This window comes from Lissotriton helveticus, chromosome 8, assembly GCF_964261635.1.
Source record: "Lissotriton helveticus chromosome 8, aLisHel1.1, whole genome shotgun sequence".
Classification (NCBI taxonomy): Eukaryota; Metazoa; Chordata; class Amphibia; order Caudata; family Salamandridae; genus Lissotriton; species Lissotriton helveticus.
In genome coordinates, this window is record NC_136069.1 from 444588752 (window position 1) to 444732930 (window position 144179).

Sequence of the window (144179 nt, forward strand, 5' to 3'; positions counted from 1 at the left end):
GTACATTTCCTTTGCCCTTATCATGATTCTAACTTAACTTCAAACATTTTAATACATTTTTCACTTCTTTTGTGATCATACTGCTTTACATCAACGTATTTTTTAAAGAAAATGTCATCAAACCAGCATGATGCTGCGACTCTCCAGTAGTAGTAGTCGCCATATTTGACCATTAAACGATTTCTGATACTGCTACAACTTGTCCTTCTGTAAACAAAAAGTAAACATCCACATGGGTAAAAACGTTTTATCTTAAAAACTATTACTTTGGGTTCAGAACTAGCAACTACATTTATTGACAGTTCCAAATTAAAGGTGAACAAACAGCTCCTCCTCAATATCCAGTCCTAGCAGTACCTTACAATCAAATTCTAGAATGTAACATGACTCTAGTCTTCTCAGCTATTTCACTCTGTCCCCCGCGCTTGCTTTCTTTGGCGCAAAATCTATTACACTATATTGTAGTACGTTGTGGTCCCCTCCATGTGTTTTATGAAAGTGTTGTGCCACTGGATAAGTGCTTTCATTGTTTTTATTGCTCTAAGGTGCTGCAGAATACGCTTATGTGCTGGTAAAATGCTACCTCCCATATACCATTTGGGGCAGGGACACAATAGGGCATATACTGCATACTCCACTTTGCAAGCCAGATTTTTCTTTTTTCTTATGATTTTTCAGAAGGGACTCTTTAACTCTACCAGGTTCTTACCATTCTCGCATGCTTTGAACTTGGCACATTTCTTAAAACCCGGTTTGGGTTTGAGCCAGGTATGTACAGTTGAGGATACCTCACTTTTCACTAGTATGGACTATAAATTACCTTTGTACATCTGGCCTCAGATCATTACATTGGCTTTGTACATTTTAAAAAAAGGTTATAGCATTTGCAAACCCTCTGATTTACCCAAAAGCTTAAACCATTAGAATATGAGGCCCGTTCCCGATCACCGAGGATGAGGGAACGTCCGCATGGGCTGCGGCGTTCCCTCCTGTGCTATTAGGATGTGACCGTCACCCTGGCGGTCACATCCTCTATTTTTAACATTGCGGCGGGTGCAGCTGCAAGCTGCACCCGCAGCAATGTTAAAAATGCACGCATTGCATTTGTATGTAGAAAGTGGCAGGCACCGCGTGGTGCCTGCCGCTTTCTGCATACAAATGCAGGGGGGTACCATAGGTACCCCCCATGTGCACCCCGCACCCCCCCTTCATCTAGGGGGCCCGCAACGGGCCCCTGCAGTGAAGCTCTGTATGCTTTTCAACGGCGGTAAACCCGCCGCGGAAAAGCATATCTTGGCAGCAATCCTAATATGGCGGACGGTGTCTGAGAGACACCGCCACCATATTAGAGCTTTTCCGCCGCAGTTGTAAGCCAACCGCGGCGGAAAAGCGGCGGATGGAAACCAGGACCCACCAGCCATCCTAATGTGGCGGTGGGTCTTTGGTGGGGCCACTGCGGTTTTTCCGCATCCTCCGGGCCGGCGGTGGCTTCCGTCGGCCCGGAGGATGCGGAAATTCCGCAATCATAATAGGCCCCTTTGTGTAGTGCTACAGAGAGAGCCCACAGAATGCTTACCATGACATATTGTGTCCTATCATAGGGCACTGGGCACTGTGTGTTTTCCATGGAGTAATGAATGCTTCCACTTCATGATATGATGTATTCATTACCCCACTGAATGCTTTTCTGGGGTATTTTGAGCTTGCTTTGGAGAGAAGTGTGCTTTCACTGTGCAACTGATGCCGTGGGTGGGTATTGAGAGCTTCCCAGAGGGGTCTATGTTTTACTAAAGGGCTTCTGGATTATCTCTTCCTGGTGCTGTACATTTCATACAAGGTTCACCGTTTATGATTCTACTGATTTACAATGGATTGGTGTGTTTTTACTGAGCGGGTGCAGGTGGTTTATACAGATGTTGCGCACCCCTCATATAGTGTTTGTCTGGATTACTGCAAGTCATACTCTCTCACCCTTTCACAGCTTGGAGATTGGCCCCAGATCACAGGGAAAAAAGGGAGGAAAAAGAGATCAATTATCATAAGCGGAAGATGTAGAGGAAAAGCGAGATAACATAAAAGGTAGAGGGCAAGGGGAGAGGTGAATAGTAACTGAGAGAAGAAGATGGTTGTGAGTCAGCCCAAAGCATACAGAGGGAAAGGTATCTATAAGAGAAGGGAACAAAGATTTCAGTGAGTACTGGAGAAGAGTGGGATTGAACAAGGGCAGCAAGCAAAGTAAGAAGTGAAGGGGTGACCAAGACCAGTGCAGATGTAAGAGGCAGGTTGAGAGGCATACCAGGCTAAGGGCCCAATAGTAATTTTGGATGGTATTCCATAAGTCATGGTGTCGGGAGACATTACCTCCACCATCCTGATGGTCTACATTCTGTCAAATTTACAGATGACCTCCAATTCAGCAGTCATCCCTGTACTTAGAAGGACTTCAAGAATGAATGCCATAGGTTTTGATGTCCATTCACCAAACTTTTAACAATTGTTTGTTGAAAAACAAAAAACAATGACCCTTACACATTTGGTGGTTTCTCTCAGGGTGTGGGGATAATTACTGTGTTCTTTGACCTGCACCACCAGGTTTTTCCTAGCAATGATGGAAAATAAAACTGGACATTAAACCGTCCATCCCAAGTAAGTCAAGCAGTGTAATGCTCTTGCTCTGACAGTCCATAGTCAGTTTGGCCTTAGGAGAAAGGCAACTTACGTTTTGATGACAGAAACTATCCAGCTCTCCTGGCTCTAAATGACACAGGTGTAATGAGCGTTTGGCAGACGGGTATTATTACATGTTTTTGGCAGAGTACTTGTTTGCCAAACTGTAAATCAGGCCCTAAATTTGGATAATGGACTTTACTGGGACGTTTTTCACCTGGGTGTTGCCACACATTGGCAGAATTAATCAGTCCCAGAATACAGCTCTAAAGAGGAATATAAATCAGCACACTTGAAAGACCATTTAGACATTTGAGTCAGTGTTAAAGCAGGTGTAATTTGGTTATATGCCATTTTGTGCACTAAATCTCTAAGGAGTCCAATGGAAATTGCAATCCTTCTGTGTTAACCAAGGTACATTTTAGCAGGTTTCCACTTGTGGTTACTGTCCAGTCTAGTTAGCACACACTTAAGCATGTAAATTGGGTACAACTGCAGTTTTTGGTATGATTCACAATTTTTTTCATACCTAGGTATAAATAGGATACTAAACATAAATAAAAGCAAAGATGTTCTATTTACAAAGCCATGCAATCTACCATTTTTAGGTCTGGGGGAAGCAAAGACCTTTTGCGTTGGAAATGGCCCTTTCTGCAGGGTCATCTCTAAACTTCTTTTCCTTCCTCCTTGCCTTTTTGCCGAGTTTATTTTTGTTGGCTTTAGGGCTCTGTGCACTTTGCCACTGGTAAACAGTGCTGAAGTGCTTGTGCTTTCTCCTTAAAACAGGGTAGAATTGACCTATACCCAACTGGCACATTTCATTTACTTATAAGTCCCTAGTACAGTGCACAACATGGGCCCTGTAAATTAAATGCTACTAGTGGGCCTGCAGCACTGATTGTGCTACCCATTTAAGTAGCCCTTCAAACATGCCTGAGGCCTGCCAATGCAGAGCCTGTGTGGGAAGTTTAAACTTCCATTTCGGCCTAGCAAAATAAAATTGTTGCCAGGCCCAAATCTTCCCTTTTTAGGTTCGCCTGCACAGCGCTTGCACTGTGCTTGTGAAATCTCTTGTATTTAATATATCTTAAAATGGGACTCTTATCCGTTCAAATTGCTGAAAGCTGTGTTCATTCGCTTTTGTGTGGAATCTTTTTGTTGGTAACTTTCCCTGGCTGCACGCATTAATGATACTTCTGCTAAAGCTGGTCACACTGTTCACTGTCAAGATCAGATCTCTTCCCATGGAAAAGGCAACCAACTTCTAACAGTATGCTGGAATGCTTGCTTATTATTATTTAGCTGTGGCTTTAGCCTTAGAACGTTTGTGGCATTTCCTATTCATGCCTCAGTACCTTCTCGGCACTTTGTATGCATAAATGGATTAATTTTTTCAACTTAATACATTTGGTCATTATGATCAAAGTCTAAATGTTGTAATAAACATTGCATGTTAAAAATAAAGTTAATATACAAGAGTTATGCCATATTTCATTACTAAAAAGGGGATGTACGACATTACAACGCGTTCTATTACAACGCGTGCTTTCACAGCGCGTCCCTTACAACGCAAGTCGTTACCACGACTTGCGTTGGGGGCGCGGATTGATAATAGTATAATTTACTATTCTAACACCAGTCCCCATGGACACTAGGGAAGGTGTTGGAATAGTAGATATACTATTCTTAATCCTCTAGCGCCCTCCAGTGCAAGTCGTGGTTACGACTTGCGTTGTAACGGACGCGTTGTGAAAGCATTGCAGAGTAAAATCCGCGTTGTAAAGGATGTTCCCCCTAAAAAGGCAGCCATAAGTGCAGTTACCTTGCAAACAACAGGGTCATGATTTGAATGGTGCAGCAAGTGCAGTAGCACCGGGCCACACAGTTGTTAGAACTCTTCTAAACACATAACATTGACTTTTGCCATCTTGAAAATGCCCTGGCACATGGTATTTTGTGCCTGGTTGCAGTAGAGAAATCAGATACTTCTGAAAAAATGGGTAGGTTTGCCCCTGGGAACTTTAATCCCATTTGTTAGTGAGTAAGCAGGAGTCACCCCCACCCTCTAGCCGGTGCCAGGCATACATGTAGCACCCAAAGGAGCCTCCACAGACCACTTTCTGGACTTGAGGAAGAACAGAAGAGGACTGGACCCGCTGTCCTTGACCTGCTCCCTCTTGGGCTCAGGACAAGGAAGTGAACTCCAAGAGTGAAAAGGCTGACCTCATATTCAAGCTACAGGGACACAACAAGCTAGAAGAGGCCTTTTCTGCATCTGCCCAGATGACCTGTTCCAGCTGGACCTGCTCTGGACCCTACTGTTGGCCTTTGCCAGAGTTAGGAGTGTTGTTCCTGAGGTCCTGGCACCCTTGACTGTGCAGGACTTAGCCCACTGCCCCTGTAACCTTAAACGTTTTTCAACTTGAAGACCTCAGGAAGACAGAGACCAACCAGCCAACCCAATCTGACCTAGTTACCTTGCTGCTGGGCTGAAGATTGAGGTTTCTCCTGCTTGGAGCTTCACTGTAGCTGCAAATGCAGTGAGACATCACACAGAAGGTATCTGGCCGTGTGAAGCCCTCTTCAGCCCTATCCTGCTCAAGGATTCCAATCTCTGACTACGGCTCTTATTACAACATTCCAATGGACCACCGGCTCCGTGGTGGCGGTCTGCGGACAACCAGATCAGTCCAATGGATCGCCGAACCTGTGGTGGTTGTCTGAAAACCGCCAGACTGGCTGTCCAATGCTGCATTAGGACTGTGGCTGATGAATCATCACAGGACCACTGCTGCTGCCAGGGAATTACTATCCCTGGTGGTGGCACAGTGGTCTGAGGCCCCTAATGTGATGGTGCAACTGCTGTGGCACTGGCAAGCATATTAGGACCACCACAACTGTGACCACCATGAAAAGTGTTACAAAAGGGGATGATGGACAGAGCGTTTGAGCAAATCAAACACACACCCCTAGTCAACTGATCTGGGTTTAATCCATCACCATTCTTTAGCTCACTCTGCCACCCCAGTTCAGACATGGCCATATGCAAATCAGTCTGACCCTGTGCCTCATGGGAACAGTCTAGCCCGAACTGCCAAGCCATGTCTTCCCTGGACCGGAAACAAGCATCCTGGGACCGGTTTCGGATTCATAATCCTCATCAGCCAGGCTATCTTGAATCCAGTGGCAAAGTGAGCAAGGGACTCACGTCTGAGCATACCCTGCCAACTTAGGGCGAACAAAGCGATACAAAAGGGGATGATGAATCGGTCCTGGGAAGCTTGTATCCGGTCCATGGAAGGCATGGCTTGGCAGTTCGGGCTGGACTGTTCCCATGAGGCACAGGGTCAGACTGATTTGCATATGGCCATGTCTGCACTGGGGTGACAGAGTGGGCTAAAGAACGGTGATGGATTAAACCCAGATCTTTTGACTGGGTGTGAGTGTTTGATTGGTTCAGATGCTCCGTCCATCACCACCCCCTTTTGTACACCATGAAAAGTGTGGTGGTGAGGAAACAAATGGGGCCCTGTTGTCTCTGCACTATGGGGTGCATCAGGGGGGACCATGTCATGCCCCCGGTGTGCATGCATCCCCAGTTTCTGCAGGGCATGAACTTGACAGTCCATGCCCTGCAGAAGCTGCCTTCGATGGTCCCATTTCTTTGCCCTTTTCAAAGGCACTGCAGTGGGACCACCAAAGAACCACCAGCCAGAGTAAAAATAAGTTGTACTCTGACGGGCAGTCTTTAATGGCTTCCGCAGTCAACGGGTTGGCAGTGTAACCCCAAAGTCATAATTAGGCCCTAATTGTGAATATACAAATTTGTACTGGCCATGGGTCTAAAAGTAACTTGCTCGTGAGAGCAGTAGCGGCTACTACCAGATAGGGGTGGTGGGTGGGGAGGGGAACAGGTTGTTAGTTTAAAAAAAACTCTTACCTTTGAATGGCCAGCCGCCACATCTCCTGCGTTCTCTTCCTTCTTCCTTTCTCCAGTCCGGCTGGCAGCAGGAAGCACCCGGCACACAGGCTCCCCTGAGCCAATCACAGCGTTGTGATTTGTCTGAGCACCGTGGTTCAGTTTTCAGATGGGAACAGGGAGCCTGTGCATGTTCCTCACCAGGCTGTGTAATGCAGCCTGGTGGGGAACATGCAAAGTGTGCATGAACTGGGCCGGCCAAAGAGTTCATGCGCACTTTGGGAGTAAAAACCACTCTTCTCCTGCTCTGGCCAGCCCTGCCCCACACTGCACACAGGCCACTGACTCTATGCAATAGGAAAAATTAATTGATAATAACAATACATTTTTTGTCATTTTATTTTTCCTTTTTGCGCAGTGGGGCAATCCTCCTCCACCTTAGCGGCCTGAGCCACCACTGCATGAGAGACCTTCCCTGGGTGCGAAATTTGAATTTGTCTTGGTCTGAGCTTTACCACCAAAAAGCAACACCTTCACCGGGACTGCTTCCAATGGCTATTTGACCTCGTGAAAACCCTCTTCTGCCACAGCCTTCTGCCTGGTCTCACTGATTTTGGACTTCCATTTTTTAGAGAGGCCCAAGAGTGAAAGCGGAAAGTGGAACGGCACTTATTTTTCCTCTTTGAACCTTTCTTTTCCAAGATCAAGAAAGTGAAAGACAAAGTAGTAGTAAGAAATAGGAAGGGAACAACGGAAAATCCATCAAAACACAGATATAAGTAACCTACAAGAGTGACATAAAGGGGCGTGGTGTCTGGTAGCTGATTAAAGAGGGAAGAGGCGGATTCCAGACTATTCAAGCTTGGTATTCAGTGGGCTGACATGTAATTGCGCCGACCGCACGCACTCATTCTTTTACAAATTAATCACTGAGATCGGTGTATCATTTCCCCCTCTCTCACTTTCCTAACTAGTGCCCAACAAATGCAAGCCTTCACGTAGTGCTGGGAGCTCCAGCCTCTTGGTTCTCTCGCAGAGATTGCAGCTAGTCAAGGGCATATGTGTATAGAGAGCATGCAGCAGTCATTGAGGTGCCAGTACCTTTGTAGTGCTGCTGATGAGCTGATGAACGGAGTCAGGATGCTGTGATGAAGCTGGGTGGAAGGAGGAAAGAGAAGCAGAAATTATGATGCCCTGCTTATGCTCTCAAACACTCTAATTGGGAGATGTGGAGACAGTTGTCACAAAAAAAGGGCAGGGCCTCACAGTGTCACTTCCTCTAGTTGCCTGTTTCCTTTCTCTCTTGTCCATCTTTCTCCCCTCCAGTGCCCAGTTCAGTTTCTTTCTTTTTTTGCGGATCTGTTGCCTCTTATTGACAGTCTCAGATCAAACATTTGAACAGACTCAATAACTTACATTTTCAATGTTATCATGAGGTGCTTGTATTATTTAGAATGCAATGTCTCATCAAGTGTAAATTGGCTCATTATCAACTGCTATGGATTCTGTAAAGATCTATAAAGTATATTTAATATGCTTGGGTGAACTATCCATTAGTCTCTTTGATTAAAAGGAAATGGAGCATCACACAAAGTTACAGTTTTAATTGCTTCGAAATAAATTATGTGAAGTTTATTTATTCTCCTATAGAGACCATTTCCATTTGAGGGGTGGATAATGCCCTCTTAGCTCCTGATGCTTCAAACACCTTGGATGTGCACATCATCTGGCCACACCCTACTCACATAATATATAAATGACATGCAATGCATTGATATATGATATGCAATGAATATGAATATGTAAAAGAAACACTACATGCAGCCCAACTTTGGCATTACTTGTTGAAGGGATACCCTCCTGCACAAAAACAAGAGATGTTTTGCATGTTTAATAGTACCAATAGATGTGTATTGGGTTGTAATGTTTTGTATTGCATCTGTTTGTGATAATAGAGAGGCATGGGAAGCTGGGGGGGAAGTTCTTCTTGCAGGAACATCTGGTTGAGCAGAGCAAAATTAGGTCAGGCTTGCGAGTTGGTATTGAAGACATACAGCATTATCAGTAGCCCCAGTGCACCGAGAGTGATGCATGTAGCTACAGTATTGCTGTCTAAATGCTGAGTTTGGCACAGGGCTACTCTATGGATGTTCTGTTTTTTTAGGTGGGGGGGGGGCAGATGTACAGCCCTACAATGCTCCGCTATGTCATCACACAATGCCGACCCTGCATAATGGTGCTGTTCTTTGTATAGTTTGAAACTGATAGCATGATGATACTCATTTCTGGTATAATCCAGACCCAGCATTAAGTAATTATTTTCCGCATAATGTGAGCATTCATTATATAATGGTCTCTTTGCTATTTGCTTCAAATTTCAAATACATTTTATTATGATTTATATATAAATTCGAAACCCTTATAGAGACAAATTCCATTTGAGGGATGGATAAGCCCATCTTACTCCTGATGCTGTAAAATATACTTTGTGTGTGCATCATCTGACCGCAGCCTACTCACATAATATATGGGAGAGGTGTGGCGCCGCGGCCAGGGCGACTGACTCCGGAATCTAGGGATCACGGTTTGATCCCTGGCACCGGCGGCAGATTAGCCCAGCACCATGTGACTCTGGGCAATAGCTTGCTTCATCTTCACAACGGCGCCTAGAGACCCTTACGGGTGATTGTGCGCTTTACAAATGTGGATTATTATAGTATATGCATGACATGCCATGAAAATGCAAATGAAGCACTGAGTAAGACCAACTTTAGCAGTGTTTGTTTGTATGTCTAGTCATACCAATGGATGGGTGCTGCGTTGTAATGTATTGTACAGTGTTGCATTCTTTGTAATGATAGAGGAGAATGGGAAGCCGAGGGTGGCACAGTAATCAGTCTTCCTTATGGGGGCGTCTGTTTTGACAGAGCAACCTCAGGCCAAGCCTGCAGGTTTGGGATGGATGACATACACCCCTGTCAGGAGCCCCAGTGCCTCTACAATGATACATGTACTTATAATGCTGTTGTCTGAATGATGGATTAGGGGCAGAGTTACTCTATTGATGTTCGTGTTTTGAAGTGGTGGTGCATATGTTTAGCCCTACAATGCTCCGCTATTTCATCGCATAAGGCTGGATCTTGCATAAGGGTGCTGTTCTACCATAGAGTTTATACCAAAACATGTTGATACTCATGTTTGGTATAATGCAGTCCCTGGCAGTCGATAGTAATTAAATTAAGAAATTAAAAAGAACCAACATAAGAGAGTCCGTACCAGGGCCGGACTGAGAGCCAAAACCGGCCCTGGCAAAGTGCTCGGCCGGCCCCCTGGGGGTGCGACCAAGCTCTTTGCCGGGGCCGGTTTTCAGCCGATTTTGTTACAGGGCCGATTTTGCAGCTATGCAAAATCGGCCCTGTAACAAAAACGGCCCCTAGGGCCCAAAACCGGCCCCCACCCTTGCGGCGCACCGGGGGATTGCCCGGTGCCCGCAACGGCCAGTCCGGGCCTGGTCCGTACATACAAATTTAAAGGAAGAATCGCCAGGGGACTGCGTCCCTTATAAAAATAAGTAGGTAAAGGGCTAATACCGCTGCAAAATAATAAGAGTGACAAGTGGTAGTGTGTATCCCATGTATATGAGGGTGAGCCTGTCATTTCTTCTCCTATAGGTAATAAGGTCTGACTCAAAAGAAAAGAAAGGGCGGACCCCATGAGAAAGAATACTCAAATCAAGGTAAAGGCATTAGATAGGGTCAAAACTAGATGTTAGATGCTAACTGGATAATGCCATAGAATAATGAAGGTATTTTTCTGCGTTGTAGGAGGAATGTACTATAACCAAGGACTTAACAAGTGATACTAGAGAAACCCTGAAAATACGATCAATGGTGATGTAATCAGGTAAATGACATGAGTGTTTAATAAACCCCTTAAAAACGCACAGATAGCTCACACTTGGTACTATATGACATAGGAATTACAAAACCATTGTAATACAGGACAATAAGGAGAAGGGGTAAGGGAGAATAAATAGACTTATCCCCAGATAGTAACAATGTGTGTCTCACCAAGAGGATGCTGGTACAAATAACCTGCTATACCGATACATCAGATTTGGGTGACAGCTTGGTTATATATATAGAAGGCAACAGTGATAGAAGCAATGTTAAACAAGCGGTATGCAGAAATTGATAACAGGATATTTATTAGAGGTACAATGTTATAAAGCATTCTAAATTCAGTATCTCAAAATAAGTTGTGGTGAAAGGACCAGTATGTCATTGTATAGCATTTGGTAGAAGTACGTAGTGAGATGTAGTCTCCTGTAATAGAAAAATGCATTTATATGAATAGTGACAGTGTATAAGATGTCCACATAGAATTAAGATGATACCTATGTAAGATATTTACGAAAATATGTTTATCTGCAGGAAAATTCTTGCCAGTGGCAACCAACCAGTGCCCAGAAGCAGGAGAGACTGATTATTTAGTCTTGATAAAGATGGCAGAGTTTCAATAAAAGCCATCGAAACGCGTCGACGCTACTACTGCACAATCAAGAAACCAAATCTACCCTGTAGACAAGATATAAAGCGGGTCCAGGTTTAGATTTTGTGAATATTAGGTTTTCAGATGTGCAAAATTTAAAGACCAATAAGGAGTGTCTCTGTTTGTCTCTCCCCTATGTGATTTCTTTTTACAGCCAACTAATGTTGATGAAAATCAATTGTTAGTCAATGTGTTTTTAATCATTATGTGTATAAAAATGATGTTAATGAAATTGTAATGTGTTTTTATGCAACAGCGCAATGTGTTGTTTTTAAGAAGTGCAATATATAGAAAAATTCCTTTTTCTTTTTTACTAAAAAAATAAACATTAAACTATACTATTATTGTGTGGGTGTATCATAGTGTGCAGGACCTATTGTTTGTGTTCAGGTGACCTAGACAATTATAAAGTTTGTGTAACTTCAGTTGTAAGCCAAGGGCAAAAAAACCCTTTTTCTACTGTTCAAAGTACCCTATTCCCCTGGTGTGCTAAGGGGTCTTATCAAAAAAAGGGGTGGGGAAGGGTCTTGGGGGCAATATTTAGAGACCTATAGTACTCCAAACCCCTAAATACGAACTTAACTAACTAAAGGGAGTAAGATGGTCTACTGTGATATAACAGAAGAACCACCGGTGTGGGAGCAAATGCAGTTCACCAATATTGCATCACCTGTCCAATCCCGGGCCTGAGTATAGTTTTCATCAGCCCACCCATTTGGCGGAACATCGTCATCTGGAAAACCGAGAGAGAGGGGGATCACCTCTAGCCGAGGAAGTACCAAGGCTGATGTTCAAGGTGGTAGGCCTCCACCGCTCAAAAAAATCCCAGCCACTTAGATTGTACAGGGTATGTTAGGACTGATGAAGTGCAGTGCAAGTGATGATAGTGTGTGAGATAAAAATGACTAGAAAGGCAAAAAATATGTTTATTTGGGATTGCCCTAATGTCATGTGATAAAAACCGCCTGATAGTCGTGGAAATATTAATAACTATCTATTGGCTAAATGTGGGGTCAACATGTTTCGGCCGTCTTGCTTGTTAGCTCGGTCTTCTTCAGGACCTTCTAAAGTGAACTATGCTACTGCAAAAAACATAAATAAACAGTGTAATTGTACTTGGTTTAAGAAGAAGATTTCAGAATAAGGTAAGTCAGTGGTCTAATACCACCCTACCCGGCTTGTATCCCATGTATCTGTATTTACTTCTTCATCCTTAAAGAAAGAAAATATATTTATCAAAAATTGTGCAATTGAATTTAAATTAGTGATCAAAGAATAGTGAACAGAAATTGCTCCACACACGGGAGTTTTGGACATGTTGCTTGATCACGCAAGTCTTGTTATTAACTATTTGTTTCAGACACATTGGTTCAGTTTACATAATTAGAAAAAAATGTTTTGACAGTTTGGAGAGTACTCACCCAGCATTCTATGGGAGTAGGCCTCACCTCACCCGGCAATCGCTCGGTGGTTGAGGCCCCGCTCTTGTGGTGAGAAGACAACAACAGGGAAAAAAAGGGTAATCACATTATCCAACTTATATACCCCTAGTGTGCTCACGCTAAAACCTCTATCTCAAGACCACACACCATATCGCTCAAGAACAACAGCAAAAGCAGACTGGCAGCAACTGGTAAAGTTAATTTGGATAATGCTTTAATAGGAGTATTTATGATTGCGCCTCCTAAATGATAAAGGCGCAGTTTCAAAAACAGTTGTTGGAGTTTTTTTCTTTTTTACATTTTTACATAAATGACTAAGGTGAAAGGTTTTGCTGGACCGTGATATGATCTTTTAAATAATCACGATTAAAAAACAAAGTATTGCACTACCTTCACCCTATTTATAATACTTGAGATGATGTTCAGTAATTTACATGATATATTGTTCTCTCTAAAGTGGACATTCTGGATCTCACATGGATCCTGAAGACCACATGGGCAGAATCCAGTTTGACAGAGTTCAATTCAGTGTTGAGGGAAACCACACACAACCATACGCTAAATCCCAAATAGCAGAGCATCAGGCAAGACTGACCTCTCCGTCGGTACCTCGTCGTGATCTACGGGCAAAAGGGGAGGTACCGAAGGAGGTGGGGAGTCCCTTCTTATATTGTTCCTAATTGGCTTAATTGTATTCTATTTGCAAATTAATGTGACCGAAGCCCGCGTTTTGATGTTGCCATAGGGACGCCGTGTAATGTGCATTCCTATTGGTTCTGGGACTCGGACGTGCGCTCTCCCGCAATTGGTGCGCTTGAGTTCTACTCTGCGCATGCGTATGTATTAACTGCTGCTTAGATTGAATCAGCGTTTGAAGAGCAAGCGTGTGCACTGAGACACTGCTCTAACACGCGCGCATGCTCAAAACAAAGCCGCATGCGAGTGTGTCTATTTAGCGAGATGTAATGGCAGCGCCAGCACAAGTCGCTCCGTATAAATGCAGGATATCGGAAATTGTGTAAGTTTAAAGAGAACCAATTCCAACGAGATTACAAATCTATTTCATTGACAGTGGTGTAATCCCTATGCACACTATTTGGGGTAGTTTAGGTGTTTAGCTAGACTTAAGGTTGAAATCCTAAATCGAACTAGACTTAGTAGAAATAGTGCTAATGATATAGGTGACAGGTCTAGAAGGTTGTGTCTGAGTAACCTTTTAGCATTATATCAAAGTCCTACAGATGTTAGGGCAGATGTACACTGTGTGATTGTTATATCCGGATTGTTATTGGGCACTCTTACGTAGTGCTGCAGTAGAGGAGCACAGCTGTGAATTATTGATTACCAAGATGCAGACATGTATTGGTAATAGCAGTATCATTATGGCAAAACAACCATTCATGAAAATGGCGTGGAGAGGACACGAAAGGAGAAGGTGACCTAAGTGGGCACAGTGAGAAATACATTGAAATTGTGTCAGGATAGAATTTAATTCAGAATTTAAAGATGCTGCCACAAATGTTGCATTTCTAGAAAATGAGTCCAGGTCATATCTGGACCCTCGGAATGGAGTCATTCAAACCCTCTGTGTCAGTTTGTAATTTGAAAATCCATTTTTGCTCTCTGACAAACAAAAATCTTGAAATGTCTGTCACATGTTGGGGGATCATGGGATGTTCTAATATTACCCATCTCATGTCGTCTGCTTGATGTTTGGCGCTCAGAAAGTGATTGGTTAAACATGTGGATTGTTTGTTGCATCGTATTGTACTTTTATGCTCACTGATACGTAGCTTAATTTTGCGAGTGGTGTGGCCTACGTATCTTAGTGAGCATGGACATGTGATCAAGTAGATCACACGATCCGTGTTGCAGTTGGTGTGATTCCGAAGAATCCAAGGGCGGTCAGTGCCAATGTCATACTGCTATTACCAATACATGTCTGCATCTTGGTAATCAATAATTCACAGCTGTGCTCCTCTACTGCAGCACTACGTAAGAGTGCCCAATAACAATCCGGATATAACAATCACACAGTGTACATCTGCCCTAACATCTGTAGGACTTTGATATAGTGCTAAAAGGTTACTCAGACACAACCTTCTAGACCTGTCACCTATATCATTAGCACTATTTCTACTAAGTCTAGTTCGATTTAGGATTTCAACCTTAAGTCTAGCTAAACACCTAAACTACCCCAAATAGTGTGCATAGGGATTACACCACTGTCAATGAAATAGATTTGTAATCTCGTCGGAATTTGTTCTCTTTAAACTTACACAATTTCCGATATACTGCATTTATACGGAGCGACTTGTGCTGGCGCTGCCATTACATCTCACTAAATAGACACACTCGCATGCGGCTTTGTTTTGAGCATACGCGCGTGTTAGAGCAGTGTCTCAGTGCACACGCTTGCTCTTCAAACGCTGATTCAATCTAAGCAGCAGTTAATACATACGCATGCGCAGAGTAGAACTCAAGCGCACCAATTGCGGGAGAGCGCACGTCCGAGTCCCGGAACCAATAGGAATGCACATTACACGCCGTCCCTATGGCAACATCAAAACGCGGGCTTCGGTCGCATTAATTTGCAAATAGAATACAATTAAGCCAATTAGGAACAATATAAGAAGGGACTCCCACCTCCTTCGGTACCTCCATTTCGCTCGTAGATCACGACGAGGTACCGACGGAGAGGTGAGTCTTGCCTGATGCTCTGCTATTTGGGATTTAGCGTATGGTTGTGTGTGGTTTCCCTCAACCCTGAATTGAACTCTGTCAAACTGGATTCTGCCCATGTGGTCTTCAGGATCCATGTGAGATCCAGAATGTCCTCTTTAGAGAGAACAATATATCATGTAAATTACTGAACATCATCTCAAGTATTATAAATAGGGTGAAGGTAGTGCAATACTTTGTTTTTTAATCGTGATTATTTAAAAGATCATATCACGGTCCAGCAAAACCTTTCACCTTAGTCATTTATGTAAAAATGTAAAAAAGAAAAAAACTCCAACAACTGTTTTTGAAACTGCGCCTTTATCATTTAGGAGGCGCAATCATAAATACTCCTATTAAAGCATTATCCAAATTAACTTTACCAGTTGCTGCCAGTCTGCTTCTGCTGTTGCTCTTGAGCGATATGGTGTGTGGTCTTGAGATAGAGGTTTTAGCGTGAGCACACTAGGGGTATATAAGTTGGATAATGTGATTACCCTTTTTTCCCCTGTTGTCTTCTCACCACAAGAGCGGGGCCCCAACCACCGAGCGATTGCCAGATGAGGTGAGGCCTACCCCCACAGAATGCTGGGTGAGTACTCTCCAAACTGTCAAAACAATTTTTTTAATTATGTAAACTAAACCAATGTGTCTGAGACAAATAGTTAATAACAACGCTTGCGTGATCAAGCAACATGTCCAAAACTCCCGTGTGTGGAGCAATTTCTGTTCACTATTCTTTGATCACTAATATAAATTCAATCTCACAATTTTTGATAAATATATATTCTTTCTTTAAGGATGAAGAAGTAAATACAGATACATGGGATACAAGCCGGGTAGGGTGGTATTAGACCACTGACTTACCTTATTCTGAAATCTTCTTCTTAAACCAAGTAAAATTACACTGTTTATTTATGTTTTTTGCAGTAGCATAGTTCACTTTAGAAGGTCCTGAAGAAGGCCGAGCTAACAAGCAAGACAGCCAAAACATGTTGACCCCACTTTTAGCCAATAGATAGTTATTAATATTTCCACGACTATCAGGCGGTTTTTATCACATGGCATTAGGGCAATCCCAAATAAACATATTTTTTGCCTTTCTAGTCATTTTTATCTCACACACTATCATCACTTGCACTGCACTTCATCAGTCCTAACATACCCTGTACAAACTAAGTGGCTGAGAATTTTTCGAGCGGTGGAGGTCTACCACCTTGAACATCAGCCTTGGTACTTCCTCGGCTAGAGGTGACCCCCCTCTCTCTCGGTTTTCCAGATGACGATGTTCAGCTAAATGGGTGGGCTGATGGAAACTATACTCAGGCCCGGGATTGGACAGGTGATGCAATATTGGTGAACTGCATTTGCTCCCACACCGGTGGTTCTTCTGTTATATCACACTAGACCATCTTACTCCCTTTAGTTAGTTAAGTGCTAAGGGGTCTCTCTCAAAGTCTAAAACAGTCGATAGTAATGTCTTCTTTATTTGTGATTATTCTTATATTATTCACAACATCGATTATATGTTTGTGCCGAGCAAACTATAGCTCAATGCTGGCATCTGTAACAGGGGTACTTCTTCACATCGTGTATACATCCCTGGGACCCTCTTTTAACACAACAGTGGGTCTTACATAAGGGTAGCAACTCTTTTTTTTGTGTTTAAAAAAAATGTTTATTGATTTTTTTTACAAAAGTGTATGTACAATAACAACAACAGTTGTCACGAACAACACTGTATTGTCCAACATTAGTACTTCTTTATCTTCCCATCAGGAGAATGTAGGTACCACTTCCCACCCATTCCCAACCACCATCCACTCCTCATTGGGACTATGTATAGGCAAAGCCAGGCATTCCCCACATGCCTCTCTATACACCCCAGTAGGCCCTCTATGCATTCCATATTTTTCCCATTTCTTGGGGCAACCGCTCCCCTCATAGGCTACTTTCTCCGCCATCATGCACCAGTCCATGTCCTATTCCCATTCAGTGATGTTCAGCAGCACTCTACCCCCATCCCATGGCCTAGCAAAGTTCAGCTTTACTACTGCCAGACCCAGTGACAGCCACAGATTCAAGTATCTGGGCGCTTTTTCTTCCCCATATATGTTAAGCCCAAACCACTTGGAAGTCCATTTTATTGGCAGTCCTGTCACTTGCTCCAGGCCTTCCTCCAGTGCCTTCCTACAGTGCTGTCTCTTTAGGCCTTCCTATAGGATATAAAAGAAGGAGTCTTCTTCTTGCTCGCAGTCCCTTTCATTCATTCGTGAAGTGCTTTTTCTCATTTTAAATAGGAGTGATCTGGAATAGTATGACTTATATAGGACACAGGATTGCTTCATTTGAAATCCCGTTTTGGAACGGAGAACAGCCATTACAACGTGGGGATTACCCTGCACTACCATTACAACGTGGGGATTACAACGAAAGTCGTTACAACGACTTTCGCTGGAGGGCGCTGTTGGATAGGGAATAGTTTAATTTTCTATCCAACATCTTCCCTACTGTCAACGTGGGCTGGAGTTGGAATAGAAAATTAAACAATTCCACTATCCAGTACCCTCCAGCGAAAGTCGCTGTAATGACTTTCGTTGTAATCCCCGCGTTGTAATGGCATGCGGGGTAAATGCAAGCGTTGTAATGACATACAACCTTTTGGGAACTCTTAGCATACTTATGGTGGCGCTGCCATCATGGCAGTAATTTTGACATATTGACATATTGTGCCCATCATTTTGCATGTAATTCATTCATGCAAGCAAAGCTACAGATGGCAATTTGAAACTATATTTTATGTGTTGAGGAACAGAGGCTCCTCCAACCCTACTCTGTTCATGGAAAACTGCACCGGAAGGCTATGCTAGCCTGTCTTGTGAATGTCCTTGCTCAGTAACTTACCCGTCAATATGTCCATTGCATTAAACTCATTCATGTACCCATCTTTCCTTGCAATTGCTATTTTTAGCATAGCAGTGCTTTCAGTAATCCAATATTTATTTTACTAACATTTCTGAGGTACTTATCACGACCAGAGTCTGAATTGGTTTTTGGAGTGGTAAGGTCAGTAAAGTAAAGAAAAAGTTATACCTGTTAGGTGAATGTGCTAGCTTTAATGACTTGCCAGTATGTTACCCATTAATTGTTAGGTTTAATTTTAAATTTTAGGAGTAATTATATAGCACCGACTTAGCCACATGACCAGAAGAGCACTTTACAAGTTACTTGAAATGCAATGAATGGCTGGGAACAGAGTTTCAGTAGTGGTAATAACAATAACAGTGAGGGTGTTAGGGTTACCCATAACTCCTGAAGAGATTACCAGTGACTGAGATTAATTCAAACATTCCTTCCATCGCTTTGCCTTTTTGTTGAGGGTTATCTGTACCTCCATGTAACCATTCACTCATCCACACTTCATTCCAAGTATTGAATTATTCTCACATCCTCCCATGCAACAATCCACACAGCCCCTTCTGCAAACTCACCAACCAATGCAAGTGCTCTTCCACTTATAATTCAGTCCTATTGGTTTTGTCAATGCTTATATCATAAGTTATGTCAACAGAGCAAACAAAACTTTCTAAAATGCAACATCCTACTGACCCACCGCAGCTCCCAATAAATTCAGGAATATTGTCCACAAGGGTCAATTCTTAATATTTCCTTGAATTCCTGGTGGCGATTTGTAATTGATTAATGATTCCCACTCTTTTGTGTGTAATTTAGTCCACATGGAGCACGTGGAACAACCCCTAAATAATACATATGGTGATGCACATGTTAACATCAAAATCATCATTTAAAGGGAACCGTCTGTTTAAGAAACACGTTTTTCCTGAGCTTTGTTAAGAGTGCAGTGTTCTTTGAGATTGGATCTGATATTGAAAAGAATCTCTGTCTGATTGAGAATGTCTCACACATTGTAAGATCGTTATGATTACCATTGCACGCTTAATTGAAATAAAGGGCAATGGCATACATGGAAATATCATTTCTTATAATAGTGAAATGCTCCTGGAGACTTCAGGTTTTTTTGCAACATTTCTTTGATTAAAATCGTACAACACAGAGCTTTACTATGCACTGGATACAGAATACTTGAAACATCCCCTTTCCCCCACATGATCCGCAATGAAAGTCAACGAAGGTACAACGCATCTATTACACCACCCACCTGGCTTACCTTAGTCCAATTAAAGACACATCTCTTATTCAGTCCATCTCCCTTGTGCACGTTGCCTACAGGGGAACTGTAAAAAACACCTGAACCCTCCCTGTCCGATTATCCCCAGATTCCCCCAGAGCTAAATTCCCGCCAGCTTTTCCACCCTCTCATTTCAAATTAGTCATTGCGTAGCCAACATGCCCTATCAGTTGAGGCTAACCCTCACCAGGATCCTTTAAATTAAAAAAAGTGAGTAGATAGATAGGATATACCATTCAAGGTTTTTCTTCAGATAAGATGGAGCTTTTCAGTATAGGGTCTTATAGGCTAGGCAAAGTGCTTTGAAGTTGATATGATGACTAACTGGGAGGCAATGAAGTTGCCTAATGGCTGATTTAGCCGATAAGTATTTTGGGATCTTAAGTAAGAACCATGCAGCAGCATTCTGAAGGGTTTATAATTTCTTTAGTGAACTCTTTGGCAGATCTACTTACAGACCTTTGCAATAGTTCAGTCTTGTTAGCACTAAAGAAATGACTAAATTTTTCAAGAGATCCGCTAATAGAAATTGATCAAATTTGTATTATATTGGGTACCCTCTCTTAGCCTGAGCAGATTCAGTAACACTCTATCCCCCATTACCAGAGGGTGGGCATCAAGGTAGCTTGTTAACCGCTGAAGGCCCAAGCCATCAGGGCCCTGGTTTTCACAGCCACGATATCTTGGATCTCACAGGGACAGGAGGGGCTCAAAAACCTTGTTGTAGGCATCAATTTGGTCGTTCATTAGATAGATCATTAGTTCACAGTCTCCTATTTTCACCATTTCTGTTAGCCACTCTGAGCTAGTCAGCACTGTCGGTTTCTTCCAAGGGTGAAGAATAAAAAGCTCGGCTATCGCCAGGGGGTAGATTCCCAGCGCCTCTTGTGTTTACTGGGAAGAGCATTCCCTGTGATATCATAAAGCAAAGCTATGCTAGCAGACCGAATGATCTGGACATCTCCTGGCTCTCCCAGAATGTCCCACAGCTGGGTCTAGTAACCCAACACATTACAGCAACCCCATAGGATGTACACCGAATCAAAGTTGCTCATCCCACATCTACAGCATGCCGAATGGCGCAACAGACCAGCAGTGCAACTTGACCGGTGACTGATACCGTTTGTAGAGGAGTTTGAAATACACAAGTTTCAACCTCGCCTCTAGCAGGAAAGTGTCATGCATTTCCAGAACGCAGATCAGGCTTTCACGGTATTCGTGCGACACGCCACCTTCTGCCAAAGGAGTCTGATGGAAGCCAGTGTAAGCTATGAGAAGGTATTGGCGACCAGTACATTGTAAAATCCTGATATCACCTTCCCCCTAGCAGCATGGTCCAATTACGTGCAGATTGGCGAGACCGGGAAAAGCAATGGTCCTCTTCCCAACTTCTCACTAATGCAATGGAGCTACCGAAGATATTTCCATTGTTGGGATTGCACCAGATCATATTCATTAACCCAAATCAGTAAAGGATTTAAGGGCATCCTCAGAATCATTGGATCTATCACCCATATACTCTGTCTTGCCCATTCCAGCTAATCAACTCAAAGTCCCCCTTTCTGCAATCCCACATTATTCCAGAGGGGCGCCGAGAGCTGGAGCTAGGGGTCTAGCTTCAATAATGTATGAGTCTGCTTCCATATGTGAGGCATGGTAAATACAACCAGGGTACTGATCGTCTGATGGTCATGCTTCGCACCTTAGAGCTGGAGACTTTCCTTCATTTTGCTGACAGTGCTTGCCACCCATAATGTAGGGTGGTTGCACATAATAGATAAACTACCCGTTCTAAATTCTGGTTCATGAAAAATTTGATTTATCTTGTAAGAGTCCGAGTTGCCTTGTTCAAACCTTGGGTACATCCATTGCAGTTAGGGCAACTGTAAAACTTCTTTGACATTTCTGGAGTCTTGTTCGTTTTTACATTACAGTAGTTCCAAATATCAAAGAAATTATATGATTTCATCAACGCAATTTGTGTCTAAGTGTTGATATTGTCTATTCAAATTCCTATCCAAAGTTCACAACTTTTAATTGTGTCCTATAATACATCTCATGGTACTTGCCTACCAAAAGGTAGTGATCAACCATGAGGTGTCAGGAGCTCGAATTTTGAACTTTATACTATCTATCTATCTATCTATCTATCTATCTATCTATCTATCTATCTATCTATCTATCTATCTATCTATCTATCTATCTATCTATCTATCTATCTATCTATCTATCTATCTATCTATCTATCTATCTATCTATCTATTTATCTATCTATCTATCTATCTATCTATCTATCTATCTATCTATCCATCCATCCATCGATCCATCCATCCATCCATCCATCCATCCATCCATCCATCCATCCATCCATCCATCCATCCATCTATCTATCTATCTATAGATCTATCTATTTACTCTTTTTTTTCATTTAAAGGATCCTGGTGAGGGTTAGCCTCAAATGATAGGGCATGTTGGCTATGCAATGACTAATTTTAAATGTGATTTTAGCCTATGTTCAAATTTAATGTGATGGTTTTAGATTAGCAGAGAGAGAGAGAGAGAGAGGAAGATTGTGCCAAATGTATTGGTGAGGAAAGAAAAAGCTTGGCCACCCGAGCATTCTATAAGGATGCCAGGAATATGGCCAGGTGTCCTGTGCCCAGAGCAAAGAAAGTCTAAATCAGCAGCCAGATCATGAAGATCATAATAAGGGCATGGCAGAACTGTGCCATATTCTGAAAGAAATGGTGCAGCTCTGCTCTTTCCATGCACTGGTGCACTATCAGCTGTCAAGCACCAATGCAGACAACTTTGCTCCATAGTGTAAGAGGGTCTGCGTTATAGTCAATATAGTTTTTGTGCAAAAAGTTGTATCTTCCTGCACAAAAAAAGTCTTTTGAGACAATTTCTTTTTTTGTACCTTTGCTGCAGAATGCAGTAGTACACATGAAAGAGGAAATAACAAGGATAAATGAAGATTTCCTCCTGTTAAGCGACCCTCAGATAGGAGCACCATTACGGCGAAAATCCATGTCTTCTTCTGCTTTTAAATAAAGGTTTGCATCAATGGGTGGATGCACAGGAATGCCCATGCACCTCCCATGGAATGCCTACCAGATGCAAAGTAATGCAAGGCAGCTCAGTGTGCTGGGTTGCGTTATGTTTTCTTACAAAAGCTACATAAATCAGCTTAGCAAATAGCAAAAAGGTTTTTGCATTAGGCTTGCGCCAAAAAAATGACGCAACCCGATGCAAAACCTTTGGAAATCTGGGCCGCGGTGTCAATGGTCAATGCATATAACTCGGAATTTCTCCGAGTACATGTATAACATTTGAATAAAACAAGTAGAAAACAGAGAGAGACATCGTAAGCTTATTGTTTCCTACCTGGGCTGTCTGCGTTCCATGCATAGGAGAAAGTCTGAATTATTTGTATGAAATGTTCACACCTCAAGCCCTAAAAACAGGCCATATCGGCTCTGCTTTGAGGCAGCGCAGCTCATCATGAAACAGGCCCATTGCTGACCTGTGAAAGAAACATGGCCATTGGTGGAAGCTGTGGACAATGCTCTCTGACCCTGTGCCTCTGTTCCAAGGATGCTGCCTCTCCCTTCGAACTCAAGAGTAAATATCTGCTGCAGCCCTGGATGACTGATGCCCTCCCTTCCATTTCTCGCAGTAAACAAGGTAATTATCGTTTCCTGCAGCACGGCGGCTAATTAATCTGTTTGTTGGTTCTGAATTCCTCGAACAGACAGCTTTTGTCAATCATTCAATTACGGCCTGGAAAAACCTAATGAGCAATTAATATAAAGAATTACGCATTTGCTTAATTTGATGATTTTTAAATTTTTTGTAGGATTAACATTTACAGGGTCCCATTAATCAACATTTAGGGCTTCTTGATAAGATCAACCTTCAATTTCCTCTTGACAGTCAGGAGCAGAACATCTGATGCTATTAGTACATGCCTCATTGCCATTACATGACATGATTTTTGCATTTAAATGGTAGGGCCGCTGGCCGCAGGAGAATTCTACTCATTCCGCTCCACAAAAATGTCAATCTTATTATTTTACTTACAATCATCATAGACATATGATCTGATTATCACACTTGGCAGCACGAATCACCACTCCAGGATAGGTTGGAGGCTTGCGTTTGAACGATTTTGTCAGTCGTGTTTATGACAAAGACAGGTGGTGAAACCCAGACTGACGCTTTATTTACTGTTACCATGGTGACATCAGCGACCGCACAAAAAGAATGGATTTCAGGAAAACTTGTCAAAGAAAGAAATCATCTATTCTGCCAATGAGACTCTTATCCAACTCAACTCAGCTGCTGGCCTATCACTGCACTGCACACCAGGTAGGGAAAGAAGGCTCTATTTTGTGTAGCAAAACACACAAGATGATGGACGGAATGTTGCACAAAGGCAAAACATTCACCCCCAGTCACAGATCTGGGTTTAATCCATCGTTATTTTGCTCACCAAGCCACCTCAGTTCAGACATGGCCATATGCAAATCAGTCTTGACCGTGTGCCTCATGGGAACAGTCCAGCCCGAACTGCCAAGCCAGGCACAGGGTCAGACTGATTTGCATATGGCCATGTCTGAACTGGGGTGGCAGAGTGGGCTAAAGAACGGTGATGGATTAAACCCAGATCTGTTGACTGGGTGTGAGTGTTTGATTGGTTCAGATGCTCCGTCCATCACCACCCCCTTTTGTACCGCTTTGTGTGCCATAAGTTGGCAGGGTATGCTCAGACGTGAGTCCCTTGCTCACTTTGCCACTGGATTCAAGCAAGCCTGTCTGAAGACGGCTGAAATGCCAGAAACCGGTAGTAGGAAGCTTGTTTCCGGTCCAGGGAAGGCATGGCTTGGCAGTTCGGGCTGGACTGTTCCCATGGGGCACAGGGTCAGACTGATTTGCATATGGCCATGTCTGAACTGGGGTGGCAGAGTGGGCTAAAGAACGTGATGGATTAAACCCTGATCAGTGGCGTAACGAAAATTGAGGGGGCCCCCCTGCCAGGTACGTGGAGGGGGCCCCCTCCGGATTCTATTAGGAGTTCTCGGGCCGAAGTGCAGTGGTGAGGGGGCCTCCTTGAGCTTGAGGGCCCCCCCCGCACTGCGGGGGATGCGTGGGCCTGTGTTACGCCCCTGACCCTGATCTGTTGACTGGGTGTGAGTGTTTGATTGGTTCAGATGCTCCGTCCATCACCACCCCCTTTTGTACCGCTCTATTTTGAGTAGATCAGACAAATGGAAACTGTGGTTGATTTATCCCTGGCTTGTCTCCCAATTTTTTTTCCTACATTTGAGGACTATTTTGATAGAAAATTCTGCTAAACTTGCTAATTGCAGGGGAGTTCCAATACTCACTTAAATCAAGAATTCCACAGGCAACTACTGGAGCCAATTACTTATAATTAAGAGATTTAATATCCTATAATACACACCTTTACAGGTATGCATCCATGGTGGGCTTAAAATGGCACTCTTTTTTCTTAATTCGACAATGGACTATTGGCATCTATTTTTACTACTTTAAATTTTTTTAAAAGGGTGCATTACAAAGCAAAGAATGGTGGCAGTATTTGCATTCAAGATTTGAACTCTTTTTAGATTCTGTTGCAGATGAAACTGGGCACCTCTCAAGACCCGTTGCCCCGGGTTCATTAAAAAGGTTGAATTGGTTGGAGTGCAATTTTAGGGTAATACTTGCCCCCTTTTGCATCATTATTACCACGATTGTGGTGTAATCCTTCACTTCCCTTCAGTGTTCTTTAGACTTTTATGGGAACATATTACCACATCGCCTTTTATGCTTTACTCTGTCACTTATTCATTCTTGATGACCATATTGGCTCATTTAATGGGTGTTTTCGACTTAAATACATACAAACATGTCGATCCTATGCTAGACCAATGTCTGATAAACTTGAAATTAGTATGAAGAAATGAAGGGGTTTATAACCAACGGAAAACTATTTTACAACTGACCTGTGCCAAAGAACATTAACCCTGTCCTGTTTTCTGCAAATTAGGTAGACAATTAGGCCCATATTTATCAATATTTCACACAACCCAACAAGCTACTTTGTTGTGCTTCTTGAAAGGGACAGGGCAAGAATGCACTGTTTTTGACATTATACAGCGCAATCCTGCTTTATTCCTGCTCTGGTGCACAATCTGCTACTTAGCATCAACACAGATACCCTTGCATCATGGTGCAAGAGTTCCTGCATTGTATGCAGGATTATTTTTGTGCAGGATGGTACACATTGCTACACAAAAACAATGATCAGAGGCATAATCCTCGTTATACGTGTGCTGCACAATGTAAATAAAGATATTTCTCCTTGTTGCACCTCTAGTGGAGATGCGTACAATTCTGATGCATTTCCAGGTCTATCAGTGTTGGTAAATCTGGGATTGTGCCTGAATACATGGGTGGACGTGTGGGAACACCCATGCTCCACCAATCGCACATCTCCCTGCCGCAGAGTCAAGCAAGCCATTGATTTGCACTGCCTTGTGTTACTCTACATTTATCATGCCACTCTCGGCCATTCAAGGTGGCTTTGTGTCGCTTGGTAAATCATATTTAGATTTTGTGTTGCTCTTGCGTCCCCTTGGATGGTGCAAGGCTGAAGCACAGCCTTCATAAATATGGGCCTAATTGTATGTATTCATTGTGTAATCACAAAATGAGATGCTCTACTAACTTGTGTTCCCATGGCATTTGCCAAAAATGGAGCTCCCCTCACTTGGACTGTCCTCAATTTACATACTTATAATAGGTTTACCTAGGAAAGAAAAGAGTTTCAATGAGTGAAATAGGTGATAGAAATTAATGTAGGCCTGGGTGTAATTAGCAGATTTTCTGTAAAGGAACTATGCAATACAAAAAATAAGTGAAATTACACAAAATGCTGATTTGGTATTTTGTGCTATATTTTAGTGTGAAGTTCTTCCTGGCACTCATTTTTGGATGTGATATTCTAAAAAGAAGTTGGTCCCCAGCTTCCAGCGCCATGCTTGGTGTTGGTTGGCGCACCTGGTGTTTTCTGATTGCCACCGGAGCTGGATTAATAGACCTCATCATACTATAGCCAGTGCTTTGTCGCAGTCCAAGTTTAAGCCCAAGTCCAGGCCAAAGTTAAAGTCACAGGGTCCATTATTCAGTCCATCATACAGCCGCTTGTAGCATTGGTATGCTCATCATGGGAAAACCACAGGATATCCTTGACAATAATATTATAATACCATAGGCTCACACTGTGCCACTCTCCAGTCATATTCACACAGAGCAGGTCAGAAGGACCACCTCAAAACTTTCCTGTAGTCACCATATCACGTTTTGAGATAAAGCAATTTACGAGGTGAGAGACAGGGGTACGATCCCCCTTTAGCCAATCCAACAAATAGGACAGCGGAGTAAAACTCCTAGAGAATCCATCCTGGGGAGCTACTATAACAAGGTGACTGCGACTATTTTTTTTAAAACCAACTAGTACAAAATAACAATTCCATAGATGAGATCTGGTAAAGTACGAGGCAAGGCACAAGCCTCCACCAAAAGGAAGCGGGAAAGAGAGGCCCCACCAGGAGACCCAGCTGCAAAAAGGAGACCACAAAATAAAGCAAGCGGGGCAAATATCAGTCACCCCTATGCCCTGAGGAATAGCAGTGCCATATATGACTCGGAGCCAGAGTTAGAGGCCAACCCCACGGTGTGAGCCGGTCCCACCTGTTTTGGCAGCTTGAGGACATGCCAGCCTACAGAAAAAGATAAAAATAAAAAATATAAAAATTAGTGGATCAGCTTAAAATATCAAATATAACAGATAATTTCCAGCTAATAGGTAAACATGATAGTACTCCACAACCAAGTATGAATGACAATTTCCTCTTTTAATGTTGTCTCGGGTCGAGTCACAGGACTGAGGCTATTTTTAATTTCTCCCAGGATACCTTGCATGAGTGCCGGAAGTTGAGCTAGTTTATCTACCACCTCCTTGCAAGAACAAATTTTAAAATCATGATGGTGGTTTGATTTGGCCCATGTAACAAATGCATTTAGTTTTTCATGTTTCTCATCAATTCCCGAGACAAAGATTGCCACCTGGATGTCCATTTTGTTAGAATGGTGAGTTAGGACCAGTACTGTTGCTTGCATTGAGTTTAGCATGGCAGACCACTAATTGGTGAGGGGTTGTCACCAATAAAAATAAAAAAGAAAACAGGCAAACTCTTCTGACAATCACGTCAAAACCCAGGAGATACAGAAATATTACAACAATCCCGCAACGCCAGACGGTGCCTAACAAAAAGAGATTTGGGTGTATAAACAAGCTAAACAAGAAACATTATGGACCCAGCTGCTACACGCCTAAAAAATAAATGACTCGAAAAGATTCTTGTGGATAATCAATAGCAGTGAGAAATGACCTGCAGCGGCAAACAATGCTAACATCAGTGAGATGGAATGGGTTCAATACCTGAAGTCACATTTTAAGGGAGGTTTGATGGTTACTACTTGCCCTCACTGTTCCAATAAAGACAATGTGGCACCACGGATAATTACATCGGCAAGTACGGAAAGCCATCAATAAAAGTCAGGCAGACTGTGACCCTGGCTCTAATGGGCTTCCCCAGGCATTGTTTAAGCACTTTACATCACAGTGGGCAAGCTTTCTGGCATCAATTTTTAATCACATTCTGGAAAATGACGTTATCCCGGATAGCTGGAGGGGCTCAATACTAAACCACATTTTAAAAAAGGGTTTGGCATGTTCACCTAGCAACTACCACCTGATTGCGCTGATGGATGTTGAGCTTAAATACTTTTCCACGTTATTATTACAAGATTTGGAATCTTGGTTGCATGAAAATGGAAGACTCCCCTTAAATCAAACTGGCTTCTTAAGGGGTCAAGGCACTTCAACCAATCTCATGACCCTGAGCCTAATTACAAATAGAGCAAGGTCAACAGGAATCATCTCTCTATATATGCTTTGTTGGCTTCAAGGCAACCTTTGATTGTGTGCCACGGAACCAGCTATGTGCCAAACTCCAGCGATGGGGCATCTCACCCAATATCCTGCAATGAGCAATTAGGCTGTTATATTTGGATACATTGGTCAAGATAAAAATTGGAGATGCCATGCACGTATCAAAGAAAGTGCAAATAGAAACTGGTGTAAAACAGGTCTGAGTGCTAGCCCCCTTCTTTTTAATTTGTATTTGGCAGATCTCCCAACAGAGGTAGATGGGCAGATAGCTCACAGACTGAGCATTGGAGGACATCAAATGTCACACATTCTATATGCTGATAATATACTGCTGTTTAGTAACACTTAAATAGGCCTTCAAAGGCTGCTTAAAATAAGTATGGGCGTAAAATCCGTTCAGTTCGCGGAATTAGCGCATTTTTGGCAAATTCGCGTTCCGCGAACCACGCAAATTTGACCAAAAATCCGCAGTTTGCAAGCTGGTGGATTTTTTTGCTTGGTCGCGCTTGAAAAATACAATATCGCACGCGCTGCGTTGACTTACCGTGATTCTGAGTTCGCCGAGTTGTTTTTCTCCTGGTTTGCGTGTGCTGCGCCATTTTGGATCTTGCTGCGTGCTCGCGCAAGAGTTTTTCGACCGCGAGTACGTCATCGTGGCTTCCCATCTTGCACAGGGAGAGTTTGACAACGAGAGTACATCATAAGGGCCCGCGATCACGCATCGCGGGAGTAAACAATTGCGAACACGTAGATGCGGTGCGCAGCTGACTTCCGGCGGGAGATTTGAACAGCTCGCTTCCCCGAACTTGCACAAATTGCAATTCTGCACAAGAAATCCACCGCAGGCAGCATAAACCTTCTGAAAATGATGATTTTGATCAGAATAACTCCTCAGATTGACATTTGGCTTTTTTTGTGCAAGGAGTCCATCTTGGGAGAGGGGAGGGGGGTTGGAGGAAGGAAGTGCCCCAGAGTCTCCAACTTCCTGTTCCTGTCCAGCAGGCTCCTCCCAGTGCTTTGTCCATGTCCTGGTCACTTTTCATTTGGATCTGGAGCTGGAAGGATTACTTTTGTGGCTGCTGCTGGATATTTGTATTTGAGGACTTTTTGAACTTTGGAGTTTGGATCACTTTTGGATTTGAGATTTTACAAGTAAGTTGGTATTGTTTGTTTGGGGCATTGCAGTTGCTGCAACACCAATTTTAAAACTTTTTCACAACTTTAAAAAATATATATTGTGGGTAGCCACAGTATCCAGTAGGCCCAGGGTTAGTCATGGGTGCATGATACAACTGTTTCTGTGAGTTTGGTTGAACTTAAATCTCATTTATGTCATGGAATTTGAGCTCACTGTTATATGTTGATTTTTTTTTTATTTTGGGGTGCCTGTAAAGCCACACTAGTCAGTAGGCCCAGGGGTACTGAGTGGTGCATGGACCAAGTCTTTCTGTGGGGTGTCTTGAATTAAACATCATTGAGGGCATGGATGGTATTGGACTATGGTGAGTTTTGTGTGTTTTTTGACTTTTTGGGGTGTTGTTGGGGCCTGACCATGTGGGTGGGGGTCATTTTGAGGCCTGGTACAGGCAGGGCCTGGCCATGTGGTGGGGGTCAAGGCTCAAGGGGCCATTTTGAAGCCAGGCAGTGTGCTCAGGCCTGCACCCGGTTTGCCTTGCTTTCATCCATTATGCCCAGGGGTACTCAGTGGTGCATGGACCAAGTCTTTCTGTTGTGTCTCTTGAATTTAAACATCATTGAGGGCATGGATGGTATTGGAGTGGGGTGATTTATGTGTGTTTTCTGACTTTTTTGGGTGTTGTTAGGGCCTGGCCATGTGGGTGGGGTCCATTCTTAAGCCTGGTACAGGCAGGGCCTGGCCATGTGGTGGGGGTCAAGGCTTAAGGGGCCATTTTGAAGCCAGGCTGTGTGCTCAGGCCTGCACCCAGTTTGCCTTGCTTTCATCCATTATGCCCAGGGGTACTCAGTGGTGCATGGGCCAAGTCTTTCTGTGGGGTGTCTTGAATTTAAACATCATTGAGAGCATGGATGGCATTGGATTGGGGTGATTTTTGTGTTTTTCTTTTAACTTTTTGGGGTGTTGTTGGGGCCTGGCCATGTGGGTGGGGGCCATTGTGAGGCCATGTACAAGCAGGGCCTGACCATGTGGTGTGGGTCAAGGCTCAAGGGGCCATTTTGAAGCCAGGCAGTGTGCTCAGGGCTGCACCCAGTTTGCCTTGCTTTCATCCATTATGCCCAGGGGTACTCAGTGGTGCATGGACCAAGTCTTTCTGTGGGGTGTCTCTTCTATTAATGTAAACATCCATTTTTGATTAAAATTGCTATTTTTATTTTGGGTCTTTCCGTTTTTGGGTGTGTTATAAAAATAAATGCCTAGTTGCAAATATTTATTGAAGCACGACATATGCAACATTTATTTAACTGATGTTCCTCTGGCTTTCTTTGCTTTTAGGTGCACAAGAGAACCACACATCAGTCAACGTTCATCATCAGTGCCAGGAAGAGGTCCTGCTGCGGTGTGTGCAGCACAACGTCACGTGACATCACATGTGGCCACAGACAACTCTGCAACTCGTGCAACTGCGGCCTGCTGTTCTGACATCTGAAGATGGGCCCAAAAAAAGGTGGCCGTAGCTCCTCCACCAAGAAAGTTGCCAGTGCCACTGCCAGTAAGAAGGAGCAGAAGAAGCAAGTGGCGCCATTTACCAAGGAGACTGGTGTGCCTACAGACACTTTTTTTGGGAAGAAAAAAAACTACGCCTGCAGCAGCGGGGTCCGCCGGGGACCAAACTGGGAGCAGCACCTCCGTTTCATTGGGCTCAGTGCCACCACGCCAAGTTAGGTCCAAGGCCATGAGTGCTGCAGAGGCAGCCACTTTAATTGTTCATTCACCATCGACCAGTGATGTTGGCTCATCGCAAGAAAGTAACATCCGATGAACGCCGGGTGTAACTGATCTGACGAGTGTTCAAAAACCACAGCCGCAAAGACAACCACAGGTGCAACTAGTACAAGCGCAAGTATATGCGCAAGGAGAGGCGCAAGAAGAGGCGCAAGTAGAGGCGCACGGAGAGGCGCAAGGAGAGGCGCAAGGAGAGGCGCAAGGAGAGGCACAAGGAGAGGCGCAAGGAGAGGCGCAAGGAGAGGCGTTTGGAGAGGCGCATCGAGAGGCGTAACTAGAGGCGCATGGAGCGGCACAACTGCGCCCACAATGCTTGTTCCTCCAGAAGTAGGGGCACATCAGGAAATCGAGATTGAAGCGGAGGTATCATCCGAGGAAGCCACTCCTCCTGATGATGATCCATTGTCTTCCAGATCCCCAGCAAGAAAAAGGTCAAGGAGGGCTACTGCAAGTTCTTCTTCAAGCCCCCCTCCTTCTGATGATCTTGATGTTGATTGGAACCCACCAATGCAGTCTGAGAGTGAGGCACGCCATGAGCCGACAAAGGTAGCTAAGCCTAAAAGGAAGGTTCCCGCAAGGCTTCCACTTATGAGTGATCAGGACGACGAACAAGAAGTGGTGTATTCTGCTGCTGATGAACTGTCTGACGACGACCCAGTCATCACAGTCGTCACTCAAGGCCCAGTGGGCATGCAGCAGACAGACATTTTTACCCTATCCCGAATTGCTGCTGAGCATGATGTGGGTGGCGTGGCACTCATACCACCACCAATGCAGGTAACTACTACACCAACACGACCTACAGCTTCCATATTTTCTCGTCGGAAGGGCCGGCAGGGACCTCCATCCAGCTCGACCTCCATTACCTCAAGTAGTGGTGCTGTCAGTGCACAGCAGAGTCAAATTCAGCCACGCCCATCCTCCACTTCATCTGGCATTGAAAGTAGCACCTCCACCACCAGCAGACATCTCCAGTCCCCACTTTGGGACTTTTTTAGTGTTAGCAAAGAGGTGGAAAACATGGTCGTTTGTTTGATTTGTAAAACTGTAGTTAGTCGGGGTCGGGGTAAGCTTGGTACCAACTATGGTACCGGAGGCCAGAGAGGTCATCTCCAAAAACACCACACTATCATTTGGGAGGCGCACATGAGAAAGATCCGGGAATCCACAAGTACAACAAATCCAAATGTATCCATTCATATTGCATCTGACGATGATGAGGGGCTGATCATGCAGGGGGAAGTGAAGAAGCTACAGACATTTTTTCTGGTACACCCAGTACCCCTGGCAGCAGCACTGCAGTGGTAGCGCCCACACCCTCTACCCCAGCAACATGTATGAGGTACACTAAGAGTCTGGGAGAGACACCAATGCGAAAAAGTACATCAATGAGCCTAACTGGGTTGAGGAAGTCTGGATCATCATCATCACATATGAAAACGGTCCAGACCACCATTAAAAGCATGTTTTGGTCGGAGGCACCATTTGAACGCAACCACCCAACAGCACGTCTGCTGGCTAAAATGCTAGCGCTGGACCTTCTCTCTTTTTCTTTCGTGGAAGGGGTGGGTTTTCTAGAATTTGTGGCAACAGTCTGCCCTAAATGGAAGGTTCCTAGCCAGTCCTATTTTGCCAGAGTTGCGGTTCCAGCACTACATGAAGATGTGCTGGAAGTGATTGGGTCAGCTTTGCAGAAGAGTGCTGTTCACACCATCCACCTGACAACAGACATGTGGACCAGTTGCCAAGCCGTGGATTACATGTGCATCACTGCACACTGGGTCTCTTTTGCAGGGGTTAGAGAAAAGATGTCTACAGGTGTTGACCATGCCACAATTTTTCAAGCGAGTCGGAAACATGCAACAGTAGCCATGTTTGCCATGGAGAAATCTCATACTGCATTAAACATTTTGGATGAGTTTAAGAGTAAGGTCTCTAAATGGCTGGTGCCAAGAAGTCGCATGATTGGTTATGTTTCCACAGATAATGGCAGTAATATAGTTAAGGGCATGCATGATGGTGGCTACTTCAGAGTGCCGTGTTTGGTGCACTGCATTAACATTGTTGTTCAAGATTTCTTGAAAAGAGAAAACACAGTCAGCAAGTAAATGACCACCTGCCGAAGAATCTGCACACATTTCAGCCATTCTTTTAAGGCCTGGAAGCAGATGAGGATCATTCAACGTAGCCGTGGAGTGCCAGTCAAAGGACTCGTCCAGGAGGTGGCAACACGTTGGAACTCAACCTTCTACATGCTTGAACGTCTGAGCAGTACAAGGTAATCAATGAGTTTGTCAATAGCATTAACATATGGTCTGCTCCTATGAAAGACATGAGGCTAGAGCCGGAGGAATGGGACCTAGTTAAAAGCCTGACAGACATGTTTCGTCCTTTTGAGGTCTTCACCCGTGAAGTCAGCAGGGAGGACTGTAGTTTGGGAAAAGCTATCCGATTGTTGTTCATGCTAGAGCAACAACTGAAGGCGGTGTCTTCAACGTTCCGAGCTGATGTTCACAAACAAGATGCATATCGGTTGGCGGAGAGCTTATTAAGCCGCCTACTAGTCAATGAAAGGCTTAAAAAATATATTCAGAACAACATTACATTTGTGCCACTATTCTGGATCCACAGTACAAAAAGGCACTGACCAGCAAAGTATTCATTCCTTTTGATGAATCAGATGTTTCAAAGTACAAACATTGGCTAGCTGTGTCAGCCACTCGGTTCGAAAAAGAAATTGACGGAAACACCACAAGTACTACTGAAGCAGCAGGCCATCCGGCGTCAAGGTCCACTTCTGTGGCCGAAGGCAGTCACTTTCCCTCACAGCCGTTACCGACAGCAGCAACAGCATCCTCATCATCATCACCTGCACCAGGCCCAGCCATAATATTGTCGGAAGCAGATTGGATAACTCGGCAAGGGTTTGCTCGCTCCAGTGTTGATGCGAAGGAAACACATGGTACGTAAAGTGGAGCACCACCCTGGGAGGCCCTTGAGTGGATGGTGCAGGCCTATCTGGATGACCCAACAGAGATCTACATTGATCGTGACCCATTGGTGTATTGGTATGGGAAAAGGCCACACTGGCCACTGCTCAGCAGGCTGGCTATAAATTATTTGTCTTGCCCACTCGCAAGCGTGTCTTCGGAACGTGTTTTCAGTGCTGCTGGTGCCATTGTCACTTCAAAAAGGTCCTGCCTCTCGCCCAAAAATGTGGAGAGGTTAACATTGATCAAGATGAATCAGCACTTCATACCACCAGATTACAAAATACGTGAATCCATGCAGGAAGAAGAGGACACCGACTTAGGTGACGGAAGCTCTTCTCTGTTAGCTGACCTACTCCATGGTCAATTCACAGAGTTTGAGGGCGTGCTCTACTTCCCTGACAACGAGTCTTGAAAAACGTACTTTTTGTTTTCTTCCATCCTTTTTTACTTTTATTTCTGTGTGTCTTTCTTTGATTTGCAACTTTTATAACAACAAAACTTTAATCACAACAAATCCATCACCAGCACTGTCTTCGTCTTATTTTCCATATTGATTTGAAGGTGCCGCTGTCTACATTCCTGAAGTTCACAACTCAGTCATGCTCCTCTATCCTCCTCCTCCAGACTCCCCCTATCCATTTCCCTCAAGGCAGATGGCTGGATTTCGCTGAATCTAGAAACTGACGCTTCAGTCCGTACACAAGTCCCCTCAAAAGAAGTGGGACTGGAATGACTCACTATGCTGACTGCACCTTCTGAAATTGACATGAGAGACTGCCCTGACGCCCTTCACTTAAGAATAGGATGATGACAAGTGGAACAGGTAATGAATGATGAGATGGCAAGCAGTGGTGGACAACACTGGCTGTCTGGCTCTGATGAAAGCAATTGTTGTTTGTTTGTTGTGCATGAAGTGAATCCTATCTATGTGTTCTGGTATTATTATTTAATCTTTTACACACTAAATGTAACTCAAGTGTACTCTGTTACCTTGTTTAATGCAAATTGTACTTCTACTGCAGGGGCCAGCCACTACGTTGCATTTTCAATATGGAAAATGTCCTTGGACTCAGTGTGTAGACAACATTGAGTTTGCCAATAACATACTATGATGATGATGAGTCTTGATGATTAAAGTTACATATTATCTTTGTTCTTTACACAGTCACTCACTGGGATGGATGGATCATCATCATTGTCGGTTTACGGAAGAAATATGTCAGTTTCGTGAGTGGCAAACAACAGGTAAACAAGTCAACAACAACCACAGTAGACCTACATGTCTGTCTAGTCGTGGTATGGGAGTGGTCGAGCCAGTGTAGTGTATGCCAGAGACCAGACAGCAGTTCATGTAAAATTGTGGCTATGTGGCTTGCTGCATAAAATTAGATATGCTTTGTCTGTCTGTGTCAAAGAGGTATGCTACATCATCAGGGTGGTTCACTCAGTGGGGCCTGCCTTGGCTGTCTGCATGGCCCTGGTCTGCTGTGTGCAATTACTATCCTTGAAAAGGAGACTTAGAGTATGCACTTTAGAAATGATGCCTGTATGTAATACTGTCGCCTCTGAAATTGTTCTTTTTGCACTACACACCGTACCTTATGTTTTTTCTCAGTGCTGTTTTAATATCCCTTCCTGTTTTTCCATCAACAATTGCAGGCCGGCTTTTATCTTGTGCCATGGGAACAACATCAATCCGCAATTCCGCATCCGCCAGGGAGGCAGTGGACAGTGTGTCTGGTCACCAAGATTGATCGACGGAGCGTCAGATGGAATGGAGGAGTACTGCGAATAAGAGGAATGGCTGGATGCATGCAACTTCCCAAATTGAACAGGACAACAACAACATACAGTTACAGTATCCTTTCCTCTACACTTCTCCTTATCTTTTAAATAACTTATTGTTGTGAACTTCTATTAGTGCGACTCTCTGCTTCAAATTCATCCCTACAGCTATTTCATAACTTTTTTTGCTATTTTTAAGACTAATGTATTGTACTACTAAGTCATTCTCTCTCTGAGTGAAATTGCGTAATTACAGCAGCCCTGTACTGTCTAATAGTTTAGTACTACTTAGTAAGTTCTAGTTAGTACTACTTTTCAGTAACCGAACCATTCATTTAGCAAACAACTTCATGCATGCACTTCCTTTATGTCCCTTAAAAGATTTATGGATATCTTCGTATCCAAAGATTTGTTTTTCTTCATTTGTTGTTTGTCCATGCTGTGTTTTTTTTCCTTTCTCCACAAAACTTTCCCACAAAACCCCATTCCCATCCAATTTTTAAACCCTAACCCTCTTCCCCCGGGCTGTGTGGTTTTCATTGAGGTGTGACTAAATGACAGCAATAATTCCACACACTTGCTGGGGAGGATAAAGTGCAAGCAACCTCCTCAAATCAATTTTAAGGAAGCTAGATGAATCCTAGGATATTGTATTTCTGCTTAAAAAAACAGCAATGAGTATTTTACTATTTTCAAACCAATTCTGAATTTCATGCCCACCGCCGATTAGATCCATCGTCAACATCATCCTCCTACATGTCAAGACTTGTTGCACTGCCGTGTCACGGTTCTTGTTGTAGCCATGATCATCCACGCAAAAACAATTTTTCCCATACTTATCTTCAGCATTGCTTAGGCTACAAATATACTGTTCCTTCTAATACTCCTCTCAGGCCACTCAATGTCTCTTTTGTTTTCTTTGTTTTTCATATGCTGCTACTGCTAGTGTGGTACCACTCCTACTTCCACCAGGACCACTCCTACTACCACCACAACAATGGAATTTGTGTCCTGGATGGATTTCATGGGCAACCGTAATCGCCATTTGCCATGCAGCCAGCGCTGTGCCTAACTCTATTCTCAAACACGAATCACAGGTAACATAAGCATTTTGGGGAGGTAGAATAATGGGCTAGGACTTGGAGGAGAGGAGGAGAGACTGACAGTAGTACTAATAAAGTACTAGTAGGCCAATTGAATTCACTAACTCTGTTAGTGGAACTTTTGTACATTTTTGGATGTTTTAGATCATTCATGCTGGTAAGTTTGAGGATACCAAACGTGCAGTAACCCCCGCCCACCACCCCACAAAATAATATGAACGCGTACACTATGTTGAAGTATGTAAAATAAATAAATATATATTTACCCTAACAAAAATAAACTAGTCCAAAGACCCAAACCTAACCCCAAAAATTGTCCATTTCAATGTCCCGCAAAAAGTCCCTCAGAATCCCCAACTCCCAATTCCCACACCCCCCCAACAGTCTTTAAAAAAGGGGCAAGGGACACAGTCACTTCCGGCAGAGCATCTATATGAAGAAAGAAAGAAAAATACTGTAACCAATACTCTTTAACAATAACACAAAATAATTCAACAGAGAGTTGTCTCACAGTAACACTAGCAATTTGCAAGCACGGTATAACATTTTGGCATGTATCCTTCCGCCGTCTTTGTAGGCCTGTAACATTAGTGGGAGTTTCAGGTATAGCAGCACTATGGACTCACTACATAGTCAGAGAGTCAGAGAGTACACCAGTCTTCTTCTTTTTTTCTCTAGTTTTGCGTAAGAAATTACTTGTACGTGAACTTGTGGTAGCCGAGAAAAACAGACACAAGCCATGATGACGCAGACTCGCATTACTTTAAGCAGTACATGCAGATGGGGATAGGGAAGCTCTTATTTTTCTATAGGGGTGGCACTGGTCATACTCGGCTACATCAAGGGCTACTGCTCAATGTAATTTATATTTCACACTGCCCCCCGGGGCCTTCAGTACTAAAAAAGGAAAATGAAGATTATTCATTTCTGATCATGTATCCAGCCGATCACATGATCTTTGCTTATATGATGGATGGCTTTAGGTGCTTTGTTGTGATAGATTGAGTGAACAACAGCGATAGTCCACCCATGATTGACACAGCTGAAAGAAAATTATTAACATAGGGAGTGAGTGTGGTACCCATAACTGCCGGAGGAAGGGACTTGACTTGATATAATTGTCAACTATACAATACATACACAATATATGCTGTGCTTGCAAAGTAAACTACTGCACTGTTACTTTAGTCAAGGGAGAATTTCTGAACATTCATAACTTCTAGTATTTGGATTTCCTCTGCTTTGCTACTCTGGCACGGACATGCTGTTCAAACAAAGTAACACTCTTCATCCACTGAGCGTCTGCTCCACATACACCTCTGCTATCTATGAGCAAGAAGATACCATCCAGGCTTCCAAAGTAAACGTCTATCATTCTTAATGTCTCAACTGTACCAACTTTACTTTTTCTCAACAACCAACTAACACCCTTTTCATTTTATTTGGTAAACCACCGTCTTGACTTGCATTTGAGTTTTACCCAAATGATATATTGCAATGCACACCACACATGCATTTTCTGATTCACCCACACAGGCAGTCATCTTTTCTTTCTCCTCCAACCATCCTTGCTTCAAGCAGCCATGCATCTGATTCCTTCCTATCAGCCACCTATGCATGCATTCAAAAACACGTATCATTCTTTACAGTCATAAATGTTACGACTTGCTCGTCTTTCCTTACACCCTTCTTTCCCTTTTAGTTCATCACATCCCTCAAATTCATCTGATCTGACTTGGCTTCATGATACAAGTTTCAGAGCTGAGTTGAAGTCAAATAGAGGGGGCCATTGCTTACTCGAGAACTACCGTCGCTAATGCTATGGCTAAGTCAAGGGTGACAGTCTTCTCCGTGATTAGCAAAAATGTAGTTCTAAATTAGTAACTGTTTATAACAGTACAGTGTACTTCTACTAGTGTGTTGTCTACTGTACAGTACATCATACACCCCTTTGCGAGCCTACTCTAAAATGTCAATAAGTAAGGAGTATAATAACTTACCACCGTCTGCCGCTGCTGAGCCATCCCCCGCAGCAGCTCCTCCTGGTGGCACTTGTGGCACCGCCGCATCTGCCCCTGGAGTGGACCCCTCCGCGCTGCTGGCCCCGGCACTGGTGGTGGGAAGTGCCGCATCCGATGTTGTGATGACGCCTAGAAAAAACATGTCATATTTTTAGATGCCATACACCACCCCCTATTTCGTCTCATAATGGAAGAGAAAATGATAATACATAAACAATTTTTAATTATTGGGACTGAAAAAAAGTCACGGTTTTGTGGAGAGTGTTAACTTATATGGTTAGCCATAACATGCAACACTTTTTGGCACAACTGATGAATGCTTGCTTTTTAACCTACTCCTCATCACCACCAGGAGGACTTGAAGTTCCAACAAGGTGAGGGCTCCCGAGTCCCGCACACTTACTATTAATAATTAGATGTGTTAAGTTGAAGTATATACTAGGGAAGGGTGTTTAAACTTTAACGTCATCTATCACCACTGCTCAATGGGAATACTGCGCTTTAAAAATAAAGAAATAGTTTTTTTATTTCTTATTTGAAAATAAAACTTTAAAACTAAAAAAACACTGTGTGGTTTTAGTTCACGAGTGAGTGAGCGGAAGGGTTTGCAGTTGCACTACTGCACTTTGCAAGCATGCTTCCGTGACTCTGATAGGTCCGGACTCGGTAGTCTTCTTCTGTTCTTCTGGGTCGTATAATCATAGGTCAGACACACTAGATGGTCAACTAGTACAAAAAATGACCTTGACTATATAGGCACTTATAAATGTATCCTTTTCTGGTACACCATTTATTGTATTATCATCACAAAATGTACTTCCCTTTCTATAATTCTCGGGGTAGTTGGCATACCCTGGACTTGTGCCTCATTTAAACAATCGCCTGGTTCCCAAAAGGTAAAATTCAGTTGCGAGCTAACACACAACACACACTCAAGTGTCAAACTGTGATATAAGAAAAACTGAAAAAAGTGTGTAAGAGCAAGATGGCACCTCACGGGCACACCACCAACGGGAACCTGGCAGGTGCTCACCAGGATTGCCCTGTTCTCATCATTGGCACCATCAAGCTCAATAAAGAAAAAGTGTCCAAGAAACACAAAAAAGAAAGTTTTGTGAAAATATACAGTGGAGGAAGACCACAAGGTAACCAATAATATATTGCACTTTTGCATCTCAGAAGATGGTGATTAGGGTGAAAGCACAGGCTATCAATTATGGATTCTCATCACTGGCAAGATCAACCAAGGTCACAACCTGAAATCCATGGAAACAGTTATGAAAACCAAATTGATGCCAACCCTTGCCTACAGATCGGAGTTAATGCTAGGTGACAAGGCTCCTCTGCATGATAAACTGGTGATAAGACTCTAAAAACATACCTTTACGCTATCCAGGTAGGCCTTGCCTGCACAACTCCAGTTAGAATTTCTACTTACAAAACAGTCATTCGCCAGGCCGGCAGTGTTTGTAAACCTCTGTCAAAAACTGCGTACAGCGCCCGATAACACCTTAACAAATCTAATCTGGTCAGAGATCAATATACAACGGGGAAATGGCACCCACAAGAAACGTCTTGAGAATAGTATCAGGGTGCTGGAACTGGGCAACCTATGGAACTCTAAAATCACTGGGCAAACCTTTAAGAAATTGGTAAATAAGTCGACCAGATTGCAAAGCTGGACTGCAGTCAAGGAAAGGTTGTCCAAACGTCGTCAACCCGAAGTGAATCACTCTTGCTTGCACCACCTTATCACTGGAAGGTTAAACAGTAATTTTTGCCCCTAAAACTTGGTAGGATACTCATATTAGACCTCGAACCAAAATGGAGTCTGGGTGGCCTAAGTAAAGACCGCACCTGTTGTTTATGCCATCAGGGGATCAAGACTTTGCTTCACATTGTATGTATTGACCCAGCGATGATCGACCAACGAAGTAGTCTATTAAGACGAGAGTCTCTTGACCGGGGAATAAGGTCTTGTAGGACTGCACTCATGGAGTCAATGGACCCAGGTAACATAATGTTGAATATTAGACTAGTCCAGTTTTTGGCCATTTTTAACTAATTGATTAGCACATAGGTCGAGTATTGATTGAACCTGGGGAGGTCCTCCAACCTGATATTAGGCTGTGACAAGACCTCTTTTTTTAGGTAAACTCACATGAACAGGTAAACCGCAAAGGACGGGCTGCTAGGGACTGTCATAGTAGCTGTTCCCTGTCCTGTCATGCTAAGGCAAAAATGTGCTTAACCTGGCACTTTCGTCTTGCACATTGGCACTTTAGTAATGCATAGTTTTGTATATCGGCACTTTTTTGTTGAAAACCCCCTTTCCATTTAATATAGCACATATACCTACTCTCTAGACCTGCACATAAGCTCTTTAACTACTTATAGCGGTATATTTATGAGAATTACCATTGGCTGCATTTCAAACATGCACTTTAATCAATTAGGGAAAATGTCAGTGCTCAATCAGTCATCCCGAGCCATTTATCATCTGTATTTGGCATTTTTATCTATATAGTTAGGAAGGGAAGTTAAAAAATGTGAAGGCCCATTGACAAGATGTTCAATGGCTGAAGTAGATGTGTGACCAATTTTATTGCCCTATAATGTATGTTTGAGTTGTGTTTATGGTTTTAATTGACTAATACACTATTATATACTATTCCTTTCTTACATTCTTATTGCAGCGTTCTATTCATCAGCTCAGCACTTTCCATGTGTGCCTCGTTACATATGCCGAGTTCAGTCCTTTCTCTCTTTGGCACATAGATGTGTTTGACAGCAGTCATGATGGGGTCAAGTTATTTTCTCTGCTAACTCCCCCATTTTGTGCTTCATTACTTCACACCGTGATACTAATCAATGCTTACACTTTATCTTCTTCACAATCATCTTATCATTCACCAACATAAAAAGGCATATGCTTTGAAACTTCATTTTATGGTTATTGCTGAAGGTCTCTATGACACCCCAGTGGTATGTGGGCATCACTGTATTAAATACACCAGTCTAATAAGGACATAAGTAAATAAGATAATTTCATATATGGCGGGTAAAAACTTCATTTTTCAAATCCACAACTAACCATTCATCAAAAAGATGATCACTATCATTGGTCTTGAAATGCACATTTTTTTACTTTTCATTTAAAAAAGACTAGTTGAAATACTGTTTAACATTATCCCAGCGCCTAAGTGCAATACAATGAGCATTCGCCAGTTTGTTCCGTTTGCAAGAACACGTCCAGTGCAATGCCACAGTAGATCTCTGGGCTATCAGACCACCAGTTATTTCTTGCGGCAGTGTCATTACTTGTGTCATCCAAGATTGTAGCCATTCCCATTCTTCTCAAATTGAGAGGCTTACTGGATAGTTCAGGAAAACCATACACCAAAGTATCTATCATTTACTCTGATATCCTTCTTATACTTATATAACAGCAAAGTCCTGAGTGTGCCAAATGGCAGGCTCAACATACTACTGATAGAGCGCGCGGGTCACCCGACCAATAATTTCGCCACTTCCGGTCTTCGGGCCCATATATTTCAAATCACCATATACATTGATCGGATGACCTCACGGTCTACTATCAATAATTTGTGAGTTCCTTTCGTTATTCTTCAGAATACCCGACTTACCATCCACCGATGCGGGTACCTATGACCACAATGGATCAGGGAGCTAGCTGTAAAAGGAAAGGCAGCAAAATACAAACCCAACAAATAACATTCAAATTCTCTTTGTAAATGACCACGGACAACTGGAAGTTTTAAAGTCTTTATCTAAAGTTCGTTCTCAGAAATCATTAGATTTACAAGAATAAGACAATCAATAATCAAAATAATGAAAAGTACATAACTATAGAGAAATAAAGTCAGGGTAACCATTGAAATTCTGATATGAGATGCAACGGGAATATGCTATGCAGATTTTAGAAGAGAGTTTAAGAATGGACATTCATTAAGGAAAACAATCTTATGCCCGTACTAGAAATTCCCTATTGGAAGAGTTTATACTATGGTAAATTCAAAGATCCTATATAACTATAGGAGAGTCTATGAAGAGAAACACGCTATGCTTTAAGGCAAAAGTTCTTTAGACAATTTAAGCTCAATCGGTTTGTAAATGCTGTAAATGAAGCAATTGATGGCATTATTCCGCTGAAAGTGTACAAACCCCGCCAAGCAGCCAGACAAGAAGTCTGGTACTCTGAAGACCTGAGACATATGAAACAAAAGTCCAGGAAGCTGGAAAAAGTGTGGAGACAATCCCGGAGTCAGGAGGATAAACAATGTTACTTAACATCCCTTAGATCTTATCATAAAGCCATAAGGACGGCCCGGAAAAGTCACATTGCTATGCAACTTGCAGAGGCTGGGAAGGACTCTAAAGTTCTTTTTCAAATCCTGCAAACTTTTACTAAGCCTGTAGCATGCGAGACGGTGGAGGTTGCTTCACAAGAATTATGTGATGGGATCTCGCACTTCTTCATGAACAAAATCGATTCGATTTATGCAAAGATACTGGCCGCTAAATCGACTAAAGTAGCCGATCTTAATACCCCCCTTCACAATAGTCCGCAGCGGAACACACAGGCCAATCAACTAAAATACTTCCCCCCTATTTCCTTAGAGGAAGTCATCGCCCTTACAAAAATGATTAAGAGCGGCAGTCCGCAGGACACTGTTCCCGCCCGTATCATGCCCATGTTGGCCGAAACTCTTGATCCTGGTATCCAGAAGCTAATTAATCTATCGTTAAGCACGGGAGAAGTTCCGAGAGATTGGAAACGGGCACTGGTAAGACCGCTAAGGAAAAATACCACCATTCCTTGGACGGATCTTGCCAACCTACGTCCCATCTCTCTTCTCCCTTTTATGGGCAAGATGATAGAGAAATTTGTTAACGGACATCTGTCCAGGTTCGTTGAGGATACACATGGGCTGGACCCCTCCCAATCGGGCTTCAGGCCAAGCCATAGCACCGAGACCACCTTGCTGTCAGTCGCAGACGATCTACATATGTACCAGGATGGGGGCTACTCCGTCATCCTGGTTCTATTGGATCTGTCTGCGGCGTTTGACACCGTGTCACATGACATCATGACTACCAGACTTGTGAACATCGGTCTGGAAGGTGGAGCTCTGGCATGGTTAAGGAGCTTTCTGACTGACCGCACCCAGACAGTCATCCTGGGTCCCCACCGGTCAGAGGAGTTGGAGATCTCAAAGGGGGTGCCACAGGGGTCTTGCTTAAGCCCGACCCTGTTTAATATCTATGTGGCCCCCCTGGCAAACATCATGAGATCTCATGGGTTCATCCCTATGTCATACGCGGATGATACCCAACTCCTCTTTCCGTTCAAACATCTTACAGAGACGGTCAGGAACTCTTTCTCCTCGGGGATGAAGGCAGTGGCCCACTGGATGGCATCTAACTTCTTGCAATGCAACGTTGCAAAAACGGAAGTGATGCTGTTCGGTGAGGCTAAGCTCCTATGGTCCCCAGACTGGTGGCCGCAAGATCTAGGCCCAGTCCCAGAGCCAAAGCAGGTGGTAAAAAATCTCGGCGTGCGTCTGGACCAGGAGCTCTCCCTGAAACAACACAGTAACCAAGTGGTGAGCTCATGCTTCCATGTGATCGCCATGCTGAGGAAAGTTTTCCCTATGCTCCCTGACTCAACTAGGAGAACGTTAGTGCAGGCCCTAATATTGAGTCGTCTGGACTACTGCAACGGGATGCTCCTATCAGCAAACGAGGGAGTTATTGCAAGATTGCAAGTAGTCCAGAACACTGCGGCCCGTCTTGTACTAAATCAGCCCCCCCGCACACCATCGAAGCCTCTTTTGAACATCTTACATTGGCTACCCATTAAACAAAGGGTGAAGTACAAGATTGGATGTACTATACATAAAAGCCTCCAGAATAGAGGTCCTGAGTATCTAAACAGCAGATTCTCCCTCTATAAACCTGTACGGTCCTTGAGATCTAGTGACCAAGCTCTACTACAGGTCCCAAGAGCTAGAAAGACCAGGCAAGGTGGAAGGGCGCTATCCATAGCCGGACCAAGGCTGTGGAACAGCCTCCCTCTCTCTCTGAGACTCTGCCAGGAATATCTCCCGTTCAGAAAACAGTTAAAAACCTTCCTATTTCCCAACTAGTGATACCTGTGTACCTACTGCCACAAGCTGAAAAGGTTTTCAAAGGCGCGGAGATACTCCTTCGGGAGGTGATCCTAGCGCGGTATAAACCCGTAAATAAATAAATAAGTAAGGAGGTTCTAGACCATATGAGAAAGTGACAAACTGCAATGCAGAATATAATTTCTAACAAATAAGGTAACATAGGAACACGTTATAAAACCAATATGCAAATGACTTTATGATTAAATGGTTGCGGGAAAGCATGGAAAAATAACATATGCAAAGGTATGTCTTTATTGAAGCAAAAGACAGGAAATTTAGAAAGGTGCAAGATTCAGAGTTTTCAGAGGAATATTTACCTAGACTGGTGTGGAAACCAAACCCTGGCCACGGGTCAGTTAAGGACAGGAAAACCCTCAAGGAAGGATACCCCTCAATGGACAGCAGGTGCAGAATGGACACCCAGGACAGGACAGGAAACCCTCAGATTAGGAATCAGGACAGGACCTCTCGGACAGGACCCTCAGGACAGGACCAGCACCCGCAGTTTGGAAGCAACGCCTGCGCTCCACCCTCTCTGCAGCTATCGATCAAGACCCCGATTGGGTCAGCGAACTCCCAGCAAAGTGCTCCGCCAGCACTTTAAGGTTTAGTAAAACCTTAGTCTATGGTCAAATTTCGGACAGAGTGCTCCGCAGCTCTCTGTATCTACAGTCACCTATTGAGTGCGTTGGGTCAGTGACAGGTCAGCTAAACCAGACAAGTCGGACAATTTCCCTAGGTGAACCCAGGGTAGATATACTGTTTTGGGACGGTGTACCACCCCCCAATGTTGCAAAGTGTCAGAATCCCTCAATTTGGATTGGTCCTAAGGTAGGATTTGGGTAACACCCCAATCAGAACAGACTATTTGGAGGCCTACTTTGCATCTCTGGGTACCGCCTAGCAAGATTGGGGTTCCCACGAGAAGTCGCAGAGAATACAATGGAAAGAATACATTTCGATACAATAGAACATAATCATGATGCTTTTGCTGGGTGAAGGTGCACTTTCCCAGGGTGGCTCTGGCATCAACCTTCTTTGGCCTGAGTTCAATGTCGTGGCAGCCTCTAGTGATTCTGCGCAGAAATACCCTCCAAGATGGACTCCCCAGCCCCAGCACCCCTCCGAGTCGAGGATACATGAAAAGTAAGCGAAAACAAATTAAAACATAGAAGTGACGGTATGAAAAACACATAATTGGTTTTGTACTTTAAACTTATCATTATAAAAATATACTATGCAGTTTAAACATTAGCAACATATACACGAACACAAGAGCATTCACCACGCTATTCACGAAAGCTGTGTATTACGCATGCGCACCTTTTCCCACCAAACTTATAACTACGTCAGGTCACGTGAGTGTGACTGAGGCATGCGCAGAAGCAATTTTCCAAGCGGCGGCCATGTTTTAGGGACATGGATTAGTTGTATTAGAAATACATGTCCAAGCTTCATCTACTTCGTTCGAATATAAAAAATAAAAGATTAGTAAGACGTACAAGTTTATTAATTGATTACACACGGGCGAGGTTCATGACTCGAGCAAGTCGCGATGCGAAGCTTGCTCTATCAATCCCCTCTTTGATGATATTTACTATCATCACAAAAATAATGGAACCAGATGCCAACTTCTCACACTTTATACAACTCTATCTCTTCCAGCAAGCGATTCAGCTTCTCTTTTTCATTTTTGGTAGGGTGAGAATTTTTCACCTTTTTGTATATCTGATTATTCATTTCCTCTAATTCAAGCTCATCCACACTCCGTTTCACTCCTCTGGCATTCACTTGATGCTTTCTGGTGTGCTTACGGCATTTGCAACAGACAAATATGAAAAATAGGATAAGACCTATAATTCCAATTGGCATCAGTACCTTAAACAATAAGCTTTTACCTAAGCTAGCAAGCCAATGACCTACATTTGAGAGACCATCTACCAGTCTCTTCCAGGCACTGTCAACCTCGAGTGGTTTGAGTTCCTTTTCCAAATTAGTAATGTTTTTCACATATCTTTTGAGCTGCACACTCTTGTCCGGAATATAAGTGCAACAATGTTGCGCCTTCAACATCCGGCAGACTCCGCCCTCTTTTGCTAATAAGGTGTCAAGAGCAAGTCTGTTCTGCAAAACCATTGATCTGATCGCAACCATTTCCGTATTGACCAGCAGAAATCCATGAGCTGTGTCAGTAGACAACACATCCACTATTGTGGATAATTTGCAAATTCTGTGAGTGTTCAGAACCACTCCCACTCCAGGTATCTGTGCACTGAAAATACTACCCATTATTTCACCTACGCTTTCTCTTTTACTACGCACTAAGCCATTAGTATTTTCACTGCTTCCAGCAACTTCATTCACATGGTATATTTTCGGGAAGACAATGCCAAAATAGCAGCTTCCATACCAGTGATCCGGCAATTTGAAATAAGCCTTGTCTCCACATATATAATAAATTCCAGGAAACACAGGCTCTGACCCATTTTTGAAACCCCATCCTCCAATTACCTTGTAATTATGTTCACATTCACTGGAACCAATGAAAATGTTATTATAATAGCTAGTCTTCTCGCGGTGAAGACATAGCTTTCCCTTCCTTTCAAAATCCAGCAACAGAGCAGGTCCCGCCCCACCCTTTGAGGTGCCTTCCATGTCCCCAGCCCATTTTGGCGTTTTCTGTCTTTCGTCATCTGCCTTTCTTTGTATTTTTATTCTCCTCTTCTCTGCCATGTTCAGGAACATCTTTTCCTGTTCACGCAAAGAACAGGTCAAGTTATCTCGGTGTGTGTCACCTATGTCTATATTACCTATAGTCAGAAAGTATTCGCCCATATAGCGAGTAACGTCACTTTTGGTATGTACAGGATTCAGGTTCCCACGTATAGGAAGTTCAGAAAAGATCACGTCATTGTTAGAGTAATAGTACTGTAACGGTCCTCTTTTGTAAAATAAGCTTGCTAAAATGCTACAGGATATTCCGTATGTCAGGGGCAGGTGATGGTATGTCACGCCTTCAGCCACAGAGGTAGGTAGCTTCATGCAGACATAGCAATCTTCAATTTCCATAGTCTCTACATAGTGTATTAACAAGTTTGCGAAAACATTTAAATGTGTCTTATTCTTAACTCCATGATAATGTAGTCCTCCCTCATCTGATGCTTCTAGGTCTCGTTTTGTTTGTTTGAGTGCTCTCTCATGTCTTGCTACACTCTGTGTTGTCAGTTCTTCAATATCAGTATTTATAATCTCAGTAGGGTCAATATTAGTATTTTTGCTCACCGCAAAAGGAATGAAAACTGTTAGTCCTATCCAAACTAATATCACTATAATTATACTACATACACATACCTTGAAGCATGTTTTGCAACAACTGCGACTAGGTCTACCACTCACGTTTGAATCAGACATTTTGGCTCAGAAGAAGTTTCTCGACCCCTCTTTGTGTTTCTGTACGAGTAGTTTACTTTTGAGCAATTTCACGGTGGCTCGTCTTCTTCTTCGGCAGAGTACTCAGCGACTGGTTCTCCGTCGCTTTCGTCAGTTATATCAAGATCTTCAAATTCTTCCAAAACGAGCGTCCATTCAGGAGACTTGTACTTTTTGTTTTGTCTTTTTATTCGATCGCTCCTTCTTTTGGAAGTGTCTTCTGGTTGCTCTGCTATGCGAGAACTCCTCCTTTCTTCGGCACGTTTTTCTTCTACCGTTTTTATCCTCAGCCTCAATTTCTTTATGAATCCAGGCTCAAGGTGCTTTCTTTTCTTAAGTCTTTTAGTTGGTACTGGGATTTCGTTTTCTTTTATTGCCCTTTTATTTTCATTTGCTTGTGGCAATTCTACTTCCTTTTCTTCCCTTCCTATCTGACTAGTTCCAGGGCTCGTATCTATTTCTTCTGCCTGGTTACTAAACTGACCTTGTTCAGGAGAGTTTTGTGTTTGCTTTTCAAATGTCTCTGTTTCTGTGTCCTGAACACGTTCGTCTAACCCTATCTGATCCTGTTCGAGCACTTCGATCCCTTGATTTTCTTCTGCTCGAACTATTACACTATGTCTAGTCTGTCCCTTTTCGACATCAGGAGTCAGTGGAGGTGTATCAATTATTTGCTCAGTCCCTGTCTGACCTTCTCCTTCCTCAGTTTTGATGTGAATCTCAATAGTCTGAGGTTCTTCGCCTGTGCCTTGCTTTTCTTCTCTATTCCACTCTCTACCTTCCCAAATTCGCTCTCTTGTTCTGATTGGGTCTTCTGTGAGGTCAATCAAGGGTATCCACTCCTCTGGCCATATGCTCGGCAGCTCGTCATCAGCTACTTCTGGACCAACATCTGGGAACCCCTCAGCAGGCTTGACTCTTGGTAGCTCGTCATCAACTACCCCTGGACCAACGTCTGCGGACCCCTCAGCTTGACTGGTACTGGGCTGTACGTCGTCAGTTACTTCTGGTCTTGCTTCTGCAGGCCCCTCTGCTGGACGGCCTTCTTCTCCAGGCTCCTTGTCTGGTAGTACCTTCTGGGTGTGGCTGGCGTGGATCCAATGGGGAACACCTGCACACTTCACTGCTGTGGTTGTTACCAGGATTACTTGGCGCTTCTGTCCCCACCTTGGTGCCAGGCAGCTCGACACAGTATGCTTCTTGATTTTGACCCAGTCCCCTGGAACCAGTTTGTGAAGAGGTGTCGTTGGATTGGCGACGGCGTCTTCTCCGATCTGGCGAGAGATATAACGCACTTGGTCACCTAATCTCTTGCAGTATTCAAGCACCAAATCATCAGTAATACTCAACAGTTTGCTTCCTGGTACCCACGCTTGTCTCATCACTCTTCCCATCAGGATTTCATGGGGGCTCAGGCCTGACTTCCGGTCTGGAATACTTCGGAGTCCCATCAGAACCAGAGGCAGGGCCTTTACCCAGGTCATGCCAGATGCATCACACAATTTTGCTAGTCTTGTTTTGATAGTCCCGTTTATTTGTTCCACCACTCCAGAAGCCTCTGGATGATATGCACAGTGGAGTTTTTGCGAGATCCCAAATGCCTTACAGAGTTGGTCGATCACATCATTCTGAAAATGTCGGCCTCTATCTGATTCAATAGTGACTGGAACCCCAAATCTAGGTATCAGTTCTTTCAGTAAACACTTTGCTACTGTCAGTGCGTCACTTTGGGGAGTAGGGTAAGCTTCCACCCACTTTGAAAATAGGCAGACAATGACAAGGACATAACGTTTCCCTTCACAACGTGGCATGGTGATGAAATCAACCTGTATTCTCACAAAGGGACCCCCTGACCTCCCAATTCTCCCTAGTTCCACCATTGTTCTCTTGCCTGCATTGAACTGTTGACATGACAAGCACCTCTGGCAGAGGGACTCTGCTACTTTCCTGAACTTTTTGCTGTACCAAGTCTGTTGAAATACCAGAATCATGGCGTCCCTACCAATGTGTGATCCCTCATGTATCAGTCTAGCCATTGTGCCAAGCAAGTGTCTGGGTAACACAGGCATACCATTTGGGCCCAAGATGACACCATCCTCACGTCTTGGTCTACACCCTTCTTCCTTCCACTTCTCTCTTTCTTGCCAGGGTGTTGCCTGCTGCCATTCTCTCACTTCATCCCATGTAGGCACTTCTTCAAACACTCGAAGTTGGCAGCTGTTTCCGGCCCCCCCCCGTTTTGGATTTATGATCAGTCGATCCCTGGCGCATAATTTTGCCACTCGATCAGCGAAATCATTTCCCAAAGATACAGGGTCAAAGTCCTTCTTATGAGCAACACACTTGACCACTGCCAATTCCTTTGGTAATTGGATTGCCTCTAAAAGGTCTTGAACAACTTTTCCATTTCGAATAGGGGTACCTGATGAAGTCAGGAACTCCCTCTGTAGCCACAATTGGCCAAAGTCATGCACAACTCCATAACAGTACTGACTGTCAGTATACACTGTTAGGCGTTCGTTTTTCCCTAATTTGCAAGCTTTTATCATAGCGATCAATTCGGCTACTTGTGCAGACTTTACTCCAAATAAATAACCTGCTTCTTCAATTTTGGTTAAGGAGACTACAGCATAGGCAGCATTCAGGCCTCCTTGTTCATGTCTTAGGCATGAACCATCCACAAACAACTCCATGTCATGTTTAGGCAAAGGTGTTTCTTTAATGTCTGGGCGTGGCTTTGTGCTAAATTCTGTTAAATCAATGCAGTTATGCTCATCTTCCTCCCCATCTTCCATAAACATTGAGTCGGGAAGCAGAGTGGCGGGGTTCAGAATGTTGCACCGGACAATGGTTATATTCGCAGCACCCACGAGAATCCTCTCGTATTTAGTCAGCCGACTAGGGGTGAGATACTGAGTTTTCGTTCTTGTTAGTAAAATCACCACTCCATGCGGAACATACACAGTTACAGGATGTCCCATGACAATGGATTCACTCTGCTCTAAACTTGTGCAAGTAGCAGCTACTGCTTTTAGACATCCTGGTAATCCAGCAGCCACTGGATCCAGGGTGGCGGAGAAATATGCCACAGGCCTTCTGGTTGTGCCATGCTCTTGTGTTAGGACTGACAACGCGCAATTATCGCGAGTGTCACAGAACAGGGCAAATTCCTTGTAATAGTCTGGCATTCCCAACGCAGGGGCTGTACACAGACAATCTCGCAATTTTGTGAAGGCTGTTAAGCTTTCATCATCCCATTCTATGATATCCGGTGTTCCTCTCTTGGTCATTTTTATCAAAGGCCTAGCTAGGACTGCAAATCCCAGAATCCATTGCCTGCAATATCCTATCACCCCAAGGAACATTCTGATTTCTTTCTGAGTACGGGGTAACTGCATCTTTTGAATTATTCTCACTCTTTCTGACGTTACTTTCCTGATGCCTTTCTCTATCTGGTGCCCCAGATATTTCACTGATTTTGCACAGAACTGTAATTATTCAGGGGCCACTTTATGTCCCTTTTCACTCAGGTGATTCAGTAGGGCAATGGTGTCAATCACACAATCTTTATGACTTTTGAACGCCACCAAGAGGTCGTCAATGTATTGCACCAAAACAGAATTTCCAGGTAAGACCAAAGTTTCCAAGCATTTTTTCAAGATCTGATTAAAGATAGAGGGGCTCTCTGTGTACCCCTGGGGGACCCTGTTCCAGACATACACGTGACTGTTGAAAGCAAATGAGAAAATAAATTTGCTGTCTGGATGCAAGGGAATGGAAAAGAATGCATGACATAGGTCTATCACAGTGAACCACTCAGCATCCCAGGGAATTTGGTACAGAATCACTGCTGGGTTCGGTACAATAGGACAACAAGGAACCACTATCTTGTTTACCTTTCTTAGGTCCTGAACTACTCTGTACTTGCCACTAGGCTTTTTGATGCCCATAATCGGTGAGTTGCATGGGCTACTCATTACTTCCTGTATGATGTTTCCTTCTAGCAGTTTCTGTATTTCTAGGGCAACACCTGCTCTTACTTCTGCATTCATTCTGTATGGTTTAGTATTAGGGTACACTGCATTGTCCTTTATTGCTATCTGTATGGGGTCTACGTTTTTCATTAATCCTACATCTTTCCCGGAAAGTCCCATACCTCTGGCTTCACTGTTTCTTGGAGTTCTTTGGGCAAATCCTGCATAGTCATTCATTTAATTTCTGAGTCGGGTCTGATTAACATTAATTTATAAATACCATCTTCATCTGGGGTCTGAATTTCAACACCCTTTGGTGTGCAAAAGATGGTACAGTTCATTTTGCACAGCAAATCACGTCCCAGTAAGTTCACTGGACTGGTGTCACAAACGACAAATCTATGCATTTCTTTAAAGTTTCCAATTGAGATCTCCATGGGCTCGGTAACAGGAGTACTAATCAGTTGATTAGATACCCCAACTACTTGGATTGCTTCTCCCGAGAGGGGTAGGTTTGGAACGTCCACTGTTCTTACAGTAGAACGGGTAGCGCCAGTGTCCAACAGAAAAGTGACATCATTTCCGTCAACCTTTCCTTCAATGTATGGCCCTGACTGGTCTACCGGCAAGGAGGCGCCAAGCACGCACTCCTCGTCCTCCCCTCTCAGGCCCCGTCAGTACTGGTCATCACAAAGGAAGGTATCATTTAGTAAATACTGCGAAGTTGCTGTATTTCTGTTCTCATTGCTCCCCCAGACTTCTACGTCATCACCCTGCGTGGATTTTCCCTTAAACACTTGCTTTGGTGCTCGGGGCAACTGAATCGTTTTTACCTGTTGTTGGGTCTTTCTTGGTCTTTCATTCTGCGTCTGTGGAGTTAAATCAGGTGTTTGGGAGTTATCATCCTGCAAATAGGGACACTCGTCTCGCCAGTGTCCAATTTCTCCGCACTGGTGGCAGGGAAATTTCTTCTTAGCCTCCTCCCTGCTCATTTTGGGCCGGGGCTTTCCTCCACCCCCACCCCCAGGACCTGGATTCTGAGTAGTTTTGGCCATTTTATTCAATTGTTTTTCCTGCTGTTCTGCGAGCTTCACTTGAGCCCACATAACCTTCTCCTTGAGAGCCTTTTTCTTTTCTGCCATCTCGTCCTCACAGTACTTTGCGTACCGTAGGACCTCATCCATCTTTTTAGTATGCCAACAGATTTTGTTATCTTTTATCCATTGACAAATTTCGGGTCTTAAACCATTTACAAACCTGTAAATAAAATGTGTCATATCCTTCATCTCGATGTTATCTATACCACTGTATGTTTTGAACACCTGCAACAGCCTTTCATAAAAGGAGTGCACTGTCTCGTCTCTTTCCTGCGTGGTTCTATCTATCTTGGTCCAATCAGTTTCCTTTGCTGGCACTTTTAGTTTCAGATGCTGTATTACCTGCTCATATTTTCTCATGACTTCCTTCGATGGTTCCCCTGTTTTGTCATCTCTTGGGTATTCCTCACTAGGCCAAGCTATGGCTATTTTACACTCGGCCCATAGATCCACAGGGACCACTATGTCGAAGAACCCATCCAGGTCCTTCCACAGGCATTTTTGCACTTTCACGAATCTTTCTACCTGCCTATACCAATCCACGGGCTTTTCGCGTAATTTCGGGAAATCGTTAGTAAAGGACACAATATCCTGTCTGGACCATGGAACGTGCACATATTTTCCACCTGGTACTTCGCGCATAGGGCATAACTGTTCCGGTTTGTCAGGTTCCTTTAGCAAGAATTCGGGAGTTGCCTGCCTAGACCTGGCCTCATCCTTTTTCTTGGCCCATCTGGCTTTCCACCTTTCCACATCTCCCCATTTTTGCAATACGGTCAATAGTTCTTTGACCTGTGCTTTCTTCCCCAAAACTTTCAAGTTTTCCAAATCCTTGTCTGAGAAATCTGCCCTGTATGGTTTCTGCAGCGGTTTCGATTTTGAAATATCTATTCCCATGCTAGCAGCAGTGTCTGTCAGTTTTTCATGAAGTACTCGGGTATTTCGGGTGAGACTCTTGCAGATAAACAGCATTTCGTCTTCAGAGTAGGTATTTAATCTATCTAATCCTACGTTTCCTGCCATCAATTCCTCTATTTCTATTCTCAGCTTGTAGAGATCTAAAGGTTTCGTTGGGGACGCTTGTTTTTCAAATTCTTGACTCCATCTTTCGATTTCTTCAGGAGTCACCAAGGTGACACTCTTAGTACCTGAGGTCGATTCCATTTGAATTTCCCTTGCGTTAAAAGGATTATGTCTTTTCTGGATCCTTTTTCCTGTATTTCTAACGGGCAGATCTAGCAGCGAGACCTCCGACTCGCACTCACTTGTCTGGTCATCTACAATTAATGGTTCTGGTCTGGTCGGTGCAATGACAGGAGTAATTACTGGAGTTTTCGGACTTCCTTGACGGTCCCCGTACAACGGAACCACTGGTCCGATAGTTACTGGGATCGTCAAGGCTTCAGGACTTGCATTTAGCTGTGACATTTTCTGTATTATCTCAGCTCTCTGGTTTGCTAGCGCTTCCCGCTCTTTCTCTTCTAATAACCTGTCCAAGGATTTGTCATGTAACACCTGCGGTGTTAGAATGGGAGCATAACTCGGGGCAGTGGGATGTGTCTCACTTGGTCCTCCGCCATAATTAGGTTTCTGAAACAAACTTCCTGTGCCTAGAATTCTCGGATCTTCTTCATCCCGTGGCTGTACTAATGGCATTCCTGAACTTAAGGACCTCACCTCACCTCCGTAAGGGGGACGAGAGCAAAAATCTCCTTCCCGTGAATGTCCCATCTCCCCACCAATTGGTCTCCTTGGGTAAATACTTCTGGTTTCTACGGGTCCTAGATTCTCAGTATAAGGAGGAATTAGATAATCCCCTCCTACACTTGCGGACCTGACCTCTTCCCTTTGTAGGGGTCTCCGGGGAATATCTCCTGCACTCGAAGGTCGGTGTCCCTCATTATAAGGAGGCGGACTTCTCATGCATATGTCATCTAACAATTCGTCATCTGATTCTCCTAGGGGCCCCCAGTGCTTGGATTTCTCTGTCCTTTTCCCCCCCCCAAGAGGATCTTCTGCTGGCATCATGGGAAACAATCCCTCAACAATCATGCTCTGTCTCCATTCTTTCATCTTTTTGTCTCGGGTTTCCTGTTTCAGTTTTGGGTAATACTTTGTCAGCCCTTTATCCATTCGGGGCTTTTCTCTTTGGAAAGCCTCGATCTCCCATTCCTCTAATGCCTCATACTGCGTTAGTCTCGGTCTGGGATGTAATTCATTCATTCGGGTTCTTAAATTGAATAGGATCCTACCATTAAAGGTACCTTCTAACGGAAAGGCCATTATTCCGTCATCTTGTGTGTATTTCGCCCAATTTTCTAACCACACACATGTATTGTACCCTCTGTCGAACATCATGAAAGAGGCGGGAGTATTTGGTGGTGGAATAACAATGCCCTCTCTAGTTTTGATCGGCTTGTCCTTTTTGAAGTAATTCTTTACCTTATTTACAAGGGACAATTTTCGCTTATTTCCGTACATAATGCCGTATCTATTAGCCTTCCACTGATCCCTTTCAAACCCTAGGTTTCTTGGATCGGGTCTAGTCTCTGGAGTATACAAGTGCCACATACGATTCCTACGCCTAACTTTGTTTACAAAATTACCTCCAATCAGAATGCGTCTTGTAATTCCGTGCGACCAATGGGGTGCACGAGTTCAAATAATTTTCGGCCAATGGGTGCGCGGCCTTTTCGGGAGACAGTTCTCACGCTTCGGCGCTCACCCCTCCTTCACAATTCCAGCCCCGCTACCCGCCCACTGTTTCTACCAATCCCAGCGCGGCACGGAGTGACGTCAGAGACGCTTCGCGACTGACTCTCTCCCTTCGCAAGGTAACGGAAACTTTCTTTCTTTCTAAAGTGCTTAGTACTTGGTTATTTTACGACGAATACACATTCGCCACAGTGCTCAAGTGTCTAGACAGAAAAAGAGTTGTTTTACTGCAAGTAAACTACTTCCATTTACTTTTCACACACTACGGGTAGATCTCTTCCGCCTACCCTTCACTCTAGCATCAGTGAACCTGTTACTTCCCTAGACCCATCCACTCTTTCCGGGATATATCCGAGTCTAAGGTTTCCCAGCGGACCCCTTTGCTTTCACCCAAGCTCCGAGGAACCTGCTACTCTTCCGATGTGACCCTTATTAGGTTACGCCACTATGGGAATTTTGCCAATGAACCTCGTTACTAACATTTATTCACACATGTATTCAGAAAAAGCCCTAGTTAGTGCTTCCGGTTCTACCTAACCTGCACCTAACTTTCCTTGAGCCTGCGACCTCGAGGCAAGTAGATTCTATTCACCACTTGCCATTCAATTTCCCCGGGGATTTCCGACAACACTTAACAAACCGTTTTACATACGCATGGATTAATACATATAACAATATAAGAACAAGAATAACAATTTTCAAACAATTCATAAATTTCAAAAGCAACGCATCTCAAGAGAATGATCAAGTCCCCGAAATGGCCGCTCTTATAGCAGCAATAATGTTTAGCAGCTACCGACTTGGCTAGCTTAACTAGTCCTACCTAACCTTTAACTATTCCCTAACCATAACTCTGCTACCAGAAAAATACTGATAGAGCGCGCGGGTCACCCGACCAATCATTTCGCCACTTCCGGTCTTCGGGCCCATATATTTCAAATCACCATATACATTGATCGGATGACCTCACGGTCTACTATCAATAATTTGTGAGTTCCTTTCGTTATTCTTCAGAATACCCGACTTACCATCCACCGATGCGGGTACCTATGACCACAATGGATCAGGGAGCTAGCTGTAAAAGGAAAGGCAGCAAAATACAAACCCAACAAATAACATTCAAATTCTCTTTGTAAATGACCACGGACAACTGGAAGTTTTAAAGTCTTTATCTAAAGTTCGTTCTCAGAAATCATTAGATTTACAAGAATAAGACAATCAATAATCAAAATAATGAAAAGTACATAACTATAGAGAAATAAAGTCAGGGTAACCATTGAAATTCTGATATGAGATGCAACGGGAATATGCTATGCAGATTTTAGAAGAGAGTTTAAGAATGGACATTCATTAAGGAAAACAATCTTATGCCCGTACTAGAGATTCCCTATTGGAAGAGTTTATACTATGGTAAATTCAAAGATCCTATATAACTATAGGAGAGTCTATGAAGAGAAACACGCTATGCTTTAAGGCAAAAGTTCTTTAGACAATTTAAGTAAGGAGGTTCTAGACCATATGAGAAAGTGACAAACTGCAATGCAGAATATAATTTCTAACAAATAAGGTAACATAGGAACACGTTATAAAACCAATATGCAAATGACTTTATGATTAAATGGTTGCGGGAAAGCATGGAAAAATAACATATGCAAAGGTATGTCTTTATTGAAGCAAAAGACAGGAAATTTAGAAAGGTGCAAGATTCAGAGTTTTCAGAGGAATATTTACCTAGACTGGTGTGGAAACCAAACCCTGGCCACGGGTCAGTTAAGGACAGGAAAACCCTCAAGGAAGGATACCCCTCAATGGACAGCAGGTGCAGAATGGACACCCAGGACAGGACAGGAAACCCTCAGATTAGGAATCAGGACAGGACCTCTCGGACAGGACCCTCAGGACAGGACCAGCACCCGCAGTTCGGAAGCAACGCCTGCGCTCCACCCTCTCTGCAGCTATCGATCAAGACCCCGATTGGGTCAGCGAACTCCCAGCAAAGTGCTCCGCCAGCACTTTAAGGTTTAGTAAAACCTTAGTCTATGGTCAAATTTCGGACAGAGTGCTCCGCAGCTCTCTGTATCTACAGTCACCTATTGAGTGCGTTGGGTCATTGACAGGTCAGCTAAACCAGACAAGTCGGACAATTTCCCTAGGTGAACCCAGGGTAGATATACTGTTTTGGGACGGTGTACCACCCCCCAATGTTGCAAAGTGTCAGAATCCCTCAATTTGGATTGGTCCTAAGGTAGGATTTGGGTAACACACCAATCAGAACAGACTATTTGGAGGCCTACTTTGCATCTCTGGGTACCGCCTAGCAAGATTGGGGTTCCCACGAGAAGTCGCAGAGAATACAATGGAAAGAATAAATTTCGATACAATAGAACATAATCATGATGCTTTTGCTGGGTGAAGGTGCACTTTCCCAGGGTGGCTCTGGCATCAACCTTCTTTGGCCTGAGTTCAATGTCGTGGCAGCCTCTAGTGATTCTGCGCAGAAATACCCTCCAAGATGGACTCCCCAGCCCCAGCACCCCCCCGAGTCGAGGATACATGAAAAGTAAGCGAAAACAAATTAAAACATAGAAGTGACGGTATGAAAAACACATCATTGGTTTTGTACTTTAAACTTATCATTATAAAAATATACTATGCAGTTTAAACATTAGCAACATATACACGAACACAAGAGCATTCACCACGTTATTCACGAAAGCTGTGTATTACGCATGCGCACCTTTTCCCACCAAACTTATAACTACGTCAGGTCACGTGAGTGTGACTGACGCATGCGCAGAAGCAATTTTCCAAGCGGCGGCCATGTTTTAGGGACATGGATTAGTTGTATTAGAAATACATGTGCAAGCTTCATCTACTTCGTTCGAATATAAAAAATAAAAGATTAGTAAGACGTACAAGTTTATTAATTGATTACACACGGGCGAGGTTCATGACTCGAGCAAGTCGCGATGCGAAGCTTGCTCTATCACTACCATAATCCATAACCCAGGTCTTGGGCAATCAGTACCATGCCCGAAAGAGGGAAAATGTAAATTACTCCTGTAGATTTTTTCAAGTTGAAAAATGCAGAGGCCTTTGACTGAGTCAATAGTCATTATTACATGTACTGTGCAGATATTCACTTCACACAGAAGGTGACTTGCCATTATAGCAAGCTGTGCAGCTTTTTGAATGGCACATAAACATCAGAAATAGGCACACCATCATCTAGCCCATTACCGGCTGGTATGTTACAACCATGAATAAGTGCATGATAAATTGCAGAGGCTCTTATAATAATCAAGTAGTTGAGGCTATGTGTTCTTGAAAATTATTTTTGAACCATGAGTGGAAAACAGGCACAGTAACATTGCACTCCATCAGACCTGCCACCAACCACATCCACTTACACACAGCCACATAATCATTTAGCAAACCTTCAGCAAAGTGGACTAGCCAGGTCCAAGGAGGTATGACCCCTTTCTTCTTCTTTTGCCACAAATAGTGTTGGAGTCACAAGCAGGGCCCTTGCTGTCATTACCTACACAAGATGATAGAGAAAAAGGGCCCTAGTTGGGCAGATCTTTTGCACAGATGCTACTAACTCTAGAGAGTAGGAGCTCTCTTATAATGTTAGACAGGTGTTCATCATGTCTTTTTTGGATGGCGATGGTGCTTAACATGCACACAGTCACAGGACAGAAGGCTGGGGCAGGCTTGAGTTGAATTCTGCCTATTGCCTCTTTTCCGCTTGTGGCTGAAGGAACTGTAAAGGTCTGAGGATTATTTGCAGAAATGCTAAGGAAAGCACGTTGTTCCACAAGGTTACATCCAACAACAGTTGGAGGCAGTGGGGAAGTGCCAGAAAGAGTCATGGGCCTCCTCATTTGAATTCTGAAGAGGGCTATTTCGAGTCATGGGGTAGGCCTCATCTAGATCTAGGGGGTAGGGCATTAGGTCATCTCAAGCTAGAGAGTTTGCCTAGACCAGGCCAGTTCGTTGCTGTTAATGCTGTTTTGTGGTTCAGCCACTGGTGATGACTTTGACCGTCCTTAAAAAGTAAATGATGCGTCTTTGTGAAGTGCCAGTAAAAAAGGTATTTGTAGAGGGAATCAGAATAAAATTATATATTTGGGCGATACCAGTGGTGTGCAATACTTTCTTATGAAAAATTACGTTTTGGCAAATTATGTGAAATGTTTAAAATTCATTTTGCAGTATCTCATATGAAAACTGAACTCCAGGTCGTACCTTGCATTCAGAAGTCATATGGGATACCGACAAGTAGACTGGTTTGATATTTTCTGCATGAACCAGCTTCAAATTATATAGATGGGCAACTATTTTGCCTTGTCCAGTTTGTGTTCTTGCTCATTACTTAAACTTATTAAGATTGTGTATTTTATGCATGTTCTGCTTCAAGTTAGTCCATTGATCCATCTGTTTGTGTAAGGGTGTAGCAAATTTGCAATCACTTTAAATGCGTCGTAGTCCGCAAACAAATTACATATTTTAAAAAAATATATCAGTACCACAGGTACTGCACTTCATCTTATTTGTTCCTGGCTCAGTGGTTTGAATGTATTGGTATTTATAAAGCACAACGTTAGCATTAAGCAATGGAATACTGTACATTATGTGGGGGGTTGGGAAGTAATCTTAAAATAGAGGGGATTATACAAATACATTCTTCATTTTATTATGCACAGGGAGAGTAAGTGGTAAGTGATTTTCCCAGCTTCACACGATCTTGAGTCAAGGGACAAAATTAGGTCCCCACTGTCAAAGTGAGCAGCACTAGCTGCAAGACCACATCTCCATTTAAAAGCCTTTAGAAGACAAGGAGGAAAACACCAGGTCCTATTTTTAAGATGCTGCATGGCCCTGGTTTATGCCTGAGTACACCCAGTTTAACTGTACCTGAAATATACGGGTGTTGGGTACCCTATTAAGCAAAATACTGGATATTATTCTGCATGTGATAACTTTACTTTCCACAGACAGATCCATAGCCACTCCTGTGTGCATGCAGATTTTGCAGATATTACTAAGCAACCATGACTTTCCCCTTGAGGGAAGAAGCATCGCTTTTGATTAGATTGTTAGGTTCCTCTGTGATTATACTGACACCATGGCCCTTACCACACTGTAAATATTTCTGTAGGGTGCATTAGAATGGGCCAAGAATCCTCCATCCAAACCGAGGTCCTTTGTTCCAGGACCTTTTTTGCCACTGTATTTGCTTAAGAAATATGTTGTAAGTTGAGGGGCAAAGCGATGAATTTCCTGGGCCAGGGGTCTCTGCATAACACTTCACAAAGGTTGTATCTATCTAGACAGCATGTCAGGAACAAAATCCATTCAAAGCAATTATTTGCTTGAGGCATCACACCAATGGCCAAACAGAACCAGGAACATTGAAAGAAGTATACTCTTTGTGGCTCCATCTCACGGTTTGATCCCTTACAACAAAATGTGCACTCGCAGAGCAGAGAGATACTGCCATTCTTATTATACTTCTCTCGATGCTAGAAGATAACCATGAATGTTGTTACTCATTCATACTGAGTTGTAGCTTGCAGTACTTATAATACGATGGATTTACAAAAGGGTCAACCCAGCTCAAGTGAAGACTAAAGCTTCAGAAGTCACTTCATTCCACTCTCCCATCTTGTGTCTTTGCTGCAGCCTCATCTAGGGATAGATATATTGATTCTCCATCATTCCCATATAGACATGTGAAAGAACTGAAAATTGCCAATATGAATCTGGTTGAAATTAAAAAAAAAAGTATCAAATCATATTTAGTAGCCACCCATTATCATTGAGAAACTGAGAATAGTCCATTAAAAACAAGCACATTATCATCAGCTGACTTTGCTGCACCAAACAGTACATTGTTCTCCCATATCTACACCCCTAATCCACTTGGATTCTTCTATCAAAACCTGGACACAACCCTAGATAGACGGCTGTCATCACATCTGCCACATCACTTGGCCACTTCAAACTGTAAATAAACATCAGATTAACACCTCTCTGGCCTCACACTTACCAGTAAGCCACTGCCATGGATAATCAGTCTATCTCATTCGTGTCTATACTGCACTCTCTTACTCCCCATTGACTGCTGACCCATTCCTCTGTGACCTGCCAACTCCTCACCTCAGCCCCATCCCAATTCAACGGATCAAAGGCAATTTTTCACCTGACAACTGTATCTCCTACCACGTCAACTTTCTTTTGCACCAAATGATTTACTTCTTTCATCAACACTCTTTAATCAGAATAAAAAACATTCTACCAAGTTCACACCTTCAAAACCTCCACTTGTTACCCTCAGCCTTAGATCGCCACATCCACGTGTACCTTAAAACAGCCATATTGACCAGAATTTCCCTGCAAGGGAGATCAGACCACCACTAACATGTTAAAGTGTCACAAGTGCTAAAAGAAAACATTGCAACAAAATAAGAGGGTGGATAAGTGTTCTAATAAACACTGTACATTGCCTTCCACCCCCTTAAGGGCACCCTACATGCCACTACATGCCCAATCCAGGGCTGGATAACATCGCCACCATACTTATGGAACTCATTTGGCTCCCCTTATCAGCTCTCACATTCTCCAAAGCAGCTGCATCATTTACAAATCCATTATGACCGGCACCCCTGCTTATCGTGCAGACATTGTGACCATATCTGGTAACTCTAGGCACACCCATACCCAGGACAGAACCAGACTGGTGACCAAAATGAGTAAAAAATAAACAACAACACAAAACAAGGTGGGAGGCCTTTTCCATTTCTTTACCCAGGATCTTGAACGATATCCCTGTATCCATTTTTACTTCACCAACGCTACTCAAATTTAGGAAAGAGCTGAAGACACACCTATTTATAGAACACTACCTCACAATGCAGTGACTGTCCACTTTTGTTCGAAGTATCTAGCTACCTCTCCTTTCACTTGTTGACTTTATTCTTGCCTTTGGCCCTGTACAGTGTTCCACTGCCTTCTGGCTAGGTTCTCACTAAACAGATAACACAAACATACATACACATGCACCTATGATAAAAGAGGCTGCCTCATCCTTTCTCACTATTCCACATGCTACCAAGAACTTTTCCCATCCCTTAACTGCAACCTATAGAAACTATACAGGACCCATGGCTCAATCTTCCCATTCATGTACTAACCTTAGGACCAAACAATTCCTCTTACACTGCGGGCCACCCTCACATTCTTACAGCCTGTAACTTCATCACCACCTTCCCTTTAGAATTTCTCCATCCTCAGGCCAGTCACCAACTTCAGCACTCATCTGACCATCTTGCTTATAAATTAACAAATACTTTGCCCCTCCATAGCTATGATGCCCTATCTGCCTCCTGCCTTTAGCCAATCACTCTACTCTTACTATACTCTACTGTAACTGGTCTCCCACAGGCCTGTAATTTCATCACCAATCTATAATAGTTATTCACCTTCATTCCCTTTGGCTTGCCACCACTATAAACATGGTCCATTAACCCAACATTGCCGGCCACCCTATCAGGGACAGCTCATCTGAAGGAGCGGAGGAGCGTCGCCCCACTTAAATGCCCACAAGATTAAAAATAAGGCCTCCAGACAGTGCACTGTGGAGCACCAAGACAGGCCGCTGCCTCCAATTAGAGTGCTGCTCTCATGCTGTGAGCAGTGCCAGGATTGGTCAATGGTGTTTGTTGGGGCCTGCTATGCAGTCACGACAAGGTCTAGAGCGAGGTGTTCCTGTTGTTGGGTAAGTGTTATTTTTATAATTTTTATTTTATTTTCATGCGGACGCCTGCCCTCCACCTACCCATAGATACCAGCCGCCACTGCACCCAATCCTCTAGAAAGATAACTGGAACAGCCCTTACCAGGATATCCTCATCCATCTCAAACAATACCATAGCTTTCTCTTGGTGCTGTCTCTTTGTGCTCTCCAAAAACAGCACCTCCCCATTTTCTGGTTTGTGTCTCACAGTTTTTGGTTCCCCTCTTCACTTTTGATCACAAAACAATTTATCAAATTATCTGCTCATTTGGCTTCCCTTAAAATCTGATCACAGACTACTCATAGGTATATGTCTACTTTACCATTCAGGCTGACAGGGAAGTTGAATTCACAGACAACTTCGACCATCTCTCAGTAAGTAACCAGTCACTGCCTCAAACTGAGCTCGGCTGTTATCAAGAACATGTACTTAAACCAAGCAAAGATCACTTTCTTCTTCATTGCAAACTTCATTGTGGTGCACAATACATGTATCATCTCTTTGAAAGGGAGCTTCTACACCAACAAACTGATTGAGAAGGAGCAGGACATCCCTCTGATCTAACAGAGGTGTTTTTCTCCCTGTTTTTGGACTGGGCTTTTTAAGCATATCACTCTTTTTGCTGAATTCTCCTTCCTTGAAATTATAAAATGTGTTCCCATTTCTATCCTTCCTGATTGCCTGTTGACCTTATTATTCTCTTTTTTAAAAACATCTTTTATTCTGTTGAAACTGTATTGTCTTTTTTGCCACTATTGTCTTCTTGTCATTCTGTCTGTCTTTCAGTCTAAATTCATGGGTCATGCCACTAATGGATGACTGCGTTATTGCTCAGAGAATGCAGGTAAGGTTTCCATTTGCTGACAATTGCTTTTCCCCCCAACTTTTCTCTGGAGTCGGATGCTGTTCTACTTCAGAAAGAAAGGTGAAAAGTGAAGGCGTAGACTGAGATAGCTGATATTCCTTCTCCTTTTTCTACTTCTTCTCTTCTTCTTCTTTTCCTTCTACCTTTTCTTCATCTATTTCTTCTTCTTTGTCTTCTTCTTTATCTTCTACTTCTACTTCTCCTTTTCCCATCTTGTTCTTCTCCCTTCATCTCTGACATTATTTCATGTGTTTCTGTCTTGCAGGAAATTACATGCAAGCTGATTATGGTGGGTATATTGATGGCACCTTTACTTAAAGAAAATGACAGTAATGTCAGAAAGTTGCTATTGGGGCTTTTTTTTAATTCAAGTGCTGATGTCTGCCATTGTGGTGATGTGACATGCACACTAGTGTAATGCTGGGCCAAGACCCCGAGCAGTATAGAGCTCCTTTATTTGTACCCTCGGGGGAGCCCGCCCTCGAGGTGCACTCGTGCTTGTGTAGCGTACATGACCGGGCCGGATGGCTCCGTCTCTACATCCCTCCAATCTTTCAGATTCAAAAACCCTTATGGGTGAATGTTCAGTTCTGGTTGATGCATACCTCTGGCTCCTGGAGTTCTTCTTTGCTTCCAACCCCTCAGCGTCTCTCTCTGACTTGGAAGATACTACTCCAGAACTCTGTAGCTCTTCCGTCCCAGCTGTCTCTCCTCCTGCTTCGGGCTGGTTTAGTTCCTGGCTGCCTGGAGGGGTGTCAGTGGAGATCACACCCTCTCCTTCTTCAAAGTTTTCCATGGCATGGTCGGTCAGTGGTGGTCCGCTCGCAACCTTCTTGAACCATGAAGTGTTTCTCGTGACTATGCGAGTTCAACGCATGGCCGAAACCATGGTCCAATGCACGTTGATGACCTCCCATACCTCAGGCTTGTACGGGGTGCAATACTTCCAGCCGGGATAGCGGTCTTTCACTACGACGTGATCTACGACATGGAGGTGCATCGGTTGTGCCCTTCGTGCTTGACTCGCCTTGTCATTGGACATCTTCCTCCGGCTCTGGGCAGCCTCTTGATCCAGCACTGGGGGAGTCCACGACAGATCCGCTGGAACGCTATCCCTGGGCGCTCTCCGAAATACTAGGTCCTAGTCATTGTTTGCATGAACCGTTCAACTTCCCCGTTCGCCTGGGGCCAGTGAGGTGTGGTCTCCCGGTGTTGGATGCCTCTGGAGGCGAGGTACTCCTGGAATTCTCTTCCCTGGAGCAGCAGCTCATTGTCTGACTTCATCTCCGCAGGCATTCACCATGATGGCGAAGACGCGTTCAAGAGCAGTCTTGAATTGGTGAAACGCTGTTGATGATACTACTTCCACCACCAGGAATTTCGAGTGGGAGTCGATGAGTACCAGGGTGCCCTATCCATCCAGAAATGATCCAAAACTTAGGCTCACTTTAGACCATGGCTCCTGGCACAGCTCTTCAGTGATTACCGGGTAGGGCGCAGGATCGCCAACCGTGATGTTGCAGGCATGGCATCAGCGAAAGACCTCCTCAACCATGGCGTTCATCCCAGGGAACCAAACTTTGCTCCTCAGCCTGGCCTTGGTCTTCGAGACCCCATGATGTCCTTGATGCGCTAGACGGACCACTTCTTCTTTAAGACTCCTCTTGATCACTAGTGTGGTCCCTCGCAGCACAACTTCATGAAGGCCTTCGCTGAGTTCACTCTGAACTCACCACACTTGTTGTCTGAACAGCCTTTCCTCTGTCGTCAAAGAGCTGACACCATCCAGGAAATTATGCCAGTTTCTGTTGGCTAGCGTGGTCTTGACCTTGGCAAGGCATTCATCTGATTCTGTGGCCTTCCCGACATCTTCCAGCATTAGCGCGACTGGATACGCTTCAAGGGAGACCATTCAGACAAATTCTTCCGTGCAAGTTTCATCGACCAGCACATTGGACGGTGTTGGCGGGCCAGGGTGTCATAACAATAAGTCGGCAGGGTTGTTGGCCCCCGGACGGAAGACTACCTCAAAGTGATAGGCCTGCAGCTGAACTGCCTATCTCTCAATCCGGGAGGGGCGAGTCGAGATGTGCCAGCGAAGAGAAGAACCAGAGGTTTGTGGAACTTGACCACCCGAAATGCATGTCCATATAAGTAGAGATGGAAGTGCTGGCATGCCCATTTGATGGCTAGGGCTTCACGCTCTATCTGTGCGTACCGCATTTCTGATGCAGTCAGCGCCCGGCTGGAGTATGTGGTCGGGGCCCATTCCTTGGACTCTGTTTCTTGCATCAGGACTGCACCCAGTCCTACAGGGCTCGCATCCACCACAACCTCCGTGTGATGATGTGGGAGGAAGTACGACATGACTTTGTCATCGATCAGAGCCTCCCTGACAGCCTAAAATGCCAGATCTTCTCTCGCCGACCAGACCCATGGTTGACCAGACTTCGTGAGAGCCCAGAGCGGCTCAGACAGGGATACCAGGTTGGGAATAAATCGGTCACAGTATGTGGCCATCCCGAGGAAACTCTGGACCTCCGTGGATGATGTTGGTTTCGGAGCAGAACGTATGGCCTCTGCTTTCTTCGTGTCAACACGCAGCCCTTCCCTGGAGAAGATATACCCAAAGAAATCCACTGACTCCTGATAAAATGAGCACTTGGCTTTATGTAAAGTGAGTCCGTTGTCCGCCAGCCGTTGAAGAGTGGCTCTGAGGTGTAGGTGGTGTTCCTCCAGCGTCTTGGAGAACACAAGGATGTCATCACTCAAGTTTATTACACCGTGCAGTCCCATGAGAGTCTCCCTTATTGCGCTTTGGAACACCTCCGTGGCCGATGATACACAGAAGCTCAATCTCTTGTAGCAACGCAATCCTACGTATGTGGAGAACGTTGTGATGTTCCTACTGTCAGGGTGGAGCTCCAGCTGATGATAGCCGGCATTGAGGTCGAGTTTTGCGAACCACTTGGCGCCATTCAGTTCAGCCACAATGTCGTCCATCGTTGGTGTAAGATGACATTCCCTCGTCACAGCCTTGTTAGGTTAGGGCATGTCGACACAGAGCTGAATGGCCCCTGTGTGTTTTGGTTTCGGGGCCACGACTAACGGGGAGACCCACGGTGTGGGGCCCGACACCTTCTCAATCACCCATAGGTCTTCCAACTTCTTCAGCTCCTCCTCCACTTGTGGCTACAAGCGAAATGGCACCCGCTGATGCCTCAAGGCCATGGGCCGGACCGTTGGATGAATGTGCAGCTTGAACGTCTTCCCTTTCAGGCAGCCGAGGCCCTCGAATAGCATGGGGAAGTCTCTGAGCATCTCTCGGGCATGTAGGTCATGTTCCTGGTTCGCAAAGAACACTAGCTCCTGGTCCTCCGCTGTGTGGCAACTGAGGAGGGTGCTTCGTTTTCCTTCAGTGATGTGGAATTTTGTGTTCAGACAATGCCTCCCACTGGCAATTTCGACCTCCGTGACTCCTCGTAGAGGAAGTGGCTCATTTCTATCGTATGTATATATCCTTGCTTTGGACGGCAGGAGTGGCGGGCGTGGCGATAGCTGCTTATACTCATCACTGTCCATCACATTTACTGACGCTCCAGTGTCTATGAGGGCACTCACGTGTGATCCCGCGACGGTGACAGTTCACATGGGCGGCAGTCGGCGCCGTGTTCCTTCCCTGCCTCTCCAACAGACTTTCGCAAAATGGTTACCTTTTTGCACTGGGAGCATGTTTTTCCTCTTGAGAAGCATCTTTCTGCCGGGGGGTGATCCAGACCAGAGTTGCCATAAGCATTCTGCTGGGGAGGCCAAGTGGACCCTCGTGGTTGAGTGGGCCTTCTCCGAATTGCGTCCACTTTCTCTTCTTTGACCACCAGGGGTCGTGGAGTTGTGCCTTGGGTTGTGGCCCAGTTGATGGCCGCTTCCAACTCATCCGTACGCGCATCGGAGAGCTCGTGGGACTTGGCGACGACGAGGATTTCATCAAGACTGATGCCTGGCTGGCGCAGTATCAGATGGTGCAGTGTCAAGGAACAGCATCCCTGGATGACCTGCACCCTAATTTTTTAACCTCTGGTCGGGCAGTGTGCAGGAGCTCACCAGCTTTTGTAGGCGAGTGTAGAAAACGTTGATGGTCTCAGCCTCTCCATGACGCGCTTGTCGGAGCTTGAAACGCTCAAAGTCAGGGTTTATTTGTGGATCAAAATGTCGGTTCAGGACCGCCACAGCTGCATTGTAGTCCTCATCTGGTCCGGTGTTAGGCAGCGTCTCAAACAGCTTGTATAATTCACCCCCTCCATAGCACACAAGGAGCCCTTCTGTCGGTCTCCCGCACGCATACGAAGTAGTGGTCCAGGCAGCTGATCCAGATCTTCCAGCGGGCCTCAATTTCTTGTAGCGACACAATCCTACATACGTGGAGAACGTTGTGATGTTCCTACTGTCAGGATGGAGCTCCAGCTGATAATAACCGGCATTGAGGTCGAGTTTTGTGAACCACATGGCGCCATTCAGTTCAGCCACAATGTCGTCCATCGTTGGTGTGAGATGACATTCCCTCTTCACATTCTTGTTAGGTAAGTGCATGTCGACACAGAGCTTAATGGCCCCTGGTTGTTTTGGTTTTGGGGCCACGACTAACGGGGACACCCACGGTGTGGGGCCCGACACCTTCTCAATCAACAATAGGTCTTCCAACTTCTTCAGCTCCTCCTCCACTTGTGGCCACAAGCGAAATGGCACCCGCTGATGCCTCAAGGCCATGGGCCGGACCGTTGGATGAATGTGCAGCTTGAACGTCTTCCCTTTCAGGCAACCGAGGCCCTCGAATAGCATGGGGAAGTCTCTGAGCATCTCTCGGGCATGTAGGTCATGTACCTGGTTCGCAAAGAACACTAGCTCCTGGTCCTCTGCTGTGTGGAAACTGAGGAGGGTGCTTCGTTTTCCTTCAGTGATGTGGAATTTTGTGTTCAGACAATGCCTCCCACTGGCAATTTCGACCTCCGTGACTCCTCGTAGAGGAAGTGGCTCATTTCTATCGTATGTATATATCCTTGCTTTGGACGGCAGGAGTGGCGGGCGTGGCGATAGCTGCTTATACTTATCACTGTCCATCACATTTACTGACGCTCCAGTGTCTATGAGGGCACTCACGTGCGATCCCGCGACGGTGACAGTTCACATGGGCGGCAGTCGGCGCCGTGTTCCTTCCCTGCCTCTCCAACAGACTTTCGCAAAATGGTTACCTTTTTGCACTGGGAGCATGTTTTTCCTCTTGAGAAGCATCTTTCTGCCGGGGGGTGATCCAGACCAGAGTTGCCATAAGCGTTCTGCTGGGGAGGCCAAGTGGACCCTCGTGGTTGAGTGGGCCTTCTCCGAATTGCGTCCACTTTCTCTTCTTTGACCACCAGGGGTCGTGGAGTTGTGCCTTGGGTTGTGGCCCAGTTGATGGCCGCTTCCAACTCATCCGTACGCGCATCGGAGAGCTCGTGGGACTTGGCGACGACGAGGATTTCATCAAGACTGATGCCTGGCTGGCGCAGTATCAGATGGTGCAGTGTCAAGGAACAGCATCCCTGGATGACCTGCACCCTAATTTTTTAACCTCTGGTCGGGCAGTGTGCAGGAGCTCACCAGCTTTTGTAGGCGAGTGTAGAAAACGTTGATGGTCTCAGCCTCTCCATGACGCGCTTGTCGGAGCTTGAAACGCTCAAAGTCAGGGTTTATTTGTGGATCAAAATGTCGGTTCAGGACCGCCACAGCTGCATTGTAGTCCTCATCTGGTCCGGTGTTAGGCAGCGTCTCAAACAGCTTGTATAATTCACCCCCTCCATAGCACACAAGGAGCCCTTCTGTCGGTCTCCCGCACGCATACGAAGTAGTGGTCCAGGCAGCTGATCCAGATCTTCCAGCGGGCCTCAATTTCTTGTAGCGACACAATCCTACATACGTGGAGAACGTTGTGATGTTCCTACTGTCAGGATGGAGCTCCAGCTGATAATAACCGGCATTGAGGTCGAGTTTTGTGAACCACATGGCGCCATTCAGTTCAGCCACAATGTCGTCCATCGTTGGTGTGAGATGACATTCCCTCTTCACATTCTTGTTAGGTAAGTGCATGTCGACACAGAGCTTAATGGCCCCTGGTTGTTTTGGTTTTGGGGCCACGACTAACGGGGACACCCACGGTGTGGGGCCCGACACCGTCTCAATCAACAATAGGTCTTCCAACTTCTTCAGCTCCTCCTCCACTTGTGGCCACAAGCGAAATGGCACCCGCTGATGCCTCAAGGCCATGGGCCGGACCGTTGGATGAATGTGCAGCTTGAACGTCTTCCCTTTCAGGCAACCGAGGCCCTCGAATAGCATGGGGAAGTCTCTGAGCATCTCTCGGGCATGTAGGTCATGTACCTGGTTCGCAAAGAACACTAGCTCCTGGTCCTCTGCTGTGTGGAAACTGAGGAGGGTGCTTCGTTTTCCTTCAGTGATGTGGAATTTTGTGTTCAGACAATGCCTCCCACTGGCAATTTCGACCTCCGTGACTCCTCGTAGAGGAAGTGGCTCATTTCTATCGTATGTATATATCCTTGCTTTGGACGGCAGGAGTGGCGGGCGTGGCGATAGCTGCTTATACTTATCACTGTCCATCACATTTACTGACGCTCCAGTGTCTATGAGGGCACTCACGTGCGATCCCGCGACGGTGACAGTTCACATGGGCGGCAGTCGGCGCCGTGTTCCTTCCCTGCCTCTCCAACAGACTTTCGCAAAATGGTTACCTTTTTGCACTGGGAGCATGTTTTTCCTCTTGAGAAGCATCTTTCTGCCGGGGGGTGATCCAGACCAGAGTTGCCATAAGCGTTCTGCTGGGGAGGCCAAGTGGACCCTCGTGGTTGAGTGGGCCTTCTCCGAATTGCGTCCACTTTCTCTTCTTTGACCACCAGGGGTCGTGGAGTTGTGCCTTGGGTTGTGGCCCGGTTGATGGCCGCTTCCAACTCATCCGTACGCGCATCGAGAGCTCGTGGGACTTGGCGACGACGAGGATTTTATCAAGACTGATGCCTGGCTGGCGCAGTATCAGATGGTGCAGTGTCAAGGAACAGCATCCCTGGATGACCTGCACCCTAATTTTTTAACCTCTGGTCGGGCAGTGTGCAGGAGCTCGCCAGCTTTTGTAGGCGAGTGTAGAAAACGTTGATGGTCTCAGCCTCTCCATGACGCGCTTGTCGGAGCTTGAAACGCTCAAAGTCAGGGTTTATTTGTGGATCAAAATGTCGGTTCAGGACCGCCACAGCTGCATTGTAGTCCTCATCTGGTCCGGTGTTAGGCAGCGACTCAAACAGCTTGTATAATTCACCCCCTCCATAGCACACAAGGAGCCCTTCTGTCGGTCTCCCGCACGCATACGAAGTAGTGGTCCAGGCAGCTGATCCAGATCTTCCAGCGGGCCTCAATTTCTTGTAGCGACACAGTCCTACATACGTGGAGAACGTTGTGATGTTCCTACTGTCAGGATGGAGCTCCAGCTGATAATAACCGGCATTGAGGTCGAGTTTTGTGAACCACTTGGCGCCATTCAGTTCAGCCACAATGTCGTCCATCGTTGGTGTGAGATGACATTCCCTCTTCACAGCCTTGTTAGGTAAGTGCATGTCGACACAGAGCTGAATGGCCCCTGGTTGTTTTGGTGCCACGACTAACGGGGACACTCACGGTGTGGGGTCCGACACCTTCTTAATCATCCATAGGTCTTCCAACTTCTTCTGCTCCCCCTCCACTTGCGGCCGCAAGCGAAATGGCACCCGCTGATGCCTCAAGGCCATGGGCCGGACCGTTGGATCAACGTGCAGCTTGAACGTCTTCCCTTTCAGGCAGCCGAGGTCCTCGAATAGCATGGAGAAGTCTCTGAGCATCTCTCGGGCATGTAGGTCATGTACCTGGTTCACAAAGAACACTAGCTCCCGGTCCTCCGCTGTGTGGCAACTGAGGAGGGTGCTTCGTTTTCCTTCAGTGACGTGGAATTTTGTGTTCAGACAATGCCTCCCACTGGCAATTTCGACCTCCGTGACTCCTCGTAGAGGAAGTGGCTCATTTCTATCGTACGTATATATCCTTGCTTTGGACGGCAGGAGTGGCGGGCGTGGCGATAGCTGCTCATACTGGTCACTGTCCATCAGGTTTACTGACGCTCCAGTGTCTATGAAGGCACTCACGTGGGATCCCGCGACGGTGACAGTTCACATGGGTGGCAGTCGGCGCCGTGTTCCTTCCCGGCCGACAAAAGATACGAAGAAGAAATTGTCATCATCAGCACCCAAACCTTGTGGGGTATTGTCCATTTGAGCCACCGGGTCCTCCAGCGTCAGGTGCCTCACTGCCATCGAGAGGCCGTACGAGCCCGGGGGACCGCCCCTTCCTCTTCCTCTCCAACAAACTTTCACAAAATGGTTACATTTCTCCACTGGGAGCATGTTTTTCCTCTTGAGAAGCATCTTTCTGCCTGAGGGTGATCCAGACCACAGTTGCCATAAGCGTTCTGTTGGGGAGGCCGAGTGGTCCCTCGTGGTTGAGTGGGTCTTCTCTGAATTGCGTCCACTTTCTCTTCTTTGACCACCAGGGGACGTGGAGTTGTGCCTTGGGTTGTGGCCCGGTTGATGGCTGCTCCCATCTCATCCGTAGTGTGGAAAACTCATGATCATGATCAAAATGTCGGTTCAGGACCGCCACAGCTGCATTGTAGTCCTCATCTGGTCCGGTGTTAGGCAGCGTCTCAAACAGCTTAAAATAATTCACCCCCTCCATAGCACACGAGGAGCCCTTCTGTCGGTTTCCCGCACGCCTACGAAGTAGTGGTCCAGGCAGCTGATCCAGGACTTCCAGCGGGCCGCAGCAGTGGCAGGATCAGACAGTTCACTGAACGGTGGTAGTGAGGTGGCCATGGCCTGACCAGGCCGAGGATGATCCAGCACAGCAGCCTGTTGAGGCGGTGGCGGCACTGCAGCTGGATTGCCCCCACCATTTGCGTTCTGTATGCTCATCCTAGACTGTTAGCGTGGTCTAACCAACCACTAGGGTTGGGCACAACACGGCAAACTTGGCGGGTAGGGGTATTTCTCTGGTTGGGAGGTGCAGAGCGCAGGATTGTGACGCAAGTGTCTTTACAGTGTCCTCAGGTAGGAGACGCTATTGAGCACTAGGCAGGTCAGTGGTGTGTCAGGCTCACAGATGGCAGGCAGGCTGTTGTGAGTGCAGTGCTGTGCAGATCTCACTGGTGGACAGTAGGCAGGCTGGCGAGGTGCAATGATGAGCTGATCACTGTGTAGAATGTCTTCCACCTTTTCTTTTTCTACTTTGTTCCACTTTGTTGTTTGTGTAGAAGTGGGGCCCCACAGGAGCAGCAGATGTGGCAGTACGCTGGTCTAGTGTGTGAAATGACCGGTTGATTGGGCCTAGTGGGAGGCGTACACACTGGAAAGCTCTGCGCACATGTATTCTTTATGGCCCATCAGCTTTGCAGCCTGCTCGGGGACACACTCACCCGGCCTGCCAGCCGCGAGCTCCACCTCGTGACCTTCGAGCGTGGTGCACGGCAGTCCCTGCAGGTATCGGGACTTCGGCTCTACCACACGGACGTGGGAGCAGCAGGGCCAAGCTCACCTTCCCTGAGCTGCCGCTGGCGTCTCCTCTTGCCCCATGCAGCCGCCACTCAACCCAGACATCAGGGTGGGGAACTGGGCACCCGATACCAGAGGTGCACAATGGCGTGACCTCTCTCCACAGCAGCAGTCCTCGCGCTGGGTGGGCACCTGCCGCGGAGGCAATCCGGGACCGACCAGCAGGTCGCACACACTCCGCTGGGCGTCCTCCTCGATGTCGCACGCCGCGGGCGCAGCACCAGGAACAGGTGCGGTGAGTGGGGCACAAGGGCTTGGGTAGGACCCGCCTCGTCGCCATTGTGGTATCCCGTTGTACTGGCATACCCACGGTGGGCTGGGAGGCCGCAGACTATATTGTGCAACAAATGACGTGACACGCACACTAGTGTAATGCTGGGCCAAGACCCCGAGCGGTCGTGAGCTCCTTTACTTATACCCTCGGGTGAGCCCGCCCTCGGGGTGCGTGCGTGCATGTGTAGCATACGTGAACGTGCCGGATGGCTCCGCCACTACACCCATGTCCGCCCACTGCCTACCCAACACACTGAAGACCTATGATGCAGCAATCTTCTCTTTGATGGGAGCCCATTGATGTGAGGGAGCGATGCTGAGGTATGCCCCTCCCATCCCTAGCTCATCCCACAGCTTCACCTCTCTCGCAAATAGGCAAATCTCCGCAGCTCCCTGAATGGTACATTACGAGTTACAGTGTAGCAGCAGCAGAGGATAGGAGTGTGAGTGTGAGTGTGAGAGTTAGGAAGTCAGGAGACTCCACCAACTGTATGCCAAAGAACTGCAAGCCTCGAGTGGATTCCTTATTGGTGACATGAATAGAGTGTGGTACACGTTCTGCTAATTGCTTGTTTCGTGCCCTCACTCCTGTTGCTTGTGAAGATCCAGAAAACCTCCTTCTCACACCTCGTAGGATACAGTGTGATGAGGATCTGCAACCATGTTTGCAAAGGACATAGCAATACAGGTCTGGAGCAGTGCGGGCTAGAGTTTAGGTGGTGAGGCTCGTCCTATGCCCTAAAGACATTCCCAAAATGCAGAACAAAAGCTCTTCCTAGAGAATTCACCTTCAGGAACAGATAAAGAATCAAACTGAAACTTCCAAAACTCTGAACCAGCAGACGTAAGTCGTGTGCTCTATGCTAGAAAAATCAATTTATCATGTACAGGAATTAGAGCAATAGGTTGCAAAACTAGAAGACAATCATGCTGTAAATTACACATTGCAACACTCTTCAAAGAGACAAAATCAGGAAGAATATAAAAATAGAATTTGAATATCCAATTTAAAGTTTGTGGGTGTCCCACAGCATTAGGGCAAGGCTTATCCCAGCAGAAGTAGTTGAAGGCTGATTAAAACATATATTTGCCTTGGCACTAAGGAAGATTTCTCCATTTTCCCATCTGACTGTGTGTCCTTCGCACTAGGAAAAAACAACGCATGCCCCAAGGACAGTTTTTGGTGAATTTGGTGGACTAGCAGATAAAAGAAGAAGTCCTAGCTAAAGCTTTACAGCTGAAAACTTTCAAAATTGGTAATGAGTTGGATCTCAGGGTTTTTTCAGATCTGTCCTTTGAATATCTACATTGTTGGTGTGCAGGCCACTGTTGTGCAAGGGGTAAACATAAAGGTGCATGGGACGTTTTATTGTTTTTGAAATCTCTGTATGATATTAAAAACATATACTCTTGAAAGTAGGGGTCAACATTTAGAAATCAAGAGAGGGAGAGTTGTGGCTGGTGTGGATTGGTGGAGATTGGTGCAGGAAACTAACTCTGCAATGGAAGTGCAATACCACAGCACTATGGTTTTGGATGCTGCCTCCTCCAAAGGGACATCGGGCTGCACAACAGTAGGATCGGAGAGGGGAGGAGCGGGAAGGAGAGGAGATGCAATGGAAGGGAACACGAAAAATGAAAATTAGGCTTTCTTGAAAATACAAGAAAGAAGGGGCATTTCATAGAAATAATTTCTCATGGGTAAAAGTTTGTTTAAGGCCTGATTGGAGGACACCAAAAACAATTCAAATTCAAATCATTTAAAAATGATTTGCTCATGTTTCAATGGCCTCAATAATACTAATAAGAGGAAAGCAATCTTCACTTGGACAAAACATTTTAAAACGAATGTTGTTCTGATTAATGAATGCCAGATACCTCAACAAAGTGAGGGCAAACACATTTTGCCTGGATTTAGACTAGCTTACCAACCCTTGGCTTCTGCTACATACAGAAGGGTGGCTAAGTTTCTTGCTTAGATCTGTTTGGGAAATAGCACAAGATGACTCAGGTTGCTGGATCGCAAAAGCAATTGAATGCGGAAATCAGTACTTTCACAATTGCCTCTTTCTATGGTCCACTTTGTTCCCTGTTATTAGTCCAGGCGTCCTTTCTGGGCTCATGAATTTTGAGAAGAGACTTTAATTTTTTACATTACCACAAAGAGAGAAAAGGAGGCATCACAAACCATACAGCCACCTAGAACTAACAGCCACTCTGCCTGAGTACTTCTACCCTATCCTCCTCACTTTTTTTAGGTCTTTTCAGATATTCGCTGAGGTGGTCTCAACCACATAATGTGGCTTGCTTCAACATAGACGACCTCAACCCACCCTGGTAAGATCGCATTACCAGGGCAGACTCAACTTTTTTACAGTCAATAACTTTGGGCGTTTTAAAAGCCAGGAAACTGAAAGTAACGAGGCAATGGACACACTTAAAAAAGAATTAGGAGTTTTTTTATCTGTAGAGAACTCATAGTACTGCCATTAGTCAGTATATCTGCTTTTAGAAATGTTTTAGACTGCATTCAGGTTAGATTATTTCTTCGTTTTTGAGTCCTTGAATAAAGTTGTTATAAATGATAAACCCTATTGCTTTTTAGATCATACCATGACAAGCATGCCTGAAGAAATCTCAAAATCAGTCAAGAACCAAGTAAATAGAGTTCCGAAAAGCACTCATAACTTGGTTCAGATAAAAACGCTCATCACACAATTTTTTTTAACAAAATGAAGACTCATTAACCTTAACTGTGTTTGGGATGCCTTTAAGACCACTATAAAACGGACAATCATTTTTTAGGGCAGTCAGTAAGCCTGTGTGGAGTTCACTGAGATCCACTATGTAAAACTCCACGAAGTGCAAAAAAAACTCTGCAGCGCTTCGTGGAGTTCCGCAAGCAGCAGAGTGGGTTTAAAAAAGCGTGATAAATTCAGTGCAGAGTGTTTATCCGCACTGTGAAATTATCGCCAACGACACCATGCACAGCGCAGGGGGGCACTGCTTCCTTTCTGCTGCCTGAATACATTTACTACCCGAGCTGCATCTTTCTCAATGCGAACAGATGGTTTCTCAACGCAAGCGGTCACGAGCATACGAGGCCACTCGCATTGAGAAATCCAACTGCCCACTTTGAGAAATCTCGTCTGGCGGTTGATTTCCCTCACCCATGCTCGCCATCTTGACGTTGACGAGCGCGAATGAGGAAAAATCTAGCCGGGAGGTGGATTTTCCTTGCTTGCACTCGCCAACTTGATATTGAAGAGCGCTAGTGAGAAAAAAAAGTTTTACGGAACTCCGCGTAACGCGGAGTGTGGAAAACTCGGCAAACTCTGCAAGCAAAGCGGAATTCACAGCCCAGACTTAGCCTCCGGTAGATTAAATTAAGAAAGGAACAATTAAGGTCTTTGCAAGGTGATTAGCTATGATAGGATTTGCATTAAATGCACACAATTATAGATTACATTTATTGAAATAGAAAGAGGCCAAGGACAAACTTTGAGGCAATTTTAGAGGAAGAGCAATTTCGAGCTTTCAGATGACTGGCTAACAGATCTACAAGGAAGGAACAAGGGTCATAAAAGTTTGGCAAGGAAAATACAAATCTTACAATTCAAGAACAAAATTACTTCAGTGAAAAATCCTAAATCGGGTAATCACATCAGAGAGAAAGATCAGGTGTTTTATGAACACTATCAAAACATCATCACAGCAAATATATTGTTTCTTGGGAAGTTGTGGGATGAATACTTGACACAATTTAAAATGCACACTGTTTTTAGTAAGGACCATTCTCCAGTGATGAAATTGTAAATGTTTTTAATGATCTACCTAATTGAAAAGTTCCCGAAGGACATTACTTTCTATCAGATTGATTAGAGATTGTCCCGCTAGAATTTTTTGTTAGAGCTGTGATTTTCTGTTGATAGTTCTCCAAAATATGATTTTCTCTTTCTCATTCATAAAATTAATCACTGCTTTTTACACCCAATCAAACCAATTAAAAATCTAATCATTACAAGTGGTCCTAGTCAGGGATTCCTCACTTTCTTTATTTCATCCATTGGCTATAGTCTGTGGTGCACAATACATGTATCATCTCTTTGAAAGGGAGCTTCTACACCAACAAACTGATTGGGAAGGAGCAGGACATCCCTCTGATCTAACAGAGGTGTTTTTCTCCCTGTTTTTGGACTGGGCTTTTTAAGCATATCACTCTTTTTGCTGAATTCTCCTTCCTTGAAATTATAAAATGTGTTCCCATTTCTATCCTTCCTGATTGCCTGTTGACCTTATTATTCTCTTTTTTTAAAACATCTTTTATTCTATTGAAACTGTATTGTCTTTTTTGCCACTATTGTCTTCTTGTCATTCTGTCTGTCTTTCAGTCTAAATTCATGGGTCATGCCACTAATGGATGACTGCGTTATTGCTCAGAGAATACAGGTAAGGTTTCCATTTGCTGACAATTGCTTTTCCCCCCAACTTTTCTTTAGAGTCGGATGCTGTTCTACTTGAGAAAGAAAGGTGAAAAGTGAAGGCGTAGACTGAGATAGCTGATATTCCTTCTCCTTTTTCTACTTCTTCTCTTCTTCTTTTCCTTCTACCTTTTCTTCATCTATTTCTTCTTCTTTGTCTTCTTCTTTATCTTCTACTTCTACTCCTTTTCCCATCTTGTTCTTCTCCCTTAATCTCTGACATTATTTCATGTGTTTCTGTCTTGCAGGAAATTACATGCAAGCTGATTATGGTGAGTATATTGATGGCACCTTTATTTAAAGAAAATGACAGTAATGTCAGAAAGTTGCTATTGGGGCTTTTTTTTATTCAAGTGCTGATGTCTGCCATTGTGGTATCCCATTTTACTGGGATACCCATGGGGGGAGGGGGAGCTGGTAGGATGCAGACTATATTGTGCAACAAATGACGTGACATGCATACTAGTGTAATGCTGGGCCAAGACCCCGAGCAGTATAGAGCTCCTTTATTTGTACCCTCGGGGGAGCCCGCCCTCGGGGTGCACTCGTGCTTGTGTAGCGTACATGACCGGGCCGGATGGCTCCGTCTCTACATCCCTCCAATCTTTCAGATACAAAAACCCTTATGGGTGAATGTTCAGTTCTGGTTGATGCACCACGCAAAGTCTCTCAGCTTTTGCCTGGGGGTTGGGTTCGGCCAGAGATCATACCTCTGGCTCCTGGAGTTCTTCTTTGCTTCCAACCCCTCAGCGTCTCTCTCTGACTTGGAAGATACTACTCCAGAACTCTGTAGCTCTTCCGTCCCAGCTTCTCTCCTCCTGCTTGGGGCTGGTTTAGTTCCTGGCTGCCTGGAGGGGTGTCAGTGGAGATCCCACCCTCTCCTTCTTCAAAGTTTTCCATGGCATGGTCGGTCAGTGGTGGTCCGCTCACAACCTTCTTGAGCCATGAAGTGTTTCCCGTTACTATGCGAGTTCAACGCATGGCCGAAACCATGGTGCAATGCACGTTGATGACCTCCCATACCTCAGGCTCGTACGGGGTGCAATACTTCCAGCCGGGATAGCGGTCTTTCACTACGACGTGATCTCCGACGTGGAGGTGCATCGGTTGTGCCCTTCGTGCTTGACTCGCCTTGTCATTGGACATCTTCCTCCGGCTCTGGGCAGCCTCTTGATCCAGCACTGGGGAAGTCCATGACAGATCCGCTGGAACGCTATCCCTGGACGCTCTCCGAAATACTAGGTCCTAGTCATTGTTTGCATGAACCGTTCAACTTCCCCGTTCACCTGGGGCCAGTGAGGTGCGATCTCCAGGTGTCGGATGCCTCTGGAGGCGAGGTACTCCTGGAATTCTCTTCCCTGGAGCGGCAGCTCATTGTCTGACTTCATCTCCGCAGGCAGTCCCATGATGGCGAAGACGCGTTCAAGAGCAGTCTTGAGTTGGTGAAACGCTGTTGATGATACTACTTCAACCACCAGGAATTTCGAGTGGGAGTCGATGAGTACCAGGGTGCTCTATCCATCCAGAAATGATCCAAAACTTAGGCTCACTTTAGACCATGGCTCCTGGCACAGCTCTTCAGTGATTACCGGGTAGGGCGCAGGATCGCCAACCGTGATGTTGCAGGCATGGCATCAGCGAAAGACCTCCTCAACCATGGCGTCCATCCCAGGGAACCAAACTTTGCTCCTCAGCCTGGCCTTGGTCTTCGAGACCCCATGATGTCCTTGATGCGCTAGACGGACCACTTCTTCTTGAAGACTCCTCTTGATCACTAGTGTGGTCCCTCGCAGCACAACTTCATGAAGGCCTTCGCTAAGGTTCACTCTGAACTCACCACACTTGTTGTCTGAACAGCCTTTCCTCTGTCGTCAAAGAGCTGACACCATCCAGGAAATGATGCCAGTTTCTGTTGGCTAGCGTGGTCTTGACCTTGGCAAGGCATTCATCTGATTCTGTGGCCTTCCCGACATCTTCCAGCGTGAGCGCGACTGGATACGCTTCAAGGGAGACCATCCAGACAAATTCTTCTGTGCAAGTTTCATCGACTAGCACATTGGACGGTGTTGGCGGGCCAGGGTGTCATGACAATAAGTCGGCAGGGTTGTTGGCCCCCGGACGGAAGACTACCTCAAAGTGATAGGCCTGCAGCTGAACTGCCTATCTCTCAATCCGGGAGGGGCGAGTCGAGATGTGCCAGCGAAGAGAAGAACCAGAGGTTTGTGGAACTTGACCACCCGAAATGCATGTCCATATAAGTAGAGATGGAAGGGCTGGCATGCCCATTTGATGGCTAGGGCTTCATGCTCTATCTGTGCGTACCGCATTTCTGATGCAGTCAGCGCCCGGCTGGAGTATGTGGTTGGGACCCATTCCTTGGACTCTGTTTCTTGCATCAGGACTGCACCCAGTCCTACAGGGCTCGCATCCACCACAAGCTCCGTGTGATGATGTGGGAGGAAGTATGACATGACTTTGTCATCGATGAGAGCCGCCCTGACAGCCTAAAATGCCAGATCTTCTCTCGCCGACCAGACCCATGGTTGACTAGACTTCGTAAGAGCCCAGAGCGGCTCAGACAGAGATACCAGGTTGGGAATAAATCGGTCACAGTACGTGGCCATCCCGAGGAAACTCTGGACCTCTGTGGCTGATGTTGGTTTCAGAGCAGAACGTATGGCCTCTGCTTTCTTCGTGTCAACACGCAGCCCTTCCCTGGAGAAGATATACCCGAAGAAATCCACTGACTCCTGATAAAACGAGCACTTGGCTTTGTGTAAAGTGAGTCTGTTGTCCGCCAGCCGTTGAAGAGTGGCTCTGAGGTGTAGGTGGTGTTCCTCCAGTGTCTTGGAGAACACAAGGATGACATCACTCAAGTTTATTACACCGTGCAGTCCCATGAGAGTCTCCCTTATTGCGCTTTGGAACACCTCCGTGGCCGATGATACACAGAAGCTCAATCTCTTGTAGCAACGCAATCCTACGTACGTGGAGAACGTTGTGATGTTCCTACTGTCAGGATGGAGCTCCAGCTGATGATAGCCGGCATTGAGGTTGAGTTTTGTGAACCACTTGGCGCCATTCAGTTCAGCCACAATGTCGTCCATCGTTGGTGTGAGATGACATTCCCTCTTCACAGCCTTGTTAGGTAAGTGGATGTCGACACAGAGCTGAATGGCCCCTGGTTGTTTTGGTTTTGGGGCCACGACTAACGGGGACACCCATGGTGTGGGGTCCGACACCTTCTTAATCATCCATAGGTCTTCCAACTTCTTCTGCTCCTCCTCCACTTGCGGCCGCAAGCGAAATGGCACCCGCTGATGTCTCAAGGCCATGGGCCGGACCGTTGGATCAACGTGCAGCTTGAACGTCTTCCCTTTCAGGCAGCCGAGGCCCTCGAATAGCATGGGGAAGTTTCTGAGCATCTCTCGGGCATGTAGGTCATGTACCTGGTTCACAAAGAACACTAGCTCCCGGTCCTCTGCTGTGTGGCAACTGAGGAGGGTTTTTCATTTTCCTTCAGTGACGTGAAATTTTGTGTTCAGACAATGCCTCCCACTGGCAATTTCGACCTCCGTGACTCCTCGTAGAGGAAGTGGCTCATTTCTATCGTACATACATATGCTTGCTTTGGACGGCAGGAGTGGCGGACGTGGCGATAGCTGCTCATACTGGTCACTGTCCATCACGTTTACTGACGCTCCAGTGTCTATGAAGGCACTCACGTGCGATCCCGCGACGGTGACAGTTCACATGGGTGGCAGTCGGCGCCGTGTTCCTTCCCGGCCGACAAAAGATACGAAGAAGAAATAGTCATTATCAGCACCCAAACCTTGTGGGGTATTGTCCATTTGAGCCACCGGGTCCTCCAGCGTCAGTTGCCTCACTGCCGTCGAGAGGCCGTACGAGCCCGGGGCACGCCCCTTCCTCTTCCTCTCCAACAAACTTTCACAAAATGGTTACATTTCTCCACTGGGAGCATGTTTTTCCTCTTGAGAAGCATCTTTCTGCCAGAGGGTGATCCAGACCACAGTTGCCATAAGCGTTCTCATGGGGAGGCCGAGTGGTCCCTCGTGGTTGAGTGGGTCTTCTTTGAATTGCGTCCACTTTCTCTTCTTTGACCACCAGGGGTCGTGGAGTTGTGCCTTGGGTTGTGGCCCGGTTGATGGCCGCTTCCATCTCATCCGTACGCGCATCGGAGAGCTTGTGGGACTTGGCGAGTACGAGGATTTCATCAAGACTGATGCCTGGCTGGCGCAGTATCAGGTGGTGCAGTGTCAAGGAACATCATCCCTGGATGACTTGCACCCTAATTTCTTCCCTCTGGTCGGGCAGTGTGCAGGAGCTCGCCAGCTTTTGTAGGCGAGCGTAGAAAAGGTTGATGGGCTCAGCCTCTCCATAACGCGCTTGACGGAGCTTGAAACGCTCAAAGTCAGGGTTTATTGTGTATCAAAATGTCGGTTCAGGGCCGCCACAGCTGCATTGTAGTCCTCATCTGGTCCGGTGTTAGGCAGCGTTTCAAAAAGCTCGTATAATTCACCCCCTCCATAGCACATGAGGAGCCCTTCTGTCGGTCTCCCTCACCCCTACAAAGTAGTGGTCCAGGCAGCTGATCCAGGACTTCCAGCGGGCCGCAGCAGTGGCAGGATCAGACAGTTCACTGAACGGTGGTAGTGGGGTGGCCATGGCCTGACCAGGCCGAGGATGATCCGGCACAGCAGACTGTTGAGGCGGTGGCGGCACTGCAGCTGGATTGCCCCCTCCATTTGCGTTCTGTATGCTCATCCTGGATTGTTAGCGTGGTCTAACCAACCACTAGGGTTGGGCACAACACGGCAAATTTGGCGGGTAGGAGTATTTCTCTGGTTGGGAGGTGCAGAGCGCAGGATTGTGACGCAAGTGTCTTTACAGTGTCCTCAGGTAGGAGACGCTATTGAGCGCTAGGCAGGTCAGTGGTGTGTCAGTCTCACAGATGGCAGGCAGGCTGTTGTGAGTGCAGTGCTGTGCAGTTCTCACTGGTGGACAGTAGGCAGGCTGGCGAGGTGCAGTGATGAGCTGATCACTGAGTAGAATGTCTTCCACCTTTTCTTTTTCTACTTTGTTCCCCTTTTTTGTTTGTATAGAAGTGGGGCCCCACAGGAGCAGCAGATGTGGCAGTACGCTGGTCTAGTGTGTGAAATGACCGGTTGATTGGGCCTAGTGGGAGGCGTAAACACTGGAAAGCTCTGCGCACATGTATTCTTTATGGCCCATCAGCTTTGCAGCCTGCTCGGGGACACACTCACCGGGCCTGCCAGCCGCGAGTTCCACCTCGTGACCTTCGAGCTTGGTGCACGGCAGTCCCTGCAGGTATCGGGACTCCGGCTCGACCACACGGTCGTGGGAGCAGCAGGGCCAAGCTCACCTTCCCTGAGCTGCCGCTGACGTCTCCTCTTGCCCCATGCAGCCGCCACTCAACCCAGACATCAGGGCGGCGAACTGGGCACCCGATACCAGAGGTGCGCAATGGCGTGACCTCTCTCCACAGCAGCAGTCCTCGTGCTGGGTGGGCACCTGCCGCGGAGGCAATCCGGGACCGGCAGGCAGGTCGCACACACTCCGCTGGGCGTCCTCCTCGATGTCGCACGCCGCAGGCGCAGCACCAGGAACAGGTGTGGTGAGTGGGGCACAAGGGCTTGGGTAGGACCCGCCTCGTCGCCATTGTGGTATCCTGTTGTACTGGCATACCCACGGTGGGCTGGGAGGCCGCAGACTATATTGTGCAACAAATGACGTGACACGCACACTAGTGTAATGCTGGGCCAAGACCCCGACCGGTCGTGAGCTCCTTTACCTATACCCTGGGGTGAGCCCGCCCTCGGGGTGCGTGCGTGCATGTGTAGCATACGTGAACGTGCGGGATGGCTCCGTCACTACACCCATGTCCGCCCACTGCCTACCCAACACACTGGAGACCTATGATGCAGCAATCTTCTCTTTGATGGGAGCCCATTGATGTGAGGGAGCGATGCTGAAGTATGCCCCTCCCATCCCTAGCTCTTCCCACAGCCTCACCTCTCTCGCAAATAGGTAAATCTCCGCAGCTCCCTGAATGGTACATTACGAGTGACAGTGTAGCAGCAGCAGAGGATAGGAGTGTGAGTGTGAGTGTGAGAGTTAGGAAGTCAGGAGACTCCACAAACTGTATGCCAAAGAACTGCAAGCCTCGAGTGGATTCCTCATTGGTGACATGAATAGAGTGTGGTACACGTTCTGCTAATTGCTTGTTTCGTGCCCTCACTCCTGTTGCTTGTAAAGATCCGGAAAACCTCCTTCTCACACCTCGTAGGATACAGTGTGATGAGGATCTGCAACCATGTTTGCCAAGGACATAGCAATACAGGTCTGGAGCAGTGCGGGCTAGAGTTTAGGTGGTGAGGCTCGTCCTATGCTCTAAAGACATTCCCAAGATGAAGAACAAAAGCTCATCCTATTCCAAGAGAATTCACCTTCAGGAACAGATAAAGAATCAAACTGAAACTTCTAAAACTCTGAACCAGCAGACGTAAGTCGTGTGCTCTATGCTAGAAAAATCAATTTATCATGTACAGGAATTAGAGCAATGGGTTGCAAAACTAGAAGACAATCATGCTGTAAATTACACATTGCAACACTCTTCAAAGAGACAAAATCAGGAAGAATATAGAAATAGAATTTGAATATCCAATTTAAAGTTTGTGGGTGTCCCACAGCATTAGGGCAAGGCTTATCCCAGCAGAAGTAGTTGAAGGCTGATTAAAACATATATTTGCCTTGGCACTAAGGAAGATGTCTCCATTTTCCAATCTGACTGTGTGTCCTTCGCACTAGGAAAAATCAACTCATGCCCCAAGGACAGTTTTTGGTGAATTTGGTGGACTAGCAGATAAAAGAAGAAGTCCTAGCTAAAGCTTTATAGCTGAAAACTTTCAAAATTGGTAATGAGTTGGATCTCAGGATTTTTTCAGATCTGTCCTTTGAATATCTACATTGTTGGTGTGCAGGCCACTGTTGTGCAAGGGGTAAACATAAAGGTGCATGGGACATTTTATTGTTTTTGAAATCTCTGTATGATATTAAAAACATATACTCTTGAAAGTAGGGGTTAACATTTAGAAATCAAGAGAGGGAGAGTTGTGGCTGGTGTGGATTGGTGGAGATTGGTGCAGGAAACTAACTCTGCAATGGAAGTGCAATACCACAGCATTATGGTTTTGGAAGGTGCCTCCTCCAAAGGGACATCGGGCTGCACAACAGTAGGATCGGAGAGGGGAGGAGCGGGAAGGAGAGGAGATGCAATGGAAGGGAGCACAAAAAATGAAAATTAGGCTTTCTTGAAAATACAAGAAAGAAGGGGCATTTCATAGAAATAATTTCTCATGGGTAAAGGTTTGTTTAAGGCCTGATTGGAGGGCACCAAAAACAATTCAAATTCAAATCATTTAAAAATGATTTGCTCATGTTTCAATGGCCTTAATAATACTAATAAGAGGAAAGCAATCTTCACTTGGACACAACTCTTTAAAACTTATGTTGTTCTGATTAATGAATGCCAGATACCTCAACAAAGTGAGGGCAAACACATTTTGCCTGGATTTAGACTAGCTTACCAACCCTTGGCTTCTGCTACATACAGAAGGGTGGCTAAGTTTCTTGCTTAGATCTGTTTGGGAAATAGCACAAGATGACTCAGGTTGCTGGATCGCAAAAGCAATTGAATGCGGAAATCAGTACTTTCACAATTGCCTCTTTCTATGGTCCACTTTGTTCCCTGTTATTAGTCCAGGCGTCCTTTCTGGGCTCATGAATTTTGAGAAGAAACTTTAATGTTTTACATTACCGCAAAGAGAGAAAAGGAGGCATCACAAACCATACAGCCACTCTGCCTGAGTACTTCTACCCTATCCTCCTCACTTTTTTTAGGTCTTTTCAGATATTCGCTGAGGTGGTCTCAACCACATAATGTGGCTTGCTTCAACATAGACGACCTCAACCCACCCTGGTAAGATCGCATTACCAGGGCAGACTCAACTTTTTTACAGTCAATAACTTTGGGCTTTTTAAAAGCCAGGAAGCTGAAAGTAACGAGGCAATGGACACACTTAAAAAGGAATTAGGAGGTTTTTTTATCTGTAGAGAACTCATAGTACTGCCATTAGTCAGTATATCTCCTTTTAGAAATGTTTTAGACTGCATTCAGGTTAGATTATTTCTTAGTTTTTGAGTCCTTGAATAAAGTTGTTATAAATGATAAACCCTATTGCTTTTTAGATCATACCATGACAAGCATGCCTGAAGAAATCTCAAAATCAGTCAAGAACCAAGTAAATAGAGTTCCGAAAAGCACTCATAACTTGGTTCAGATAAAAACGCTCATCACACTATTTTTTTTAACAAAATGAAGACTCATTAACCTTAACTGTGTTTGGGATGCCTTTAAGACCACTATAAAACTGACAATAACTTTTTAGGGCAGTCAGTAACCCTGTGCGGAGTTCACTGAGATCCACTATGTGAAACTCCATGAAGTGCAAAAAAAAACTCTGCAGCGCTACGTGGAGTTCCGCAAACAGCAGAGTGGGTTTCAAAAAGCGTGATAAATTCAGTGCAGAGTGTTTGTCCGCACTGTGAAATTATCGCCAACGACACCATGCACAGCGCAGGGGGGCGCTGCTTCCTTTCTGCTGCCTGAATACATTCACTACCCGAGCGGCAGCTTTCTCAATGCGAACAGACGGTTTCTCAACGCAAGCGGTCACGAGCATACGAGGCCACTCGCATTGAGAAATCCAACTGCCCACTTTGAGAAATCTCGTCTGGCGGTTGATTTCCCTCACCCATGCTCGCCATCTTGACGTTGACGAGCGGGAATGAGGAAAAATCTAGCCGGGAGGTGGATTTTCCTTGCTTGCACTCGCCAACTTGATATTGATGAGCGCTAGTGAGAAAAAAAAGTTTTACGGAACTCCGCGTAACGTGGAGTGTGGAATACTCCGCAAACTCTGCAAGCATAGCGGAATTCACAGCCCAGACTTAGCCTCCGGTAGATTAAATTAAGAAAGGAACAATTAAGGTCTTTGCAAGGTGATTAGCTATGATAGGATTTGCATTAAATGCACACAATTATAGATTACATTTATTGAAATAGAAAGAGGCCAAGGACAAACTTAGAGGCAATTTTAGAGGAAGAGCAATTTTGAGCTTTCAGATGACTGGCTAACAGATCTACAAGGAAGGAACAAGGGTCATAAAAGTTTGGCAAGGAAAATAAAAATCTTACAATTCAAGAACAAAATTACTTCAGTGAAAAATCCTAAATCGGGTAATCACATCAGAGAGAAAGATCAGGTGTTTTATGAACACTATCCATCACACCAAATATATTGTTTCTTGGGAAGTTGTGGGATGAATACTTGACACAATTTAAAATGCACACTGTTTTTAGTGAGGACCAGTGATGAAATTGTAAATGTTTTCAATGATCTACCTAATTGAAAAGTTCCCGAAGGACATTACTTTCTATCAGATTGATTAGAGATTGTCTCGCTAGAATTAAAGCCTCCAATAACCAAATTGTTAAAAAGTATTTGAATAGAGCCAGAATACCACTCCTATTTTATAAGGGCATGTCATTCAGCTTCCTTAAAAATGGAAGGATCCAGAGAATCTAAGTTCATGTCATCCAATAAACCTACCTAACTGATTATAAAATACTAGCCTAGATAACTGCTTAAGTTCTGAAGCTACAGATCAAATTTATCCTGATAAAAATTGATTTATTTCCTCATGACATCTATTTACTAATACAAACTTTGTCATCAAGGCCAAAGATGTATTTACTTCTCTTACCCTTACAGTAGCTGTTCTTTTTTTTTTTTTAGAGCTGTGATTTTCTGTTGATAGTTCTCCAAAATATGATTTTCTCTTTCCAATTCATAAAATTAATCACTGCTTTTTACACCCAATCAAACCAATTAAAAATCTAATCATTACAAGTGGTCCTAGTCTGGGATTTCTCACTTTCTTTATTTCAGCCATTGGCTATAGTCTTATGATATAATATTCGTATCCTGTAAGCATTAGCAGGCGCTACCTTCTTAATCTCCACAATGATGATCTGGTTCGTTTTCTTTGTGTGAAAATGTCAAATATAACATTCACCTTAGCAGTAATTGAAAAGTGTATAGCACTCTTAAGGCATAAAGTCAATGCAGCAAAAGTCAAAGATCTGCTTTTGAATTCAGGTCAATGGTTCTCTTGCTCCTGCTATAACAAAAATATTTAGAGATCAGGCTATCAGATAGATACAATGATCTCTATGAAATAAACTAGGCTCCTTTAGCAAATAGGGATGTACGTAACTCACATAATTCTGTGTAGAGTAATCACAAGGAATTACGTAAAAGTTAGAGATTATTCTTGATTTATCAGAGAAGATTAATTCTGCATTCAGCACTATTTCTTAGCATAAAAATGCCCACTCAAATCTAAAATGGAAAAGATGATGCAAGAAATAGCACTAAATACAACAGAAGATGAATAGTGAGCGCGAGCAGCCACTCAAGCTTGCTAAATGTGCTCTTGTGGTAGGATGTTTTTTTAAACATATTTTTATTAACGAAATAAAGCTTTCCATGTAATGAGACAATACACATAGCAGTGGGTCAGCCGAGTAGTGATAGTACAGTATATAGCAAATGTCATACCCTTAGGCCAGTAATAGTCTGAGACTCTTCCAGTAGACCCCCAACAACCTCCCCCCCCCGGCACCCCTACAAACCATACCCCTCAATCAGTTAATAAATCCCCCTGGAAAGCCATCTATGCCTCGCAGATCATTTCACATTTACATGGGGATCCGCTGCTCTGGTACACCACATGTTCAGCTCGTTGACACTAATCAAGATCCCTTTCCCATCCTTCAATTTACGGGACCTCTGTGCCCCCCACTGTCTAGCTTTATTTCGTTTGGCCACTGCTCCGGCCAGCGCTAGCCAAATAGTAGCACATTTGGGCCACACTACCTCCCCTGGGATGTATGACGTTACAACGCATACTTTTACTCCGCGTACCATTACAACGCGGTATTTACAACGAATACCGTTACAACGCATAGCGCTTTGGGGTGCTGGATAGTGGTAAGTATAATTTACTATTCTAACTCCAGTCCCCGTGGACCCTAGGGAAGGTGTTGGATAGTAAATTAAACTTACCTCTTATCCTAGAGCGCCCCCCAGCGCAATGCGTTGTAATGTCATGCGTTGTAATGCCCGCGTTGTAATGGTAGTGCGGAGTAAAAGTTGCGTCGTAACGGGTGTATACCCCTCCCCTGTCACTCCCAGGAGAAATCATCTGGCATCCAATGGGACCTTGGAGCCCACCACCTCAGACATAACCCGCGCAATGGCTTCCCAATACCTCTGTATCAATGGGCACGCCCACAGGATGTGATCGTGGTAGGACTTTTCCCCGCAAATTACTCTTAAACACTTCAGCAGGAGTAATCATGTAACTATCAACAATTCTGAAACAAAGAGTAATGCAGAGTTACTGAAATTACTCTGATAGCTCCAGCGTAATCAAAATTCTTCCCTTCTACTGGTAAGTATTCTGCGTAAAAAATGAAACCCTCTCCCACTGTAAATAATAGACAAAGTCACATTGATAAAAATGAAGGTACTTCCTCTTTTTCCTTTCTGTATTTTACCAAATATTGTGTACCATAATGTTTTTAGGAAGGTTTTGGCCCTAGGGGCCGATTCACAGAACTAATCTGAGACTATATCCTAACCTTACTACTTTTGGTATTCACAGAATGCATTTAGTAGGTGTAAAGTTAGGATTCTTAACTTTACTACTACTAAATCCCTTTTGTGAATACCGAAAGTCGTAAAGTTAGGATTTTGGCTCAGTTTAGTAGTAGTAAAGTTAGGAATCCTAACTTTACTACTACTAAATGCCTTTTATTAATACCAAAAGTCGTAAAGTTAGGATTTTGTTTCAGATTGCTTTTATGAATCGGGACCCTAGTTATTGGTTTTCTTTGTGGAAAGCAGCAACCGAGAATCAGTCTCAAAGAACTATACATCTCAGGAGAAAAAGCGGGTCTTGTATTTCCAGATTTACGCTTTGAATCGCCATCATTTCATGCACTAACTTAAGTTAGACTAAATAGTGGAAAATCAAAATACATTTCTGATATTTCTTGTCAAATATATGACAGAAAAACACTATATTAAGGTCAGATTCTAAAGTGAAACGGTCTGCAATCCAAACATGCTCGCTATTAAAAATAAATCATTTTACTTTTCAGCAGCAAGGATTATTCAAACAGCTTCAAATTCCCCGTGTCCTCGCAGAAACCAAATTTGAGAATGTTTGTGCAAACTTAATCCTAGCGCGATAGGCAGGTGAGAGAAGGCAGGCCAAATAAAAATTGAGCATTGAATAATTCATGGGAATATGTTAGTATAAAAGTATACAAACTCAGGGCAGGCTTCAATTCTCAGATCACCAGTTTAAACGTGTATTCGAGACTTTAACATGAGCGGCATTGAAAGCTCTTGACCTGTTGTTACTGTACCCTTAGAAGAAAAAACCCTTTTCAAAGGCATACTACATTTGGACAAAATCGGTGAGAAAGATTAAAAACACAGGCAGTCCACTTATAAGTAATACTATAGACAAATGAAAGAGCGAAAAAGAACTTGAAATATGTTTTTAATTTGGGAGGAAGCATATGAATATAATTCACTAGCACCATAGTAGAAAGAAAGGTTTGGGATGAGTCAGAGTGCAGAGAGAAGGAAAGTTTTTATTTATTTTATTTTGTGATTTTTATTTAAAAATAAAATCCACCATTTCCCTTTCCAACACTCTCACTGCTCATCCCAAACCTTTCTGTCTACTATGGACTCCTAAACACAGTAGCGGCCATATAGGGCGTGCTGCCTGGCGGTGACGTGGGGCGGGGGAGGGTCAGGGTGGGGGGGTAGTAAACTCCGGAATATGGATGAATGCAGGTAAGGAGACATTTAAATCAATAAAATGAATATCGAGATGTCATCAGTGATGTCACTGACCATGTCATGAATGATGTAATATGTGACATCATCAGCAGTGAATTGCGGCGGCGCGAGTTATACTTAGTACAACTAACTATAACGGAGGAATTTCAATGGTTTTGTGCGAGTGAAATGTCCAGCAAACTATAACACCCCTAAAACCTATTTTTTTTCTGTGAATTTCTAAGGTATTTTAAATGCTAATTCCTAACTATAACATGTGAGAAACCTATGTTTTTTTCAGTGAATTTCGAAGGTTTTTTAAATGCTAATTCCTATCTATAACATGTCTGAAACCTATGGTTTTTTCAGTGAATTTCAAGGCTTTTGTAAATGATAATTTTTAAATGTATTAATTGTTATATTTATTTTTTTGATACTGATTTACTACATTTTTTAAACTATTTATTTTTAGATATTTTGTTTTTTAAATTACATTATAATTACATTATACATTACATTACAAAATATACTTTCTCAAAGTGAATTACTTTAGTTTAAATACTTTGCAAATAGGCAATAGACTTTTAAGTACAGTAGTTACAGTTGTTGCAATGGGCAACACTATTTCAAACACAATGCAACATTGAGCTCAATGGGAATTTCTAGTTAGAGGAATATTTGTAAGTTCCAAAACTCCACACTTAGAAGAATTTCCAAGTGAAACTAGTCAATGTTAGCCTATGGAAGGAAATTCAAGTTACTGGTAAGTACAGTTAGAATTACTTTTTAGGATCAGTACTGGACTCAAAGATGCACCAATGAGGTCTCTCTTGATAACAGGTGAGTAAATTGGAATTCGTACTTTGGCTGAATTTACTTTGGGCCACTATATATAGAGCCACTTTCCTACACCATCCCCTCCCTTCACCACTGTCTAAACGCACCCTGTATCCATTTTAATTTGGGAGATTAAGTCCCCTTGAATACTGAGGGTCCCTGGGGCCTGAGTAGCCCACTAGGTACCTCCAGTAAGCGCCAAAGAGCTGCGTTGCAGAGAGGTGTAAAAAGAGGCACGCCCTGGGCCACCTCTCTGCAATGCAGCGCAGTGGCGCTTACTGGAATCACCTGGTGGGCTAGTTAGCCCCCAGGTGCCCTCAGAATGGAAGGGGAATTATTTCCCCAACTTAAAACACGCCATAGGGTGTTTTTTGCACACATCACCTCAGGCCCCGTCCCCTCCCTTCGCCCCTGTGTAAACGCGCCCTGTGTCCGTTTTACGTTGGGAGACTAAGTCCCCTTAAATCCTGAGGGTCCCAGAGGCCCAACTAGCCCACCAGGTACCTCCAGAAAGTGCCACAGAGCTGCATTGCAGAGAGGTGTAAAAAGGGGCGTGGCCTCTGAACACCTCTCTGCAACGCAGCTCCCTGACTCATACTGGAGTTACCTGGTGGGCTAGTTGGCCCCCAGGGACCCTCAAGATTGAAGAGGAATAAATTCCTCAACTTAAAACGCACCACAGGGCACGTTTGCACAATGGTAAAGGAAGGGGACGGGGCCTAAGTTGACATGTGTGCAAACACGCCCTGTGGCACCTTTCAAGTTTGGGATTTAATTTCTCTTCAATCCTGAGGTCCCCTGACAAAATTACTGATGGAAAACATCCTCTCTTTTATTTCCATTAACTGAGTTCAAGATGCAAGTGCTCTGTATACAATGTGGTCGGGCCGGCCACAGAGCAGCACCACCGTGAGACCTGGGCGTGTCCGCCGCTGCTTATGTAGCAGCTGATTTGCAGGGCAGGAGGGGTTTTGAGCCAGCATGAGTGATTCCTTTGGACATGTTTTCCCATCAAAGTAACTATGTTAATGGTTTTAAAAGCAAACAACCTACATCGGTATTCAAATTACTACCAACCCCAGAATGCCCCAAAATGCAACTCTGTCAATCACCTGAGTGTAATTGAGAATACTAATAAAAGTAACAAGGGACTATACAGGTGTCTCCTGCCTTGCTTTCATTTCCATAAGCTGTCCTGGAAGAAGGGCGTTGCCCCGAAACGCGTCAACAGTGGAATGAAAGGGATTTTGTCAGGGAGGATCGCTTTTGCTCTGTAGCACTTACCTCCTGGGAGTGCAGGTCCATCGAGGGGTAACCTTCAACTTTTGCATACAATGTGGTCGGCCCGGCCCCAGAGCAGCACCACCGTGAGACCCGAATGGGTCCGCCGCTGCTTATGTAGCAGCTGATTTGCGGAACAGGATGGGTTTTGAACCAGCAGGAGCGAATCCTTTGGACATTGTTTCCCCATCAAAGTAACTTTGTTTAATGGTTTTAAAAGCAAGTGACCCACATGGGTATTCAAATGACTACCAACCCCAGAATGCAACTCTGTCAATCACCTGAGCCTCATTGAGAATACTAATAAAAGTAACAAGGGACTATACTGGTGTCTCCTGCCTTGCTTTCATTTCCATAAGCTGCACTGGAAGAAGGGCGTTGGCCCGAAACCCGTCTACAATCGGTTGAAAGGGATTTTGTCAGTGAGGATCGCTTTTGATCTGTAGCACTTACCTCCTGGGAGTGCAATTCCATCGAGGGGTAACCTTCAATTTTTGCATATACATATATGTATATACATAGATATGTGTGTGTGTGTGTGTGTGTGTATATATTTATATATATATATATATATATTCACTGAAAGAACCATAGGTTTCACACCAGTTATAGTTAGCTGGACATTTTACTCATACAAAACCATTGAAATACCCCCGTTATAGTTAGTTGTACTCACTATAACTCACGCGCCTGCAATCCACTGCCGATGATGTCAAATATTACATCATTCATGACATGGTCAGTGACATCACTGATGACATCATCCATGTGACAATCAAATACACCTCCACACACACTAGTATAATCTTTCATCACTCACTGTAAAATAGAAAGTGCCATATTCGAAACCATTGACACACCAATAGAAATTTCTAAACACCCACTCAGTTATTCATAGAACTATACACACATCTAAGCACTTACCTATAGATTCAGTGTTATATGCAGTGAATAATCAACAGAACACTATCAAATATACGTACACGCCTAATTCAACATTACACACCAGCACACATTGCATTCACTTATAAAGACATCCTTCTGACTTATGCAAACAATTGATTATACTTACATTTACTCATCTACACACTTATACAAGCACCACTTCATCTATTTATAGATATAGATAGTAACTCACACTTAGGGCCCGATTACGATGGCCGTTTTCCCGCATCCTCTGGGCCGGCGGAAGCCACCGCCGGCCCGGAGGATGCGGGAAAACCGCAGCGGACTGAAAAAGACCCCCCGCCAGATTAGGATGGCTGGGGGATCGTTTTTCAGTCTGCAGCTTTTCCGCCGCGGTCGCCTCCCGTCCACGGCGGAAAAGCACTAACATGGATGGCGGTGTCTATCAGACACCGCCAGTCATATTAGGATGTCTGGAGGAACATGCCTTTACACGGCGGCATTTCCGCCGAGCAAAGGCATATGGATTTTTGTTTGGGGGCCCGTTGCGGGCCCCCAGGGGTGAAGGGGGTGGGGGTGCACATGGGGGGTACCTATGGTACCCCCCTGCATTTGCCTGCGCAAAGCGGCAGGCACCGCGCGGTGCCTGCCGCTTTGTGCATGCAACTTACATTTTTATCATTGCGGCGGGTGCTGCTTCAAGCAGCACCCGCCGCAATGATAAAAATACAGGATGTGACCGCCAGGGTGGCGGTCACATCCTAATTTGCACGGAGGGACCGCCGCTGCCCCTGCGGACAGTCCCTCCTACTCTATGGTGGCGGACAGACTCAGGTCCGTCCGCCATCATAATCGGCCCCTAAGTGTGTTATAAAATCACTATTACAAGTATACAGTTATCCATATAGTGACTCATACAATCACTAAGCACACTTAATTAGATATAACTGTCACATACACTGCCTTTTTTTTCAAGTTTAATGGAGATGTACCATTGAGAGGAATATTTCATCACCACCACACCCATAAACATATACACTCACTGAAAAAAACTGTTATAACATGTAGTCTTAACCTCATATACCTACTGAATGAACTATTCACACATTTTTGGGCAATCACACACCCCCCACCAAACCACATAGACATTCATTTACCCATACAAATACTCAGTTAAGAAACCAATAACAAATATTGTCTTTAACATGGCAATTAAGACAAAGCAATAAAGACTTTCCCACAGTTTAATAACTACACATTATATATAGTGAGACTCTACAAATTAGTCAAGGAAACAATCAATGACACTGTTACTAAATCCACCATTCACACATTTATATTTATATATCCACTCATTCTTTAATGAACAGTAGTGTATTTATAATACATATTTAAATATCAAAGCAAACCATATTCACTGGATGATGTCATCAGTGATGTCATCAGTGATGTCACTGACCATGTCATGAATGATGTAATATGTGACATCATCAGCAGTGGATTGCAGGCGCGCGAGTTATAGTGAGTACAGCTAACTATAACGGGGGAATTTCAATGGTTTTGTATGAGTAAAATGTCCAGCTATCTATAACTGGTGTGAAACCTAGGGTTTTTTCTGTGAATTTCAAAGGTTTTTTAAATGCTAATTCCTAACTATAACGTGTGTGAAACCTCTGGGTTTTTAAGTGAATTTCAAAGGTTTTTTAAATGCTAATTTTAAAATGTATCAATTATTATATTTGTTCGTTTTTATACAATAAATATTTTTTACAATATTTAAATTTGAAATTTGATTTATGTATTATTATTTAATAATTTTAGATTTGTTTAATAATTCTGGCCTTTTTCTGTGGTTTTTAAAGGTGCGCGCACGGTGCTCGCACGCATGCGCGCACGGTGTTCGCACACATGCGCGCACGCTGCACGCACCCCCCGAAAATGTGTTCATTCCAAAAAGTCATTTCTGTAAATGTAATGTACATAATAACCCAAGACATTCTGTGACATAACTATAAAAATAGTATTTTTGACTGTTAAGAACCGTGTATTAGCTTTAAAAGCATTTACGAAAATCCGGTAAAACGTCATTCATACGCGACTCGTGCGCACCCCGGTCGCGCTGCTTGCGAGCTTCGTCTTCGCTTCGTGCGTGCGTAAAATCATGTGACTTGAAAACAACACTTTTGATTGGTTCATAGTAGTTTCTTTTCCAAATCTTCAAACCGCCCACCCACTTCCCTCCCAAGCTGTTTCACTTTCCAGGGAGAAACATCTACAAGGAATTGTTTGTGCTTTTCACCTTCTGGAAATGGCAGAACAGCAGCAGTCACAGCACTCTTCCTCTGATTCAGATGTGGAGCTTGTTCCTGAACAGCCACCTCCAAAGAAAACCAAGGAATCCTTCATTTTGAAGTTTTTCACATATCCAGAGGGGCAGAAGAAGGTTAATGCCTTCAAGATAACTTGCAAAATAAGTGATACCACCCTTTCTAGAGGTGTTGCAAGCAAACATTATTCCTTTGGAATAGTGAGCATGACTCGCCACGTGCAAAAACTTCATCCTAATAATTATGCACGAGTATCTACCCAACATATGAGGGACAACCCTGCCGCTGCTGTCCCCAGCACCTCTTCATCTGGACCAGGACCAACACTATCATCAGCTGGCCCAGACATCCGGCCAGAATTTGGAGACCTGAAGATACATTGTAAATATTGCAATGAACTATTGTGCTATGGGGAGCAAAGCACCGATTTGATTGTGCAAAATCAGAGGCAACATAGATGTTCCTGTCACTAATATTTTTCTTTTATTTTGTTTGTTCCTGTTGAGCAGTTTTTGGCTACCTGTTTATTTTTTTTCTTCAAAAAATCTCCCAAAAATATAAAATTGTTCAAAAAACACAAAAAAATAAAACAAAAAAACACAAAAAAAACAGTTCTTGTAAGAACTAACTTCACTTCTCCAAAAATAGCTATATTTCTTATATACTGTGTCATACTTTATTTGAATGAATGTGTAGTGTATAAATGAATGACTGAAATGAGTGAGTGAAGGTGGAGGAAGGGACTGAGTGAAGGAGTGAGGAAAGGGGAGTATGGTGAGTGAGAGAAGGGGAGTCAAAGAATGAGTGAAAGAAGGGGACTATGGGTAGGGGAGTGAGGTAAGGGGAGTGAAACAGTAAGGGAAGGGCAGTAAAGAAAATAGAGTGAGGGAGGGGGAGTGAGAGAAGGGGAGCCGGGAGGGAGACAGGGAAGGGGAGTAAGTGACGGAGAGGGGGAGGTAGAGCAGGGTAAGGGGAGTGAAGGTAAGTGAAGTAGAGTGATGGTGAGGGTAGGGGTATGAGTATGAGAAAAAGGGGGTAAGGGAAAGTGAGGGAATGGAAGTGAGGGTGAGAGAAGGGGAATGAGGGGAAGAGGGAGTTAGGAAAACGGAGTAAGGGAAGGGGAGTAAGGGATGGAGTGAGGGAAGGAGAGCAAAGGGCAGTGAGAGAAAGGGAGTGAGAAAGGGAAAGGGAGTGAGACACACACAGGAGGAGGTGGAGTGGGGAAAAAGTAGTGAGGATGAGTGAAGGGCAGTGACAGTTCGTGAAGGAGTATGAGGGTGAGGGAAAGGGAATGTGGGAGAACAAAGAAAATTAAAAGAGAGGGAAGGTGAGTGAGGGAGAGAGGAGGAATGGTAAAAAGAGAGAGGAAAAGAGATTAAGGGTAAGAGAGAGAGTGAGAGAGTGAAAGAGAGGGAGAGTGAGGGACTGAGAGGGAGTGAGGCAGTTAGAGTGAGACAGAGGGAGACAGGTAGAGAGAGGAAAGGGGACTAAGGTATAAAGGAGGAGTGATAGAAACAGGGAAAGACAAGAAGTGAGTGAGGGAGAGAGGAGGAGTGGTAAAAAGAGAGAGGAAAAGAGATTAAGGGTAAGAGAGAGAGAGGGAGAGAGTGACAGAGAGGGAGAGTGAGGGACTGAGAGGGAGTGAGGCAGTTAGAGTGAGACAGAGGGAGACAGGGAGAGAGAGGAAAGGGGACTAAGGTATAGTATAAAGGAGGAGTGATAGAAACAGAAAGGGAAAGACAGGAAGGGTGAGGGAGAGAGAGGAAAAGACTGAGAGAGAAAAAGAGAGGGAGAGCGAAGAACTGAGAGGGAATGAGGCGGTTAGACTGAGTGAGACAAAGGGAGAGAGGGAGAGAGAAATGGATTGAAGGGGAGTGAGGGAGTAAAGGAAGGGGAGTAAGCAAAAGGGAGTGAGGAAAGGGGAGTGAGGGAAGGTGACTGACGGATGGAGTGAGGGAAAGAGAGTGAGGGGGAGTGAGGGAATGGGAGCAGGAGAAAGGGAATGGAAGTGAGGCATAGAGAGGAGAACATGAAGTGGGGGAAGAGGAGTGAGATTGAGTGAAGGGCAGTGACAGTGAGGGGAGTGATATGAGGGTGAGGGAAGGGGGTGAGGGAAAAAGCATATTAAGAGAGAGGAAAAAGGAGTGAGTGAGAGAGAAGGATGTATGGAAAGAGAGAGGAAAGAAAAGGAAGAGTGGTGGAGAGAGAGGGAGACAGTGAGATAGAGAAAGAGAGGGAGAGTGAGGGACTGTGAGGGAGTGAGGCAGTTATAGTGACTGAGACAGAGGAAGAGACTTAGAGACGGATGGAGGAAAGGGGAGTGAGGGAGGGAATAAAGGAAGGGGAGTGAGCGAAAGGGAGTGAGGGAGTGAGAGAAGGGGAGTGAGTGAAGGTGAGTGAGGGATGGTGTGAAGGAAAGAGAGTGAGGGGGGAGTGAGAAGAGAGTGAGGGATAGAGCAAGACAAGGGTAGTGATGGAGGAAGAAAGGAAAGAGAAGTGAGGGACGGAGAGGGGAAAGAGTGAGCAGGAGAAGGTGAATGAGGGTGAGGGAAGGGTACTGATGGTGAGAAAAGGAGTGTAAAGGTGAATGAAGGGGAGTAAGGAGAGTGAGGGAAGGGGAGTAAGATGAGTAAAGGAAGGGGAGTAAGGGAGAGAGTGAAGAAAGGGAACGAGGGAAAGAGAAGTAAGAGAGTGATGAAAAATAATTTTTGTTTGTCATACTTACCTTATAAGTAATGACAAGTTAATAATACATTTTTTATAAATATAGTATCTGTGGAAGAGAAGAAAAAATTGAGTTATAATATATATTTCACAATACAAAATAATTTGTACAATATGTTATGTATCTTATTTTGCTGTTCTCAGAATATACTGAATTTCACTGAAAACAGTGAGTTCAATAATAGTCATATAACAGCGGGCAAAAAAAAAAGACGATCAATAAGATTGTCTTTAAAAAAAACATTCAACATTTTCATTAATAATTTAAAAATTTGAAAAAAACATATCTTAAATGTTTTTTTCGAACAGCAATTTCTTACGTAAATATGGGACATCTCCAACAATCACAAAGTAACAAAACATTAATACTTCTTTTTTATACACTATAAATAAAGTTATGTACAAACATATGCTAACAACATTTACCAGAAATAGTCATTTTTTATTTCAGATACTTTTCCTCATGGCCAAATAATATGTGTGAAATCCTTAGTTTGGAAGTTACTTAATAGTACTCTTAAGCGTCCGTTTCCCAACCTTCTGAATCAAAAGCACCATCATCTTTTGTACCATCTAACAATGGTTATACCTCCACCCGATGCTATTTATCATGTACATAGAACCGTAAGCAACTAGCATGCTATCAGAATTTCAACATCATCTGGTATGCCGATGACACTCTGCTCATCCTTTATATTAGCAAGGAGGTGTATACCATTAAAAGAAACCTCTACAAGGGAATAAAAAATGTCACCAACATCTACAACAACTACAACAACTCTAAAACACCTCTGCCTCAAGGATGATCAACATCTCCTGTGAAAGCCACATCACCCACTTTCTGATACACTTACACTACCTCTATGTCAACTACAATAATTTTTTGAACCTGATCACCCTCACTCACAAAGTACTTTTCAACACCAGACTACCCTTTCTTAACAGCAGTAATTTTCCCAGGCCAATTATTTTCCCTAAAATTTGGGTTGTAAAAACACTAGGTAACAATTTGGTAAGTCATAAGGCAAACGTTGTTTAAAAATCTATTGAGTATCATTACAATGTGTCCAGCCTTTTGTACATTTTAAATAAGCTGTGTAATGTCCTGATGTTGTAGAAGGACCATCATGGAAAATAATTGCTGCAGTTACAAAAGTTCTTCCTGATATTGATAGTTGAGAGGCCACGATTTTTTTTATTAAAGTTGTCAGTTTTCCTCCATCAGGTCTGCATCGTTGCAGCATTAAAATTACATACTGTCCATATCTTTGTATAAATAATGTTGATAACATTTGTGAGTTACATTGGGTACAGACCATGTTTTGATTTGCTTCTCTAACTAGATTATTAAAAGACACTGATTTGCAGTCTGGTAAAGTCAAATATATAAATATATAAATCTTTCAGTGTCTATTTTAGTACTACTTGAAAACGAACAATTGTCACAGTCATGTTGCCATTTATAACAAAGGCCAAAAATATTTTCAATATCTATACCTTCATCTTGCAATACAACAAGCATATACATTAGAAATTCCTGACGATCTTGCTGAATATTCTGTGAAAATTGATTTAAACCAGAACATATGTCTAAAACATTTTGAATATCAGAAACACTTTATATTTTAGTTGTATCACTACTACATTTCTCAAACACAGAATTCAAGAAACAACAAAATCTTTTGTCCCGATTTTCAACAACTTATTGTTGTAAAGTTTCAAGAAAAAAACCAACATTAACCACTACATTAGCATAGCAGTTGACACCAGAACTGTTTTCAAACTGAAAAACAACAACCTCTTCAATAGTATCCTTTTTCTTTTTGCTTACTATCACTGGTTCATCTAGTTTTTTTCTTTTCTCTACCACCATGCTACAATTTTTCTCATATCTTCTTTTTCGACCTACCACACACTTTTCAAATAAAGGATACTGAGGTAAATTGGGAGCATGTTCTCTTCTTAACCTATTATACTCTTTTACACAATTTATATCTGCACTAATCTTTGTCTCATCAAAATCAATCAAGTATAATTCAGATAAAGTTCTGACTCGAGATAAAGCAACATATGAAATACCCTCTTTAAACACAGTACTTCCAATATTCACCAAAGCACTATCTACACTTAAACCTTGAGATTTATGAATAGTCACCGCATATGCCAAACAAACGGGAAACTGTTTTCGGCAGACATATAAATCTTTTACAAACAAAAATCGAGCTGAACAACGACTCAATTGTTGTACTTCTTCAATTTTATCAAATTTGATTTTCAAAAATTCAATGTCATCTCTATTTGGGTAATTCACAAAATCAACAACATTACCCATTGCTCCATTTACTAAACCGCTTTCCACATGTAAATTACGTCGTAAAATTATCCGACAATGTATACATGCATATAGATTCTTTTCTAAACCAGCAGTTTTAGATATTGATTTCTCTAAAGAATCCCATTTTGACTTCAACTTTTCTGACAAAATAATAGTAGCTCCTTTATGCTCTATTCTATCAATAGCTTCCAGTTTTATAATTTCTTGATTTTCTAACTTTAACATTTTTTCATTGAATATTGAACATTCTTGCAGAGTTGGCATCAAGCATATCACTGATTTCTTTTCTGCAATTTTTCTATATATATATTCTCTTGAACAATATTTTCATTTGGAAACAAATTTGAAAGTAATTGTGCCTGTATAGCTTCTTTGCCATGTTCACTCACTTTTCCAATTTTTATATCTTCAAGAATACTTTTATAATCAGCATCCTTTGCCTGTCGCATATTTGTAATGTGTTCTGTATATTCGAAATATGACCAAATATTAACATTTCCAATGCTTCCCAGGCACTTTCTGGTGTCTTCATGTGTACCTGTTTTAAATACTGGTTGTCCTTTCACAGGAGTTAGTTGTAGTAGATCTCCAAAAACTATGACGTGTTTGCCTCCAAATGTTAAATGTTAAATGTCGTATACTTGTAAAGCGCACAGCTGCCCCAGCAAAGGGGCGTCCCGGCGCTGTATACCGCTGGGGAACCCGTCCTGGCTTTCCCTGTGGGATGGACCCTACTGGGAATCCCCAAGGGCGAGCCAGGCATCCCCAGCGTTGATGGGGCCGTTGTGGAGATTAGGCAAGCTAATGTCCAGAGTTGCCGAGTGGGACCCCAGGATAGAGTAGGCACCGAAGCGAGAATTGTCGAGTCCGCTGACCCTGGTCCACGACCCTGCCGCGTCGGGAATTGAACCCTGGTCCCGGGCCGACTTCTGCTCCCGGGTCTGCCGCCTCTAAACAGTGAGCCACACCACTCCAAAGAACACATCATACTCTGTTTTAAGGATTTGTTGCATTCTTAAATGCACAAAGGCAAGCTTAAAATTTGATACCATGCTTATCTCATCAATAATGAGAAGTTTCATTTTTTTCAAGACTCTAGAAACTTCACAACAAGCTTCTCCTGATAGCGTGTGGTATTCTAATTTATTTTCATGCTCTACTGGCAGCATCAATAAACCATATAAAGTAATCCCTTAAATGTTATGTCCTGCCAACCCAGTTGGAGCAGTAACAACACAAGAGAGTGACGACTCAGTTATTTTCTGTAGATAAGTTGCAATTCCTTTGCCGAAATATTTTGCAGTTGTACTCCACCTTTTAGTATATGGTTCACTGCATAAGAAAGTCCAGACAAGTCACTCTCAAACAGAAGATAAAACAAATATGGAATACATTGGCGAAACCTAGGATCTTCTGCATATAATCTTGATGTTCGGTATTCAGATGCAGGAATCTGCACAGGTCGTTCATCATATCGTCCACCTTTGCCTGTTGGAAATAACTGAGGGAAACAATGAGCTTCCAAGCTTTCTTCCCACACACTAATGGGACTTCCTTTCGCTTCTTTCATTTGGAATAACTCAATAGTATTCCCCATCACTTCTTTAGAGTGAAGTGGATGCACACTATAATGCTCATAAATTTCTTCAGTTCTGGACACATCCACTTTTTCAATTTGTCCAGTTGACAAATCACTGTCCTCTTCTATAGTTGTTTCCTCTTCTCCTACATATACATTTTTATAGTATTGAATATTTTTTACCAAATACAACGTTGCCTTTTTCACTTTCCTAACATCCACTAATTCTTGCCAGATTTTTGTACTCTTCGTAGGAACGCCATTAACTAGAATAACTATAGGTTCCTCTTCCACATTTTCTACACCAATTGTTTCAATATTTTTCTTTAAATCTAGAGGCAAATATGCAACTCTTCCCTTTAATCCTCTCTGTAAATCTGAAGGAGGCAATTTCCCTGTCTTAGGGGTCCATTATGATGACGGGCGGACAACCATAGTGGGGAACGGGACATCGCCATAAGGGCGGGGGTCCCGTGGAGGGAATTAGGATGTGCCCGCCACAGTGGCGGGCACATCCTGTAGTTTTAGCATTGTGGCGGGCGGTGCACTCTGCACCGCCCGCCACAATGCTAAAAATGCTTTGTTGCATTTGCATACGCAAAGTGGCAGGCACCGTGCGGTGCCTGCCGCTTTGCATATGCAAATGTGGGGGGGTACCATAGGTACCCCCCATGTGCCCTCCGACAGTGGTGGCAACCTGGGGGCCCTGCAGTGGGCCCCCGCAGCAATCCCCGCCTGCCTTTCCGTGGCGGCATTGCCGCCGCAGAAAGGCCTCTACTTGGAACCATTGTAATATGGCTGGCGGTGTCCATTGGACACTGCCACCATATTAGTCCATTAAAGCGGCGGACGGTTTCTCCGCCGCTGTCCCCTCCGCCATCCTAATCTGGCGGAGGGGAAAACCAGAGTGCTTGTCGGGCGGATTGCCTCCGCCAGGGTGGCGGTGGCCACCACCACCCTGGCGGAGGCAATCCGCCCATCATCATAATGGACCCCTTAGGCTCCATATGAACAATAGCCTGAAATGGATGCACACATTGAATGAGAATAGACTCATAAGTATTTAAATCCATGAGTTCAGAAGGAATATTTACCATCTCAAGATTATTATGTACAGCTCTAGCAGGCATTTTGTTTTCATTTAATTTATTATAACAATATTTACAAATACGTTGATCAGAACCCAAATCAAAACAATTCACTACCAACAAATAAGTTGCAAATTCCTTCCACTGATTATTATTCTCCTTTTCACTTTTTAAATATAGATCAACTAACCTGGTCTGATTTTTATAATGAATTTGTCTACAACAAATACAAGAAAAGTTTGTCCTTTCACCTGAAATGACCTTAAACCTTGTAATTTCTTGCTCAAAATTTTCTGTACTAAAATTCTGTACATTTTCCTCCACATTTCCTTCTATTAATGTATCCGTTTCTGCACTGTCATCTTCAGGACCAAAGTAACTAACCTCAATTTCTTCACAAATGTTGATTACATCTAATACAGATCCATGCAAAAGAGCACTGTTTAACTTTTTTAACATTAGTGCTGGACTTTTTGCATAATACAACCTTCTCACTAATTTCCTCATTTCAGTAAGATGTACTGCTAACATCCTGAAATGGTGAAAAACACTCTGACGTACTTTTTTAGAAAGACAAGCCAGAGAATGACCCTGCAACCCTGTTTTTTCTCTCACTCTGCAAGGGTCTAATTCTTGCAACATCTTAATCTTTTGTTTAACACTTTTCTTAGTATACTTGCGTAAGAAATTGCAAAACAAATCAATTGAATCCTGTCGTACACTACAAATACTACAATAATTCCAAGTGTACACTGGAGCCTTAGGACGTCTCCCTAAAACTTCATCAACTAACACCTCTTCTGCATTTCTAGGGACAATTTTCTCTTTTTCAATCAGACAACCATTCTTAACCTCATAAGCTCGACCACAGGTGTCAACTGCATGCAACAAATCATTACTCTGAAGGTAACTCTCTTCATTAAAAAACGGCTCACAACTTGAACTATGTTTCCATTCTCCAGAAAAAACATTACAAAAATTAGTTCTATTAATTAGTCTTTTCAACTTACTTTTGGCCTTCATAACATTGATTGGCTTATCTAGTGTTCGAATTCTATTGATTACTAAAATAAACAACTTTTTTTTATTTCAAAAGCCTTCTCAACAATACTTTGAATATGTTTCTTCTTCTTATAAAAAACTTTTTCTCTTTTACAATTCTTTATATTTTTTAATAAATTTAAAACAACTCTGTTATAAAACAATTTCAACAAACTGATTTTTTCGTCTTTTACTACACACAATTTCTTTACCACATAGTTTTCCATCATTTTTCTTTTTTGTCTGGTTTTTCTTTGTAGTTATGGATATTTTTTTTTCAGATTCTCCACACAGTTTGTGTTATTTTCCTTATAAAATCCTTTGTTGTCTTACCAGTAGCTTTCTTCTTTTCTTCCACACATTGTTGCTTAGATAAATCTTGTACTTGTTTTTTCTTGGAAAAGTAAGACTGTTTATATGTTTTTCTTTTCTCACTCTTTGAAGGCATGATGGTTTTTCTTTCTGTAGATAATTAAAATCTGTTGTGAAGAAAAAAAAATGTTACATTTTTTTTTACAATTATAGACCACTACTAGCATACTACATAGCAATTAGAAGCACTATATGTTGTAAAGTGCGGTTCACTCCAGGAATAAGTTTAAGGCACAGCAGCAGTGTTCGGGCAGTGTAGGAGATCATGCAGGGAGTGCTGTTTTAGGGTTTAGGGCAGTGCAGTGGTGCTTCAGCATTATAGGGGCATTTGCTGTGGATGGTGTTTCTGGGTTTAGAGCAGTGCAGTCGTGTTCAAGCAGTTTAGCAGGATTTGCTACAGATGGTATATTAGGGTTTAGGACAGTGCAGTGGTGTTAGGGCAGTGTTGGGGGTCATGGTGGGACTGGTTTTTCTGAGTTTAGAGCAGTGTAGTTATGTTTGGGCAGTGTATGGTATCATGCAAGGGCTAGGAGTATAAATCCCTGCATGTCCTAAAGTCTAACTCACTCCATGAGTACATGTATTCCCATGTCTGCAAACACATGCACAGAGCAAGTGATTCTGTCACAATATTCCCAAAAACACACTGACTCACACTGTGATTCTAGACAAATAAAAATATCCCTGACAATTCACTGAAATGATTACTACATGCTACAGAGAGAGTTGCTATGGCATTTCTACAGCACACCCAGGATCTTTATTACACATCATGGAGACTATTTGGGAATTAAGAGGCCTGACACACATACTGCATAGGACTTTCTAGCACTACATGTCCTAAAGCCTGACTCACTTCATGAGTACATGTATTCCCATATTTTTAAACCCATCAACTAGGCAAATTATTCTGCCACAATTTTCTGAAATGAATACTGACTCACACTGTGATTTTAGACAAATGACAGTATCCCTTGCAATTCAGTAAAATGATTACTACAGTGAAAGGGGGTCTTGATGGGAGTGCTGTTTCAGGGTTTAGAAAATGACAGTAGTATTCACCCAGTGTAGGGGGTAAAGCAGGGGGTATTTTTTCAGAGTTTAAGTCACAGCAGCAGTGTTCAGGCAGTGTAGGAGATCATGCAGGGAGTGCTGTTTCAGGGTTTAGGGCAGTGCAGTGGTGTTTCAACATTATAGGGGTATTCGCTGAGAATTGTGTTTCAGGGTTTAGAGCAGTGCAGTAGTGTTGAAAGAGTTTAGCAGGTTTTGCTAGGGATTGTGTTTCAGGGTTTAGGACAGTGCAGTGGTGTTCAGGCAGTGTAGGGGGTCATGGTGGGATTGATATTTCTGAGTTTAAAGCAATACAGTTGTGTTTGGGCAGTGTATGGTATCATGCAAGGGCTAGGAGTATAAAGCACTGCATGTCTTAAAGCCTAACTCACTCCATGAGTACATGTATTCCCATGTCTGCAAACACATGCATCAGTTGTTTACATGTACTCATGAAGTGAGTCAGGCTTTAGGACATGTAGTGCTAGAAAGTCCTATGCAGTATGTGTGTCAGGCCTCTTAATGTCCAGATAGTCTCCATGCTGTGTAATAAAGATCCTGGATGTGCTGTAGAAATGCCATAGCAACTCTCTCTAGCATGTAGTAATCATTTCAGTGAATTGCAAGGGATATTTTTATTTGTCTAGAATCACAATGTGAGTCAGTGTGTTTTTGGGAATACTGTGACAGAATCACTTGCTCTGTGCATGTGTTTGCATACATGGGAATACATGGGTGTGCTGTAGAAATGCCATAGCAACTCTCTCTGTAGCATGTAGTCATCATTTCATGAGTTAATGTTTTTCCCAAAGCAGATAAAATACAGAATCAGACTCTATACAAATAAACTCCTGCTTCCACATTAGAACACATTTTTCTTATTAAATTAAAGTGCACAACATAGATCCCCTTACAAATTAATAACTCACCTTTAAAAATGCTTTTGTAGATTTAGAACAGTGTCAATCACACACCAGATTGTCTTAAGCAGAATCTCTGAATTGTGCACCAGTCACTGGAACCATAGAATGGCATTGCTTCCCTCTCATTTTCCACACATATTCATGTAGATAACCAATGAAATTTCTTCCCACACGAATTCGAAACCAAACTAACATTTTAATTGGTTCTACATTTCAACACTTTCAAACTCACATAATGTTCAACCTTCCCCCACTGCTCTCTCTGTCTGTTACCATGGTAACACCCCATAGAACACCTAACTGAACACACAGGTGAAAAGTTCATCACACAATGTTACAAACCAAACCAGCAAGGGTGTTTGACGTCTCAATATACCAGCTTATCCTGTGCAATGTTCCTTTCAATGACTTTTTCTCAACCATTAGCATTAGTCCTTTTAAAAAACAGTAGCATGCACCCTAGTTTTCAATGTTGAATTTTCAGAAACCACCAATCATTTCTTTTTTTTCAAGTGCACTGAATCTCATCCACATTTTTTTCTAAACTCCTACTTTTCAAACAGCCATTTCATTTCCAGAGCCCATCAGAGAACAACCAGATCTCCCTTCAAGATGCTTAGAGTGTGGATTGTGGGACACAGCTATATTTTCTGGAGTGAAAGGCATGCGGCAAATAGATGCTTTCTCAGCCTTGATTTACCAAATGTGGATATTATGTGGATTGGCCAGAGAGGATTGAGATGTCACCAATTGATGTCATTGGTAAAATGCTTTTTGCATCTCCCACACCCTGACCTCATAATTGTGCACTGTGGAGGCAATGACCTAGGCACTTTGACTGGGGTAGGTCTGGAAATGCTTTTAAAGGACACCTTTGGGCAATTGATGTCACTTTTTCCACAAACTGCATTTGTATATTCTAATATATGCCAAAGGCAAAAATGGAACTGGTCCAACCAATATTGTCCGTAGATTGAGAAAGCAAGGAAACATGTGAATAAGTCAGTTTCTGCTTTCCTCAGAGACTATGGTATGGGTTCTATATACCACAACAACTTGCGTTACAACATGCAAGGCATTTATAGAGGAGACGGTGTACATTTCACAGATGAGGGGAACAGAGTCTTCCTCTTGAACTTTAGACTCTGCATGAACACAACGGTTCTTTTTAGAGCCAACCAACATCTAAACACTCAAACTTGTTATTTAACTGTATTTTTTTGGTCTTTTTTTGCCGACGTACGCGCACTGTGCATGTACGAGTGCGTGCACCGTGCGCGAACCCTGCGATTTAAAAAAAATAAAATGATTTTTTTTGGCCTTCGGGGCCCTTCAGGAACCCCCTGAGAAGGCCTAGGGGGTCAGGGAGTCTCTACCCTGCCCCCTTTTCACGTTCTCCACTTTTGTTTTTGGCTCTCTTCTGCCTCGGAGACACAAAATGGCGGCCAACACTTCCTGGTTTCGACCGATTGGAATGTTGACAGACGTCTAACAGCAAATCAGAATTCCGGCCGTGCACACCCGATACGCGCACCGTACGCGCACGGTGCTCGCACGGTGCCCGCACGGTGCCCGCAGTGTGCGCACATGGTGCGCGCTCCTAGATATATATATTTTTTTCCTTTTGATTTTCTCAGGAACTACTGGAGGGATTTACACCATTTAAGCAAAAGCGTGATCTGCGACTCAGACTCTACCATTTTGCCAAATTTCTTTCTAATTCCGTTCAGCGGTTCGGGCTGTAGCCGTGTCTAATCGTCCTATGGAAAATAACATGGGGAAAACACGTTTTGGGACCCCCCTTTTTTCTCAGCCCCCACTTGACAAATCCCCCCAAAACTTTAAGGGAAGGAGCGGAGCAGAGCGGGCCATTTTCTTTGAGAAATTCGCGAAGATTCATGAACCGGCGCCAAAGTTATTCCCAATAGAATGTTGTGGATTTACTATGGAAACTAGGTCCTAACTATAACTACCTACTGGCGACCACCAGTAAGGTAATATATATATATATATATATATATATATATATATATATATATATATATATATATATATATATATATATATATATATATATATATATATATATATATATATATATATATAGCCTTTCTTATTATTGGTTATAATTTATTCATATATGTATATCAGTATAAAAGAAAGCAAAAACCCATACACATACCCTCATGTATGTGGAGAACCAAATCTACATAACATGAACATAAATGTTTTGTCATTTTGGAAAATACATGGTTTTTGTGCTTCATTTATCTATTTATGTATTTATTTATTTTATTTTTATTTTGTGCACATCTAAATATATTGTTAATTTGTTATATGCTTATAGAAACATGAAGGACCCCTCAGCTACATATCCAAAAATACTTATTTTGTCATAATAGGTAAATACAGGTTATTTTTCTAAATATATTGCAATGACCTTACTGAAAGCATGAAGATATGTATAGGTACAGGAAAAAATATCTGTTTTATCTGGGAGACAATGTAAAGTCCTTGGACTTTGAATCTTTCATAGATATTTATTTTTATTCACAATTGACAGTTCAATTCAAAAAACATATTTTTATTCTCAAAGATGAATGTCCAATCTGACCTGGTTTTTCTTACAAAATAGTACATGAATACTATGATTCTTCATACAGAGTAATCAAGAGCAGCCAACATGTGTTTCACAAATAATCGCTGTAGGAAGGTGGAATCTGACTATATGGTTACCCCCACTTTTTTCCTGGTGTTTTGCTGGTTTTCGACTTAGTTGGCCTGGGACCCTCCTATTCAGGGCCCCAGACTGTCTGCTTTCTCTATAAAATGGACTCCGTGTACAGGTACACACCAGATTGCTTACTGGGTCACCCTTGTGAGCCCCTGTATAGAGTACCATAGGTACCCAGGGCATAGGTGTACCCTATGCCTACCAGGGGCTGCAGCATGTATTGTGCCACCCCTGGTTTGCCTTCCAAACTGACACCACAGTGCTGTTCACACAGCCTGGGTAAGGTGGTGTAATCACCCCTTACTTAGATATAGTATACCTATATCTACCTTTACATATAGACACATATACACCTATAAGCCACTCCTATGATAGACCTCGACAATCCTGGAGGCAGAGTGCTTGGTTTTAGCTGAGCCCTTCTGCAGCTTTCGGAACCATCTCCTTATAGCTGTTCTATGATATAGCCATACCATATACTCTTAAGTACATTATAATCCTCGCGGTTAATGCTAACTTTGGTTTGGCTTTATCAAAACATGTCGTGTAAGGTGTCAAGCACTTTGGAATACTACCCCCCCTCCAATTCTGGCGGCAGGGGTAGCATTCCACCTCTCTAGAGGGAAAAGACATGTAAGTTACTGCTTTACCCGGTTAAAGTTAAACAGAGCCTCAGCATCACAAAATGGATGCTGCTGCCACAGACACAAGTCTGACCTCCTGTTGCTGGACGAAACTCCGGCAGGGGAGGTGTGCAGACAGGGGTTTTGGGTATTGGGGCAGGGAGGGTTGCATTCAGTGAATGCATCTAGACACTGCCTGGGGCATACTAGGTGCTCCATGCATAGCCCGGTTCAAACCAGTTGCTGGGGCACTCCAACCCCAACTCTGGCACGAAACTGGACAAAGGGAAACTGGACAAAGGGAAAGGGGTGTAACCACCCCCTTCTCAGGTCCACCCATAGGAGGGACCTAGTCAGGTAATCCAGCCCCCGTTCTTAGTATAAGTATAGGAGCTGTGTCCCTGGAGCTTTAGATTATCCTGGGCGAATCTTTGAAAGACATATCTTGAATCTTTGACATTCCATTCTGACTGGAAGACGGAAGACATCTCCCTTGTGGTCAAGGAGTGACCACCCTGTGCAAACAGGCATCAACAGCAACTTCGCCGGTCTGCAGTTTCAAGGCTCCTGTCGGAACCTGAAGACTCTGTGACTCAAAACTGGACTTCCAGACTCCTTTGACCCTGATCCACATCCACAGCAAAGCTGAGACCCGTGGCAGACACAAGAGGTGTGGGACCGGACATCTTGGATATCTTGCATTTTGCTACCTGCACTCCTTTCCTAAAGCTTCAGTAAGTTGTGCATTGGAGTACAAGAAGCTCAAGCCCCGAGCACCATTTGCACCAAAGCCCAGGCCCCCACACTCTGCGAGTGTCCCATGGGCCTTGCCTTTGCATTTGAGCTTGATGTGTCTTCTCAGTTCCTTGCCTGTTGGTTAGTGAGCCTCCTGAAGACGCCATCTTGAATCTAACTTGTTTTCCTGGTTGCTCCATGCTTGTTCCAGTTTCCCTGAAAAGTAGAAGGGCTACAGATGGTGCTGGTCTGCAACAGAGCCAATCTTGACATCCTGCATGGGTTGTGGTTGCCAAGGCTTGTTGGGTCCAATCCAGATACCAACACTGCAGTCATCTAGATCCATTGTGGGACAGCTCGAATACAGTGCCTGGTCATCATCGACACCTCCTGGACCTTGTGGCTGAAGAGACAAACTCACCTTCTTCACCTTCAAGCACCCGATATCGCCTGGTTCCTTCTTGGTACCTTCCTGGTCACTGGCTAGTGACCCAGACTCTGTCCCCTCTGCTTTCAGGTTCTTCACATCACCGATCCACCCTTGGATCCACCTGGACACTTTTCCTCTGGTCGCCTGCAGTACTTCTTTGCTGCTCTCCATAGAAAATGATGACGAAACCCGACACAAAAAGACACCCATGCACCCGGCTGCCCTGGGTTGGGTAACACGAGTACTCCGGTGCTCCCGTGGGTCTTGACTCTCACACTGTCCTAGTTTAAAAGGGCTCCATCCTAGTCTATCCGGAAGTGTCCTTAAATTGCATATTTGTAACTTCTTCGTTTGCCATAGAAAGTTAATGGTAACCCGCGTCTGTGTTTAGACACTGCACCCGTCTCCCGTGGGCCTCCTAAATCCTAACCTTTGGTTTTTTAGTGTATCCCCAGTGATTCCACAGGCCCCAGGCCAGCATTCTAACTCTCATGTGGTACTTATACCACTTTCTTAGTATATGGTTTGTGAGGCCCCTAGGGCATAACGTATACTGTGCAACTTATCGTATATTAACTGTGTGACTTGTATTGTATTTGACCTCTGACCTCATAAAGAGTGCAGAGGGGTTGTGTTTAGATTAAATACATATATATTTCATATATACCTTGTGTGGTGTCCTTTCATTTGGTATTCAAGGGATTATATATGGTAAAACAACTTGCTTAACTCGCCTACTGAAGTCTTAGCCTGAAGACTGCTGGTTCATGCTACCACTAGGATAGCTTTTTATAAGTTTGACTTTACAACCACCATCAATAAGGGTCGATTAGACTGGTGCAAGGTGCCCACTACAACTAGTGGACATCATATGCCAGGCTAACTTCTCACAATCGCTTCTTCAGGGCTGATCAGAATTTTTTTATATAAAAGGAGAGAAAGCAAACCAAACAAGAAATCAGAATAACATCTCATTAATTATAACCATGTAAAGGTTGTAAAGTTTAGTTATCAACAATTGTAATTGGAACAAAACACCATAAGGTAAAACAAGCATTAAGAAGCAATCATATGTCTCCTAATCATTCACGTATTAGAGTTCAGAAAAAATATTTCCTGATTGTTCAGTTGCAACTGGTCAGTTGGGCAGTTGCTGGGAGGTCTCTAGAGCTTGTTGTTTCCCTGTAGCTCAGAACAGGAGATCAGTCAGCTGACTCTTGGAGTCACTGTGCCTGAGATAAAGGGAGCAGAGCTGGCATTCCCTCTTAGAAAGCAGGGCAGGGCTCACACAGCAGGACTGTCCTTCCACAGCCCTGCTGTGTGAAGGACACACAGTAGGTCTGTGTAGTATCCACAGGTCATGGAGTGTACTCAAGAGTGGGTCTCAAGGTCCTATTTTTATACCTGGTGTCAGCTTTGAAGAGGAAAAACGTGTGCAGTTTTATCCCCACAGATGGTTCCAGAATGTCCTACCTCCCTGCTCAGGCTCCGCAAGATCTGTGGTCACAAAAGGCAAGTGTGAAGTTCTTTGTGTGTGTGCTGAACCAGCTCATTTGAAATGTACGTGGAGTTGACTCCCAACTATGACCCTCCCTTCCTGTCAGGAAGGCCCATCTTCCAACACCTGGTCCCCTTTTATATTACTGTCTGGGAGGAATACACAAAGACTAACTGCTACCTACACCTAGCCATGTGACCCAGAATACAGGCTGCAGGCATTTAACGGTTAGGACAAGAAAATTCTAACGTTCTAAAAATGGTATTTTCAGATTTGTGACTTAAAACCAATTTTATCATCAAAGATGGTTTAAAATGACAATTCTTTAGACACCAAACATAACATCTCTACTGGTTCCCAAGTGAACATTATCACTTATTAATTGTAATAAAGCAACCCAATGTTGTCGAATGGGAAAGGTAGGCCTCATAGTTGTAAAAAACACATTGTGAGTTGTACATGTCCAACTTTTTACATTCAATGCCCTGTCCTACGGCCTGTTTAGGGCCTACTCTTGGGGTGACATATGTATTTAAAAGGGAGTTTTAGGCTTGGCGAAAGGTTTATTTTGTGAATTAAAATTGGCAATTTAAAACTGCACACTGGCTGCAATAGCAGGCCTGAGACATGTCTTACAATATTGCTTAAGTGGGTGGTACAGCAAGGGCTGAAGGCCCACTAATTACTTTGATTTACAGGCCCTGAGTAGATGTTGTACCACTTTACGAGGGGCTTACAAGTAAACTAAATATGGCAATTGGGTGTAAACCAATTTTACCTTGTTTGAACGAGAGAGAACAAACACTTTAGCATTAGTTAGCAGAGGGTAAGTGCACAGAGTCCTATGGCCAACAAAAAAAATCAACAAAAATAGGAGTGATTAAGGCAAAATGTTGGGGGTGGCCCTGCAGAGAAGGCCAAGTCCAACACCAGTGCATGATGCCACTCACTTTAGTTGAAAATAATTAGTATTTCACCATTGCTGGTGCAGCAAGCACTGTGTATCTCTAGACATGTGTTTCAGTATTGTTGTCATTCTTCAGTAGAGAGTAACAAGTGATATTTGGGGGTGCTAGAAATGCTGCTTGCACTCTTCTCAGTTGCAGAGTGCAGGTGACTCTCATAGCTCATCAGTCCAACAACTCAACAAGGAGCCAATCACAAAAGGAGGAGGGAGCACACTGCCTATCATACCAGCACACAGTTAGCCCAGATGCATTGTGATGAATGTAATGCATGATAACACTGGCTTTAATTGAAATTCTTTAATATCCACCATTGTTGATGCAGCCAGTGTGGAAAAGTAGGTCTGTTATCTTGCCATTCACTGCACCATTTTGTGCTATACCCTTCATGACTGACCTTCTCTCTCTGTATCACAAACACTCTGGAGCTCCACTTTTGACCTGCTACATTCCTGCACGGACACTCACACCCTGTTCGTGCTTTGGCCTGCTACAAACTGACCAGCCCATGCTCAACCAGTCGGACAGGTAGTTTCTCAGATGTTTATCGTCCTCACCCTGCACACTACACGTGCTGTTTATCTCTAGACACATGTTTACCTGCTTTAGTATAGTAACAAGTGAAATTCGCAGGTGCTGGCAATGCTGCTCACAGTCCTCACAGGTTTCTGTACACCCTTCCACTCCCATTTAAGAATATCAAGCACGTTCCACAAAGAAAATAATCCCTATTTAAAAAATGGTTTGAAAATGGTGCTAGTCATAACTCGAAAAGAGTTCAAGCTCGAGAGGAAGAGTGAAATAGAGCATGAAGCTCAAATTCAATCAATGAGAATCAGCAGAACATCCCATAAAGGGAAGTTTATGGAACTCTAAAGAGTCTGAAGCAAAACAAAGCAAAATAATCATGAAGTAGCAAACCGCAATCACCAATAAGTTCAAAAAGGTCATAAATCAGCTTTCCACATTCATCATGAAGCCTTCAGCTTTCAGCTTCGGGAAAAAGTATAGATGTGTGACATAAAATGGGATAAAGTCAGGATAACCTCCTCTAGGAACACGCGCTAAAGTAATGCTGCAGCCCCTGTCGCCTATTCTACTCCTCTCATCCAATCAGCTTTCAGGATTCTTGTGAGAACTAGCTCTCTTCTTCCTTTTCCATGTTTTGAGCTATAAACTACAGCCAGTTATCATGAAGTGAATAACAAAATTTGCAATTGTTACTATATAGGAGGCCTTTCGATTCAGACCTTCTTTCCCACAAGCATGACTAGAAATAAAATACATTGCATGTTACATGAACAATAAACTGTGCAAAACAGAAACACCAGTAATTAGAATGAGAAAATCTTGAGCACCACATTCTTTGTTATAATATTAGGAAAAATATGTTAAAAAGTTTAATATGTCTTATTGAAGCATTAAGTTCTTGTGTGATTTGTGTGATTATTTTCGATTACCCCCTTTATCGATGCAGTTTCTATAACAAACATTTCAAAACGTTATTATTGATCAGAAATATCTTGCTGAGTTATGTGAAACATTTCACCAAAAGACATAGGGGGTCATTACGATGGCGGGCGGACGTGAGTCTGCCCGCCATCGAGGTGGTGAGTGGGACCGCCTGCCGGTATGGCGTCGGTCCCGCACGTATGATCATGATGTGACCGCCCCCGTGGCAGTCACATCTTGCACCTTTACCATTACGGCAAATGCTGCTAGCTGCAATAGTAAAAATGCATGTAGTGCCTTTCCCTGCACTACAGGGCAGGCACCACTCAGTGCCTGCCACTCAGTGCGTGGAAATGCAGGGGGTACCATGGGTACCCCCAGTGCATAACCACCTCACCAAACACAAGGGGAGCCCGCAACGGGCCCCCAAAAACAATCCCTGCCAGCCTTTCAATGGCAGTTTACCCACCACAGAAAAGCTGGCTGTGGCCAGCATCCTAATCTGGCAGACAGTACCTGCTAGGCACCGCCATCCTTTTACTGATGCTGACCGCTCCACCAGGCAATCGGTACAATTGCCTGTGGCGGATAAGTGGTGGGCGGTCTTTGCCCCGCCATGGTCGCGGTCAGATTCCCCAGCCATTGTAATGTGCGGGGGAAATTATTTTCCGATGACGGAAGGCCCGTCACCGCACTGCTGGCAGTGGCGGGCCTTCTGCCATCGTAATGACCCCATAGTCATGGAAAGGTCAACTTTTCATACTGACTTCAGTATTTCTCTGTCGAATCATGTATGAAGCAAAGCAGATTTTTAAACATTTTGAGGCCTAGTACGAATAAATATAACTGCTTACTGTTTTTGCACATTTTTAAACATTTATTCATATCAATATAAATTGCATGTTAAGATTGCACACATAATTTAAAGTATTTTATTTAGCATTTTTAATAATCTCCTTCTCCATTCCCCATCTGATAGTTAACTTAACCATCCCATTTTCGCATGAAATTCAGCACAGAGGACACTTTCATCATCAATTGAATCTTGTCTTTTGTGTTCAAACTTTTGAATTGTAATGATTGTCGATACTTGTTTTTAAGACAATCATTTAATTCTAATTCCTTTTCCATTTTTTTATACAATTCCCTGCTCTTCCTTTTGTTAATGAAGTATCTACAGCCTTTGAATAATGCAAATAGGAAGAGGAAATAAAGCAATATAATTAGTATTGGCATAAAAATAGCTTTGAGGATTCCTTCTCCTGCAGTTGTGAACCAGTTACAAATTGTGTGAATTCCCTTCCCAAAGTTTTCTAAAATGCTAGGTGTTTCCAGGTATTCTAATTGCGGTTTTAGATAAAAAAAAATTTTTTGGCAAACTCTTGAAATATCTTGCTTTCGTCTGGTATGTAGGAACAGCCATGCTGAATGTTCTGTATCTTGCAGACTCCGCCATTCTCTGAGGGTAAAATGTATAATGCCAATCTGTTTTGCAAAACCATGGACCTAATTTCTACAAATTCAGTGTGTACAACTAATATGTCTCCAGAAGTACTAGTTGCCAGCTTGTTGACAACTGTTGACAGTTTTCAAATCTTTCCAGCATTCAGTATGACTCCTAAAGGTGATATATTGCACCAAAAATATCTCTGACGAATTGAGTTAAATCTTCTGCACTACAGGTATGTCTGTGTGATGGTGCCATTGTTAAAGAATCCACACTATATACATGATACATTTTTAGGGAACAATAAAGCTAAATTGCAAATACCCTCCCAAACAGCAGGTAACTGGAACTAAGCTTCTTGAACACAAAGAAAAAGTCCTAGAATAGCAGTTTCTTCCAGTTGTAAAATTTGCCCTGAGCCTCTCAGTAATTTGAATGTCTGTTAGCAACTAGTAATTCCCATTTCTGGTTCTAATATGTGTTCTTCTTTTGTAAACGCAAATATTCCCTTATTATTTTCTGTCCAATTCCAGCTTTGGGTATACCATTTTCCATTTAAAGTCATCTTCTTCTTTCATCCAAATATTTTTCAACACATTTTCTTTATTCTTACTGTGTGAAACATCACTATTCCTTCCCTCTAATGTCATAATAAATGTTTTTTTCTAAAGGTCTCATCAAACAAGTAATATTTCTTTGATAATCTTTAACATAATCTATCAGCATAGATGGTCTAAAGTAATACCAAACTATGTCCATTTCTTTTGCTTGTGGGTGTAAATTAATGCTTTGCACTAGTGGTGCTCCAGAGAGTATTACATCATGGTTTGAATAAAAATATTAAAAATGTTCTCACCTATATACAAATGTAATTAATATACTACATGAAACTGCATATGTCAATGGAATGTGATGTTATGTAACCTCTTCTGCTGCTGATGATGATGGTAATTGATCCTCATCTACTGTGTGTGCAAATGTTGTCATTTCATTAGTAGAACTAACCTCTTTATTGGATGCAAAATAAAGCCCTACTAACACTAATATAATCATTAGTACCACTATTAAGAAAATAGCACCCATAATAATCTTGCATCCATTTCTAAAGCAACACGTGTTTGTCTGTAATTAGATCATTTAAGCAAAGTGTATAGAAATAATTTAACAGTTTCTTTTCAACTCGTTTGTTCAAATAGTCTCTTTTTCACAAAGTCTCTTTGAATTCAAATCTTCTTATAGACAGCCTTAGCCCTACACCGTGTTTCTCTAAAATGTTATCCCTACTCTTCTTCCTCAACCTTGGGCCTAGGTGAATCTTAAAATAAAAAATAAAAAATGTCAGACCTTATTTAGATGTGGGCCGCTTGAACTGCTGTTCGCATCAACAGACTGTTTTCACACTAACACACTATTAGTAGGGGGATGCAGTCCCCTTAGCGATTGAGGGTCCTTAGGGACCAACTACCCCTCCTGTTGCCTCCAGCAAGTCCCACACAGTGGGTTTGCTGAGAGGTTTTCGGTGGCCACTCCCTCTTTCTCCTCCACTCTTCAAACGCACCTCCTGGCATACTACTATTTGGGGGATTAAGTCCCCTTGGCTATTGAGGGTCCTTCGGGACCAACTAGCCCTCCTGATACCTCCAGAAAGTCCCACACAGCTGGATTACTGAGAGGTGTTCAGAGACCACGCCCCCTTTCTCCACCACTCTGTAAACACACCTCCTGGCGCACTGCTGTTTAATGGATGAAGTTCACTTTAGTCCTGAAGCCCTTAGGAGGCAAGGGGCTCTACTTCAGAAAGTGAAGTCAGGCTCCCCGGCTGACTGTGCTCCAGCTCGCATTCTGAGAGAGCTTTTCATTCACTGCCCTGGTCCCCCCCTTTCCCTCCTTAATGCCTCCATTTCCTCAGGCCTAGTCCCGAAATTCTTCAAATCGGCTATAGTTTGCCCCATCTTAAAAAAGCCTGGTCTAGACCCCTCCCTTCCGTCCAACTTTAGACCCATCTCCCTTCTCCCTTACCTGGGAAGATCTTGGAGAGTTATATTACATCCTGTCTCTCCTCCTTCATTGAGGATAACCATCTTTTGGCCTCCCGCCAAGCGGGTTTCCGCCCGGCCCACTCTACCGAGTCAGTGGTCCTGTCCGTTCTATACGAGCTAAAGAGCAAGGCGGATTCCAACTTACCTCAAGCCTTGGTGCTCCTTGATCTGTCCGCTGCGTTTGACACGGTCGACCACTCCATCCTCCTCGGCCGTGTCTGCGCAGCGGGCGTTCGGGGCATCGCCCTTTGTTGGCTCGTCTCTTTCCTTAAAGAACGGACTCTGGTCATACCGCTCCCACCCCCTTGATCCCTTGCGGGGTCCCCCAAGGCTCCTCCCTGTCCCCTCTTCTTTTCAATATTTACATTCACCCCCTTATTCTTTCTCTTCTTGACATGGGGGTCTCCGTGTATAACTATGCGGATGACCTCCAGTTCGTTTTCGACCTTTCCTCTCCTCTGCACTCCCTACCTAAATTCCACTCCACTTTAGTTTCATCTCGGAGTGGATGAACCGTAATCAACTGAAGCTTAATCTGGACAAGACGGAGCTAGTCCTGACTGGCCCTACCACCTCCCCTTGGTCGGCCGCCTTTTGACCCTCCACCTTCGCCCCCCGACCGTACCGGCGGCCTCCGCAAAGACCTTGGGTGTTAAAGTCAGTCGGGACCTCTCCATGCATGCCCAGATTAGCTCAGTTGTCTCTTCCTGTTTCCTCTCCTTCCGGATTATCCGGAAAGTTTCCCGTTTCTTTTCCCCTGAAGCTCTTAAACTTATTATTTTGGCAATGATTCTTTCCCGTCTTGATTACAGGAACAGCCTTTACGTGGGCATTCCGGCCTACGAACTACCCCGTCTTCAGGCTATCCAGAATCAGGCCGCCCATCTTATCCATCACCTTCCCAAGTCTTTCCACATCACTCCTGTTTTGAAATCCCTTCACTGGCTTCCCATCTGTCAGAGATCCCTCTTTAAGATGGGCTGCCTGGCCTTTATGGCTCGCGCTCGCACTGCCCCGGCTTTCATTAACTCTCTCATTATTCCCTACACTCCCAATCGTGCCCTTCGTTCTTCCAGTCAGTCCCTTCTCAATGTTCCGCGGTTCCGTAGATCTAAAACTGGAGGCACTAGATTCTCTGTACTAGCTCCTCGCTTTTGGAACAGCCTCCCTCTGTCCGTTAGATCTATCCCAGTTTACCCACAATTCCGCAAGGCCCTTAAGACCTATTTGTTCTCCCAAGTGTACCCTTGCTGATCTCCTTTCGGCAAATTTCATTCTCCTCAGCCCTCTACTTTCAGCGCCAGGAAGCCGCTTGGTCGCAGTGCGCTTTATCAGGAACTTTTTCAACTTCAACCTCATCCCCCCACCAGCAGTACACCGAGAGGCGCGTTTGCAGAGTGGTGGAGAAATGGGCATGGCCTGTGACTACCCCTCAGCAATCTCCACAGTGTGGGGTCTTACTGGAGGTAACCGGTGGCTAGTTGGCCTCTAAGGACCCTCTGCAGCAAAGGGGTTTTGATCCTCTAACAAAGAGCATACCAGGAGGGGCATTTACAGAGTAGTAGAGAAAGAGGGGCCTCTGGTGAGTTGACAGCTCTAGATTATTTTTCTTGTAAGTTAGAGGGGCTGCTGGCCCCTTTCCCTTGAACCTTTTGGGCCCCGGGGACCCCATCCCCTGGGCCTGACACATTACAATAATATAAAACAGGAGGGGGACTGCATGGCCCCCCTCCCGATGCTGATTTCTGCCCCAGGGACTCCATCCCCGGGACTAGGCCTTTATTCATTTATAATACAAAAAAGGGAAGGCCCCCCCCCCTTCCCAGGCCGATTTTTGCCCCGAGGACCCCATCCCCTGGGCATGGCCTCTTGTTGTGGACCGCGGGGTGCCTAAAGGCCAAGGCCAGCTCCGGCCTTCTGTGTGAGCGGGCTTTAGATTTTTTCACCCAGGGAGCTGCTGCAGCTCCCTCGGTGTGAAAAGCAAAAAAAGCAAAGTGTGCTCCACCTTGAACAAGCAAGAGCTTAACGCTCTCTCGCTTGTTCAAAGCAGAACACACTGTTTGCTATGGGATGGCGGGAGCAGTGCTACTGCCATCTCAAAGAAAACTGTAATGTACCAGGGGTGGGCTCCCCGGGGCATTTCTGGAGGCGGCCCTTGTGAGGTGGCAGCCCCCAGGGCCATGTACTGCTCCAGGAGGGGAGCTGTGTGACCCCCTCCCATTTTTTAAAAAGCCCTGGGGAGGTGGTGGTCCCTGGGGCTGCATCGGTCTTCTTTTTGTCTCATTATGTTTTCACGATCTCCTCCTCGTTGGTTAGCTCCTACACTTTCAATTCCATAGAATGTTAGTTCTTTCCAATTTCCCTTATGTTCCCTCTCCATGTGTTTTGCCATGGCATTGCTTCTATCATTGTTAATTGTTGCTCGTACATGCTCAAAAATTCGTAACTTCAATTCTTTTTTGGTGCTGCCAATATATTAAAATAATGAGACAAAAAGAATCAAAACATATAATGAGCTTTCGAACCCTGAATCCCCATGGGCTCAACCTGGATGAGGAACTTCATTGCCATCTGTGAACTCACAACCGAATGAAAAAGACAAGAATATGAACTATCTCTCTCAAAACTTTTATCAAATTTTCACTTTATATGAACTAACTTAAGGGCACTAATTTGTTTATGATTAGTTTCCTTATTTAGATACACAGGACTAAGAATAGGAATGCAAAAGTGACATTTGAATAGACAACTCGGATCAAATATTGTCAATTGTATAACCCACTGGAGGGTGAGATTACAAGAAATTATGAAATCCTTAGGGGTTACCCACTGGAGGGCTGAATCAATAAGTATGATTGATAAGGGAGTATAACCACCAGAGGACGAAATCAATTGTTGATTCTTGTGTTCCGAATAATTGTATAATGTGGAAATGAGAAAATCATATGATTTAATGTTTTGGTTAAAAAACTACATGTCTCACAATTCCTGTGCCTTTAACAGGAAGTGATGTATCGAAATGGAGGATATTTTTTATCTCTATCTTTATTTAAACATAGCAAAAAAATGTAGTAATGGTTTCCTGTGAGCAAGGTCTCCGTAGAGACCGAAACGCGTCAGGTTTGCTGGCTTGCTGAGCATAATAATAAATCTAAGACCGATCTACTAACCTTTGTGTACGGCTATAACTAAAAAAAATATCCGGGAGTGCATGGAGACTCAAACTCCCCTCACGGGGTAACTGGGATAATTTAATCACGGCTTGGTTCTGCCGTGCTCCGCGTGCACCGCCACAAGAGCGCCTGGAAGCCCGCCCTGTGGACCAAACGGAAGGAATATATATATATATATATATATATATATATATATATATATATATATATATATATATATATATTACCTACTGGCGATAGCCAGTAGGTATATATAGTTAGGATTGTTTTCCATAGGGAAATCGCAACATTCTAATGGGAATAACTTTGGTGCTGGTTGAGGAATCTTCCTGAAATGTTCCTTAACTTTGCCTCGCGGCGCTCCGGTCCTTCCCTGAAAGTTTGGGGGGGATTCGTCAAGCAGGGGCCGAGATAAAAGGGGGGTCCCAAAACGTGCTTTCCCTATGTTAATTTCCATAGGGCGGTTGGACTCACTTTTAGCCCGAACGGCTGAATGGTTTTCCACCAAACTTGGAAAAATTGTAGGGACTGGTAGCCCGATGTGCCTTTGCTATGTCTCAAGATATGTGCTCCAGTGGTTTTTACGAAAATTTACTTTGAAAAAATATATATTGGGCTACATTGGGCTATATATATGTTAGAGCCCAAATGTAGCCCAATGTAGCCCAATGTAGCCCAAAGATGGCCACCAGAGACAAAAAAAAACAAATGTAGCCCAAATATCAGCCAGATGTAGCCCAACTATAGCCCAATGACAGAATGTCCCAGAGTGTTCTAAAGAACAACTAGAGCGCTAACAGTCTTACTTATGACAAAAGTATGGCACACCTGAAGTCATCTTGATTGGAATAAAGTGTTAGCACTTAAAACATTTAATTTGCAAAGGAACAAAATGAGGGGGTTCATTTTGCCATAGAAATTATGATTAGTGCTGAAGAAAGAAAAATTAGGGCACATTTTGAGTGACTTCTCAAATCCTCTTATATTTTATTTAAAAAAAATCTGATATGCAGTCTCCCAAGATGGCCACCAGAGACAAAAGAGCCTGTGCTTAAAAACTCTGTTAGCAAAGCAGGCATTTGAGATTTAAAAAACGTTTTAACATATAAAAACGTTATCCGCTAATAGAATTAGCATTTAAAAAACCTTGCGAATTCAATGAAAAAACCATAGGTTTCAGGCCTTATATAGTTGGGAATAAGCATTTAAAAAACCTTTGAAATTCACTGAAAAAACCATAGGTTTCAGGCCTTATATAGTTAGGAATTAGCATTTAAAAAAACTTGCAAATTCACTGAAAAAACCATAGGTTTCAGGCCTTATATAGTTAGGAACTAGCATTTAAAAAACCTTTGAAATTCACTGAAAAAAACATAGGTTTCAGGCCTTATATAGTTAGGAATTAGCATTTGAAAAACCTTGCAAATTCACTGAAAAACCATAGGTTTCAGGCCTTATATAGTTAGGAATTAGCATTTAAAAAACCTTTGAAATTCACTGAAAAAACCATAGGTTTCAGGAGTTATATAGTTAGGAATTAGCTTTTAAAAAACCTTTGAAATTCACTCAAAAAACTATAAGTTTTAGTGGTGTTATAGTTAGCTGGACATTTTACTCATACAAAACCATTGAAATTGCTCCTATATAGTTAGTTGTACTAACTATATTTCGCGCACCCGCAATCCACTGCTGATGATGTCACATATTAGATCATTCATGACATGGTCAGTGACATCACTGATGACATCTCAATGAGCAGTGAGGTCAGTCCCTCTGTGATCAAGTCTGGGCTCAGTCTGAACCAGAGGAACCAGTCCAGAATGAATTTTAGACTCATGTTTTTTCAATAACACTATGCACTATGCACTTTATTTTATGAGCACTACTTGGGTATACGTCACTTTGGATGGTAGTTACACATAGGTATTTATCCCGTCATTGAGTTTACACTAGACTAGTATTTAAATATTGGTATTTGAAAACCTTGACAATTACATGTTTCCATATGGTTTTCATGTTTACATTTGGCTTCATATTGCACATATATTTTTGCAACATGCAGGGAATTGATACTGTAGATATTATTGTATGTTTTAATACATTTTAACATATATTTATATCCCCTCAATAAGCCATTCTTTTAATCGTCGTTGCTTAAAAGTATATAATTAATTTTTTTCCACGATGATATACTATGTATTTTACTAGTCTTTTTTTCATGTCCATCCCATGTGATGTAATTAGACAGTGGCACTAGCACTTTAAAAGAAAACTTGCACTATTCTCACGGTGTCATGTGATCAAGGCTCGTTTTAAGCAGAAACGTTATAGCGACAGCAATCGAATAAAATCTGCATCTACTACTTTGTGGTCAGTGTCTGTTCTTGCCCCACGTCTGGGGAAGCGGCAGCGTGTGGGGAACGGAGTTCTTTCATATATATATATATATTACCTACTGGCGGTCGCCAGTAGGTATATATAGTTAGGATTTTTTCTCTATGGGATTTTTGAAAATTCTATGTCTAATAACTTTGGAGATTGTGGACGGAATGGGCTGAAATTTTCAGGAAAATGGCACATTTTGTTTCTGAGCAGCCCTTGAAAATTTGGGGGGGGTTGGTCAAGGGGGGGCCGAGAAAAAAGGGGGGTCCCAAAACGTGTTTTTAACATTGAGTTTTCCATAGGGCGGTTGGCCTCACTTTTAGCCCGAACGGCTGAATGGATTTGCACGAAACTTGGCAAAATTGTAGGGACTGGTAGCCCGATGTGCCTTTTGTAGGTCTCAATATATGTGCTACAGTGGATTTTGAGAAATTAACGTTTAAAAAAAGATATATATCTGTAACAGCGGACCGCGCAGCGCTCCAGGACGCGTACTTTTCGCGCAACGGAGCTTTGTGAAGCGAAGCTGATTGGTTCTCCGGCGTCTGTCAACATTCCAAACAGTCCGTAGCGGCCGCCATCTTGTCTCTCGGTAGGATCGAGAGACAAGAGGAGGCGAAAGCGAAGGGGCAAATGACCATAAGGGGGAATAGTAGATCCTCGCTGACCCCCTAGGTTTGATGTGGAGGTTTTAAAAGGGCCCCGCGGGGCAAAAAAAAAAAATAATAATAATAATCGAACGGCTGAATGGATTTGCACGAAACTTGGTAAAATATTAGGGACTGGTAGCCCGATGTGCCTTTGCTAGGTCTCAATATATGTGCTCTAGTGGATTTTGAGAAATTAACGTTCAAAAAAAGATATATATCTGTAACAGCGCTCCGCTTCGCGTAACGGAGGTTTGCGAAGCTGATTGGTCATTCTGTCACTGGGCTATAGTTGGGCTACATCTGGCTGATATTGGGGCTACATTTGTTTTTTTTGTCTCTGGCGGCCATCTTTGGGCTACATTGGGCTACATTGGGCTTCATTGGGCGTCATTGGGCTACATTGGGCTACATTTGGGCTCCAACATATATATAGGCCAATGTAGCCCAATATATATTTTTCAAAGTTAATTTTCGTAAAAACCACTGGAGCATATATCTTGAGACATAGCAAAGGCACATCGGGCTACCAGTCCCTACAATTTTGCCAAGTTTCGTGGAAATCCATTCAGCCGTTCGAGCTAAAAGTGAGTCCAACCGCCCTATGGAAATGAAGGAAATGAATGGGTAATTTGTAATTAGCAAATAGCTAATCGCAAACTAGGAATGGTAAAGAATCGCTATTTATTCCTTAAAGTTCGCTATTTAGGAAATGCAAAAAACTTTGATGATACATATGGCGGTTCATCTCGAACAAGATAAGAAGCATAGGGATAGATTTATGATGACTGGCGCATCACCAGGGATGTGTTAGTCATTCTGTGCCGCTGTTCCGTCACCTATGGTGTGCTGCATTTACAATGCGGCGCATCATGGGGCAAAAACAGCACAGATGCGTGATGTAACTGTGCCGTAAAGGTGGCGCATTGCTGGAGTTGTATCGCAAGTGTGATGAAGCTCCAGGAAGGGTCGGGGGTGCCCCTGTCGCAGCAAGCTAGGTACAGTGTCACATTGGATATAACAAACTCTCAATGTTTAGACAATCCAGAATATGAACTTATAGTACCTCAGGATACGTGGAACTCATGAACAGTCGGTCGTTATATATTTCTTAGAAACCAGAACATGGAGTTAAGAAGAACACATGTGTATTTGAAATGTTTATTTACTAATGCCGTCTTCTCAGGCGTAGTATCTTAGATAATACAAGTACACATATTATCAGTAGCAAAATTACCAGCATAGTTACTAGTACATAAAAAGCGAATGGTGACAGTATGTTAACATGCTGTAAATGAATAAGAGTTATCAACACTTATAAGCAGCCACGGGCCGTGGAGGGAGTTACGGTGGGGCAGGGAGGCGGGGAGGGGCAGGGTGGAGAGGGCTCCACCCTGCCCCTCCCCCTCCCCGCCTCCCTGCCCCATCGTAACTCCCTCCACGGCCCTCGGCTGCTTATATCTCACCCTCCCTAATACACATATTATATTATTTGCTAAGAAGGTCTCTTTGTGTTGGTTTAGGGCGTGCCCATACTTTAGTGTCTTAGATTTGAAGGAATCACATCAGCATACACCAGCTCTCTCTTCATGTGAACCGCATCAAGTGTTGTGTATGTGTGTTCGGCAAAGCAATATAAAACCCGCCTCATGCCCAGAATTGGCAGAAGCTGCACTTATGTTATGAGTATGAAGTCGTGGAGATCAGACCTCATAACAATTCTGTATCGTGTTGTTCTTGAAACTTCAGCACTCGCTGTACAGATATAGTTTAACAAGTAAAGCAGATAGTAGAGCAATAACATATTATTCTCATGTAAATCACGATGAACTATTAGGTTGAAAGCTAAACCAACAACTAAGTGTCGTGTGCAGAAGTTGCAAAAAAGGAAAAATGGCGTTTAAACCGGTAATGAGCCCATGCTAACTTAACACGGTGTAAAGATATCCAGGACCTAGATGACACCTCCCCATGATCCGGAAACGAACTGAATAAGATAATAGAAGTGCCATCTCATGAGAGCAGATTGCAACTTTATATGTGGACGGTCCGCAAGGTAAAATATTAAAAACTAGGAAAATTTAATGCTAAAGAAAAATAAAACAGCCAAGTACTTTATCGAGTCTTAAGCCAATAGGCAAGCTAAATAATAAAAACTTGACAAATAAGTCAATGAATTGTCAATGAAATGCTAGTACTCAGCATATCAAAAATGAAAAAGGTCTATGACATAACTGTGTATGCAAAATAAGCTGCAACAGCCTCCAATAGGAAGTCACCGTCTTCATCCGAAAAGAGTTCAGCCATCCAATTTAAAAGCGGAAAAGAACATACGTGCTCTCCCAGCACCGGATCCTCTATCACCATCAGAGGACAGCTCGGTGGGTTTTCAAGAAAGCTCTGTTCCAAGAAAGACTGTGTTGCCGCCAGTAAATTCCAGGGACCAATTAGTCCATGCATCAATGCCACAGCCATAATCCTTTCGCCAGGACAAACCAACTCGTGAGTAATGATAGGAGTCATCAGCTGATTAAAGTCGACGTCAGGAGAAACCGGTCCGCAGAGACACAAATCAATGGCCCAATCGAAATCACAGGTCAGGCAGTGAAATACAGGCTGGACACAGGTGAAGTAGGAGAATCGAAAAGATAATCCATATGCCGTGCTTAATATCGCCAACGGCATTGTGCCATAATATTCTAGCATGCGATTGCGGAACAGTGTCAGCAGCTGCAGGGCGGGAGGTTGCATAGGAGGGACATCCATATTTAAAAATGTAAAAAAGCACAAGAGCGTCCGCTGGTAATGCAAGTAAAAATGGCAATCCACGAAGCAGAGTGGAAAAAATAGAATGAAAGAAAGCAGGGATGACTCCAAAGATTTTCTCAAATGAAGTCACGAGACCACTGGTAACAACTTTAAAAAAGTGCGCCAGGGCCTTTGTGGAGGATGTGTTAAAGATAGTCCGAACCATGTCGCTGAAATGCAAAGGCGAATCTGTATTTAAAAGGGTCTGCACCTCTGTACGGGTGTTCGCTATGTGAAGCACGAAAGTTTCACGGGCCGAACTCAAGGCCACCTCTCTCTGAGACAAAAGAGCTCTTATTCTTGCCATGCCGTTGAAATCTGCTCCCAAGGTTGGTATTTGTGGCGAGATTGAAAACTCCCTATGTTCATGTGTGGGAGGAAATAGAACATTTCTGCAGCAAATAACCCGTTCACTTACTGTTACGATAAAAGGAATACTTTTAATTAACCCAGAACAATCTTCATTATTGAGCATCAAATAACTACCATTTTCCAACAACTTGAACGTGGGGATGATAGTAGGAAGTGGCGTGCCTTGCAACACGCAAGCCATATTTGGTCGGTGTTTGTTGCATGAACCGTGTAACTGTATGTGTCTACACATTAGTGAATGATCTGGCGTCTCAGTGCATTCCTCTCCATTCAGATAAACTTCTTGATCATCTTTGAAACATCTGTATGTGTATGGAAGCGACCAGACCTCATGAAGAAAAGCACTACCTAAAGGTTCATAACGACCTATTGGTATATATTTCATACAATTTGAAAACTTATATAAAGCAAAAGGCAGCGTTATTAAACAGTGGATAAGGCACGTTGCCAAATAACCGGCAATCCTCTGCTGATGATGTCACTGAGCATGTCATGAATGATGTAATATGTGACATCATCAGCAGTGGATTACGGGTAATAGTATCTCTAGTTTACTCCCCTATAGCTGTCTGTCTTTCTTTTAACATAAGTGTCTGTTTCCTTCCCTTATACTTACTGTTTTTGGTTCGCTTCCGGTTCGCGTACCGGCGAGCGAACTGGGAAGCGAACTAAGAGAAATAGAGGTTGGCACAGTTCCAAATATTGTACCAATTTTTTAATAACGGGGAGGTAGTTCTGAAAAGAACTTTTTTTTTTATTGTTTTTGTTGTTTTATATTTTTTTTATTATTTTTCGGAACATTTTTTTACTTTTTTTGAATTTTTCTGAACAGTTTTATATTTTTTGGGTTTTTCTTGGAGGGGGCAATGAAAACGATTCATTGTAAAGGGCTCAACAGGAGCAACAAAACAAAAAAAAAGTATTTATTATTTTGGGCGTTTCGTACAAACTTGCATATGATAGTCAATAGCTCTGTTGATCAGAGTGATGCTTCTTTCTCCGTAGCAAATGAATCCATCGCAATATACGCAGATGTGTTTTACTTCACCAAATCTCATTTGTATATTTGGCACCATCTCCCTGCCCTCTGGTCCCGTTACTTCCGGTACAACAGATCTTCTGGCCATAATAGGGAGATTATCTAGGTCGTTCCGAAACTGTGCAGCACTGTAGTTGTTAGGATGCCACCTAGTCATATGCCGAAACTGTATTTTTTCTCGGTTCCTCTGGACAGTCTATCTTGACATATAAGGCAAGTTACGTATCTTGCATTTACTTTTTTCTGACCTTTGGGAATTTTAAAAAATTGCCAAATGAGGTTTTCTTTCCGGTGAGACGTCCTGGGCTCCTCAGGCAAAAACTGCCTCTCTTCGTGCTCGTCGTCCTGTTCCTCTTCTTCCTCTTCTTGTTGAATTATAACTTGAGCAGGTGGTCCACTCTTCCTTGGATGTGGTGGAGGTGGTGGGGAAGCACCAGCTGAAGCTACTAAAGAAGCCATTGCTCAGTGATCACAAAGGGTCTTTCTCTCACAATGATGAAAGTCAGAGTGAGGAAAGAAGGAGGGATTTTCATCATTTGGGAAAAACAAGAGTTCTCAACCAATGAAAAGTGTTCATTTTAGATTATATGACCTAGTCTTACATCATTAGGAAACCAAAAGTGAAATGAACCAATGAAAAGTGTTATTACCAAGTCACATGACCTGCTGTGTTTACGTTAAGCGCTTTGCAGGGCCTCCCGGTTTGCTTCCAGAAACCTGCGCTTTGCGACTCGCTTCGCGTACCAGTTCGCTAACGTAGCACGTCATATGACGTATCACGCGACAACGTGAAACGTCATGCGGACGGGAGGCGTCACGATGTTGTTTTGTAACGCGGCAGTTGCGGTAAAGAAACGTTTACCGGCTCGCGGTCTATTTCGCGGCATCAAGGTCAGCTAACGGGAAGCTTCCCGATTCGCGAAGCGGGAACGAAGAAAAAAAAATATTTAAAAAAAAAATTATTCATAAACATATAAAATATATTTTTGGATTTAAAGAAGAATACATTTTACAGCTACAGATATTAGCTGTTAAAAAACCAATGAAATTCACTGAAAAAACCATAGGTTATAGACCATATATAGTTAGGAATTAGCATTTACAAAACCTTGAAAATTCACTGAAAAAACCATAGGTTATAGACCATATATAGTTAGGAATTAGCATTTACAAAACCTTATTTTACTCACACAAAACCATTGAAATTCCATATATAGTTAGTTGCACTAACTATATATCGCGCACCCGCAATCCACTGCTGATGATGTCACATATTACATCATTCATGACATGGTCAGTGACATCACTGATGACATCACTGATGACATCTCAAATGACATCACTGATGACATCACTGATGACATGTGATTTGACATCAATGACCACATCACTGATGATATCATTCATGTGACAATACAATGCATCTCCTCACATTTTAATATAACCTCTGTTTCACCCAGTGTTAAATACAGAGTATAATTTTTGAAACCATTGACACACCAATACTAGTTACTACATACGCACTCACTGATTCCTATGTCTACACACACATTCACTCATTCACCCATACAATCATTCATACATACAATCACTCATCTTTACAACACTATCATATGCACTCATACACCTATACAGACACTCACAGTCTGCCACTCATCCATGGAGTTACTCACACACGTAGTCAGTCCTGTTAAAGAATCAATGACACTTCCATTTTCTTGTCTATACAGTTAAACATAGAGCACCTTACATTTTCAAACATATACTAACACATACTTACCTTCTTATAGAATCATTGATACAAGTACACATTGATCTGCACAGAGTCACACACCTCCCAGCCAGCCAGCCACACACACACTCAGTCTCCCATACAAATACTTGGACAATCAATCAGTAACCCATATAGTTAATCATATAGCTACTGATCAACACGTGCAGCAGTTTACAGAACAACAGACATAATGATGCTCAAATTAAGATAGTTTAGTCACTAACCCATGCACTCAGTGAGACACATTTAATCACTCACTCATACATTCAGTCATGCACCTACTAAATCCTTTGTCCAGACACTTATACTTCCACTCATTCTTCAATATGTAAGACACATTTTAACTTTACAGAAACACACAGTCACTGGATGATGTCATCAGTGATGTCATCAGTGATGTCATTTGAGATGTCATCAGTGATGTCATCAGTGATGTCATTTGAGATGTTATCAGTGATGTCATTTGAGATGCCGTCAGTGATGTCATCAGTGATGTCATTTGAGATGTCATCAGTGATGTCATCAGGGATGTCACTGACCATGTCATGAATGATGTAATATGTGACATCATCAGCAGTGGATTGCGGGTGCGCGATATATAGTTAGTGCAACTAACTATATATGGAATTTCAATGGTTTTGTGTGAGTAAAATAAGGTTTTGTAAATGCTAATTCCTAACTATATATGGTCTATAACCTATGGTTTTTTCAGTGAATTTTCAAGGTTTTGTAAATGCTAATTCCTAACTATATATGGTCTATAACCTATGGTTTTTTCAGTGAATATATATATCGGTCAGAAACTTACATGGAATAAGAGCAGGCTGATGGGTCAGATGACGAAGCACTTGCACTTTAAATTGATTGGTGGGTTGCCAGACCATGTCATGTGATCAAGGGGCCGAGGTCCCGAAACGCGTCATGGCGGCGTGTGTGTTTTCTGCACTTTTTGATGTTTAAATAAATTTTGCAATTTCCTATTTTGGGTCCGGATTCGTTTTTCTGGTTCAGAGGTTCCTTGGGACTGAAAACGGAGTTCTTTTCATATATATATATATATATATATATATATATATATATATATATTTATATATATATAATGTTTCATGGCACCCCGCTACATCCATTGGTGTGTCATTACAATTTTGCTTCTACCGCCAAAGCCAACAGATTGGGACAGTGTATCAGCCCACTTCATTGTGAGTGGCAGCATTTTGATCTTAATATACGCATGTCATCTTCCTAGAAAGCAGTCCAGTTCAATGCCAGAGCTGGTATTTCAATCTCTGCTTTCCTTTAATTTTTTTATTTATTTTCGATAGATCATTTTTGTTATAGGACATTTTTTTCAAACCTATGTCTTTAAACATTTTACGATCTATTCATTTTATTTACTTTCACATTCTTTATGTCTATTGCATGTTTGCAAAATTAAAAATGCAAAACAATCGCAGGCTTTTCGAGGCCAGGCTGTGAATATGCTTGTTTTTGTTAAATTGAAGTTTATTTTTACTATCTGCAATATAGAGTCTAGATATTTTTTTGTAATGGAATAACACAAACTCTGCCAGGGTGGTTGGTCCCCCAAAATACTCTGTTAGTTTAACCTGGTGATGAGGTGGGCACAGTACTAAAAAGATTGCCTGCTTTTTATTCTTTTCACCATTGATTCTTAATAAAATAAGCCGAGGTCCAGGTTAACGAAACTTCATTTTGTCATCTGTGCCTCTACATAAAACATTAAAAAAAAGCATTAAACGAACACCTGCAAATATATTCCTCGCTCTCACATGTGAGATAATTAGATTTCAGTGACTAAGAGTTTTCATTATGAGCTTGAATTTTATACAATATGTGAATTTGTGCTCATTGCTTCATGTGAATGTTATTTATGGCTATGCTGGGATTTACAGACTTCTAATTTAATCTTTGCATAAACATCATAGTGAAAAGCCATAAAATAATAATAAACATTTATATGTAAATGCTGCCACATTACGTTGCCTTTGAAAGTCAGCGCGCGCACCTGCGCCTTTAATGGCTAACTGGTATGCAAAACCGTACAACTCTCAGGAGAGGGCAATCATCGTAAACGACAGGATGGTCTCTGGAATGCCAAATGAACATCTTGCTCTTTTCATTAGGGCCTATGCCACGGGTGGCATCCTGCCTTTCCGGTCCCTCACTTGCCAGCGTCAGTACGAATTACGGGATTTCAATATGGAATGAGAGATTGTCGTCTAGTGGCGACAACATGGCCGTCTTGCCTTTTCAGGGGAGGCAAAATTCGACACAGCAAGTGATGGAAGGGTCCCAAGCGCTTGGTTAAAACTCCTCAGTTCAGAGCAAAGCTCATTATGCAAACTGCACGTCAAGATGCAGCCCTGATTTAATTCTGTCCCGTAAATAAATATCCCATTAACATCCATCTGCTAAAAGTCAGGTAAGATGTTTCCGGGAAGTCTCGGTGTCAAGGCGGATGGAGATGAAGTATAAATGAACGAGGGTGGCGGGAAAGGATATGGCGTGAGCGTAAAGCCAATTTAAAATAAGCGGTAAGAAGGACAAAACCATTTAGAGCAATTTGTATTTCACTGAATAGCCGCGCCGCGTGCGCGCGCTATTTGCGGCCTTGTTATCCTGCTTGCTACACAATGATGCCCCTGGTTGCTGTGGAGCGGGTCGATCATAATTACAGTTCATGAATTGACTTGAAAAGCCATTTGGCTGATGAGAGGGTCAATACTGAAGTGACTTGAGTTCCTTTGCTTTGCTGCAAATGCATAAATGTCACAGGCAAAGAGGCTATTATTTAGATGATCTGTTTGCCATTTTTGTGCTGAGATTGTAGCAATTACATTAATTGGAAGGAAAAAGATGCAGGAGTCCAACACTCATCTCAGCCTCCACTTTAAAGGAAATACGTGTTTTTTATCTAAAGTTTCGTCACTACTTAATGGCTAGCTTGTAAAGCAAGCATCACATAATGAATCCCCTTTGTATTTTTATAATAGTTGACATTATTATCCTACTTAGGGCCTCCTCAAGAGTTGACTTAAAGGTGGTGCCAGGAATCAATGATTTCAGCTAATTCCAGAACCTAAACCCAGCTATTGCGAGTTATAGTCCCTGTAATGGACAGTAACTCTGCAGACCGATGAGAAAATCTGGATATTTTTCCCAATGTCCCATCTATGCCAATGACATTTACCACCTGCTTTCAGTAGGTCAACATGTTAGTGTAGAGGCAGATCGGGTTGGGAGTGGGGGGGGGAAGACATCCAGAGTCAGGGAAGGCTGTGGCCTGCGGGGGACCGCACTCTGCTCCTCTCATGGTGCTCGGTAGTGTGGCCGGTGGCTAGGCTGAGCCACCATCCACAGTCACTACTCTCCAAACAAGGTACATCTGGGTGTGGAATCACATCTGATCAAATCAGGTCCTGTGTTGAAAGGCCTTAGTCAACCAGAATTCACATGTGGCACCAACTGTGACCTTTTAAGTAGCAAATAAGAGAACCCAATCAATTGGCAACCAAAAACAATTACCAAAGGTCAACACAAGTTTTTAAGTGACCCAGATTAGTAATGTTCGTTGCACCGTCAATACAAAATAGTTTTTTTTTAAATTGATACCTCCTCAAATAATCAAGACTTTCCATTTAGACCTCATGATTCGCAAATCCCAGATCATGAAATCTCATTAGATCACTATAAAGTGCATGCATATTTAAAGTTTATCCGCATAAATTTCCAGTATCTCATAATCTCCCATTCCCTTTAAACATACTTTGTGAGTGTAGCTGAATTTGTCCAATAACACGTCATACACCAGCTGTGTATAGATGCATTGGGGCTGCATTACCAAGGGGTGAAAATCTGACAACTCTTTGGGGCATATTATCAAGGGATTTATCTCCGCTTTTTTGGCTTTAAAAGCCAAGAAAGCGGAGATAAAATTATCTCCCTATCAGCAACAGGGTGCTAACACGCAAATTCGCATGTTAGCACCCTTTTTCTCTATGCTTCCCCTTGCATCTCTAATGAGATGCAAAGGGGGCGTTCCAGAGAAAAATAATAGGAGAAATGTTGTTAAGCGATATTTCTCCTATTATCAAGGATTTCGCTAACCCTGTTAGTGACAAAAAAGCAGCGCTAACCGCGGTTAGCACTGCTTTTTTTACACCTGGTATTTTCCTGACTTAGCCATGATATCCTATGGAAGGTGGATATCATGGCTACGTTTGTGAGCCCCTATCATCAAGCTAACTCCAAACTTCGAGAGATTATCATTGGTTTTCCAACGATAATCTCTAATTTAACAGTTAGCGCGAGGATTTTTATCACTACTGAGATAAACCTTGCTAATAGCAAGTTATCTCTGCAATAATTTCCGGCGATGCTTAGCATTAAAAAATTTGTTGCTAAGCATCGCTAGCGATAAATATCGCTAATCGTTGGTAATATGCCCCTTTGTTCTAGGCTCACAATGATTGTTCAAAGGATGATTTGACAACACTGCACTATTCGACATTGCAGTGAAAAGTGGGAAGTGAAAAGTGGGCTATATTGCATTGTGTGTGAAAAGCAAGGTCTTCTCAAATAGTCTAGCAGGACAAAGCAGGGTTACCGGTTCTGTATTTCTAATTATTTGCTTGAACTTGAGGCATACAATTCCAATTTGCCAATCTGAATTCATCCCAACACAAAAATTTAAAAGATAACTGCAAAATATGATAGGTTTGAAATAATTAAAGACTGCCACATGATCGAAGAAGTTCCTGACTACACTTATTGCAACTGTAATTAATAAATAAGGGAAATCCTCCATAAAACTGACAACCTGACCTAAATTAAAAATTATTTTCTTACGGGCCCATAAATCACAAATAGTTTTAGATCTTGCCTAGATAGAGAAAGAGCTTTAAGCATTTTATTCCCAAAAAACTCTTGTGGACCATACCAAAAACTTACAATGGACTTAGAACCTGCCTATTGCTTAACATTGGTTGGCATTAATGTCCCTCTTATTTGATTTCATCATATTCATTGGCCTTCATTGTGTTTGTCTCTCACCTGGAGTATATGTTCTTGACTATCCGTTTAATAAGAATAATTGTATCCTTTTACTTCTCATATTCCAAGAACAACAACTTTTGTCTTTTTTTGTAAGCACTGTGAGGGTACATGTGTTTTCGAGGGTACAAATGTTTTCTTGCTCTCTCTCGCTCTTGCTTCTTCCCCTCAAGTAACTGCCCCATGCACTCCTTGATGCTCCCTCCTCGCTCTACACCAGATCGTCCATTGCTTCCCCACTTATTGTCATGTGTTGATTCCCCACCACACACCCTATATGCTGCTCTTTCCTCCCACCACCCTGTCAATTATTTCAGCATCAACTCTTTAAAAAAATAAATGTTTCGTTAATTTCCCTCCCTCTGCTTTGATATGATCCCTTGCTCCTGCATGCCCGCTACCCCTTGCTCCCACCTCACTGCTTCATTTGTCTCCCTGTTTGTATTTTTTTTAATTAACTGCTCCAAATGGCATCCTCCATCATGGAATGGTAAATAAAACAATAAGCTCCTCGTCATTCCATAGCTCTGTGCATGTGTGGTGATGCTTGCATTTGCATGTAGAATGAGGCTATTGGCAGCAGTGTCATGAAGCATATGTGGCATTCATGTTATTACAACCTCTTTTTCCGATGCTTCACATCCAGCCGGGGCCCGTTGTGGGAGTTCCATGGGGCAGACAGACGGGGAAGGGGCAGGGTGGGGGGTGATAAACACCGGAATATGGATGATTGCAGGTAAGTAAACAATTAAATTAATAAAACAAATTTCGTAGCGCACCCTGCATCGCAGTTTCAGAACTCTGCGTGCTTCATGCAGTGCAGAAAAGTCTGCAAATGGAGCGCAGTTCACTGCCCGGGCCTAATGGCCAGACCATTACGTTGGTGGTACGGATACTCTGTGGCCATTGCGATGGAATGTCCTTACCACTAACATGTAAATCAGCCCCTAAATATGCACATTAAAACAGTTGTTGCTGGTACTGATAAAAGATCTGGAAATTTGGAAGCATCTATAACACAAACATGTTAGTACCAACTATAGTTCCTGTGCTCAGAGCTCTCTCATTGTCAGGTAAGCTTGGACACAAAATGCTTTCGTTTTAAAACATTGGTTATTTGTATTTTGTTTCGTTAAATATTATTTTTCTTTGTGGAATGATACACAAATTGGAAAAGTGGGATCTGAAATGAGAAAAGGGTCCAGGGATGTTTTAAGAAACATCTGTGTTGTGCAGTAGCTAAAGCAAATACTCATTTGATAAGTTATGAAATACCTACAGTAGGCAGCCTCAGAATTAGTTATCATTGAACAATAAGTACAAAGCAGTACCAAAACAAGAGTCAAAAAGCAATTTCAAGAGTTACTAAACGCACTGCAAACGATACGGTATGCTGCAAAAATAGAAGGAAAAGGCTGGCCTATTCTTGGAAGCTACTGAAACTGTTTTTAACGAGCTTCTCTATGTTAAATGCCCATTGTGTCTATTTTTGAAAGTGTTTCCTTCCTCCTATTACATTGCTTAATTATAGTTTAAAAAGGCTTCAATTAATGAGAGAGATCAAACCGTCTTTCCTCCCCTGTTGCATTCTGCCACCTGTCCCCTTTGGGGCCCAAAGGGGGAGAGGGAGGGGGAGGAAAGCACCGACCAGAGACTCAAAATTAGGTGTGATAAAGGCCGCTTTATTGGAAGCAGGTGCACCTTAAACAATGAAAACCCTTGGCCTGCGCCGTACAAAACTATACCTCACTAAATATGCAATTTCCTGACAACACCCCCTACCCCCTCCCCTAACTGGTTCCCCCAATCCACAAACAGTAAACAATTAGCAGAAACGTCAATTTGCCTCTCCACCTGGCTAAATCCTTTATTTTGCTTGACCTGCCCCTCGCTAATCCAACAACCGATCTCCTACACTTCCCCCATATATTAGGAAGAACCGCCCCAAGGCAAAATTTCACCCCACACCTGCTCCAGCGACACCACCAGCACCACAATCATTGAGCAAAACTAGATGCACCGGCCCCCAAGAAAACTCCTTCCAAAAACCACTGCACACCGCAAAAAACCCCACCTACACCCAAAGAAAAGCAATCGCCCCTCCCCCCAGCCCCCCAGGCCCCGTACTGGAAAACCCCCCCCAAACAACTTGATCGAAACCCAGGGAGGGAGGGTGGGAAATCGATTACCTTCACCACACCCCCACCCGGCTGCTGTGTCACCAGCCACCTTCTTTCTACAATGGTGGCCCGAGACTCAAGATGTCCTGATATAAAGAGGGCCAGCCCAAAACAAGCCCAACCCAGACCAAAGCTACCAAATAGCCCAAAACCAGCCCACGTACGCTGCTGGCTCTACCCCCCTCCACCTCCCCCGCCCTCAAAACTCCCCGGGGGTGACAGGCCTCCCGCTGGTCGGCCGCCCCCCCAAAGCCCCATTGTGGCCCAAAGGGGGAGAGGGAGGGGGAGGAAAGCACCGACCAGAGACTCAAAATTAGGTGTGATAAAGGCCGCTTTATTAGAAGCAGGTGCACCTTAAACAATGAAAACCCTTGGCCTGCGCCGTACAAAACAATACCGCACTAAATATGCAATTTCCTGACAACACCCCCACCCCCTCCCCTAAGTGGTTCCCCCAATCCACAAACAGTAAACAATTAGCAGAAACGTCAATTTGCCTCTCCACATGGCTAAATCCTTTATTATGCTTGACCTGCACCCGCTAATCCAACAACCCATCTCCTACACTTCCCCCATATATTAGGAAGAACCGCCACTCGAAAGGCGTGCTAATGGCTTTCGACCCCCCCCTAGGACTCCTGCCCTTCCAGACATCTGCGCCCCAATATCCCGCTCCAGTGCCTCCCTCCAGTGTAGCACATAACTCCATTCCGTACCCCAGGTGAAAAACCCAATCCCCCTGCAAATCCACTGCCCCGTGCTGCAGCACCGGGCGCTACAGCCTCTCAAACTTCTATCTTCCCCGAACCGTCACTTCCCTGTAAATTCCCTACGTGCCCTATCTAAGGCCGCTGGCCTCTCGCCCCCCGGCAACCCACCTGGGACCAAAACTCTGACCAAAAGACCTGACACTCCGCCTACCTACCCCGTACCTCTAACAGATCCCTCTTCACTTGTTCAACCCAACGCTAACCCTTTGCACTGTACCAAGCCCACGTCAGGCACGGTATACACCCATTACAACGCATTTTTTACAACGCACTACCATTACAACGGAACTTTTACAACGCAAATACCATTACAACGCATTTATTTACAACGCATGTTTTTACAACGCAGGTACTTTTACAACGCATACCATTACAACGTAAGTATTGGTAAGTATATAATTATATTTAAAATGTTATATGTTAGTTTTTTTTTAAAGGGGTATTTTTAGGGTTCAGGGTCAGTTTTGGGTTTTTGGGTAAAGGGGTATTTTTAGGGTTCAGGGTCAGTTTTGGGTTTTTGGGTAAAGGGGTATTTTTAGGGTTCAGGGTCAGTTTTGGGTTTTTGGGTAAAAGGGTATTTTTAGGGTTCAGGGTCAGTTTTGGGTTTTTGGGTAAAGTGGTATTTTTAGGGTTCAGGGTCAGTTTTGGGTTTTTGGGTAAAGGGGTATTTTTAGGGTTCAGGGTCAGTTTTCAGTTTTTGGGTAAAGGGGTATTTTTAGGGTTTAGGGTCAGTTTTCAGTTTTTGGGTAAAGGGGTATTTTTAGGGTTCAGGGTCAGTTTTCAGTTTTTGGGTAAAGGGGTATTTTTGGGGTTCAGGGTCAGTTTTGGGTTTTTGGGTAAAAGGGTATTTTTAGGGTTCAGGGTCAGTTTTGGGTTTTTGGGTAAAGGGGTATTTTTAGGGTTCAGGGTCAGTTTTGGGAATTTTAGATAAAGGGGTACAAGAAAAAAATAAAATAAAAATAAATATAAATTAAATTAATTAAATAAAATTAAATTAAATTAAATTAAATTAAATACAATTACATTAAATAAAAATAATTTTAAATAATATACAATTAAAAAAAATATATATACTTACCAATACTTACGTTGTAATGGTATGCGTTGTAAAGGTACCTGCGTTGTAAAAAAATGCGTTGTAAATACATGCGTGGTAATAGTATTGGCGTTGTAAAAGTCCCGTTGTAACGGTATGCGTTGTAAAAGTATGCGTTTTAACGTCATACATCCGTCAGGCACACTCTCCCCAGACCCACTGCACACAAAACCTGCAACTACACATGCCAGCTCACGCCCCTTTTCCTTGCCGCTGACAATGAAACAACCTGTCGTCCGACTCCAACCACTGCTTCCGTTGCTTGACCCAGTCCCCCTGTCCGCCTGCTGTACAACCGAGTGTGCCCCCACATAATTCTCCAGCGCCGCTGCAGTTGGCCACTCCCCTGCACCTGAAAAGACACACATGTGAGAGGCGAGAAATGTCCTTCATGTCGTAGTTCACTTCCCCACACCCGCAGCCTGAGCTGCCCGCTAACGGTCCGACCTCCAGGGCCCGAGGCCTTCTACAACCTTGATGCGCCGCCTCCGTTGGCGCCCCCACTCCGACGCCATGCCTCCGTAACCTTCGGGTCCTCACCCATACACCATAGGGCGTGCCGCAGGACCCCTAACCAGTGCCGCATATGTCCGCCAGGAAAAAGCCCACTGCAACAAGGAACTGAAACGCCCAAACGCGCACGCAAAATCGAAACCCCCCTGCTATTGACCCCCACTAGCGCCCCCCGGTCAAACCGGGTCCCCACCGACTGTTGATCCCCCGGATTCCTCCGAAACCACCAGGACACCAACCGAACCCCGCACTTTGCCCAAAAACTTACACCCACCGCCACCGGGCTCCTCCGCACCATGTCCCCGCTTGTATACAACACCCCCGGGAGCTCAGCCGCCAAAGTCACCGACTGACTGACACCCCCCCGACCCCCGCACACTGCTGGGACCACCGAGACTGACCGGGCTCCTTCCTGCGCCCAAACCCGTAGGTGAAACACTCAAGCCCTGCCGCGCGGCTCCAAACCGAAAGAGGGGGTCCTCCCTGCCCCGCTCTCCTCCTTACCCGCCTGCCCCGTGCTGGCCCTGATCGCATTGACGGCTCAACTCCTCCACCCTCACCCGCGACGAGCCTACGCCCCGAACCTTGACCCCTATTCCCCTCTCCCCGCACCCCCCTTGACCCCCCTCCATACCGCGCCATTCCCCGGCGCCCCCCCAGGCTCCCAGGTATCCGCACCAACCGACAGCCGACGATTACTCAAACCACTCCCCTACTCCGCCACCAACCTTACCTGGCGTCAATGCTGGCGTCCACCGGATCCCGCCGCCTAACCAGCGGAGGCGGGGGGGGGGCGTCTCTCTCGGCGCTCCTTGCCGTGGGCATACCTGAAACATACTACCAACACCGTTACTTTGCTCCCCCCCGTTTCCGCATCTCCCCCTCCTCCCCAGACTCCACCACCTGTTCCAATGGCCCATGGCCTCCTGCCCATCCTGGGCCCCTCCTTCCACCTTTCGCTTGTAAAAACAGTTTGCTACCCATCACAGTTTGTTTGCTTAGGTACTTGCACAAGTGCCACCATTGCCTACGTAACGCCTGTTCTTGTGCCTGAGTGTCTGCCACTTATTGCCGTAGTAT